Below are 144,179 nucleotides of genomic sequence, written 5' to 3'. Positions count from 1 at the left end.
CTTGCTGCTTCGACAGAAGAGACATATTCTCTGCTTAGGGCCTTGACGGCTACTATGGGCTTGGAGGAGTCTCTTTCCAACCAACACCAGATGTTCCAGGGTCTGGGAGAAAAAAAACAGGTTTTCCCCCTAGCGTCCCCCATGACGGCCCTGCATGGAGGATCCCCGGAGACTGGGGGCCGCGATCAGCGCCGGGCGTCCTCTTCCTGGTCCCACGTAGTCTCCAGCTGGCTCTGCCTGCGGCTCCGGGAAGCCAAAGACACCCGGCGGCGCCATCTTGCTGCTCCCAACCGTGTTCGGGAGCCGAATGACGACTTCTGGTGGGCCGCGTCGCCCCGGAAGTGACGTGGCGGCAATTTCTTTAAAACTGGCGCAGGGCGCCAAATTTGAACGTGGCGCACGCTGATCTAAGGTCTACAGGATTTCTACTCGTGGAGCTAGCGCTAATCGAGGTGCACGCTGCTCTGAGATCTAAAGGATTGCATCAGCAGTAACTCGGTCGTGACACTTCAAACCCAGTGGGTGTAAGGTACCATGCTTTGGGCTATGCCTTTAATGTTCTTATGCAATGTCTAAAAGCCTTATTCTGTTTATACAGGTGCAGTCTTAATTCTGTACAAGGGCAGGAATTACATTCTTGTAGAACATGTTATGATTTGAAATTAACTATTTAGATTGGAGGCATGGAATCCCTGTTTATGGATGTAGTGCTACCAGAACCCAGCCTATAACTCCTGTGAGTGGTTTCAGGGGGTATCTGGGGGGACGGGGGGACTTATCCTCCCTTACCGAATGGTTTCATAAATTTCCTGGTCTCCTTCTCCTTAGCAGGATCCTAAAGAATAGGAGAGAACTAAAGAGGCGGAGAAGAAGAAAACATCCTCCAAAAGATGCAATATGTGTTATAATAAGCTATTACCCAATTACAAAAAACCGAACTGCAGATCAGGCTTCCACATCTAATATGGAGCTATTTGAGATGGAGCCACCCCCCTCTTCCTCAGCATCTAAAATGGAATCAAAGTATATGTTTGTTTCGGATGATCTGGATGCTCTCCTTAAAGATGTACGGGATACACTAAAAATTGAGGATATTGAAGAAACAAAGTCAGTACAGGATTTTAAAATCAAAAAGAAGGAGAGTGTTTCCAGTTAATGAGACCCTAAAACAATTGATCCTAGAAGAATGGAGGGAACCAGAAAATAGGATATCAAGATCCTATTTTCTGGTTCCCTCCATTCTTCTAGGATCAATTGTTTTAGGGTCTCATTAACTGGAAACACTCTCCTCCTAAAAATAGGCTAATATTTGATGAACAAGATTATACAAGATATACAGGTAACAAAAATTGCAAAAAAGACGGATGCAATACAATTGAAAGATCCGTTGGATAGGAAAGCATATAGCCTGTTGAAGAAAGCCTGGGAGGCTAGTATGTTGAATCTGAAAGCAAATATAACAACAACATCAGTGGCTCGCACAATGTTTTTCTGGTTGTTGGAGTTGGAAAACCATATCAGAAATGGAACCCCAAGGGATGTACTCTTGGATACTATACCAACCTTAAAATCTGCCACAGCATTTATAGCCGATGCATCAGCAGAAGGAGTGAGGTTCAGCGCAAAGGAGAGCACACTTTCAAATTCCACCAGACGTACTTTGTGGCTGAGACAATGGAGTGGTGACTTTCGTTCCAAATCAAAATTGTGTGGCATTCCCTTCCAAGGGGAGTATGTTTTTGGACCGGAACTAGACGCTATTCTAGAGAAGGCCGCAGATAAAAGAAAAGGGTTTCCAGAAACAAAATCTGTCCCGAAAAAACAACACTTACATGACCCAAGAGAAAAGAGATTTCCTTATAAAGGGAAAGGTAAGCAGGGAAGATGAAGCTACCCCAAAGGAGGAAAAGGAAGGGGATTCCTCCTCAGCTCCAGCAATACAACACAGCCATTCAGGAAGCAATAACGCCAGAGTGGGGGGGAAGACTTCTAGGATTCTACCAACGGTGGGCAGAAATAACAACGAATGCCTGGGTCTTGAATCTGTTGGAGAATGGCTACAAATTGGAGCTAACAGCCCTTCCCACCAGAAAGTTTGTGGTAAAGAATCTACAAAATCATTCTCTATCTCAAGTTATGGCAGGAAGTCATAAAGCTACGAGATATGGGGTAATAGTACCCGTACCGAAGGATGCAGTGTTGGACGGACATTATTGCCCGCTGTTTCTGATAAAAAAAAAAACAATGGCTCCTTTCGTCTGATTTTCAACCTAAAGTAATTAAACAAATTCATTCTGTACAGGAAATTCAATTTAGAGAAGATCAGTTCAGCCACCACTCTCATCCCTCTACATGCATTCCTGTGCACTATAGACCTGAAAGATGCCTATTACCATGTACCAATTTGCTTACAATCCCAAAAGTATCTCAGATTTGCGATCCCCTCTCCAACAAACGATATAGTCAGATTCCAATACAGGGCTTTACCATTCGGGGCCTCATCAGCCCCAAGGACCTTCTCAAAGATTATGATAGAAATTGTAGCCCATTTGAGAATGAAGAAGGTAAAGATCATTCCATATCTGGACGACCTGCTGATAGTTGGCACAACAGAAGAAGAATTGATCCTGCACAGAAATATGACAATTTCAACCCTACAACAACTGGGATGGATCATCAATTGGGAAAAATCCAATCTTACTCCCAACAGAGAGACTACCTTTCTGGGTACACGACTAAACTCGAGCCTCCAGATGTCCTTTCTACCAGAGGAGAAAAGGAGTCTCGTGATACAGAAAATGTTGTCATTTCTGCAATGTCATTATTGCACAGTAAGGGAAGCGATGAAAGTGTTGGGTCATCTAACTGCCTGCATAGGCGCAGTCCAGTGGAGCCAGAGTCATACGAGGACCTTTCAGAGCTGGATTCTGTCATCATGGGACAAGGATCTCTTACACCTGGATCTACCACCATCCATAAAGGCATCCCTAATTTGGTGGACAAAAGAGGAACATCTGGAAAAAGAAATTCATTGGTTTCCTTGGCCGGTAAAGGTCATTCAGACGGATGCAAGTCTGTCAGGATGGGGAGCATATCTGGAAGGAAGATATCTCCAGGGTCGGTGGCCCTTAACGACTCAGAAAAGATCCTCAAATTATCAAGAGCTGAAAGCAGTCTGGGAAGTGCTGAAGGGGGGTTCCCATTATCTGGAAAACTCCCACGTCAAAATCTATTCAGACAATGTGTCGACAGTAGCCTATCTCCGCCATCAAGGGGGCACCAGGAGTCAAGACTTGTTGCATCTGTCAAGAAAAATCTTCACCGGGCAGAGAACAATCTCTTATCCCTAACAGCAATACATTTAAAAGGAGATCAAAATGTAATTGCGGACTTTCTGAGTCGGAGATTGATAGACCATCACGAATGGTCTCTGAACCAGGAAGTATATGGACAGATACCACGAAGTTTGGGAGTTCCAACAATAGATCTCTTTGCTACCAGAGAAAACACCAAAGCGGTTCGTTTCTTCTCGCTACAAAAAGAAGTTTCAATTCTTCAGAGGGATGCTTTCAATCACAAGCGGGACGCCCTATTGACGTATGCCTTTGCCCCATTGCCGTTAATTCCCAAGATGATACAAAAGATTATCTCGGACAAAGCAAAGGTGATTGTGATAGTCCCCTTTTGGCCCAAGAAAAGTTGGTTTGCAACGCTAAAGGACTTAGCAGTAGCAGAGCCAGTGTTACTTCTAGATCGGAAGGACCTTCTTCATCAGGGACCATTATATCATCCAAACCCGCAAAATTTGAAGCTTTCGGCTTGGTCCTGAATGGGGACTGTTGAGATCAAGAGGCTTGATAGATAGTGTGATATCTACACTTAAGTGGTTAACCGATAACTTTTGCAATATATTCCAAAATATGGAAAAGATTTGTGTCTTTTTGTGGAGCAACAACCCCTAATCAGTTATCTCCCAATATTTCTCAGGTCCTGGATTTTCTACAGGCAGGATTTGAAAAAGGTCTAAAAACCAATACACTGAAGGTACAGATATCGGCTTTGGGGGAATTCTTTGATATACCTCTTGCAGAACATAGATGGATTAAGAGATTTGTTAAGGCTACCTCCAGGTTGAGGCCGCAATTCAAACAAAATGTTCCTACTTGGGATCTCTCCTTAGTCTTAAACTATCTAACTGGTCCCCCATTTGAACCTCTAGAGTCAGCTAGCATAAAAGATCTTACTTCAAAAATAACATTTCTAATAGCTATAACCTCAGCTAGACGATTGGGAGAAATACAAGCCCTCTCCATTAGAGAGCCTTATTTAAAGATATCTAGTGACAGAATAACACTGTCAGGATCCAAAAAAATCAAAAAGAGGTGGCCTGGCACTTCTTGGATGTCAAAAGAGCTCTATTACAATACCTCAAACAGACTGAATCTTGGCGACAAGATTACAACATCCTCATTCAGTATGGAGGCAGGAATAAGGGCAAGAAAGCTTCCAAAGCATCAATTGCAAGATGGATTCAGTCAGTCATCAGAGCAGCATACACAACTCAACAATTAGATGCTCCAGGAACAGTTAAAGCACACTCAACTCGTGCCATGGCAACATCCTGGGCAGAGAAGAGAGGAGCATCAATAAAAGAAATTTGTAGGGCTGCAACCTGGTCCAGTCATATGACTTTTGCTAAATATTATAGACTAGACTTACTAGACATACTAGAGAGTTAGCCTTCGGTAGGAAGGTATTACAGGCTGTTTCCCCCCCCCCCTAAGAGATGATTATTTGTTATGTCTCCATGTGGGGCCGTCATGGGGGATGCTAGGGGAAAAGTTGAATTATTCTTACCGTTAATTCCTTTTCCATTAGTCCACCATGACGACCCATGTATATTCCCACCCTACGTCATATTGTTGATAATTTGAATGTATTATGCCTATGCTGTATGTGAATAAAACATATAATAAATGGGTTGTATCCACTGCCAAGTTACGTTATTGGAAGCCACTGGTATGTGGATGCAGGGGGGGGGGGGGTGTTTTAACCTCTCCGCTTCCTGTCCCTGCAGGGTCAAGGGTCATCCTCCATGTGGGGCCGTCATGGTGGACTAATGGAAAAGGAATTAACGGTAAGAATAATTCAACTTTTTCCAGTACATGAAAACATTGAGTCCATCATTAAAAAAGAATGGAAACAACCAGAAAGAAGATCAGGCATTTCCCAGAATTTTAAACACAAAAAACCTGTTTATAGAAGAGGATTCCAAGTTTTGGGATTCAGTCTTGAAGGTAGTTGCATCCATTGCAAAAATCTCTAAAAAAGCTACTTTAGATTTTGAAGATGTGGGAATGTTAAAAGATCCTATGGATAAAAAAAGCGGATGGCCTGTTGTAGAAGGCTTGGGAGAATTCACTGGCAATGTTACATCCGAGTATTGCTGCAACTTCCACGGCAAGAGGGCTTAAAATATGGTTGTTTCAACTTGAACAACATCTAGTTTTTGGTATTTCTTGAGAAGCTATAGTGGAATCCCTTCCAGTACTGTAACAAGCAGCTAGCTTCATGGGGGATGCTTCTGCAAACTTGTTAAAATTGTCTGCTAGATTATTAGCACTATCCAATGTGACCAGAAGAACCACCTGGTTAAAAGCTTACAATGGAGACACCGATAACCATGTTATGTTCTCCTGCCATATGAAGGAGATAGATAGTTTGGATCCACATTGGATGACATATTAGAGAAAGCTTCAGATCGAAAGAAAGGATTTCCTCAAGAACAAAGGTTTTTTTCTCAACCGCCAGTATTTTTGGAACCAAAGGAAATACCAGTCAGACTTCAGAAGAAGGGGAGTTCCGGAGAAGTCCCAGCCAGTCAGAGGAAGAGGAAAAGGCTTCTTGTTCAACCCAAATTTCGGAAAAGATAAATGTAAGGAATCATGAGGCCAGGTTCCTAGTTGGGAGTAGACTAAGGTCAGACTAAGGTTATCAGGCCTGAAAAAAACTATCCTCTTCTCGCTGGGTGCTGCATCTGGTCCAGTCGGGATACAGATTGGAATTCCAAGACAAACCCCCAAGCCGCTTCTGTGTTATGCAAAAGCAGGTGAACCAATAGCACTGAAAGAAGAAATTCTGAAGCTGGTAGAGAAGGAAGTCTTGGTACCAGTCCCTTCAGCTCTGCAAGGAAAAGGGTTCTACTCATCACTATTCCTGATAAAAAAAATAAAAAAACCGAGGGGTTCGATCAGAGCTATATTCAATTTTAAAAATTCGAATTTTTTCCTAAGGAACAAAAAGTTCAAAAGATTTGGACGACGGTCAGTGTGCTTCAGGAACATCACTATTTGGTGACTCTAGATCTCAGCGACACAGACTTTCCCATAGGTAATTAAGAATTGCAGTTGTTATAGATGGCTGTATAAAATATTTTCAGGCGCTGCCTTTTGGATTGTCATCGGCCCCCAGAATATTCACAAAGATTATGGCCAAAGTTGCTGCATTCTTCCATTTCAAAGGTATCCAAATAGTAACATATTTGGATGATCTACTGATTGCTGCTTCCTCAGAAGACCTGCTTTTGTCTCATATCCAGCAGATATCAGAAACATTGACGGAGCTGGGGTGGATCATAAATATCGAGAAATCCAGTCTTGCTCCTTGCCAGAAGAAAGTATTTTTAGGTGCCTTGCTAGACAACGTCCAGATAAAAAACGTTTTACCCCCAGAAAAGGTCATTTCAATCTCAGAATATGTCTCTGCTTTTGTTTACAGAACTTTGGCATAAAACGCGAAGTAATAAAGCTGCTAGGACTTCTAAGATCCAACATTCCAGTGGGCTCAGGCTCACTCCCGAGCTCTTCAAGGGTTCATCCTATCCTCCTGGGACAATTCAAGTCAGTGTTTGGACAAGTTGGTTATCATACCCCAAAGTATGGAAGCTTCCCTGTCAATCAATTCTGGAGTCCGACTCAGTTGAACGCAAGAGATCTTTGTGCAATCTTCCAAGCCCTGATAACCCTAGAATCTACAGTAAAGGGTGGCCACGTGAAAATTCTTTCAGACAATAAAGCAGCAGTTGTGTACATCAGCAAGCAGGGGGGTACGAGAAGCAAAACCTTAATATAGATTGCATATCAACTTTTTTGCTGGGCAGAAAAGAATTTATCTTCTATTTCAGCTGTACACTTGAAAGGGAAAGACAATGGGGCAGATTTATTAAGCTGTCTGAAATTCTGAATATTTCTAGTTGCCCCTGACAGCCAATCACACCTTAGCTTTCATTTTACCAGTGCAGATTCCTCATGTGGGGTAGATGCTCTGGGACAATGGTGGCCGCACGGCCTTATGTATGCCTATCCCCCTTTTTCTCTCCTCTCCAGGGTGGTCTTGAAAATAAAGGAGTCCCGGTCTCAGGTGATCTTGGTGGCTCGATTCTCGCTAAGAAGATCCTGGTTTCCGCTTCAGTTGGAGATGGCAAAATGGGATTACATGGAGTTGCCAGTGTGCAAAGACCTTCTATTCCAGGGTCCAGTCTTTCATCCAGCAGTCCATCAACTTTGTCTGACAGTGTGGGGACTGACTTTAGCAAAGAACAAAGGACTATCAGAGAAGGTAATTGCTACCCTCTTTATCAAGTCGTACGATTGTGACCTCTAAAATATAGTAGAATTTGGAACTTGCAACATCCCCCACCAGGGCCTAGCCTTTTCTTGGGACCTGGAGGCAGCCGGGGCCCAGAATACCGGAGTGGCTGGTGGTTGCGGCCTAGGCACGCTAGTGTCACGGTGCTTGGTATGGGGACCGGAGGGCTGTCCCACAGCCTGGCAGGTCTCCAGCGGATGGTGTGTGCAAGAAATTAGATTAGGGAGAGGCTGTGGTACTGGTTCTCCCTGGGGCAACCCTTAGAGTCTGTAGTATTTGTACCTGGTAGATAGATGGGGCACCCTTGATGGTGATACAGCCATAGCAGGGACCAGACGGAGGCAGTGTTGTGCATAAAAGTAACTTACAGTTCTTTATTCGAACCAACGGCAACAACAGGCCAAGCGATTCTGTACAAGTGCAGGTTACTGGAGTGATCTTGGAGAGGGAACCTCAGGAGTTGGGTCACCAGCCTGGGAGGTAGCTGTGTCCAATGCTGTAAGCTGCAGCTTTAGTCCTGGGTATTATTCAGTAACAGCCCTGAAGGTGGACTGTTACTCTGTAGCTCTATAGTGGGAGCTGAGGCCTAGGAGGCCTGTGGTCAGAGCATGTGCTCTGAGGTGTCTCTGGTAAGAGAGCTGGATTCCAAGAGAGCGTGTCACTTCCTGTCCAGGGGGTTTGTTAATCCCTCTGGCTAGGTGGTGGCTCACTCCCCAATCACACTCCAGTTCACAATTAAATGCATTGAGGTATATCATTGGATGACAACATTAAATAATGTTAACCTTTGCCTATCCAGGCAGTATCTACCGCTGTACAATTACCTCTTTATATACTGGATGGCACAAGGGGCTTATTTGCAACTACTGCTCTGCCGATGCATCGGCAGGGACATTGCATGCCCCGAGGGCAATTGAAAGAGCCGCCGACGGCTCGGCTTTGGACCGGATGGGAGTAAAGAGAACCAACGCTGTCCAGCAGCAGATGGGCTCCAGAGGGTCCATGTGGTGTATTACAGCCGGTAGGAGTAAAGATGGGATAGGTGGTACTTTCAGGGAAGTGCTGGCTATGTGCAGTGTAGGGGACAAACCGCCCATGGTCCTGGATACAGGCACCTGGGTTGGTGTTGGACTAGGTACACAAAATACATACATATGTGACAGTGGGTAGCTAACGCCCCTAAACCCACTGTATAGTAGGGAAAGGTGTGGTGTCATGTCCTGAATCCACTCCTTGCACCAAGGCCTGACTATTTGTTCTAAAACTCTTCTTCCTTGATGAATAATAATAATAATAATTCTTTATTTATATAGCGCACACAGATTACGCAGCTCTGCACAAAGCATGTCAAATCGGTTCCTGTCCCCATGGGGCTCACAATCTAAACAACCTACCAGTATGTTTTGGAGTCTGGGAGGAAACCGGAGGACACGGAGGAAACCCACGCAAACACGGAGAGAACATACAAACTCTTTGCAGATGTTAACCTGGGTGGGATTCGAACCCAGGACCCCAGTGCTGCAAGGCAGAAGTGCTACTCACTCAGCCACTGTGCCGCCCGACAAGATGACAAATAGTAATACATTTACATACGTGCAGTACGACTGCAGCGGGGATGATGACCTCTCTGGAGTAACTCTCGCTGGAGTAGAGACAATGGGGCAAATTTATCAAGCTGTCTGAATGTCAGACTATTTTTAGTTTCCCATGGCAACCAATCACAGCTCAGTTTTTATTTTACAAGTGCTCATGAATATTTTAAAGGGGGGCTGTGATTGGTTGCCATGGGCAACTAGAAATATTCTGACTTTCAGACAGCTTGATAAATCTTCCCCAATGACACAGAATTGAGGCACAGTCACAAGTTCAAGAAAACTAGGAGTGGATGAACACAATGGGGCTCTTGGACTAGAATTTGGGGTCAGAGGACTTGACACAGGGGTGAAGGATCGTAAACATCTCTTCAGCCGGTTCTCCTGTGTACCAGGAGTGATGGACGGTCTCCTCTTGAAATCTTGTAGACTTCAGGGGAGAGACTGTCCCTAACTAGGTATTTCTCACTCTCCCAACGCCCATCTAGCTTACTGGTGGGATGGTTGTTTTTTAGCCACACTCGTTCTCCGGGGGCAAGAGGTTCAGCGCAGACATTGCGGTCAAAGTTTGTCTCAGGCTTCCTCCACCCGATGGTCCACAATTTCTCTGGCATCCGCCAGGCGCCTCTGGTGTTCCTGAACCCAATCAGTCTGGGGGAGTAGAGATTGGGAGTCAGGGGGTTCCATGTCCAAGGCCATATGTGCAGCGAGATGGCCATGTCTCCTGAACATCAGGTAGTAGGGAGTGTATCCTGTGGAACAATGGGTGGTATTATTGTACAGGTATACTAACTCCGGTAGTAATTTGCAGGGCTCAGGGTCCTCAGCATGTTGATAATAAACAATTTTATTATTATTATCCCCCGACGGAGGAAAAGAAAGTTGTCACAGAAGGCCATAAAGACACATTTTAAATACATTACAAAAATACAAAAATACCACGTACATACAACATATATTGAATAAAAACTACTAAAATATACACAATAAGAAACAAACTCACAATTTACTGATCTAAGAGACCCGGAAATTATAAGAGTTTGGTTCATTTTCTCACAGAGTCCATTGCCCTGAGGATGGTAGGCTGTGGTCCTCAGCTTCTTGCAGCCATAGAGGGTACACAGCTCTTGGAACACTTGTCACTCGAATGCAGTTCCCTGGTCCATAAGGATTTTATCCGGACAGCCATAAGGGAGGATGAAGCTCTTCTACAAGGCCGCTGTGGTGGTCCTGGCGGACAAGTCTCTGACTGGTACTGCGACCACAAACTTGGTGTAGTGGTCGATTATTGTCAGGGCATACGTGTGACTGGATCTGCTGGGCTCCAACTTCACGTGATCCAGAGCCAGGACCTCCAGAGGCCGTTGGCTCACAATGGGATGTAGAGGGACCCTTTGATTGTGTCGCTCTCATCAAGCGATGGCGCTTGCTTGGCATTCCCAGCACCAGGCCTCGATGTCGGGCTTCATGTTCACCCAGTAGTAGCTTCAGTCTTCTGAGTGCTGAAGTGTTCGGACTGGTCGTGGTACATATCCAGCACTATCTTGGCTTCCATCTGGGGAATCACAATCTGGTACAGCCGGTCATAGGTGATAGGATCCAGAGTTCTCCTTTTCAGCTGGCCCTGATGCATACTCAGAGTCTTCCTCTGGCGTCACAATTGGGACAATTACCCATTGGCTCTTCTCTGACGAATCCGTTCAGGCACTCGCCAACTAGAGAGATAGTCCATCAGTTCTCCTATGGCGCGGCTATCAGCCTGCAGACTCATACATAGGTCTTTTTCTGCCGGTGGCGCAGACTCTTCTGGTGGGGTAGCTTCTGAGGGTAAGGAGTAGACTCTCTGGGCCTCTTGGCGCACAAATCAGGCATAGAACGCTGGTATCTCCACATCTTCCCACTGAGCATCCATGGAGGGTCCCTCCCACTGGTCAACGAGATAGGACAGAGCATCAGCATTGTCGTTGGTCTTGCCAGCCCGGTACTTGATAGTAAAATTGAAGTTCGCTAACCTGCTGCTTCAGGACTCCAAGCCGGGCGGTGTTCAGATGCGCCAAGGGATTGTTGTCTGTGAAGACAGTGAAGAAGGAAGCAGCTAGGTAGTCCTTGAACTTTTCAGTAACAGCCCAGACTAACGCCAGAAACTCCAACTTGAATAAGCTGTAATTCTGGTCGTTCTGTTCCCGTTCTCGAAGGGAACGGCTGGCGCAGGCTATGACCCTTTCAGTTCCATTCTGAAGCTGGGATAGTACAGCTCCTAATCCCTGCTTGCTGGCATTGGTGTAGAGTATGAAGGGTAGATTGTAATCTGGGTATCCTAACACGGAGGCTCAGTCAGCCTTTGCTTCAGCATTTGGAAGGCTGCTTCTCACTCTGCTCTCCATTGGGGTTGTGAAAGCCGTCTTCTCCCTATCTTCAGGTGCCATGGCCACTTGCCAATAGCCACTGGTCAGATCCAGGGTAGAGAAGTAGGCAGCTGACCCTAGGGCTGCGAGGGATTCCTTAATTCGAGGCAAAGGATAGGCATCCTTGTGGGTGATATTGTTGATCTTTCTATAGTCAACACAGAAGTGAAGAGTTCCATCCAAGCGGGGCAGTCCATGGGCTGTGACTCTCCCAGATAACATTGGCTGTCTTCTTCTCTTGCACCAGCTTCTTCACCTCTTGGTAACGGGCTAGAGGAATGGGCCGATACCTCTCTTTGATAGGAGGGTGAGAGCCAGTAGGGATGGTGTGTTGAATCAGGGTAGTCTGCCCAAAATCCAGCGGGTGTTTGTTGAAGGCCTGGTGGTGCTTCATGACGACATCCGGGACACTTTGTACTTGGTCTGCAGGAGTAATATTGTTGTCTCCAATATTGAGCTTCAGACACCAGGACTGCTCGGCAGGCTCACCTTCACCACTTTGTTTCACCTCCAGCTGTTGGGAGGCAGACAGAGAGGTTTCCACTAAGTCTTCAGAGTGGACGCTGAAGAGGGTGGCTATGGCTTGGTATCTTCTCAGATCCACTGGGGAGTCTCCCACGTTTAGCAGTCTGATGGGTACTTGTCCTCTAGATACTGTGACTAGGCTCCTGGCGACTAGAATGGGCAGGTCTTCGTCAGCTGGTAGGGGTTCTTCCATAGCCTGGTAGTCTTGCCCTTGAACGCCCATGCAGGCTTGGCACCATATTAACGTCTCAGTCCCAGGTTTAAGGCGGACAGGTTGTGGATCCTTGATCCGGGCTCTGCAGATTTCTCCATTGGGGCCAGCAAACTTCTGTTGCGCCGCTAGGACTTGCATGGTCTCCTGAATTGCCTTCCGAGAATCACTGGGCACGGTTGGTAGAGAGTTGTAGAGAGCCTTCAGCACTTCAGGGTAGCAGTTGCGGAGGACGTTGGTACCCAGTAACAGGGAGAAGGTACCGTCTTCGGGCACGTGTGTCACCACTACGCCCTGCCTGGTTAACTCTGTATAGAAGAAATATGGAAAAAATGAGCACTATCGGGGCGCCAATTAGATACTCCACTGAAACAAAAATAGTGTCTAGGATATTAAATTTATTGTTAAAACAGGCCAAAATACAGAAAAAACATAAATAAATATGATAAAAGACAGGTCCTATGACGCGTTTTGGGTGCTTGGACCCTTTTTCAAATATGGACAAACTTGGGCTGGAGCTGCTCTGTGTATATGTCACAGGCAGCAGGCAGGTGGCTTTGGGACACTAAACCCATGCCATAGGTTTGCCACCACTGCCTTAGAGTCTGTAGTATGTGTCCCTGGTAGATAGATGGGGCACCCTTGATGGTGATACAGTCGTAACAGGGACCAGACAGAGGCAGTGTTATGCATAAAAGTAAATTACAGTGCTTCGAACCAACAGCTACAACAGGCCAAAAGATTCTGTACAAGTGCAGGTTACTGGAGTGATCTTGGAGAGGGAACCTCATGAGTTGGGTCACCAGTCTGGATGCAGGTGCAGGCTGTGGTCAGAGCATGTGCTCTGAGGTGTCTCTGGTAAGAGAGCTGGATTCCAAGAGAGCGTGTCACTTCCTGTCCAGGGGTTTTGTTACTCCTTCTGGTCAGGTGGTGGCTCACTCCCCAATCACATTCCAGTTCACAATTAAATGCATTGAGGTATATCATTGGATGACAACATTAAATAATGTTAACCTTTGCTTATCCAGGCAGTATCTACCGCTGCACAATTACCTCTCTATATACTGGATGGTACAAGGGGCTTATTCGCAACTACTCCTCTGCCCATGCATCGGCAGGGACGTTGCAAACGTATTCCTTAAATTCTCTAAGGATAGATGGAACCAAGCTTCTTTCATAGTATCATAGTATGTAAGGCCGAAAAAAGACGCAAGTCCATCAAGTCCAACCTGTAAGAATTAAATAAATGTTTAACCCGTGATATTTTTTCTCTCCAGAAAGTCATCCAGGCCTCTCTTGAACACGTACATAGGGTCCGCCATAACAACCTCCTGCGGCAGAGAGTTCCATAGTCTCACTGCTCTTACAGTAAAGAACCTTTGTCTATGTTGATGGTAGAATCGCCTCTCCTCTAGGCATAGAGGATGCTCCATTGTCCTATGGACTTTTTACGGGGCAGCCTTGATGAAAGTCCATATCTCGGCACTTAGCGCCTTCTTGGAATTTAAGTTAGCAGATTGTTGGTAAAAAGGTTCAACAAGGGGGCTTATAGAGTCCCTCCTCATGTGCAGTCTTCTGTTCCTCCTTGGGACCTTAATTTAGTATTATCAGTACTGGTTAATACTCCATTGGAGCACCTTTCCCAGGTTTCTCTCCGTTTCCTTAGTTTCAAAACAGCCTTCTTACTAGCCATATCTACCACTAGAAGGATGGGGCAAATTCATGCTTTTTCCTGTAAGGCCCCTTACTGTAGGTTGTATCAAAATTCCACTGCTAGCAAGAAACATGTCTCCCTTCCTTATACTCTAACCTTCGAGAATGAGAATTTCCTACGTTAGATGTATGTAGGTGTATTTTATTATACTTACAGCGGACAGAGGAATTTGGGGCTATGACCATCTCCTTGTACAATTCCAGGGGTCTAACAAGGGTAAAACGGCAAGCAAATCTACAATTGACCACTGGATTAAGAAAGACATTCCTGTGCCGTCTGGACTAAAAACTCATTCTACAAGGCCTATGGCGGCTTCCCGGGCAGAGCATGCTGGTGTGTCCTTGTTACAGATTTTTAGAGCAGCTGCCTGGGATCACCCAAATACCTTTTTCAAACAATATAAATAAGATCTTTCAACAAATCAGGACCTATCTTTTGGCCGCAGAGTGCTGTCTGAGGTTATCTCCACCTGATTACTCTGTTATTCCTCCTCGTGTGCCGCTGTGGATGCGGGAATGGGGTGGGGGGGGTGAAGATGAAAATAACACTTATCGGTAATTTCTCCCTTTGCCTCCACAGCAGCAAGTTTTTGATTCCAACCTTTTACATTTTATGTATTCATTATAATTGGTAAGTGTCATTTTCATCTTTCATTAGTAGCAGCAGCAGCATGTATGTGATATTGTTAGTCATCATTATTAAAATGGAACTTTCACCTATAAAAACGCCACTAAAGTAAGCAGCTCCTAGTGCTACAACAGATGCAGCAGTGTTACAATGCTAGCGTTATCAAAAACATCCGGAAACGCTAGCAGACACTGCCACGATGTACGCTAGAAATGCAGGTGTCAGGATCGGATGAAGTGGATCCTCTGGACCACCACGGGAAATGGTACTAGCCGATACCTGAGACTGGAATCAAAGTGGCACCTGGCCTTCACCAGTGCCCGCTGCAAAGCGGGATGGTCTTGCGGCGGGGTGCCACCAGGTCATTCCACAGGTGCGACTAGCCCGCGTTGCCTGCCAAGGTCGAGGTACTTTTGCAGGAGGCAGTCTCGTGGTAAGGTTCAGTTGGTCAGGGCAGTTGAAGGTGAAGTTTGTATGCGTGGTTCATGCGCTTCACCACCTCAAAAGGCCCCAGAAAACATGGTCCAAGCTTGTATCTAAGGATTTTCAGCCTATCGTATCTGGATGAAAGCCAGGGTTTTGGTGCGGGCAGACGCCTGAAGTAGAGACTGACGAGTCTGTTCCCAGATAGACCTAAGTTCTTGCACCAACTCTTCCACCACAGGCACATCCAAGGGAGCGGACAGAGGAAGAGGTGGTTGTGGAATTCGTCTGTAAACAATAAAGAAAGGGGCTGCACAAGCAGACTCCGAGTCCAGGGAGTTATAGGAGAACTCTGCCCACGGCAACAAAGTGGACAAGTCCTGTCTTGACGGACAGAGACAAAATGATGTAGGTAACAGCCCAGATGGTACGCAGAAGAGAAGTACAATTTCACCTGCAGCTGATTACACAGGGATCGCCAGGAGCGGGAGACAAACTGGACCACTGGATACGAAACAATATGTAATGGAAGTCCATGTAGCCGAAAGATGTGGGTGAAGAACTGGCTGGCAAGGCGAGGAGCAGATGGCAGACCTGGCAGCGGTCGGTTACCACCCGGATGACGGTATTCACATGAGGAAGATGAAAGGTCCGTGACAAAGTCCATAGCCACGTGAGTCCATGGGCAGCTGGTTATCGGCAATGGCATCAGGAGACCAGTGGGTTTGAGGCGTGATGGCTTATTACGAGCACAGGAGGTGCAGGAACCCACATACATCTTGGACCAGATCTGATGAGGAGGTCGGCATCTGGCAAGACATTTCATTAAAGGGGGCATCTGGGTGGACATTTCATTAAAGGGGGCATCTGGGGTGGACATTTTATTAAAGGGGGCATCTGGCAGGACATTTCATTAAAGGGGGCATCTGTGGTGCACCTTCCATTAAATGGGGCATCTGGCTGGACATTTCACTAAAGGGAGGCATCTGAACTGGAAGGGGGGCTGACTGTGGACTGGTAGGGCTATCTATATACTGAGGGGACATATGCTGCTGCTGTCTATATACTGAGTGGGCATGTGCAGGAGCTATGTATACACTGTGTGGGCACATGCAGAGTCTAGCTTGTCAGGGCTCAAAATGTTTTTATCTAAAATAAAATTGTGTATAATGTTATGTATCAATGTGGGAATGGACACCGGCGGGGAGCCCACAAAAATCTTCCAGTCAGGGAACCCAAAATTCCTAGTGGTGGCCCTGGATGTGAGCTGATGATGTCACTGCTTCTCAGTCCTGCAGTGCACAGCAAGAAGACAGAGGGGACTATGAGAGGGCTTTTTTGTACAAATTAGGCAGAGGGGGCACATTAAGGTGGCTGAAGTGACATTGCAGGGTGCTGTAAGAGCATTACTGTAGGAGCTTTGGGGAATATTACTGGGGCACATTAGTGGGGGGCAGTACAGGCTGTTGGGATATCGTTAGGGTACTGTGGGGGGCATTGCCATGGCTGTGCCAAAGCAGGTTCGACTTGCTGCGGCGGGATATTACCAGGTCGCTCCACAGGTGCAACTTGCTAGCGGTTTTTGCCAAGGCGGGGTACAGAGTCAGCAGGCAAGATCGGTGTCAGGAATGTAGCGGAAGGTCAGGACAGGCAGCACAGGATTGGAGTCGGGGATGTAACAGAAGGTCGGGACAGGCGGCAGAGAATCGGAGTCAGGAACATAGCAGGAGGTCACAACCAGTAATACACAGTCAGGGAACGCTTTCTCAATGGCTTTCCTCAAGTGATGATCAGCGCCAATCAGCGGCGCACTGGCCCTTTAAATCACAAGGAGCTTGTGTGCGCGTGCTCAAAGAGATGGGGACGCTTGTGCCAGACAGCGGGAGACATCACTGGAACGCGGTCAGGTAAAACAGCCTTCCGAGGCTATGCTGAGGGACTGGGAGGTGTGGGTCGCAGGAGCACCCGTTACCGTACCCCACCCCCTGGCCTCCCCCTCTTCTTCGTCTGGAGAAATCTCTGGAGAACAACACGGTCCAGGATGTTGTCTTCAGGCTCCCAGGATCTTTCATCCTGGTATGAACCACTTCCAGTCGATAAGGAGGAACCACAACTCTCTAACTGTCTTCATATCCAGAACCTCCTTTATCTGAAAGATATTATTATACTTTATTATCCCAAACGGGAACTTAAAGTGTCACCTCCGCAGTACATCAAATTGACAAGACATCACATATGTACTCACATAACAACATAATCACATAGGAACACGTATACCATGTAACAGAATAAAAACACCAATACAATAAATATGAATAAAATTTCACCCAATATTCGATAAATAGTTACTCGCATAGATGATAAAGTAATAAAATGGTACCCATTTTCCAATAATCTCACTTTTTAAAACATCCCTAATTCTCCCCTAATTAAGATATTTGATAGCTCGAGAGCGGCCGGTATAAATGTCTTTTTAAATCTCTCCGACCTGCAACGCAAAAGAATAAAACGGGAGCTAAAACCACTAATCTGCGCTTGCACTACACCATGCATTGGGTGGTCACTATTATTTCTAATTTTTTCCAATTTCTTTATCATCCTACACTGTACAAGTTCCTCCCATCTGTCAAATTGCAGGCCTACTATCGAGGAGGCTTTCTTAATTATTTTATCCATCTTTTGACAATCCCTACTAGAGATACAGTTGCCCCAAGCCACTAGGGCAAATGCAAACGCCCTAGTGGTGGAATCAGCCTCAGGAGCAGACTATGCCGGGAGAAGCGGTACAGGATGACTGGCTTCAGTTGAGAGACATGGAAGGGGTTTGGGATGCGCATGGTGGAAGGAAGACGAAGCTTACACACGACAGGATTAATGCGCTTCAGTGCCTAAAATGGACCCAAGAAGCCGGATGTACCTAGAAGACAGCCACACTTTATCAGCCAGGGAGAAGACTGAAGGGAACCTGCATTTCTTCTCAGCCTGGGTTTTGGTGCGGGCGGTCGCCCAAAGTAGAGTGCTTCCGTTTGCTTCCAGATGGACTTGAGATCTTGAACCAATTCTTCCACCATGGGAACATCAGAAGGAACAGACAGAGGGAGAGGTGGGCGTGGATGTTGTCCATAGACAATAAAGAAGGAACTGCACCGTCAGAGAATCGTAGAGAGAGTCCAGAGAATCGTAGGAAAATTCCGCCCAAGGCAACAGGGTGGACCAGTGGTTCATTTGCTCGGAGACACAATGGCATAGATAGCAGCCCAGAGTCTTATTAACTCTCTCATAGGTCCAATTTGGTGAAGACTTGGCTCCACGAAGGCGGTCAAAGAGTTCTGTGATCTGAGGTAGTGGTTCTTCACCGTAACTTTATTAAGACCGCGATACTCAATGCACGGGAAGAGAGAACCATCCTTCTTGGCCTCGAAGAAGAATCCGGCATCAGCAGAAGAGGACTTACATATGAACCACTTCTGCAGATTCTTCTCCACATAAGCCGATATAGCCATGGTTTCAAGTACTGACAGATTATACACCCGACCCCGTGGCAGAGACGTGCCCGGCAACAGGTCAATAGGGCAGTCATATGGCCAGTGCTTGGCCTCCTTGCTTCTCCGAGAAGACATCCGTAAAGTTCATATATATGGAACGGGGAGGCCCACCAGAGGCTTGGAGGACACTGGAGAGGCAGTGGTGGATACAGGATGAGTTACCCCCAAACAGCATGACTGGCATTCCAGTACCGCCATTTTTATGTTTTTCTTTCATGGACATGTCTTGTGTGCTCACCCCGCTCATATGTGTGAAAATATTTGAGATTATTGTGTACATGAAACGATTTTTATAAATGAGGTTTCAGTTTTTCTGTCATTTTTTTATTGATTAAAAATAAAATTAAAAAGTTTTTGTTTTTTGAGAATGAAGGAAACATTTACCGTACAAATATATGAAATTGCATGACTACATATCCATGCAGTGTACGACAAGTCACGGTCTCCTAGAGGACAGAAGTCATTAGTCAGAGTCTCCTGGGAATGACCAGTGGAGGCCCCAGCGAGATGTCACTACAACAACAAAATGGCTGCTTCACTCGATGATAAAGAAGATGTGATTCGTGGCTACAATATTTTCTAGACTTAAATGTGAGTGGGATTTTGTCTTTGTACGAGATTCTTTGAAGAGTAAGGTTATCTGCACACATGGAAGAATTTACCCCCAACATCAATTCCACAACCATTTATAAACCTGCAGAAAAATCATCTGTTTTTATGCTGCAATATTGCTGCCTGATGCTCAACTTCTGTACCACAAAATCCACTGCATGTCCAAAATCCATGAGGATAGTATCTAGCCGCAGTGAATTCTCTGATGTTTAACAAGAACTGATTTTTGGGTAAAACATTTCCCACATTCTGAACATGAAAATGGCTTCTCCCCAGTGTGAATTCTCTGATGTTTAACAAGATCTTGTTTTTGGACAAAACATTTCCCACATTCAGAACATGAAAACGGCTTCACCCCAGTGTGAAATCTCTGATGTTTAACAAGATATGATTTCTCATTATAACATTTCCCACATTCTGAACATGAAAATGGCTTCTCCCCTGTGTGAATTCTCTGTTGTTTAACAAGATCTTGTTTTTGGATAAAACATTTCCCACATTCTGAACATGAAAATGGTTTTTCTCCTTCATGAATTCTCTGATGTTTAACAAGATTTGATTTACCATTAAAACATTTCCCACATTCTGAACATGAAAATGGCTTCTCCCCAGTGTGAATTCTCTGATGTTTAACAAGATCTGATATTTGGCTAAAAGATTTCCCACACTCTGAACATGGAAATGGTTTCTCCCCAGTGTGAATTCTCTGATGTTTAATAAGATCTGATATTTGGCTAAAAGATTTCCCACACTCTGAACATGGAAATGGTTTCTCCCCAGTGTGAATTCTCTGATGTTTAACAAGACCTGATTTTAGGAAAAAACATTTTCCACATTCTGAACATGAAAATGGCTTCTCCCCAGTGTGAATTCTCTGATGTGCAACAAGACCTGATTTTAGGAAAAAACATTTTCCACATTCTGAACATGAAAATGGCTTCTCCCCAGTGTGAATTCTCTGATGTTTAACAAGATTTGATTTTAGGAAAAAACATTTCCCACATTCTGAACATGAAAATGGCTTCTCCCCAGTGTGAATTCTCTGATGTTTAACAAGATCTGATATTTGGCTAAAAGATTTCCCACACTCTGAACATGAAAATGGCTTCTCCCCAGTGTGAATTCTTTGATGACTAACAAGATATGATTTTCGGCTAAAAGATTTCCCACACTCTGAACATGGAAATGGTTTCTCCCCAGTGTGAATTCTCTGATGTTTAACAAGATCTGATTTTTGGACAAAACATTTCCCACATTCTGAACATGAAAATGGCTTCTCTCCTGTGTGAATTCTCTGATGTTTAACAAGATCAATTTTTCGGAAAAAACATTTCCCACATTCTGAACATGCAAATGGCTTCTCTCCAGTGTGAATCATGTGATGTCTAGCAAGAACTGATTTAGTTCTATAACATTTCCCACATTCCGAACATGAAAATCGCTTCTCTTCTGCGTGAATTAGTTGTTGTCCAATATCTGATTTCTGGATTACATCTCCTTTCCCAGTCTGTGATGATGAAAAAGATTCGTCAAATAACAAAGAAACAGGTGGAGGACCATTGCTGTGTAGTGCTGAGGATGGATCTCTGTCTTTATATGTATCTCCTTCAATTTCTTCTACTTTAGAATCTGTAGATATCAGATGTCCCTCCGAGCTCCTGCTGCAGTCATCTGCCCAAAAAACATAAAATGTTATAATATTTTGATATTTTATAGATTCCCTTTCTAGGCTGCTGAAGATCTTTAGAACCTTCCTAACCCGAGCTCCTGTTTAGAACGATCAGTGCTCAGTAAGTTTGTGTTAGGCAAAGGGCCGAGTACAGTATATACTCGTGTATAAGCCGAGGTTTTCAAAAAAATAAAATAAAATGCGCTGAAAACCCTCACCTCGGCTTGTACAAGAGTCAATTAAAAACTAAAAAACTTAATACTCACCCTCCGATGTCCGAATCCTTGGCGCAGCTCCCGATCTTCCGTGCGGTTCCCAGTGGCTCCTTTTCTCTCTTCTTTCTTCTGTCTTGTTTCTTCTCTAGCCGGCAGAGTCGAGTCCATGTGACCTGCTGGCGGGCGCACACTATGCTGCAGCGCTGTCGCCGCTGATGACGACACTGCCGCATCATAGTGTGCGCCCGCCGGCAGATCGCATGGACGCGACTCTGCCTGCTAGAGAAGAAAGAAGGCATAAGCGGCCGGTGATCGGGAGCCGCGCCGGGGGTAAGTATTAAGTTTTTTATTTGTAACGTGCTTAGCAGGGGCCTGGCTGTATAATACAGGGGGCTGGCTATATTCTACATGAGGGCTGGCTGTATACCACATGGGGGCTGGCTGGCTGTATACCACATGGGGGCTGGCTGGCTGTATACCACATGGGGGCTGGCTGGCTGTATACCACATGGGGGCTGGCTGGCTGGCTGTATACCATGCACTGTTAACTTCTATGAACTATATACGAATTTTTAATATGTAACACACATACTAAGCACAATTGCACTTTGTTTTGATCGTAATGAATGGATCACATTATGTCTTCGATTTTAATGAATTGGCATTATCCCATCTATATACAATGGTTTGTGTATAGATGCACGATATGCACTAACTGCACTTCAATGAAATAACATATTTTGCTTTTTTCTTTTATACCTAATCTCTCATAATAACATGCTGAATTGAAAGTTCAATTTTTATATGACCAACATAGTATCTACTTTTCCCCGCGATATTTATTTGTGTATTCCGTGTCTGTATTGTGCATTGTACCCATTGCAAATTATTGTACCAAAAACATCAATTTAAAACCTACCTGTCTTGGAGATGAGCACGCTCCGCGCGTGCGCTGTCCGAGCTCCCGTCTTGTGGCTGCGCCGCTTACTATCGTTGCCAGGACACTCCTGGTGACATCATTTAGGGGCCGGCTTGAGTTCCGGTCACGTGCGCGGTCATGTGATTGGATCCGGACATCACTGCGGATGTGCGCCGCAATATCCCAACACAGGTGCAATGTATTTGCCAATTGATCCAGTATATATACTTCCGTGTTTACTTCTGTCATATGCCTCCTGACGAAGCCGCAGGGTGAAACGTACGTCGAGGTTCTTGGACCGCGGCGTGTTTATGTGTCCTCAGGCAAGATGACACAAGGTATATATGGGTCTGAGTAATATATTTGATTTTGGGATACATTCTTTTACTATGAGAATCCTTTTCCCCTGTGTTATCCTCAGCTCTCAAACTGTTGCATTCAATTTCTGCTGGTGGTTACTTTCGTCATAAATACTGGCAGCACTAGAATGCAACTTTGTTTTCCCTGTTTACCTTTGCCAATATTATCCAATTACTGTTTTATCTATGTGGACATGTTATAACTGGTATTGTCCCCATAGTTTTCTTTGGCCTCAGTCTCTTGCCAAGTGCACATACATGCTGCGGTAGCTTCTATATCTACCCACTCTTTCAGCCAGATATTTCTTCAAATGTGATAGTCTTACGGCTCTCCATATGATAAGTGTTGTTGTAATTTACAAATTTATATTTCTTGTTATTATATTGAATAAAATTTTGAAATTTTATACTTCGTTTACATAAATTTGTGCTCTCGCCCTCTTTTGGTGCATAGTAATGGCTCTTTGAGCCGAGCGAGTGGGTACATTTGGGTGATGACCCCTCCCTTTTTTGAGGTTTTCCTTTGGTTGGTTAACATGTATACCACATGGGGGCTGGCTAGCTGGCTGTATACCACATGGGGGCTGGCTAGCTGGCTGTATACCACATGGGGGCTGGCTAGCTGGCTGTATACCACATGGGGGCTGGCTAGCTGTATACTACACCCTCGGCTTATACTCGAGTCAATAGGTTTTCCCAGTTTTTGGTGGTAAAATTAAGGGTCTCGGCTTATACTCGGGTTGGCTTATATTCAAGTATCTATGGTAATATGCTTTATCCATTGTCTCAGAAAAAAAGAGAAGAGAAACGATACGGGCACCACGTATGTAAATTCAGGATAAATTGTTTTCACTTATTTAACCCCTTAACTACCTGGCCCTTTTTTGCTTTTTCATTTCCATTTTTCACTCCCCACCTTCAAAAATCTATAACTTTTTTATTTTTCCATGTAAAGAGCTTTGTGACGGTATTTAAGTGATGGTATTTAATTTTCCACATCGTGTACTGGAAAGCGGGAAAAAAAATTCCAAATGCAGGGCGATCACTCCACCCAAAGACTGGAGTGGATCCCTTAATGCGATAATTACATAGTTGGCAAAGTAGGCCGATCTTGTGGGTCTGAGAGCCCACTTTGATGCCCAAGATGTCAGAAAAGGATTTAGATGTATAGCATGCTAGAGATACATAGGCAGATGGTTCCGTATAGAGTGCTAAAATTCCTCTCATTTTACAGAAAATCCAAACTTGCCCAACACCTCTTCAAGGTAGCCCCAGTGCACTCTGTCGAACGACTTCTCCGCATCCAGGGAAAGAAGCAGAGAAGGCGTCCGAGTTTTTCCAACATAATCCACCAGGTCAATAAAGCGGGGTGTGCCGTCTGAGGAGACCCTTCCCCTGACGAAACGCACATGATCGCGACCGGAAGTCGTCATCAGAGCGCAAGAGATGCCTGGAAAATGTAGCCGCCTAGCCGCTGGAGAAGACGGACCCAGACCGAAGAAGATCCACGGGAAACCTTCCGACTGAGGTGTAAAAAGGCATCTAGACCCTTCTTGAAACTCTCTGCTGTCTCTGCTGTGACCAGCGCCTGAGGCAGGCTATTCCACATATTGACAGTTCTCACAGTAAAAAAGCCCTGTCGCCTCTGGTGATTAAACCTAAACAGTGCCCCCCCCCCCCCCCTTGTCTTTTAATTTTATTTATTTATTATCTGATTTGGGACAAGATAGTTAAAATTATTTTGTTGGGAGTTTTTTTTTTTTTTTTTACTTTTTTATGTATTTGGGCTTTAGGGGCATGTTTATTCATTTGTTTTTTTATTTATTTTACTTAATTTTACTTGGTCCACTATGGGACACGAACAAGCAATCATTCATTTGCTTGTTCATTATAATACCCTGCAATACTGATGTTTTTCATGGGTTAACACATCTGGTCAGAGTGATTTTCATGGGGATGTCAGCTGTAAGATACTGACAGATGCCGACACCCCGTGTTTTCCAATGCCACTAAAGCTCCGATGATGAGCTGCACCGGCATCGGCTCCATGACGTACTATTACTGCACTGAGCGCTAAGAGGTTACATTTAGAAGGTGATGCTCTTGTGCTTTCAGGAGATCTAGTACATGTTCATACTGACCTAGAAGCTCCGTCTCTTCCTTCACCGCCCCTGGGATCAGTATTCCTGCAGGAAACACAGAGACTGAATTCCTTCTTTCCATACAGATAATGAAAGGACGTGTGGATTTAGTCCTGTCTATTACCTGCTGATGTGAGGGGCTGGTGGTCCTCCATCATGACGTCCTTGTACACATCTTTGTGTCCTTCTAAATACTCCCACTCCTCCATGGAGAAATAGACAGCCACATCCTGACACCTTATAGGAACCTGACACACACAATGATCCCGTCATCACCCAGATCCCTTCATAGCATTACTGTATAATGTCCCAGCATTCCTAGCAGTGTCACCTCTCCAGTCAGCAGCTCCATCATCTTGTGGGTGACTTCTAGGATCTTCTGCTCATTGATGTCATCATGTATCAGGGGGTGAGGTGGAGGAGCCGGGATTGGGCTCAGGGTTCTCCCCCGTCCTTCATACACAGGGGCCTGACAGCGCCCACTAGAGGTCTTCCTCACTACTGTGTAATCCTGGTTATGGAGAGACACATTGATAAATCTCCCTCCATACATTTCCAGAATCTCTCACCTCTCCAGTCCTATCATCTGTTATTCCCATAGATAATGATGTCATGTGACCTCATCACAATCTCTCACCTCTCCAGTAATATAGAAGAGAATCTCTAGGGTGAGCTGGAAGATTCTCTCCACCCTCGTGTCCTTCTCATTTTCCATCTTTGAGGGGCCAATTGAGATTAGTAATGGATCCTATAATGTAGAAACCTGAATGGAAATAAGATGAGACAAATTCTATCAGCAACTGAAGACAACTTTGCTCATGGACAAGGGTTGCACCGATACCAGAATCTTGAGTGCGATACCAGGTAAAGTTTAACGATACTTCCAAGAAAAAAACATATTTTCGGGATTCAATGTTTAGGGTGCGGTCACATGGGGCGATTACATTGTGTTTAGAAATGTAATGCAAATGTCTGGGGGCTCAGCCCAATCACATATGTGTTTCCAATGAGACTCCTGCAGTCAGTAACGATCACAATGAAGGTTTTCCTGGAAATGTTAATATAAAATGTATAATTTATTTTGTAGTTTATACATTTTTATCAAACCAATGTAACTGTATGAATGAGCAGATAATGTAGTGATATGTAGAGATGTGAGAAGATGCGTCTCTATATACCAGAGCCTGGAGCTTGTGTCACAGTGTAACTATATGGAAGCTCTGGTGAGATCACATCCTCTCCCTGACAGCCAGTAAGTCCATTGTCCAGTGGATGGATTCGCTGTCCTGTATCTCTATGGCAGGTAGGACTTATTTCACCTTCTCAGTAGATTTCAAAGACTATGATGTGATGCAACTAGGAAGTGAATACTGTGCACAGATAACAAGCATAAAAAAGTCATGGCTCCTGGAAAATAAGAATCAATCCGGAATCTAGAAACATCATACCTGACCTCACAACTTCTGCAGTGGCAAAAGAGGGATAGTTGCAGTGTGCTATGTAACCCCCCCCCCCCAAGCCACACCTTTTATCTCACCCCTTACTCCACCTCCAAACAGTTTAGTGCTGCCCATCTTCCCCTCACAATGTTGCTCCCTCATATTCAGACCCCGCCCCCTCATATTGTAGCTCCACAAAGCAGTGCCCCCCCCCCAGGATCTTCCCTTCATACAGTGCCCCCCCAGCATCTTCCCTTCATACTGTGCCCCCCCAGCATCTCCCCTTCATACCGTGCCGCGTCAAGCATCTCCCCTTCATACTGTGCCCCCCCAGCATCTCCCCTTCATACCGTGCCGCGTCAAGCATCTCCCCTTCATATTGTGCCCCCCAGCATCTCCCCTTCATACTGTGCCCCCCAGCATCTCCCCTTCATACTGTGCCCCCCACAGCATCTCCCCTTCATACTGTGCCCCCCACAGCATCTCCCCTTCATACTGTGCCCCCCCAGCATCTCCCCTTCATACTGTGCCCCCCACAGCATCTCCCCTTCATACTGTGCCCCCCACAGCATCTCCCCTTCATACTGTGCCCCCCACAGCATCTCCCCTTCATACTGTGCCCCCCACAGCATCTCCCCTTCATACTGTGCCCCCCAGCATCTCCCCTTCATACTGTGTCCCCCCCAGCATCTCCCCTTCATACTGTGCCCCCCCCCCAGCATCTCCCCTTCATACTGTGTCCCCCCCCAGCATCTCCCCTTCATACTGTGCCCCCCCAGCATCTCCCCTTCATACTGTGTCCCTCCCGACATCTCCCCTTCATACTGTGCCCCCCCCAGCATCTCCCCTTCATACTGTGCCCCCCCAGCATCTCCCCTTCATACTGTGCCCCCTGAGAATCTCCCCTTCATACTGTGTTCCCCCAGCATCTCCCCTTCATACTGTGCCGCCCCACAGCATCACCCCTTCATACTGTGTCCCCCCCCGACATCTCCCCTTCATACTGTGCCACCCAACATCTCCCCTTCATACTGTGCCCCCTCAGCATCTCCCCTTCATACTGTGCCCCCCAACATCTCCCCTTCATACTGTGCCCCCCACCGACATCTCCCCTTCATACTGTGCCACCCCACAGCATCTCCCCTTCATACTGTGCCCCCGAACATCTCCCCTTCATACTGTGCCCCCCAACATCTCCCCTTCATACTGTGCCCCCAGCATCTCCCCTTCATACTGTGTCCCCCCCAGCATCTCCCCTTCATACTGTGCCCCCCAGCATCTCCCCTTCATACTGTGTCCCCCCCAGCATCTCCCCTTCATACTGTGTCCCTCCCGACATCGCCCCTTCATACTGTGCCCCCCAGCATCTCCCCTTCATACTGTGCCCCCTCAGCATCTCCCCTTCATACTGTGCCCCCTCAGCATCTCCCCTTCATACTGTGCCCCCTGAGCATCTCCCCTTCATACTGTGTTCCCCCAGCATCTCCCCTTCATACTGTGCCGCCCCACAGCATCTCCCCTTCATACTGTCCCTCCCAGCATCTCCCCTTCATACTGTGTCCCCCCCAGCATCTCCCCTTCATACTGTGCCCCCCACAGCATCTCCCCTTCATACTGTGCCCCCCCAACATCTCCCCTTCATACTGTGTTTCTTCCAGCATCTCCCCTTCATACTGTGCCCCCCCAGCATCTCCCCTTCATACTGTGCCCCCCCCAGCATCTCCCCTTCATACTGTGCCCCCCAGCATCTCCCCTTCATACTGTGCCCCCCCAGCATCTCCCCTTCATACTGTGTCCCCCCCCAGCATCTCCCCTTCATACTGTGCCCCCTGAGCATCTCCCCTTCATACTGTGTTCCCCCAGCATCTCCCTTCATACTGTGCCGCCCCACAGCATCTCCCCTTCATACTGTGCCGCCCCCCAGCATCTCCCCTTCATACTTTGCCCCCCCCCGACATCTCCTCTTCATACAGTGCCCCCCCCGACATCTCCCCTTCATACTGTGCCCCCCTCTAGCATCTCCCCTTCATACTGTGCCCCCCCAGCATCTCCCCTTCATACTGTGCCCCCCTAGCATCTCCCCTTCATACTGTGCCCCCCCTGCAGCTTCCCTTCATACTGTGCCCCCCCAGCATCTCCCATTCATACTGTGCCACCCCAGCAGCTCCCCTTCATACTGTGCCCCCCCAGCATCTCCCCTTCATACTGTGCCCCCCCCCAGCGTCTCCCCTTCATACTGTGCCCCCTGAGCATCTCCCCTTCATACTGTGTTCCCCCAGCATCTCCCTTCATACTGTGCCGCCCCACAGCATCTCCCCTTCATACTGTGCCGCCCCCCAGCATCTCCCCTTCATACTTTGCCCCCCCCCCGACATCTCCTCTTCATACAGTGCCCCCCCCGACATCTCCCCTTCATACTGTGCCCCCCCCAGCATCTCCCCTTCATACTGTGCCCCCCCAGCATCTACCCTTCATACTGTGCCCCCCCAGCATCTACCCTTCATACTGTGCCCCCCCCAGCATCTCCCCTTCATACTGTGCCCCCCCCAGCGTCTCCCCTTCATACTGTGCCCCCTGAGCATCTCCCCTTCATACTGTGTTCCCCCAGCATCTCCCTTCATACTGTGCCGCCCCACAGCATCTCCCCTTCATACTGTGCCGCCCCCCAGCATCTCCCCTTCATACTTTGCCCCCCCCCCCGACATCTCCTCTTCATACAGTGCCCCCCCCCCGACATCTCCTCTTCATACAGTGCCCCCCCGACATCTCCCCTTCATACTGTGCCCCCCCCCAGCATCTCCCCATCATACTGTGCCCCCCAGCATCTACCCTTCATACTGTGCCCCCCCCCAGCATCTACCCTTCATACTGTGCCCCCCCCAGCATCTCCCCTTCATACTGTGCCCCCCCTGCAGCTTCCCTTCATACTGTGCCCTCCCAGCATCTCCCCTTCATACTGTGCCCCCCCCCCAGCATCTCCCCTTCATACTGTGCCCCCCCCCCCCAGCAGTTCCCTTCACAGTTTCGGACACGGTGGGAAAAGCTGGGACAAACTCCCAAACGTCTGGGTGGTGGGAAAGCCCTGAAGAACCGGGAGAGTTGTCATAGTTATACGTCATTTAGTTGTGAGGTTTTCCCAATTTTACTGGATTCAGTGCAAATAACATGATATGACAGGGAGCTGTGAGGAAGGGCTCTGTTCCTCATAAAAAGGAAAAAATAAACAACACAAAACAACAAAGGAACCAATAAAGAGATCAGGTACAAATGTTGTGATGTGGAAGACAGCAAAGGGAACATCCCAAAGTTGTCTCCAGTACAGAAGTCTGTGAGGAGCTGGAGAGCACAGGAAGTGCAGTGTCCCCCTCCCTCTCCGTCCCGTATATCCACCATCTCCTGTACAGGAGTCTGGGAGGAGATTACATGGTGACAGCCGCCGCCGCTCTCTTCTTATGGGCCCAGTCACCCCCTCCCCGTATCCCTGTAACCCTGATAGAAGAGCCGCGACCCCTCACCTCCTCCTGCACAGCCGCCTCCACATACAGGACCTGTGATGATGCCATAGTCATGTGACCAGCCCCGGGTGTGGGAGGAGTCATGGGGGTCACATGTCCAGGTCTGACAGGATTCTCTACACAGAGGGTTCAGCATTACCTCAGGATGTACAGAGAGTCTGCAGCAGAGCTGTGTGTGTATAATGTGTGTATAGCAGTGCTGTGTGTGTATAATGTGTGTATAGCGGAGCTGTGTGTGTATAATGTGTGTATAGCGGAGCTGTGTGTGTATAATGTGTGTATAGCGGAGCTGTGTGTGTATAATGTGTGTACAGCGGAGCTGTGTGTGTATAATGTGTGTATAGCGGAGCTATGTGTGTATAATGTGTGTATAGCGGAGCTGTGTGTGTATAATGTGTGTATAGCGGAGCTGTGTGTGTATAATGTGTGTACAGCGGAGCTGTGTGTGTATAATGTGTGTATAGCGGAGCTATGTGTGTATAATGTGTGTATAGCAGAGCTGTGTGTGTATAATGTGTGTATAGCGGAGCTGTGTGTGTATAATGTGTGTATAGCGGAGCTGTGTGTATATATAATGTGTGTATAGCAGAGCTGTGTGTGTATAATGTGTGTATAGCAGAGCTGTGTGTGTATAATGTGTGTATAGCAGAGCTGTGTGTGTGTATAATGTGTGTATAGCAGAGCTGTGTGTGTATAATGTGTGTATAGTGGAGCTGTGTGTGTATAATGTGTGTATAGCGGAGCTGTGTGTGTGTATAGAAACAAAAAACAATGACGCCAGGGTAGAAGGAAGGTTGTTGAAATTCAGAGAGAAGTGGTCAAAAATTACTTCAAATCCCCGGGTTCTGGATATACTACTCAATGGATACAGAATAGAATTTATCAGTCCCTTACGTCCCATGGTTTGATCTGGCAAGAAGTGTTGGCCTTGTTATCAGCAGGGGTAGTTACTCCTGTTCCAAGGGATCAGGAAAAATCTGGATTTTATTCTTCTCTTTTCTTGGTGAAGAAACCGAACGGTACAAACTGATTGATCATAAACCTGAAGCGCCTCAACGACTTCATCATCTACAGAAAATTCCGGATGGAGTCAGTAAGATCTGCCACACACATCATTCACAAAGATGCGTTCATGTGCACTATAGATCTAAAAGATGCATATTATCATGTGCCTATCCAACCATTTTCACAAAAATTTTTCATGTTTTCAGTCTTGTCTCCAGGGGGCTCTACACTTCACTTCCAGTTTTGTGCACCCCCCTTTGGCATGTACTCAACCCCAAGAGCCTTCACCAAGGTGATGGTAGAGGTAGTGGCGTTTCTCCTGCAACGGGATGTACTTATTGTTCGGGACGATTTACTCATTATTGGCAAAGACAAAGAGAATTTAATTTCATCAAGAAATTTCACTATAGAAACCTTAGAGAATTTGGGTTGGATAATAAATTATCAAAAATCAGAAATCTTGCCAGCCACAATAAGAAAGTTTCTGGGTGTAAATCTGAACTCGAGTTACCAAATGTCATTCCTTCCACAGGAAAAGGGTGTACATATCAGGAAGCAAATAACAAAGTTCAGGAGAAGATCCGTGATCTTAATCAGAGAAGCCATGAAGGTCTTGGGATCCTTGACGGCAAGCATTCCTTCAGTGGCCTGGTGCCAGGCCCGATCCTGAATCCTTCAGAAGTGGATCCTGAAGTCTTGCAACAAGAGACAAGAAGATCTAGACGAAAAGATCCTGATTCCTCCTGCGGTAAAAGAAGATCTTCTATGGTGGTTAAAAGAGGAAAATCTGAAAAGAGGAATATTCTGGACAAACAACAGTATCCTATGTAAAAACACAAGAGGGAACCAGATCCCCACTTCTGAGCGCTCTAACTCAGCGAATATTTTCGTGGGCAGAGGATCACGTCCTATCAATATCAGCCACTCACCTGAAAGGTACAGAGAACATAAAGGCTGATTTTCTCAGCAGGAAGAAAATTCTCCCAAACAAGTGGTGTCTGAAAGAAGAAGTCTTTCACAACCTTGTATCCCGCTGGGGCAATCCTCAGATAGACCTGTTTGCTACAAGAAGGAACAATAAGTGCCATCACTATTTTCGCTAAAAAAAGGGGAGAACAAGCAAAGTCTAGACGCGTTCTCTCATTCTTGGAATGTTCCCCTAGCCTATGCCTTCCCCCCTATTCCCCTGATCGCCAAAGTCCTGGGAAAGATAAGTCAGGAGAAAACGAGAACTATATTCATCTGTCGGATCTGGCCGAAGAAAAGCTGGTACCCGCTATTGAAAAGGATGTCACAGCAGGATCCAGTAATTCTCCCGCTGTCACGGGACCTGTTGTCACTGGGTCCGATACATCATCCGAACCCGGGAAGGTTACAGCTTTTAGCCTGGATCCTGAATCCAGCTATCTAAGGTCTCAAGGACTTTCTAGCAAAGTTATCAGGACTCTAAAGGCAAGTAGGAAACCGGTCACATTTGCTATATACCACAAAATTTGGAAGAAGTTTTCTTCGTTTTGTAAAGATAACCCACCTTTCCAATCTAACCCTAATATTTTACAGGTCCTTGATTTCCTTCAGAAAGGTCTGGAGTTGGGCCTATCTACCAGTACCTTGAAGGTCCAGGTGTCAGCTCTTAGTGCCTTTTTTGACCAGCCACTCATCAAACACAGGTGGGTTAAAAGTTTTATTAAAGCATCTTCTAGGTTAAGACCTCAGATTATTAACAAATAATGGGATCTGTCTTTGGTCCTGAATAGAGATGAGCGAACACACTCGTCCGAGCTTGATGCTCGTTCGAGCATTAGCGTACTCGAAACTGCTCGTTGCTCTGACGAATATTTTGCCAGCTCGAGAAAATGGCATCTCACGCCGTTTTGGATTGCGGACAATGCTTTTAGCCATTTGTCCACCAGTCAGTCTTCCACGCAGTCCACCAATGTCACCGAAATCAGCACTCCTCCACCTCCGCCTCCTTCCCCCCAGTTTGCCCCCTCCCAGGAAAATTTGCCATTTGAACCGGCATACTCTGAGGAACTGTTTTCTGGACCCTTCCCAGAGTCACAAACCATTTGTCCGGTTGCTGCTGAGCTCTTTTGCGATGCCCAGCTTTTCCACCTCCGCCCGGGCACACCACTGCTCCTTCTCCTGTGTCATCTGCTGCCTCTGCTAGTCAGCCCCCTGCCCAGGACCCCGGCCCAAACACCTCCCGTGCGAAAACCACACCTTCGGCTCCACGATCCTCCACAGCATCCACCAATGTCTCCATGCGCAGCGTTCAGCTCTCCATACCCCAGACGCTGGAGCGCAAGAGGAAATACAGTGCAACCCACCCACACGCCCAAGCCCTCAAGTCCACATCTCCAAATTACTTAGCCTGGAGATGCTGCCCTATAGGCTGGTAGAGACCGAGGCCTTTCGCAACCTCATGGTGGCGGGCGCCCCTCGGTATTCGGTCCCCAGCCGCCACTACTTTTCCCGATGTGCCGTCCCAACCCTGCACCAGCACGTGTCAGACAACATCATCCATGCCCTGACCAACGCCGTTTCTGACAAGGTCCACCTGACCACGGACACGTGGACGAGTGCTGCCGGGCAGGTCCACTATATGTCGCTGACAGCACATTGGGTTAACTTGGTGTAGGCTGGGACCGAGTCTGACCCTGGGGCTGCTCATATACTGCCGACGCCGAGGATTGCGGGGACTACCTCGGTCCAGGTCTCTCAGGCCTACTATAGCCAAAGCACCCTGAGGTCTGTTTCTCAGCGCATATCGGAGGAGGAAGAGGAGTAGAATGTTGGTGAGACAGAAGAGGGGAGCATTGCTCAGTCCTTCACTGTTCAGCGTGTATGGGCAGAAGAAGAGGAGTTGGAGGAGGAGGAAATGGACAGTCAGGCCAGTGAGGGGAGTGAATTCTTGCGAGTTGGGACTTTGGCGCATATGGCAGATTTCATGCTAGGCTGTCTATCCCGTGACCCTCGCGTTCAAAGAATTTATTCCAGCACTGATTACTGGGTATTCGCTCTCCTGGACCCACGGTACAAACAAAATCTTTCCACTCTCATCCCTGGAGAGGAAAGGAGTGTGAGAATGCATGAATAACAGCAGGCCCTGGTGCACAAGCTGAAACAGTATTTCCCTTCTGACAGCGCTAGCGGCAGAGGGCGTACTTCTGCGGGACAAGTAGCGAGGGAGAGTAGGCGAGCAGGCAGCTTGTCCAGCACTGGCAGGGGTACGCTTTACAAGGCCTTTGCCAGTTTTATGTCACCCCAGCAAGACACTGTCACCTGTCCCCAGTCTCAGCAGAGTAGGGCTGATCTTTACAGAAAGATGGTGAGGGAGTACGTAGCTGACCATACCATCGTCCTAAATGATCACACAGCTCCCTACAACTACTGGGTTTCAAAGCTGGACATATGGCACGAACTGGCACTTTACGCCTTGGAGGTTCTTGCCTGCCCTGCCGCTAGCGTGTTGTCTGAGCGGGTTTTCAGTGCAACTGGTGGCATCATCACCGATAAGCGTACACGCCTGTCGACTGACAGGCTGAAGCTTATCATGATGCATAAAGCCTGGATTTCTCAGGATTTCCATTCTCCACCAGGTGAAAGAAGCTCAACCTGAATAATGTATGCACTCCTCCTCCTCATTTTCCTCCTTCTCCTCCTCTTTGTACACTAAAGCAGAGGAAACAGGCTACTTTTTGCCAGTGCCAACTGGCTCTAGCTATAGTACTCTATGTATTTAATTTAATAGGGCCACCTACCCGGTCCTCTGTTTTAAAAATTTTTGGGAGTGCCACATACAGGCGCTCAATCTATTTAATTTTTCTGGAGGACCACCTACCTGCCTCCTCTGGTTTGAAAACTTTTTTGGACTGCCACATACAGGCACTATCCAAATGTAATTGTCTCCATAGCAGCCTCCACACGTCGTCTTTATAGCTGCCTCCATACGTTGTCTCCATTGCTACCTCCACACATCATCTCCATAGCTGCCTCCCAAAGTTGTCCATATAGCTGCCTCCATACATCGTCCCCTTAGCAAACAAGCTGTGTCAGGCAGAATTTTGGGTTGTTTTCATGGCTTCCACATCAAACTTGTTAACTTTGTCGCTACCCTGCTGTGTTATCCACAAAATATACTGGCAAACTTTTATCATTTACTGATATTATTTCATCGCTTCTTGGGCATCTGTTTACATTCCCCTCACCCGCCATAACCAAACCAATTACTTATAAGAACAGTACTACACTTGATCTTATACAAAATGTTCTTAGAAGTGCTGTTTGTAGCCCCCGTCTGCTTTGAAAATTATAATTTTTTCAAAGTAAACGCTTCTGGCCCCCAGGTCCATTTTGGGTGGGGAGGAGCCGAGAGACAGGGGCTTGGACAGGCGAAAGCTCGCCTGGCAGCGGACCGCCAGCTCCTTCCCAAGATCCAACTAACATAGTTTTAACTGCAGCACCTTTAATCTACTACTACCTTACTGCCTCCATACATCGTTACCTTAGCAAACGAGCTGTGTCAGGCAGAATTTTGGGTTGTTTTCATGGCTTCCACATCAAACTTGTTAACTTTGTCGCCACCCTGCTGTGTTATCCACAAAATATACTGGCAAACTTTTATCATTTACCAATATTATTTTAGCGCTTCTTGCGCATCTGTTTACGTTCCCCTCACCCGCCATAACCCAAACTTATAAGAACACTACTACACTTGATCTTATACAAAAGGTTTGTAGCCCCCGCCTGCTTTGAAAATTATAATTTTTTTCTAAGTAAACGCTTCTGGCCCCCAGGCCCATTTTGGGTGGGGAGGAGCCGAGAGACAGGGGCTTGGACAGGCGAAAGCTCGCCTGGCAGCGGACCGCCAGCTCCATCCCAAGATTAGGCAGCCTCAGAGGCATCCATGCATACTGCCCCTGCTGTTTCCTGTCCAATTCGCCTCCACGATCCTCCACAGCGTCCACCAATGTCTCCACGTGCAACTTTCTACTCTCTATACCCCAGATGCTGGAGCGCGAGAGGACATACGGCACATCATCCCCTTATCAAACAAGCTGTGTCAGGCAGAATTTTCAGGTGTTTCACCAGATACATAATGGAACTCGGTGCATCTGTCGCCGCCATGCTGGAGACCTGAAGTTTCAATCATAGCAGCGCAATATGGATGCCCCATACTGTCACTCTTAATCATGGTCAGGCTCATTTTTCGGGTATTTCACCAGATACGTTATGGAACTTGGTCGACTATCGACTAAATATACCGTCAACCTTTTGTTCACATAGGAAATCATTTCAGCGCTTCTTGCTCACCTCCTTTGGTTCCTCTCTGCCACCCATTGGTTTGAAGCCATTTGGGGTATGTCGCCATGCCACTCTCTAGCCTGCCGCTGCTGCCACTGCCTCTGCATGCCGTCTTCTATAGTGTCAGGGTCAATTAGTGGATGTTTTAGATGCTATCTAGCCTCATTCGGTCACTCTGTCATCGCCATGCTGTTGCCCATAATTTTGGCATAATGGTGCGATTAGGCAGCCTCAGAGGCATCCATGCATGCTGCCCCTGCTGTTTCCTGTCCATTTCCGTGGTGTTTCCATCATTTTCTGAGGTTTCAAGGTGTTTGGCCAAGCTTCCCTGTGCAGACCCTTGGCCCCCTTGAAAAATGCTCGAGTCTCGAGCATCGGGAAAAGTTTGTCTCGAATAACGAGCACCCGAGCATTTTAGTGCTCGCTCATCTCTAGTCCTGAACACTTTATCAAAAGAACCTTTGAACCGATTGACTCTTCTGATATAAGAAACTTAACTTTAAAAACTCTATTCCTGATCGCTATTACCTCAGCTAGACGGTTAGGTGAAATACAGGCTATATCGATTAGAGAACCTTATATGAGAATTCTGGAAGATAGAATTATTATTATGTTGGACCCTAACTTTGTTCCTAAAGTAAACTCCAACTTTCACAGGAACCAGGAAATTATACTTCCCTCCTGTGAAAATCTGTCCTCCGAGAGAGAACATGAATGGAATTCATTGGATGTAAGACGCTCCGTTATCAGGTACATAAAAGCTACGGAGCCTTGGCGTATGTATCATAACCTTTTTGTCCAATTTCAGGGGAAAAACAAGGGGAGGAAGGTGTCAAAGGCGACCATTGCTAGATGGCTGAAGACGGCGATCTCCTTATGTTACGAAATCCAGAAGACACCAGTCCCTACAGGAATATGAGCACATTCGATGAGGGCTATGTCAACATCCTGGGCAGAGAGAAGAGGAGCCTCGTTGGAGCAGATCTGTAACGCTGCAACGTGGTCCACCTCCTCTACATTCTGAAAGCATTACAGACTGGACTTACCATCTTCAAAGGACTTATCCTTTGGACGCAAAGTTCTACAAGCAGTAATCCCTCCCTAAAACCTTGCTTATTTTGTAAATCTCCAGGTGGGCCGTCATGGGGGACGAAGTGGAAATCATGAATTAGTTACCTACCGGTAATTCTATTTCCATTAGTCCACCATGACTGCCTATATATTCCCGCCCTAAAGTAAATTAATTTTTTTGTCTAGGTTTGCGGATGAAACCTTGTATGTGATTATAACATACTAATAAAATTGTTGTATCCTCCTTAAGTGTGGTTATTTTGGAATCACTGGCAGGATTTTAACCTCTCTTCTTCCTTTCCCTGCAGTGGTCAAGGAACGAAGTGGAAATGCAGGTTTCTTCCACCATTACAACATCAGAAGGAACAGACAGAGGAAGAGGTGGGCGTGGATGTTGTCCATAGACAATAAAGAAGGGGCGGCCTTGGCAGATTCAGAGTCCAGAGAATTGTAGGAAAATTCCACCCAAGGCAACAGGGTGGACCAGTCATTCATTTGGTCGGAGACACAATGGCGTAGATAGCAGCCCAGAGTCTGATTAACTCTCTCATAGGTCCAATTTGGTAAAGACTTGGCTCCACGAAGGCAGTCAAAGAGTTCTGTGATCTGAGGTAGTGGGTAACGGTTCTTCACCATAACTTTATTAAGACCGCGATAGTCAATGCACGGGATGAGAGAACCATCCTTCTTGGCCCCGAAGGAGAATCCAGCATCGGCAGTAGAAGAGGACTTACATATGAACCCCTTCAGCAGATTCTTCTTCACATAAGCCGATATAGCCATGGTTTCAGGTACATGATGATACACCCGACCCCGTGGTGGAGACGTGCCCGGCAACATGTCAATAGGGCACTCACAGGGCCGGTGAGGTCTCTACTTTCTTCTCAGAGAAGACATCCGCAAAGTTCATATATATGGAACGGGGAGGCCCATCAGAGTCTTGGAGGACACTGGGGAGGCTGTGGTGGATACAGGATGAGGTACCACCAAACAGCCTGACTAGCATTCCAGTCCCCCAAAGACTTCGCCATTTCTTTCATGGACATGTCTTGTGTGCTCATCCCACTCATATGTGTGAAAATATTTGAGTTTATCGTGTACATGAAACGATTTTTATAAATGAGGTTACAGTTTTTCTCTGTGATTCTATTTTTTTATTGATTAAAAATAAAATTTAAAAGTTTTAGTTTTTTGAGAATGAAGGAAACATTTACCGTACAAATATATGAAATTCCATGACTACATATCCAAGCAGTGTAAGACAAGTCACGGTCTCCTGGAGGACAGAAGTCATTAGTCAGAGGACAACAGGAATGACCAGTGGAGGCCCCAGCGAGATGTCACTACAACAACAAAATGGCTGTTTCACTCGATGATAAAGAAGATGTGATTCGTGGCTACAATATTTTCTAGACTTAAATGTGAGTGGGATTTTGTCTTTGTGTGAGATTCTTTGAAGAGTAAGGCTATCTGCACAAATGGAAGAATTTACCCCCAACATCAATTCCACAACCATTTATAAACCTGCAGAAACCATCTGTTTTTATGCTGCGATTTTGCTGCCTGATGTTCAACTTCTGTACCGCAAAATCCATGAGCATAGCGTCTAGCCACAGTGAATTCTCTGATGTTTAACAAGATCTGATTTTCGGATAAAACATTTCCCACATTCTGAACATGAAAATGGCTTCTCCCCAGTGTGAATTCTCTGATGTATAACAAGAGATTGTTTTTGAATAAAACATTTCCCACATTCTGAACATGAAAATGGCTTCTCCCCTGTGTGAATTCTTTGATGAATATCAAGATCTGATTTTCGGCTATGACATTTCCCACATTCTGAACATGAAAATGGCTTTTCTCCAGTGTGAATTCTCTGATGTTTAACAAGATCTGATTTTCGGATAAAACATTTCCCACATTCTGAACATGAAAATGGCTTCTCCCCAGTGTGAAGTCTCTGATGTTTAACAAGAACTGGTTTTTGGGTAAAACATTTCCCACATTCTGAACATGAAAATGGCTTCTCCCCAGTGTGAATTCTCTGATGTGCAACAAGACCTGATATTTGGGTAAAACATTTCCCACATTCTGAACATGAAAATGGCTTCTCTCCAGTGTGAATTCTCTGATGTGCAACAAGAGCTGATTTGTGGGTAAAAAATTTCCCACATTCTGAACATGTAATTGGTTTCTCCCCTGTGTTAAGTCTCTGATGCTTAACAAGAGCTGAATTATCAGTGTATTTTCCCCCATATACTAAACATGAGAATGGCTTCTCCCCAGTGTGAATTCTCTGATGTATAACAAGATATGATTTGTCTTTATAACATTTCCCACATTGTGAACATAAAAATGGCTTCTCCCCAGTGTGAATTCTCTGATGTATAACAAGAGATTGTTTACGGATAAAACATTTCCCACATTCTGAACATGAAAATGGCTTCACCCCTGTGTGAATACTCTGATGTTTAACAAGATATAGTTTTTGGGTAAAACATTTCCCACATTCTGAACATGAAAATGGCTTTTCTCCAGTGTGAATTATCTGATGTGCAACAAGATCTTGTTTTTGGATAAAACATTTCCCACATTCTGAACATGAAAATGGCTTCTCCCCGGTGTGACTTCTCTGATGTCTAACAAGAGATTTTTTTTGGATAAAACATTTCCCACATTCTGAACATGAAAACGGCTTCTCCCCTGTGTGAATTCTCTGATGTTTAACAAGTTCAACTTTTCGGAGAAAACATTTCCCACATTCTGAACATGAAAATGGCTTCTCCCCAGTGTGAATTATCTGATGTGCAACAAGACCTGATTTTAGGAGAAAACATTTCCCACATTCTGAACATGAAAATGGCTTCTCCCCAGTGTGAATTCTCTGATGTTTAACAAGACCTTGGTTTTGGAAAAAACATTTCCCACATTCTGAACATGAAAATGGCTTCTCTCCAGTGTGAGATCTCTGATGTTTAACAAGATCTGGTTTCTGGATAAAACATTTCCCACATTCTGAACATGTAAATGGCTTCTCCACTGTGTGAATCATGTGATGTCTAGCAAGAACTGATTTAGTGCTATAACATTTCCCACATTCCGAACATGAAAATCGCTTCTTTTCTGTGTGAATTAGTTGTTGTCCAATATCTGATTTCTGGATTACATCTCCTTTCCCAGTCTGAGATGATGAAAAAGAAACAGGTGGAGGACCATTGCTGTGTAGTGCTGAGGATGGATCTCTCTCTTCATATGCATCTCCTGTGACCTCAATTTCTTCTACTTTAGAATCTGTAGATATCAGACGTCCCTCCGAGCTCCTGCTGCAGTCATCTGCCCAAAAAACATAAAATGTTATAATATTTTGATATTTTATAGAGACCCTTTCTAGGTTGCTGAAGATCTTCCGAGCCTTCCTGATCCGAGCTCCTGTTTAGAACGATCAGTGCTCAGTAAGTTTGTGTTAGGCAAAGGGCCGAGTACAGTATATACTCGTGTATAAGCTGAGTTTTTCAGCACAAAAAATGTGCTGAAAACCCTCACCTCGGCTTGTATAGAATCAATTAAAAAATAAAAAAAGTAATACTCACCCTCCAGTGTCCGGTTACTTGGCGCGGCTCCCAATCTTCCGTGCGGTTCCCGGTGGCTCCTTTTCTCTCTTCTGTCTTGTTTCTTCTCTAGCCGGCAGAGTCGTGTCCATGTGAACTGCCAGCAGGCGCACACTATGTTGCGGTGCTGTTGCCGCTGATGATGACACTGCCGCATCATAGTGTGCGCCTGCCGGCAGATCGCATGGGGGCGACTCTGCCGACTAGAGAAGAAACAAGACAGAAGAGAGTAAAGGAGTCACCGGGAACCGCGCGGAAGATTGGGAGCCACGCCAAGGATCCGGATAACGGAGGGTGAGTATTAAGTTTTTTTTATTTTTAACGCGCTTAGCAGGGGCCTGGCTGTATAATACAGGGGGCTGGCTATATTCTTCATGAGAGCTGGCTGTATACTACTTGGGGGCTGGCTGGCTGTATACTACACCCTCGGCTTATACTCGAGTCAATAGGTTTTCCCAGTTCCTGGTGGTAAAATTAGGGGTCACGGCTTATACTTGAGTATAAAAGAGAAACGATACGCGTGCCACATGTGTAAATTCAGGATAAATTGTTTTCACTTATTTAACCCCTTAACTACCTGGCCCTTTTTTGCTTTTTCATTTCCATTTTTCACTCCCCACCTTCAAAAATCTATAACTTTTTTATTTTTCCATGTAAAGAGCTCTGTGACAGATTGTTTTCTGCATAACAAATTGCACTTCAAAGTGATGGTATTTAATTCTCCACATCCTGTACTGGAAAGCGGGGAAAAAAATTCCAAATGCATTACATGTGGGCTTGGATTTTATGGCTTTCATTGTACGCCCCAAATGACAGGTCTACTTTATTCTTTGGGTCGGTACGATTACTGGGATACCAAATTTGTATAGAGACAAACCACACTTGAATTTCAAACTTGTTGGGATCCAGCAAAGGCATAGTGCGTTTGAAACGCGTTGCTGATTCACATTTTTTTAAGCTGTTATATGTGGGAATTGGAGATTTGTGACTATGGTCCTGAAATAAAAGCATGATTTTTATCTTTGAAAAATCGGATTCAGAGTGTCCTTTTTGCTGGATCGCAACAAGTTTGAAATTTGAGTGTGGTTTGTCTCCAGTCCAGGAGGGATCTACAGCACGGACCAAGCTGCATGCTACAGATCACTGAGCTGACCCTATATACACTCACCGGCCACTTTATTAGGTACACCTGTCCAACTGCTCGTCAACACTTAATTTCTAAACAGCCAATCACATGGCGGCAACTCAGTGCATTTAGTCATGTAGACATGGTCAAGACAATCTCCTGCAGTTCAAACCGAGCATCAGTATGGGGAAGAAAGGTGATTTGAGGCCTTTGAACGTGGCATGGTTGTTGATGCCAGAAGGGCTGGTCTGAGTATTTCAGAAACTGCTGATCTCTAGGGTTTACAGAGAATGGTCCGAAAAAGAAAAAACATCCAGTGAGCGGCAGTTCTGTGGGCGGAAATGCCTTGTTGATGCCAGAGGTCAGAGGAGAATGGGCAGACTGGTTCGAGCTGATAGAAAGGCAACAGTGACTCAAATCGCCACCCGTTACAACCAAGGTAGACAGAAGAGCATCTCTGAACGCACAGTACGTCAAACTTTGAGGCAGATGGGCTAAAGCAGCAGAAGACCACACCGGTGCCACTCCTTTCAGCTAAGAACAGGAAACTGAGGCTACAATTTGCACAAGCTCATCTAAATTGGACAGTAGAAGATTGGAAAAACGTTGCCTGGTCTGATGAGTCTCGATTTCTGCTGTGACATTCGGATGGTAGGGTCAGAATTTGGCGTCAACAACATGAAAGCATGGATCCATCCTGCCTTGTATCAACGGTTCAGGCTGGTGGTGGTGGTGTCATGGTGTGGGGAATATTTTCTTGGCACTCTTTGGGCCCCTTGGTACCAATTGAGCATCGTTGCAACGCCACAGCCTACCTGAGTATTGTTGCTGACCATGTCCATCCCTTTATGAGCACAATGTACCCTGTAACATCTGATGGCTACTTTCAGCAGGATAATGCGCCATGTCATAAAGCTGGAATCATCTCAGACTGGTTTCTTGAACATGACAATGAGGTCACTGGACTCAAATGGCCTCCACAGTCACCAGATCTCAATCCAATACAGCATCTTTGGGATGTGGTGGAACGGGAGATTCGCATCATGGATGTGCAGCCAACAAATCTGCGGCAACTGTGTGATGCCATCATGTCACTATGGAGCAAAATCTCTGAGGAGCTTCAGGCACCTTGTTGTATCTATGCCACGAAGAATTGAGGCAGTTCTGAAGGCAAAAGGGGGTCCAACCCGTTACTAGCATGGTGTACCTAATAAAGTGGCCGGTGAGTGTATGTGACTATATTACAAATTTGTATAGGTTTTATAATGTTTTCATACATTTACAAAAATTAAAACCTCCTGTACAAAATTTTGATAAGCAGTGGTTGGGGGTTCCCAGGATGTTCTTGGCGCCAATCACTCAAAGTAGTAACTTTGTATTGATTAAACTACTTTATAGGTTTACTCAGTAAAACGCGTTTCGAGCCTGGTCCGGGCTCTTCATCAGTTACATAATGCATGTAGTGAGCGTACAGCTTATATACATAAATCTTTGGTGGGATAAAGTTTTGGTTTTTTTTAATTACGTCAGCTTAATATCACTAGTTAACAAGCAACATTTGTAGTAGTGTTCGTTGATAAAAATAGCTGGAGCCTTAGGTAAAACCATCATTTTTATGGCTTCTACTCTGCCCACCCATGAGATATGTGCCCAAGCATACAATTTTAGTTCTTGTTCTATTTGGCTTAGAAGGGGAGTATAATTGTGATCAAAAAGATTTTTTATGGGAAAAGTAAGGTTTATTCCTAGATATGGAATGGAGTCCGAGGCCCATTGGAACGGATATTTAGATTTGATTTGTTCCGCATCAGTGTCATGGATAGACATACCCAGAATGAGAGATTTGTTCGCATTCAGTTTGTAATAGGAAATTTCACTGAATTTATCAAGCAGGGCGGTCACTCCACCCAAAGACTGGAGTGGATCCATTAATGCGATAATTACATCGTCGGCAAATAGGCCGATCTTGTGGGTCTGAGAGCCTACTTTGATGCCCGAGATCTCACTAGAGGATCTAATAGCTTACACCAGGGTTCCATGACCAATGTAAAAATCAATGGCGATAGTGGACACCCCTGGCGAGTGCCGTTCGATATAGAAAAGGGTTTAGATGTATAGCCTGCTAGAGATACATAGGCAGATGGTTCCGTATAGAGTGCTAAAATTCCTCTCATTGCTTTTACAGAAAATCCAAACTTGCCCAACACCTCTTCAAGGTAGTCCCAGTGCACTCTGTCGAACGCCTTCTCCGCATCCAGGGAAAGAAGCAGAGAAGGCGTCCGATTTTTTCCAACATAATCCACCAGGTCAATAAAGCCGCGTGTCCCGTCTGAGGAGACCCTTCCCCCGACGAAACCCACATGATCGCGACCGGAAGTCACCGCATCGCAAGAGATGCCTGGGAAATGTAGTCCCAGCAGATCGCGCATTCTCGCAAAGGCAGCGAACAGTCGAGCCGCTGGAGAAGTCGGACGCCGGACCGAAGAAGATCCACGGGAAGCGCACCGACTGAGGACCGATCTGGAGGAGAACTTCGACCGCAGCTGGACATGTTGTACTTTACAATAACACTATTTTCGTATTGATACTTTTTAAAAATCACTTATCATAGTTTATACGGTTGAAAAAAGACACTTGTCCATCAAGTTAAACCAAGGAAGGGAAGGGACTGGATGAAGGAGAGACTCATGGGAAACAATTCTATATAACATAACTATCAATGTTATTTAGGTGTAAAAAGGCATCTAGACCCTTCTTAAAGCTCTCTGCTGTCCCTGCTGTGACCAGCGCCTGAGGCAGGCTATTCCACAGATTGACAGTTCTCACAGTAAAAAAGCCCTGCAGCCTCTGGTGATTAAACCCCCCCCCCTAGTCTTTTGATTTATTTATTTATTACATCTGATTTGGGACAAGATAGTTTAAATTATCTTGTTGGGAGTTTCTTCTTCTTTTTTTTAAAACTTTTTTATGTAGTTGTGCTTTGGGGGCATGTTTATTACCGTATATACTTGAATATAAGCCAACCCGAGTATAAGCCGAGGCCCCTAATTTTACCACCAAAAACTGTGAAAACCTATTGACTCGAGTATAAGCCGAGGGTGGGAAATGCATTGGTCACAGACCCCCCCCCCAGTATATAGCCAGCCCAGCCTGCCCCCAGTAGTATACAGCACTGTCCCCAGTAGTATACAGCACTGCCCCCAGTAGTATACAGCCCTGCCCCCAGTAGTATACAGCCCTGCCCCCAGTAGTATACAGCCCTGCCCCCAGTAGTATACAGCCTGCCCCCAGTAGTATACACCCTGCCCCCAGTAGTATACACCCTGCCTCTAGTAGTATACACCCTGCCTCCAGTAGTATACAGCACTGCCCCCAGTAGTATACAGCACTGCGCCCAGCAGTATACAGCACTGCCCCCAGTAGTATACAGCCTGCCCCCAGTAGTATACAGCACTGCCCCCAGTAGTATACAGCACTGCCCCCAGTAGTTTACAGCACTGCCCACAGTAGTATACAGCACTGCCCACAGTAGTATACAGCCTGCCCCCAGTAGTATAGAGTCACCCCAGCCGCCCCCAGTAGTATACAGCATCAAAAAAAACAAAAAACTTATATACTCACCCTCCGGTGGCCCCGATGTGTAGCACTGCTCTCCCAATGTCCGCGCGGCTTGTCTTCAGGCTTCCGCGCCCGTCTTCTGTCTTCTGCTGGGCGCTGCCGTTGTTCTCTCCCGGCAGGCGCATAGTATGATGCGCCGCTGCTGACGTCATGCTAGGCTTCACCCGGGAGAAAAACAATGGGACGCCCTGCAGAAGACAGAAGACGGGCGCGGATGCCTGAAGACGACCCGCGCGGACATCGGGGCCACCGGAGGGTGAGTATATAAGTTTATTTTTTTAAATTAATTTTTAAGTAATTTAAGTAATTTTTACTTTCGTATTGACTCGTGTATAAGCCGAGGGGACATTTTTCAGCACATTTTTTGTATATACGGTAATTAGTTTTTTTTTTTGTTTTTTTACTTAATTTTAATTGGTCCACTATGGGACACGAACAATAAATCATTCATTTGCTTGTTCATTATAATACCCTGTAATACTGATGTTTTTCATGGATTAACACATCTGGTCAGAGTGATTTTCATGGGGATGTCAGCTGTAAGATACTGACAGATGCCGACACCTTGTGTTTACCAATGCCACTAAAGCTCCAATTATGAGCTGCACCGGCATCACCTCCATGACGTACTATTACTGCACTGAGCACTAAGGGGTTACATTTAGAAGGTGATGCTCTTGTGCTTTCAGGAGATCTAGTCTATGATCATACTGACCTGGCAGCTCCGTCTCTTCCTCCGAGGCCCCGGGGATCAGTATTCCTGCAGGAAACACAGAGACTGAATTCCTTCTTTCCATACAGATAATGAAAGGACGTGTGGATTTAGTCCTGTCTATTACCTGCTGATGTGAGGGGCTGGTGGTCCTCCATCATGACGTCCTTGTACACATCTTTGTGTCCTTCTAAATACTCCCACTCCTCCATGGAGAAATAGACAGCCACATCCTGACACCTTATAGGAACCTGACACACACAATGATCCCGTCATCACCCAGATCCCTTCATAGCGTTACTGTATAATGTCCCAGCATTCCCAGCAGTGTCACCTCTCCAGTCAGCAGCTCCATCATCTTGTGGGTGACTTCTAGGATCTTCTGCTCATTGATGTCATCATGTATCAGGGGGTGAGGTGGAGGAGCCGGTATTGGGCTCAGGGATCTCCCCCGTCCTTCATACACAGGGGCCTGACAGCGCCCACTAGAGGTCTTCTTCACTACTGTGTAATCCTGGTTATGGAGAGACACATTGATAAATCTCCCTCCATACATTTCCAGAATCTCTCACCTCTCCAGTCCTATCATCTGTTATTCCCATAGATAATGTTAAATATTACAGATTTACAATATTCTAATTAGAGTGTGAATATGTACTCAAGAGTTGATCAAGCACAACATGGTCAATGAGATACAAATGTGGTGTGATTATAATATGTATAGAGAGTAAGTGTGTAATAATCATAAGTGTAATCAGGGGCATATATGTTCAACACTGGTGTTATATGTATATTCTTGACATATCTCAAAGATAATGTTAGAACGCAACCCCCAACCACATCCTATCACATGGCATTAGTTATCCTTTACCATATGAAGTTCTCTTTGTGTTAGCACCTATCACATCCACATCATACCACATTCACATGACAAGAGGTATCCTTTACCATATAATGGTCTCTGTGTTAGCTGGTCATAAAGGAATTCCTATGGATGTTACCATATATGGGTGTGAACAAGACTAATGGATGAAGTTGGCTCATAATGCAAGTCTATGGGAGTTTAGTCTTTAAAAGTGACTCTGTCCAAGGGGGATGGGGACATTGAGCATATCACACACACCAAGCTCACTCTCACACACGCTGACATATGGAGGAGATTTAAGGACACAAGATGGAGATGAAGAATGGAGGAAGAAAGACCAACACAAGATGATGAAACCTTCACCAGAACATAATTTCATGGACTGACTGACTTTACCACATGACTAATAATCTGCACAAGTTTTCTGTATTCTGCAACCTGGACGACGACAATAAATATAACTTTTTATAATAATTATCTAGTCCTATTTTTTGGAAGAACATATTAAAGTACGCGGGAAAGAATTAATATTCATCACGGTAATTTATTACAGATAATGATGTAATGTGACCTCATCACAATCTCTCACCTCTCCAGTAATATAGAAGAGAATCTCTAGGGTGAGCTGGAAGATTCTCTCCACCCTCGTGTCTCTCTCCATTGTCTGATCCTGTGGGACATTGTGATCCTCTTCTGAACAATCCTGTGGTAGGAGAAGAGGACTGGGACATCTCTCCGGTGATGTTCTCTTACTGGATCTACCTGTAGGAAACATCCAGAGACTGAATTCCTTCTTTCCATACAGATAATGAAAGGACGTGTGGATTTAGTCCTGTCTATTACCTGCTGATGTGAGGGGCTGGTGGTCCTCCATCATGACGTCCTTGTACACATCTTTGTGTCCTTCTAAATACTCCCACTCCTCCATGGAGAAATAGACAGCCACATCCTGACACCTTATAGGAACCTGACACACACAATGATCCCGTCATCACCCAGATCCCTTCATAGCGTTACTGTATAATGTCCCAGCATTCCCAGCAGTGTCACCTCTCCAGTCAGCAGCTCCATCATCTTGTGGGTGACTTCTAGGATCTTCTGCTCATTGATGTCATCATGTATCAGGGGGTGAGGTGGAGGAGCCGGGATTGGGCTCAGGGTTCTCCCCCGTCCTTCATACACAGGGGCCTGACAGCGCCCACTAGAGGTCTTCTTCACTACTGTGTAATCCTGGTTATGGAGAGACACATTGATAAATCTCCCTCCATACATTTCCAGAATCTCTCACCTCTCCAGTCCTATCATCTGTTATTCCCATAGATAATGATGTCATGTGACCTCATCACAATCTCTCACCTCTCCAGTAATATAGAAGAGAATCTCTAGGGTGAGCTGGAAGATTCTCTCCACCCTCGTGTCCTTCTCATTTTCCATCCTTGAGGGACCAGTGGTTTAAGGAGATGAGATTAGTAAAGGATCCTATAATGTAGAAACCTGAATGGAAATAAGATGAGACAAATTCTATCAGCACCTGAAGACAAGTTTGGTTATGGACAAGGGTTGCACCGATACCAGAATCTTGAGTGCGATACCAGGAGAAGTTACCTGATACTTTCAAGAAAAAAACATATTATCTGGATTCAATGTTTAGGGTGCGGTCACATGGGGCGATTACATTGTGTTTAGAAATGTAATGCAAATATCTGGGGGCTCAGCCCAATCACATATGTGTTTAAAATGAGACTCATGCAGCCAGTAACGATCACGGTGAAGGTTTTCCTGGAAACGTAAATATAAAATGTCTAATTTATTTTGTATCTTATACATTTTTATTAAATCAATGTAACTGTATGAATGAGCAGATAATGTAGTGATATGTAGAGATGTGAGAAGATGCGTCTCGATATACCAGAGTCTGGAGCTGGTGTCACAGTGTAAATATATGGAAGCTCTAGTGCGATCACATCCTCTCCATGACAGCCAGTAAGTCCATTGTCCAGTGGATTGATTCGCTCTCCTGTGTCTCTATGGCAGGTAGAGAGCGGAGGTTGTGAGTTCAAATTCCCATTTGGGTAAAAAGTTATTTAACTGAATAACATGAAATAATTTGAGAGACTTTGTGTCAGGGGAAGTCCTCAGAGATGTAGAAACACCATAAATGGACACATGATGGTATTTCCCTGATGACGTGGCTCCTGCTCTTCCGCTGTCGGACACTTCTATACAAAGGATTCCCCGACCCGACACTTCTATACAAAGGATTCCCCGACCCGACACATCTATACAAAGGATTCCCCGACCCGACACTTCTATACAAAGGATTCCCCGACCCGACACTTCTATACAAAGGATTCCCCGACCCGACACATCTATACAAAGGATTCCCCGACCCGACACATCTATACAAAGGATTCCCCGACCCGACACATCTATACAAAGGATTCCCGGACCCATCTATACAAAGGATTCCCGACCCGACACATCTATACAAAGGATTCCCCGACCCGACACATCTATACAAAGGATTCCCCGACCCGACACTTCTATACAAAGGATTCCCCGACCCGACACATCTATACAAAGGATTCCCCGACCCGACACTTCTATACAAAGGATTCCCCGACCCGACACATCTATACAAAGGATTCCCCGACCCGACACTTCTATACAAAGGATTCCCCGACCCGACACATCTATACAAAGGATTCCCCGACCCGACACATCTATACAAAGGATTCCCCGACCCGACACTTCTATACAAAGGATTCCCCGACCCGACACTTCTATACAAAGGATTCGCCGACCCGACACATCTATACAAAGGAGTCCCCGATCCGACACATCTATACAAAGGATTCCCCGACCCGACACATCTATACAAAGGATTCCCCGACCCGACACATCTATACAAAGGATTCCCCGACCCGACACATCTATACAAAGGATTCCCCGACCCGACACATCTATACAAAGGATTCCCGGACCCATCTATACAAAGGATTCCCGACCCGACACATCTATACAAAGGATTCCCCGACCCGACACATCTATACAAAGGATTCCCCGACCCGACACTTCTATACAAAGGATTCCCCGACCCGACACATCTATACAAAGGATTCCCCGACCCGACACTTCTATACAAAGGATTCCCCGACCCGACACATCTATACAAAGGATTCCCCGACCCGACACTTCTATACAAAGGATTCCCCGACCCGACACATCTATACAAAGGATTCCCCGACCCGACACATCTATACAAAGGATTCCCCGACCCGACACTTCTATACAAAGGATTCCCCGACCCAACACTTCTATACAAAGGATTCCCCGACCCGACACATCTATACAAAGGATTCCCCGACCCGACACTTCTATACAAAGGATTCGCCGACCCGACACATCTATACAAAGGATTCCCCGACCCGACACATCTATACAAAGGATTCCCCGACCCGACACATCTATACAAAGGATTCCCCGACCCGACACATCTATACAAAGGATTCCCCGACCCGACACATCTATACAAAGGATTCCCGGACCCGACACATCTATACAAAGGATTCCCCGACCCGACACAGCTATACAAAGGATTCCCCGACCCGACACTTCTATACAAAGGATTCCCCGACCCGACACTTCTATACAAAGGATTCCCCGACCCGACACATCTATACAAAGGATTCCCCGACCCGACACATCTATACAAAGGATTCCCTGCCCAATGTATCCTCTGGGGAATCCCCTGCAGATAGATACTAGGGGGGGATATTTATCAGGGCCTCTGCACCATATCAGTTGTGATTATTTACCACAATCTGCCACCTCCACACCAGTGGGGCTCCTGCACACTCTATCAGTACCAAGATTTCACCATCTTGGACAGGTGGTCAGGGTTTTATGTACTAAATGGTGAGGCTTCCTAGTGTAAGCGCCCTGTGACGTGAGCGGAGAGTGGGGCTTCGTCACAGACCATTATCCTTCCACAAAATAGCAATGCAAAGACTTTTTTTAAGCAAAATAATGTAAATTTGGTATCTCTGTGATTGCATTGTCTAAAGAATAAGGAGAACGTGTCGTATGGACCAAACAGTGAAAGACGTAAAAGGAAAAAAAAATTAGTTTTCTATTCCACCACATAGGACTTATTTCACCTTCTCAGTAGATTTCAAAGACTATGATGTGATGCAACTAGGAAGTGAATACTGTGCACAGATAACAAACATAAAGAAGTTATGGCCCCCACATCTCCCCTTCATACTGTGCCCCCCCCCGCATCTCCCCTTCATAATGTGCCCCCCAGCATTTCCCCTTATTAATGTGCCCCCCCAGCATCTCCCCTTCATACTATGCCCCCCCAGCATCTCCCCTTCATAATGTGCCCACCCCCAGCATCTCCCCTTCATAATGTGCCCCCCCAGCATCTCCCCTTCATACTATGCCCCCCCAGCATCTCCCCTTCATACTGTGCCCCCCAGCATCTCCCCTTCATAATGTGCCCCCCCAGCATCTCCCCTTCATACTATGCCCCCCCAGCATCTCCCCTTCATAATGTGCCCCCCCAGCATCTCCCCTTCATACTATGCCCCCCCAGCATCTCCCCTTCATACTGTGCCCCCCAGCATCTCCCCTTCATAATGTGCCCCCCCAGCATCTCCCCTTCATAATGTGCCCCCCCAGCATCTCCCCTTCATAATGTGCCCCCCCAGTATCTCCCCTTCATAATGTGCCCCCCCAGCATCTCCCCTTCATAATGTGCCCCCCCAGCATCTCCCCTTCATAATGTGCACACCCCCAACATCTCCCCTTCATAATGTGCCCCCCCCAGCATCTCCCCTTCATACTGTGCCCCCCCAGCATCTCCCCTTCATACTGTGCCCCCCCAGCATCTCCCCTTCATAATGTGCCCCCCCAGCATCTCCCCTTCATACTATGCCCCCCCCAGCATCTCCCCTTCATACTATGCCCCCCCCAGCATCTCCCCTTCATACTATGCCCCCCCAGCATCTCCCCTTCATACTGTGCCCCCCAGCATCTCCCCTTCATAATGTGCCCCCCCAGCATCTCCCCTTCATACTATGCCCCCCCAGCATCTCCCCTTCATAATGTGCCCCCCCAGCATCTCCCCTTCATACTATGCCCCCCCAGCATCTCCCCTTCATACTGTGCCCCCAGCATCTCCCCTTCATAATGTGCCCCCCCAGCATCTCCCCTTCATAATGTGCCCCCCCCAGCATCTCCCCTTCATAATGTGCCCCCCCAGTATCTCCCCTTCATAATGTGCCCCCCCAGCATCTCCCCTTCATAATGTGCCCCCCCAGCATCTCCCCTTCATAATGTGCACACCCCCAACATCTCCCCTTCATAATGTGCCCCCCCCAGCATCTCCCCTTCATACTGTGCCCCCCCAGCATCTCCCCTTCATACTGTGCCCCCCCAGCATCTCCCCTTCATAATGTGCCCCCCCAGCATCTCCCCTTCATAATGTGCCCACCCCCAGCATCTCCCCTTCATAATGTGCCCACCCCCAGCATCTCCCCTTCATACTATGCCCCCCCCAGCATCTCCCCTTCATACTATGCCCCCCCAGCATCTCCCCTTCATACTGTGCCCCCCCAGCATCTCCCCTTCATACTGTGCCCCCCCAGCATCTCCCCTTCATACTGCCCCCCAGCATCTCCCCTTCATACGGTGCCCCCCTTAACATCTCCCCTTCATACGGTGCCCCCCTCAGCATCTCCCCTTCATAATGTGCCCCCTCAGCATCTCCCCTTCATGCTGTGCCCCCCCAGCATCTCCCCTTCATAATGTGCCCCCCCAGCATCTCCCCTTCATACTATGCCCCCCCCCAGCATCTCCCCTTCATACCATGCCCCCCCAGCATCTCCCCTTCATACTATGCCCCCCCCCAGCATCTCCCCTTCATACTGTGCCCCCCCCCAGCATCTCCCCTTCATACTGCCCCCAGCATCTCCCCTTCATACGGTGCCCCCCTTAACATCTCCCCTTCATACGGTGCCCCCCTTAACATCTCCCCTTCATACGGTGCCCCCCTTAACATCTCCCCTTCATAATGTGCCCCCCTCAGCATCTCCCCTTCATGCTGTGCCCCCCCCAGCATCTCCCCTTCATGCTGTGCCCCCCCAGTATCTCCCCTTCATGCTGTGCCCCCCCAGCATCTCCCCTTCATGCTGTGCCCCCCCAGCATCTCCCCTTCATGCTGTGCCCCCCCCAGCATCTCCCCTTCATGCTGTGCCCCCCAGCATCTCCCCTTCATACTGTGCCCCCCCAGCATCTCCCCTTCATACTGTGCCCCCCCAGCATCTCCCCTTCATAATGTGCCCCCCCAGCATCTCCCCTTCATAATGTGCCCACCCCCAGCATCTCCCCTTCATAATGTGCCCCCCCAGCATCTCCCCTTCATACTATGCCCCCCCCCAGCATCTCCCCTTCATACTATGCCCCCCCCCAGCATCTCCCCTTCATACTATGCCCCCCCAGCATCTCCCCTTCATACTGTGCCCCCCCAGCATCTCCCCTTCATACTGTGCCCCCCCAGCATCTCCCCTTCATACTGCCCCCCAGCATCTCCCCTTCATACGGTGCCCCCCTTAACATCTCCCCTTCATACGGTGCCCCCCTTAACATCTCCCCTTCATACGGTGCCCCCCTCAGCATCTCCCCTTCATAATGTGCCCCCCTCAGCATCTCCCCTTCATGCTGTGCCCCCCCCCCCAGCATCTCCCCTTCATAATGTGCCCCCCCAGCATCTCCCCTTCATACTATGCCCCCCCCCAGCATCTCCCCTTCATACTATGCCCCCCCCCAGCATCTCCCCTTCATACCATGCCCCCCCAGCATCTCCCCTTCATACTATGCCCCCCCCAGCATCTCCCCTTCATACTGTGCCCCCCCAGCATCTCCCCTTCATACTGCCCCCCAGCATCTCCCCTTCATACGGTGCCCCCCTTAACATCTCCCTTCATACGGTGCCCCCCTTAACATCTCCCCTTCATACGGTGCCCCCCTTAACATCTCCCCCTCATAATGTGCCCCCCTCAGCATCTCCCCTTCATGCTGTGCCCCCCCCAGCATCTCCCCTTCATGCTGTGCCCCCCCAGTATCTCCCCTTCATGCTGTGCCCCCCCAGCATCTCCCCTTCATGCTGTGCCCCCCCAGCATCTCCCCTTCATGCTGTGCCCCCCCAGCATCTCCCCTTCATGCTGTGCCCCCCAGCATCTCCCCTTCATGCTGTGCCCCCCAGCATCTCCCCTTCATACTGTGCCCCCCCCCCTCAGTTTCGGACACAGTGGGAAAAGCTGGGATAAACTCCCAAACGTCTGGGCGGTGGGACAGCCCTGAAGATCCGGGACAGATGTTATAGTTATACGTCATTTAGTTGTGAGGTTTTCCCAGGTACAAATGTTGTGATGTGGAAGACAGGAAATGGAACGCCCCAAAGTTGTCTCCATTGCAGAAGTCTGTGAGAAGCTGGAGATCACAGGAAGCGCAGTGTCCCCCTCCCCCTCCGTCCCGTATATACACCATCTCCTGTACAGGAATTTGGGAGGAGTTTACATGGTGACAGCCGCCGCCGCTCTCTTCTTATGGGCCCGGTCACCCCCTCCCCGTATCCCTGTAACCCTGATAGAAGAGCCACCACACCTCACCTCCTCCTGCACAGCCGCCTCCACATACAGGACATGTGAAGATGTCATAGTCATGTGACCAGCCCCGGTTGTGGGAGGAGTCATGGGGTCACATGTCCAGGTCTTCTGACAGGATTCTCTACACAGAGGGTTCAGCGTTACCTCAGGATGTACAGAGAGTCTGCAGCAGTGCTGTGTGTGTATAATGTGTGTATAGCAGTGCTGTGTGTGTATAATGTGTGTATAGCGGAGCTGTGTGTGTGTATAATGTGTGTATAGCGGAGCTGTGTGTGTGTATAATGTGTGTATAGCGGAGCTGTGTGTGTGTATAATGTGTGTATAGCAGAGCTGTGTGTGTATAATGTGTGTATAGCGGAGCTGTGTGTGTATAATGTGTGTATAGCAGAGCTGTGTGTGTATAATGTGTGTATAGCGGAGCTGTGTGTGTATAATGTGTGTATAGCAGAGCTGTGTGTGTGTATAATGTGTGTATAGCGGAGCTGTGTGTGTGTATAATGTGTGTATAGCGGAGCTGTGTGTGTGTATAATGTGTGTATAGTGGTGCTGTGTGTGTGTATAATGTGTGTATAGCGGAGCTGTGTGTGTATAATGTGTGTATAGCGGAGCTGTGTGTGTATAATGTGTGTATAGCAGAGCTGTGTGTGTATAATGTGTGTATAGCGGAGCTGTGTGTGTATAATGTGTGTATAGCAGAGCTGTGTGTGTATAATTTGTGTATAGCGGAGCTGTGTGTGTATAATGTGTGTATAGCGGAGCTGTGTGTGTATAATGTGTGTATAGCGGAGCTGTGTGTGTATAATGTGTGTATAGCGGAGCTGTGTGTGTATAATGTGTGTATAGCGGAGCTGTGTGTGTATAATGTGTGTATAGCAGAGCTGTGTGTGTATAATGTGTGTATAGCAGAGCTGTGTGTGTGTATAATGTGTGTATAGCGGAGCTGTGTGTGTGTATAATGTGTGTATAGCGGAGCTGTGTGCGTATAATGTGTGTATAGCGGAGCTGTGTGTGTATAATGTGTGTATAATGTGTGTATAGCAGAGCTGTGTGTGTATAATGTGTGTATAGCAGAGCTGTGTGTGTGTATAATGTGTGTATAGCGGAGCTGTGTGTGTGTATAATGTGTGTATATCGGAGCTGTGTGTGTATAATGTGTGTATAGCAGAGCTGTGTGTGTATAATGTGTGTATAGCGGAGCTGTGTGTGTATAATGTGTGTATAGCAGAGCTGTGTGTGTGTATAATGTGTGTATAGCGGAGCTGTGTGTGTGTATAATGTGTGTATAGCGGAGCTGTGTGTGTGTATAATGTGTGTATAGCGGAGCTGTGTGTGTGTAAATTGTGTGTATAGAGGAGCTGTGTGTGTGTAAATTGTGTGTATAGCGGAGCTGTGTGTGTATAATGTGTGTATAGCAGAGCTGTGTGTGTATAATGTGTGTATAGCGGAGCTGTGTGTGTATAATGTGTGTATAGCAGAGCTGTGTGTGTATAATTTGTGTATAGCGGAGCTGTGTGTGTATAATGTGTGTATAGCGGAGCTGTGTGTGTATAATGTGTGTATAGCGGAGCTGTGTGTGTATAATGTGTGTATAGCGGAGCTGTGTGTGTATAATGTGTGTATAGCGGAGCTGTGTGTGTATAATGTGTGTATAGCAGAGCTGTGTGTGTATAATGTGTGTATAGCAGAGCTGTGTGTGTGTATAATGTGTGTATAGCGGAGCTGTGTGTGTGTATAATGTGTGTATAGCGGAGCTGTGTGCGTATAATGTGTGTATAGCGGAGCTGTGTGTGTATAATGTGTGTATAATGTGTGTATAGCAGAGCTGTGTGTGTATAATGTGTGTATAGCAGAGCTGTGTGTGTGTATAATGTGTGTATAGCGGAGCTGTGTGTGTGTATAATGTGTGTATAGCAGAGCTGTGTGTGTATAATGTGTGTATAGCGGAGCTGTGTGTGTATAATGTGTGTATAACAGAGCTGTGTGTGTGTATAATGTGTGTATAGCGGAGCTGTGTGTGTATAATGTGTGTATAGCGGAGCTGTGTGTGTGTATAATGTGTGTATAGCGGAGCTGTGTGTGTATAATGTGTGTATAGCGGAGCTGTGTGTGTGTAAATTGTGTGTATAGAGGAGCTGTGTGTGTGTAAATTGTGTGTATAGCGGAGCTGTGTGTGTATAATGTGTGTATAGCAGAGCTGTGTGTGTATAATGTGTGTATAGCGGAGCTGTGTGTGTATAATGTGTGTATAGCAGAGCTGTGTGTGTATAATTTGTGTATAGCGGAGCTGTGTGTGTATAATGTGTGTATAGCGGAGCTGTGTGTGTATAATGTGTGTATAGCGGAGCTGTGTGTGTATAATGTGTGTATAGCGGAGCTGTGTGTGTATAATGTGTGTATAGCGGAGCTGTGTGTGTATAATGTGTGTATAGCAGAGCTGTGTGTGTATAATGTGTGTATAGCAGAGCTGTGTGTGTGTATAATGTGTGTATAGCGGAGCTGTGTGTGTGTATAATGTGTGTATAGCGGAGCTGTGTGCGTATAATGTGTGTATAGCGGAGCTGTGTGTGTATAATGTGTGTATAATGTGTGTATAGCAGAGCTGTGTGTGTATAATGTGTGTATAGCAGAGCTGTGTGTGTATAATGTGTGTATAGCAGAGCTGTGTGTGTGTATAATGTGTGTATAGTGGAGCTGTGTGTGTATAATGTGTGTATAGCGGAGCTGTGTGTGTATAATGTGTGTATAGCGGAGCTGTGTGTGTGTATAATGTGTGTATAGCGGAGCTGTGTGTGTGTATAATGTGTGTATAGCAGAGCTGTGTGTGTATAATGTGTGTATAGCGGAGCTGTGTGTGTATAATGTGTGTATAGCAGAGCTGTGTGTGTATAATGTGTGTATAGCGGAGCTGTGTGTGTATAATGTGTGTATAGCAGAGCTGTGTGTGTATAATGTGTGTATAGCGGAGCTGTGTGTGTATAATGTGTGTATAGCGGAGCTGTGTGTGTATAATGTGTGTATAGCAGAGCTGTGTGTGTATAATGTGTGTATAGCAGAGCTGTGTGTGTATAATGTGTGTATAGCGGAGCTGTGTGTGTATAATGTGTGTATAGCAGAGCTGTGTGTGTATAATGTGTGTATAGCGGAGCTGTGTGTGTATAATGTGTGTATAGCGGAGCTGTGTGTGTATAATGTGTGTATAGCGGAGCTGTGTGTGTATAATGTGTGTATAGCAGAGCTGTGTGTGTATAATGTGTGTATAGCAGAGCTGTGTGTGTATAATGTGTGTATAGCGGAGCTGTGTGTGTATAATGTGTGTAAGCCCTATATATTCCAGGACCCTCCTCTTACCTTCAGTTTTGTTTCCTGTCCTTTGGAGACGCTGGAGAACGCTGCCGGTGTATCCTTGGCATTTCGGGCATACGGCTGGAGGATCCCCCTCGGTAGCAGAGGGAGGCTGTGCAGAGATCGGACACACATGGGAAAGAGGCCCGTCCCGATAATTTTGTCATAAGTCCCCACAGGCAGGGGGCAGCCTGGACAATTCCCTTCTGCTTTAAGTGAGCCGTGGGTATAGGATCGGAAAGTGCAAACACATGCTGGAAGGATTCCCTGTTGGTCAAGGCATCCTTTTACTCCCAAGCATTACATGGGATAAACGGTATTCGGCCGTTCTGGTGACCACTTATTGGAGGCTCGGATGGGGGCGGAGCTTAGAGGAGGTGTGGCGGTTTTTGGGCTAAATTCAAAAGATTTAAACTCCCCACAGACTGTCGTTCAGTGCAGTGGTGTCTGCTGTGTCAGTCTGATCATGTCTGCTCCTCTAGACCCCTTTGAGCTCTCCATGTCTACAGATCCTGAAGTACCCCTTGGTCCGGTCAGTCCCTCCTCTTGAGGGTCCTGTATCATTTATGATTGTGGTTTAATAATCTAAAAGTATGTTGTGGGTTTTTTTTAGAAATTCAATTTTAGAACCCTAGGGCAAAAAGTGAAGCCAAGTCTTCGAAAACATGTGTCATTTGTAAAAAGAGTTTATCGTCTTCATACAAAAAAATCTATTATTCAAAAAGTGCACAGATAAGGTGATGGCGGATGAATCTCCCTCGTTGAATACAAGCCTAACTTCTATTATCAAAAAAGAAGTATCTTCTGCTATCAATAAACGACTTCCTCCGCAGCAATCCATTCCACCGACTACTCCTTCCACATCCAGGATGCAGCCTGAAGTACAACTGGTTTCCATTTTGGAAGAAGGAGAAGCAGATGAATCAGATGACAATTCCAGAAGACCTTGCTGCTCGACAGAAGAGACATACTCTCTGCTTAAGGCCTTAGGGTATTATGGGCTTGGAGGAAGTTAAGGGGTCTCTCTACATCCAAGACCAGATGTTTCAGGGTCTGGGAGGTAAAAACAGGTTTTCCAGTACATAAAAACATTGGGGCACATTTACTTACCTGGTCCAGTCGCGATCCCGCGGCGCATTGTTTGACGCTGATTTGGGTCTGCCGGGATTCACTAAGGTCCGTGCGGCCAATATCCAGCAGGTGTCGCTGCTGCACCGAGGTCTGCCGGGGTTCACGTTCTTCCCGGTGCATGTAAGCACTGATCTTGCGACAGAAATTCTTTTTTAAATTCCACGGTTTGTCCGAATCTGTCGAGTTGTCCGACGGCCACGACCCCCAATTTCTGTCGGGTGAAAGCCGCCGCCGATGCAACACAATCCGATCGCGTGCGCCAAAATCCTGAGGCAATTCGCCGCAAATCGGAAATATTCAGGAAACCCTGAAGTGCGCCGTTCGGGCCCTTAGTAAATGAGCCCCATTGAGTCCATCATTAAAAAAGAATGGAAGCAACAAGAAAAAACATCAGGCATTTCCTAGAATTTTAAACGCAAATACCCCTTTCAAGAGGATTTCAAGTTTTGAGATTCAGTCCGAAGGTAGATGGACCCATTGCAAAAATCTCTAAAAAAGTTACTTAAGCTTTTGAATATTTGGGTATGTTAAAAGATTCTATGGATGAAAAAGTAGATAGCCTGTTGTAGAAGGCTTGGGAAAATTCAGTGGCAACGTTACGTCCGAGTGTTTCTGCAACTTCCACAACAAGAGGGCTTAAAATATGGTTGTTTCAACTTGAACAACATCTAGTTTCTTGTACTTCTTGAGAAGCTATAGTGGAATACCTTCCAGTACTGTAACAAGCGGCTAGTTTCATGGGGGATGCTTCTGCCAACTTGGTAAAAATGTTGGCTAGATTATTAGCTCTATCCAATACAACCAGAAGAACCACCTTACAATGGAGACACCGATAACCAAGTTATGTTCTCTGCCATGTGAAGGAGATAGATAGTTTGGATGCACATTGGATGACATATTAGAGAAAGCTTCAGATAAAAAGAAAGGATTTCCTCAAGAACAGAGGAACCGCCAATCCTTTTGAAACCAAAGGAAGTTCCAGTCAGACTTCAGAAAAGGGATGTTCCAGAGAAGTCCCAGCCAGTCAGGGGAAGAGGAAAAGGCTTCTTGTTTAACCCAAATTTCGGAAAAGATAAGCGTAAAGGTTCATGGGGCCATGCTCCTAGTTGGGAGTAGACTAAGGTGGTTTTATCAGGCCTGAAAAGATTTATCCTCTTCTCGCTGGGTGTTGCATCTGGTCCAGTCGGGATACAGACTGGAATTCCAAGACAATCCCCCAAGCCGCTTCTGTGTTAGGTAAAAGCGGGTGAACCAACTAGCACTGAAAGAAGAAATTCTGAAGCTGGTAGAGAAGGAAGTCTTGGTACCAGTCCCTTCAGCTCTGCAAGGAAAAGGCTTCTACTCGTCACTATTCCTGATAAAAAAAAAATAAAACGAGGGGTTCGATCACAGCTATATTCAATTTAAAAGATTAGAATTTTTTCCTAAGGTACAAAAAATTCAAAAGATTCGGACAACGGTCAGTGTGCTTCAGGAACATCACTATTTGGTGACTCTAGATCTCAGCGACGCATACTATAAGGTTCCGAACCACAGACTTTCCCATAGGTAATTAAGAATTGCAGTTGTTATAGATGGATGTATAAAATATTTTCAGTTTCAGGCGCTGCCTTTTGGATTGTCATCGGCCCCCAGAATATTCACAAAGATTATGTCCAAAGTTGCTGCATTCTTCCATTTCAAAGGTATCCAAATAGTAACATATTTGGATGATCGACTAATTGCTGCTTCCTCAGAAGACCTGCTTTTGTCTCCTATTCAGCAGATATCAGAAACATTGACAAAGCTGGGGTGGATCATAAATATTGAGAAATCCAGTCTTGCTCCTTGCCAGAAGAAAGTATTTTTAGGTGCCTTGCTAGACAACGTCCAGATAAAAAACGTTTTACCCCCAGAAAAGGTAATTTTAATCCCAGAATATGTCTCTGCTTTTGTTTACACAACTTTGGCATATAACGCGAAGTAATAAAGCTGCTAGGACTTCTAAGATCCAACATTCCAGTGGGCTCAGGCTCACCCCCAAGCACTTCAAGGGTTCCTCCTATCCTCCTGGGACAATTCAAGTTAGTGTTTGGACAAGTTGATAATCATACCTCAAAGTGTGGAAGCTTCCCTGTCTTGGTGGAGAATCCACAGAAATATCCAGGCACTCCTGTGATACTTGATTTGCATATTTTATTATAGTGAATCGGCAATCCAACATTAATGCAACGTTTCGGTCTTATAACATCAGACCTTCTTCAGGCACTGTACAGAAAATGACATATATAAACAAAATAAATACATACGTCTCAGTAATAAGCAAAATAATAGGTATAATTAACAAAAATGACAATAAAAGGAAAAGCCAAATGTGATGGTGGCCCGATGGGTATCGTGGATGCTGCAGTGGACATAACCATCCAGGGGTGAAGACACGGCCACTAATGAGGTCTAGATAGATGATGGTGAGAACTATATTAGAAGATAAAAAAAAAGGGGGATCCAAGTGTACAGGCACAATGAAACGGAATATTAAGGAAGCATAGAGAGGAACCAAATGTACAGGCAAGATGCGATAGAGCAATAAGGAAGTATTGAGAGGATATTGTTTGTGTCCAGCAGGTGTATAAAAAGGTATCAGTGGTGTGATATCTGGTAACATGGTGTCCAGTAATGTAACCCTATAGTGTCCCAGGGCGAAACTGTCTTACCGGATTGCTGGGCTTGCGGTGGTGTGAATACGGTTCTAGGACCGTTGTGGCACTTGGGGAGCTGTGGAGCGCGAGAGACCCCGCTGTAGGTTGGCTGCGCTGGTGTTATGTCGTGGATGGCGGGTATATAAGCTGTAGGACCGGAACCGGAAGTGATTTTCCCGGAACCGGAAGTGACGTTCCGGCTATGCGTTCCAGCGTGGAACGCTGAAGTGCATAGAAGCCGGTTAAAAAAAAAAATATTGGGAGGAGCTGTGTATGATATAGAGGTGTAGTGCCACTGAGTGATGATGATTGTGTGTGAAGTCATGGCAATGGTGCCTAGGAGAAGAAAAAAAAAAGGGCACAGTACAGGACAGAGATAAATTATACCTTAGTGATGCTGGTGTCAGACTATTGAATCTGTAAATAAAACAAGACATGTTAATGAGAATAGTGTTGAAACATGGATGTACAATTTACTGTCACGTGAGTCCCTGTAGCTCATATTCCCTGTTCAGTCCATTGGGGGACATAGCATCAAGTCTATGTATCCAGAATGCTTCGCGGAGTCGGAGTTGTTTAACTCTGTCCCCTCTGTGTCTTGGAGCTGGTACATGTTCTACTACTTGGAACTTCAGCTGTGAGATCCTGTGATCAGCCTGTTCAAAATGATGGGGTAAAGGTAGCAGCAGTTTCTTGCAGCGAATATCGGACTTGTGCTTCGAGATGCGGTCCCTTATATGTTGGACGGTCTCGCCCACATATATGAGGCCGCAAGTGCATTTTATTACATAGACGACAAAAGAGGAATTACAGGTAAAATAGTCATTAATTGGGTATGCTGTACCCGTGCGTGGGTGGTAGACCTTGTCTCCTTTTTGAACATTATTGCATTGGCGACAGTTGAGACATGGGAAAGTCCCATGTTTGGGTGTGTTCAAAAACCGTTGTCTTGTGTTTGCCTTAGTGGAGCCCTCGTCCGACTTGACGAGTTTATCCCTCAAGTTAGGTAGTCGCTTAAAGCAAGGGCGAAATGGAATGGAGAATTCACGAATTTCTTGACTTTTGGTGAGGATTGACCAGTAATTACGTATGGATTTATGAATCCTAAAGACTGAGGGATGGTACTGATGTATAAAGTTGATGCATGGGGATTGGTTTGTGGGTCTTTGTCTCGGCTGTATGTTAGTTTTTAGGGTATGTTCAGGATAGCCCCGGGCTCGGAACCTGTTACGCATCTCCTCTGTGCGTTTCTCTTTGTGGATGGGGTCAGATACAATTCTGTGTACTCGTTGGATTTGGGAGTTGGGTAGCGAGTTCTTACATGAGCGGGAGTGGCAACTGGAGACGTGTAACAGGCTGTTCCTGTCGGTGGGTTTTGTGAAGAGGTCTATAGTGAGATTACCACAGGGGTCTTTGATGATGGTAGTGTCCAGGAAGTCAATGTTAGTAGAGCTGTAGTTAATAGTGAATTGAAGTTCAGGCCAGATCTCGTTTATGTATGTGTGAAATTCGAGGAGGTAGTCAATTGGTCCCTCCCATATGCATACAATGTCGTCAATATATCTTTTCCACAGTAGGGCATGTTTCTGGTAGGTGACATTGGGGTATATGAAGCGATGTTCGAAATCTGACATGTAGCTGTTAGCATATGGGGGGGCCATATTGGAGCCCATGGCTGTTCCCCGTATCTGTAGATAGAATGTGTCCTGAAACGTAAAGTAATTTTCTTGTAGGATAAGTGTGAGGAGATCAAGGCAAAATTGTTTGTATTGGTCTAGGGTGTTTTTAATCTTCTGGGACAGTGTAGTCCCAGACCAATACCTCCATGACCATACCATAGATCAAAAGACATACAATTTTCTACACAAACAAAATCCCATCATTCCAGTCATTTACATTTTACCTAAAATACATAAAAGATTGGACAAACTGGGGTATCCGTATATTGAAGCGTTTTGCTTTAGAAGAAAATCGTCAAGTGACTTTTTTATCTCTGGAACAAAGGTGACCTCACGGCCTTTTGTATGCTTTTCCCCCTTTTTCTCTCCTCTCCAGGGTGATCAGAAAATAAAGGAGTTCTGGTCTCAGGTGATTTTGGTGGCTCCATTCTCGCCAAGAAGATCCTAGTTTCCGCTTCAGTTGGAGATGGCAAAAGGGGATTACATGGAGTTGCCAGTGTGCAAAGACCTTCTATTCCAGGGTCTGGTCTTTCATTTAGCAGTCCATTAACTTCGTCTGACAGCGAGGGGACTGAATTTAGCAGGCTAAATAACAAAAGACTATCAGAGAAGGTAATTGCTACCCTCTTATCAAGTCGTAAGATTGTGACCTCTAAAATATATAGTAGAATTTGGATCGTATTCTTTAAATTCTCCAAGGATAGATGGGACCGAGCTTCTATCATGGTATCATAGTATATAAGGCTGGAAAAAGAAGCAAGTCCATCAAGTTCAACCTTTAATTAAATAAATGTTTAACCTGTGATATTTTTTCTCTCCAGAAAGGCACCAAGGCCTCTCTAGAACACATACATAGGGTCCACCATAACAACCTCCTTTGGCAGAGAGTTCCATAGTCTCACTGCTCTTACAGTAAAGAACCTTTGTCTATGTTGATTGGGGAATCGCCTCTCCTCTAGGCGTAGAAGATGCCCCCTTGTCCTGGTCACCGGACATTGCTCTGTTATTGGACTTTTTATGGCGCAGCCTTGATGAAAGTCCATATCTCGGCACTTAGTGTCTTCTTGGATTTTTAAGTTGGCAGATTGTTCGCTGGTAAAAAGGTTCAACAAGGGGGTATATAGTGTCCGTCCTCCTGTGCAGTCTTCTGTTCCTCCTTGGGACCTTAATTTAGTATTATCACTACTGGTTAATACTCCATTGGAGCACCTTTCCCAGGTTTCTCTCCGTTTCCTTAGTTTCAAAACAGCCTTCTTACTAGCCATATCTACCGCTAGAAGGATGGGGCAAATTCATGCTTTTTCCTGTAAGGCCCCTTACTGTAGGTTGTATCAAAATTTCACTGCTAGCAAGAAACATGTCTCCCTTCCTTATACTCTAACCTTCGAGAATGAGAATTTCCTTAGTTAGATGTATGTAGGTGTATTTTATTATACTTACAGCGGACAGAGGAATTTGGGGCTTTGACCATCTCCTTGTACAATTCCAGGGGTCTAACAAGGGTAAAACGGCAAGCAAATCTACAATTGACCGCTGGATTAAGAAAGACATTCCTGTGCCGTCTGGACTAAAAACTCATTCTACGAGGGGCGTGGCCTGACGCGCGATGTGAGCGGCCGCATGTAAGAGCGCTCCCGACTCACCATCCTGATATTATCCTGCCCGGGATATTTACTGCAGCCCCGAAGGTACCGGAGAGTCGGAGGAGCATCCTAGAACCGGCAGGCATCCTCTATCATGCCGAGCCGGCAAAAGAATAAGGGAGGTGAGGAGCGGGAGAGCGCGCCGGCCACACCAGCTAAAAAACATGGCGCCGCCGCCGCGGATCAGCTACACGCGGTGGCAGCGCGCCTTGAAAAATATGCCAGGACGGTGCATAATATACCTGGCACGTCCTCGGACCCCCCAGATGGAGCTCCGCCGCAGATGACCACCAGAGCGGCAGGAGCAGGATCATCCTCCACAACTAGCACTGCAGGAGCAGGTATGAAGGGGAGAGAAGCTGCAGCAGCCGCCATCTTGCCTGAGGGTCCCTCATTGCAAGACATATTTGAGGTAGTCACACAGAGTGGGGCTGCTATAAGTGCCTTGGTCACCCAGATTGGTGGATTATCTGAAGATGTGGGCCATATTAGGCATGATTTACGGAAAGTTAATGAAAGAGTGCGTGAGGTGGAGGGCCGTGTGGGAGTCCTGGAGGATAAGATACCGCCAATGCATCGTGATATGAGCAGAGTGGTGAATAAGCTTGCTAATTTACAGTCCAAAGCAGATGATTTGGAAAATCGTTTACGGAGGAATAATCTGCGTCTGATTGGAATACCTGAAAAAGCAGAGGGGCAGCGACCTGCTGAGTTCTTAGAGGAGTGGTTTACTATCCAGTTTGGCAAAGATACCCTGACTCCCCTATTCGCCATTGAAAGAGCTCATAGGGTTCCGGCCCGTGCACCCCCTGTTGGCGCCCCTCCACGGCCGCTTCTTTTACGACTCCTCCATTATCGGGATAGAGATATAATTTTGCGGGCAGCTAGAGATAATCCTGATCTAAAAATTGGAGGGCGTCGAGTGTCAATATTTCCGGATTTCTCAGCGGAGGTCCAGAAGAAGAGGGCACAGTATTTGGATATCAAGAAGAGATTGAGAGGGTTACAACTACCCTATGCTATGTTGTATCCGGCACGTCTGAGAGTTGTGGCGCTGGGAGAAACGCATGTGTTTAATACACCAGAGGATGCGCTGAATTGGCTGGATAATAATGAGAACAGATTGAGGCGCAGAGATCCTGAGTAAGAACTTTGGTGACACCTGCTGGGCAATACAGATATGACCCTCCTATCTTGTTGCTATAGAAAATAAAGAAAGAGCTCAAGAGGATGCTGGAACAAGTTGACTTACAGGTTTTTTTTTGTTCATTACGGGACTTGCTGTTAAATACCCGGGGGCTACGATATGTTCGGGAGAAGAAATTACTTGTGGATGTGTTGATTGCAGATCCCTAGACTTTGGTTGCGGAGCTGAGATTCGGCCTCAGGTTTCTGGGCACAATCAATACCCCATTCCCTCTTACGGGAAATGTCTAGAATGTGTATGTGTATTATTGTTTTTATGTTTGTTATTGCAAGTTTAGTTAGAGGGGGGCAATGTTTAAGGCAGGCAGAGAGACTAGAAGTATGTACAAGATCTATATGCCTATGGACCAGCTGTTTACCTGTGAAAAAAAATGGGATGCTTCAATGTTATCTTTACATGTGGGAAAATGACGAATGTACTTAATGTGTTATTTTGGAATGTACGGGGACTAGGAGATGCTGCTAAGAGATGTTCCGTATTTTCCACACTGCAACAATACCAACCTGCAGTCTGGTGTTTAGCAGAGACCCATTTAGTTAAGGATAATGTGTCCACTGTTCATAAAGCGTGGATGTCTCACGAATTTCATTCTACATATACCACACACTCTCGAGGGGTCAGTATATTGATACATCGCTCCATTCCATTTACTTGCTTGGATAAACTGATTGACTCAGAAGGACGCTTTGTGTGTCTTAAGTGTAAGCTGTATGGGACACTGATGTTCCTAACCGCAATATACATCCCTCCTCCTTTCTCTAGTGTTATCTTGAAAAGGGTACTATCTTTTATGGCAGCGTCTCCTGATCTTCCGGTTCTAATAGTGGGGGATTTTAATAATTACTTAAACCCTTATTTGGACAAACACCATACAGGGTCAATACCGTCGGATGCTCCTCCCACAATGTTAGCGAGATTGCTACAAGAATGTGGTCTTAGTGATATTTGGAGGATTCGCAATCCCTCAACAAAGCAATACTCGTGTTATTCGAGATCCTATAGATCGTTGTCAAGAATAGATTTGGCAGTTGGATCTGACCATCTGTTTAATGTTCAGGGAATGGTGGAGTACCTCCCACGTAGTGTATCTGACCATAGTCCACTGAAGGTGAGCCTACGAATGGGAGAGAGGGAAACAAGACACAGTCTACTTTGGCGGTTGAATCCCTTTTGGTTACAACTAGTGGAGGGAACTGCGGGCACGGCAAAAATTATAGAAGAGTTTATAAGTCTTAATAATACTTCGGCATCGCAAGAAGCAGTGTGGGAGTGTTTAAAAGGGATGTTGCGAGACCATTACTTCCATAAGGTATGCGCACATAAGTCGGCTAGTGCCGCTCTCACTAAATCCCTATCTCAAGCAGTAACATTAACAGAGTCAACATATGTAACAGATCCGACTGCAGATAATGAGAAAAGGTGGATTGATGCCCAAGAGCATTATACAGAGCATATCCGACTGATGGCAGAAAATAGACGGTTTTTTTCCAAACAAAAATATTTTGTGGAAGGGGAAAGTGCAGGCCATTTACTGGCAACGATTATAAGGTCCCAACAGGGTACATCTCATATAGCGGGACTGAAAGATGGAGATGGTACTACTCTGACTTCAGATGGTGATATAGTTAATAGATTTTATGAGTACTATAAAGGAATTTACCAATCCCAATTGACAGTATCCAGAGAGGAGTTGAGGATGTATGTTTCAGGTGTATCCTTACCAAGGCTCACTTCGGAGGTCAGGGATCAATTGGAGGGTCAGGTCACGCTAGAGGAGTTGGAGGAGGCTTTGGCAGACTTAGCTAATGATAAGGCACCGGGGTGTGATGGACTGCCGGTAGAATTGTACAAGCTGCATAAGGATCTTTTGCTACCGCCATTGGTTGAGGTCTTTAAGGAGGCGTTTAACACGGGTTGCTTACCAAGATCAATGAGAGAGGCCATGATTGTGCTGATATTGAAGCCAGGGAAGGAATGTACAGACCCTGACTCTTATAGACCCATATCCTTATTGACAGTCGATGTTAAACTATTGGCGAAGGTGTTAGCTAGGCGCCTGTTGCCGGTGATTTCGGCCCTGATCCATGAGGACCAGTCAGGCTTCATGCCGGAGAGGTCTACAGCTGTTAATCTTAGACGCTTATATTTGAATATTCAGAGGGGGGTGGAGTGTCAGGGTATCCCTGCGGTGGTCTCACTCGACGCTGCCAAGGCCTTTGACAGTGTTGAGTGGGAATATTTATGGGTTGTAATGAAGAAAATGGGGTTTGGTCCACAATTCATGACATGGGTGCGTCTTTTATACTCACGGCCAAGTGCAAGAGTTAGGGTGAATGGATGTCTTTCAGATGCATTCCAGTTAGGAAGGGGCACAAGACAGGGCTGCCCCCTTTCCCCCCTCCTTTTTGCGATAGCTATAGAGCCTCTGGCTAGTTTGATAAGAAACTCACCTAATATTCAGGGCTTCCCTATAGGCTCTAGAGGGGAGCGCATTTCGCTATATGCCGATGACGCCCTGTTATATCTGGGGGATGTGGACAGCTCTATCAGCCCAGCTATGGAGGTGATCAAACAGTTTGGAGATAGGTCAGGCTTAAGAATTAATTGGGATAAGTCTTCCATCCTCCCATTAGCGGCACTCTCGCCGGACTCCCCGGTTCATGCATTGCCCCTTCGGGTAGTCCAAAAATTCAAATACCTTGGGGTTATGGTATCCCCAAACCCTAGAGACTATATTGAGGACAATCTAACGCCCTTAATGAATAGGTGTAGGAATAAGGTCAACACATGGTGCAAACTCCCCTTATCCATGATAGGTAGGGGCAATTTAATAAAAATGGTACTTATGCCCCAACTGCTCTATATCCTTCATAACACGCCTATATGGATACCATTCAGGGTATTTTATAATATACAGAGTATGTTCCGCGAATTGCTTTGGAAAAAGGGGCATCCTAGGATTAAAATCGAAACCCTGCAGAGAGCCAAGGATAGTGGAGGTCTGGCTATTCCAAACCCGTGGGTTTATTTCTTAGCAGCACAGGCGCAGCATTTAAGAGGATGGGAACAAGGTGGGGATAGTTCAGGACCCAGCGGGAGATTAGTGGCATCTATAACGGGCATGACACCGCCAATAGCGGCAGTAGAAGTGGGAAGCACAGGAACAAATGGAGGATTGAGATGCCCGACTTTGGCTCTAATGTCCAAGACATGGTCCAAGATTAAGGATTTGGTGGGGATTCAGGGTCATAGTGAGTACCTTCCTATATGGCATAATCCCCGGCTCCCGGAAATGTTTAAATTAGAGGGTTTCTCGCCGTGGGAGGGTAAAGGAATATGGTTTGTACGGCAGTTATTAGATGGAGATAATTTTAAATCGTTTGAACAACTAAGGGAAACCTTTAATCTGCCTAATACACAATTTTATAAATTCCTGCAATTAAGGCATGCATATGAGAAGACGGTCAAAGAGGATAGGCTTCAACTATCGAGCCATAGCACATTGAAATTGATAGCGGGAAGGGGACCGAATAGAGGGATCATATCTAGTATTTATTCTAGCCTCTTGGGAGAATATCTGAAAGGTCACCCCCTTATGATCAAAGAGAAATGGGAAGCAGATGTAGGGGAAATCTCAGATTCCCAATGGAAAGAAATCTTAGAACGGACACCCTTATTGTCTCCATCAGAGGCCCAAAGATTGTCCCAAATTTATCTTCTGCATAGGGTGTATAAGACACCAAGCCTACTCCATAGGATAGGGGTGCGACCTGACTCTTGTTGTCCCAGATGCTCGTCCTCGGATGCCAAACTGATGCATATGTTATGGGAGTGTAAGGAGCTGGAGGAATTTTGGAAACAAGTTTTACATGTAATTCGGAAGGTGCTATCAGTGGACCTAGAGCCGGACCCAAGGATTTGCTTGTTGGGTTTGATTGAAAATGAGAATATAGATGGGACCACTATGCTATGTATACAAAAGTTATTGTATATGGCACGCAAGTCCGTAGCGGCTCGATGGATTCAAACATCGGCACCTACAATACAGGAATTTATAAATAAGGTCAACAGTATAATTAGGTTGGAGTGGGGAGTATATCTAAAAAGAAAATGCCCCAAAAAATTTGATAAACTATGGAGAAGGTGGTTGGACACGACAGGACTTTCGAATAGAGCCCTGATTGATCTACGTAATAGCTCTCACTACCAGCTGATAACGGGGACTGTATGAGATATGTACATACTAAAGGGAAACTGTTTGTCGCAAGTACTTGCCTGTGGGATAGAGGAATCCATGCTTTTTTAGGTATGATATGTGAAGGGTGATCCAATGGTCCATAGGAATAATTAACAACAATAGTCTCTATCTGTCTGCTGTGGGGAATGCTGGGGGGGGGAGGGGGGAGTGGGTTGTTCTTATTGTCTTGGTCTTTTGTTCAACAGTATGTTTGTAATGTGTTGTTAAAAACAAAAACCTCAATAAAAATGTTTTGATCAAAAACTCATTCTACAAGGCCTATGGCGGCTTCCCGGGCAGAGCATGCTGGTGTGTCCTTGTTACAGATTTTTAGAGCAGCTGCCTGGGATCACCCAAATACCTTTTTCAAACAATATAAATAAGATCTTTCAACAAATCAGGACCTATCTTTTGGCCGCAGAGTGCTGTCTGAGGTTATCTCCACCTGATTACTGTTATTCCTCCTCGTGTGCCGCTGTGGATGCGGGAATGGGGTGGGGGGTGAAGATGAAAATAACACTTATCGGTAATTTCTCCCTTTGCCTCCACAGCAGCAAGTTTTTGATTCCAACCTTTTACATTTTATGTATTCATTATAATTGGTAAGTGTCATTTTCATCTTTCATTAGTAGCAGCAGCAGCATGTATGTGATATTGTTAGTCATCATTATTAAAATTGAACTAAAACACCACTAAAACACCACTAAAGTAAACAGCTCCTAGTGCTACAACAGACGCAGCAGTGTTACAATGCTAGCGTTATCAAAAACATCCGAAAACGCTAGCAGACACGGCCACCATGTACGCTAGAAACGCAGGTGTCAGGATCGGATGAAGTGGATCCTCTGGACCACCACGGGAAATGGTACTAGCCGATACCTGAGACTGGAAGCAAAGTGGCACCTGGACTTCACCAGTGCCCGCTGCAAAGCGGGATGGTCTTGCGGCGGGGTGCCACCAGGTCATTCCACAGGTGCGACTAGCCCGCGTTGGCAGCCAAGGTCGAGGTACTTTTGCAGGAGACAGTCTCGTGGTAAGGTTCAGGGTCAGGGCAGTTGAAGGCGAAGTTTGTATGCGTGGTTCATGCGCTTCACCACCACCTTTGGTGCGGGCAGACGCCTGAAGTAGAGACTGACGAGTCTGTTCCCAGATAGACCTGAGTTCCTGCACCAACTCTTCCACCACAGGCACATCCAAGGGAACGGACAGAGGAAGAGGTGGTTGTGGAATTCGTCTGTAAACAATAAAGAAAGGGGCTGCACAAGCAGACTTTGAGTCCAGGGAGTTATAGGAGAACTCTGCCCACGGCAACAAAGTGGACAAGTCCTGTCTTGACGGGCAGAGACAAAATGATATAGGTAACAGCCCAGAGTTTGGTTAACTCTCTCTACCTGTCCATTAGATTGCAGATGGTACGCAGAAGAGAAGTACAATTTCACCTGCAGCTGATTACACAGGGATCGCCAGGAGCGGGAGACAAACTGGACCACTGGATACGAAACAATATCTAACGGAAGTCCATGTAGCCGAAAGATGTGGGTGAAGAACTGGCTGGCAAGGAGCAGACGGCAGACCTGGCCGCGGGACAAAATGAGACATCTTTGAGAACCAGTCGGTTACCACCCGGATGATGGTATTCACATGAGGAAGATGAAATGTCCGTGACAAAGTCCATGGCCACGTGAGTCCATGGGCAGCTGGTTATCGGCAATGGCATCAGGAGACCAGTGGGTTTGAGGCGTGATGGCTTATTACGAGCACAGGAGGTGCAGGAACCCACATACATCTTGGACCAGATCTGATGAGGAGGTCGGCATCTGGCAAGACATTTCATTAAAGGGGGCATCTGGGTGGACATTTCATTAAAGGGAGCATCTGGGGTGCACATTTTATTAAAGGGGGCATCTGGCAGGACATTTCATTAAAGGGGGCATCTGTGGTGAACCTTCCATTAAAGGGGGCATCTGGCTGGACATTTCACTAAAGGGAGGCATCTGAACTGGAAGGGAGGCTGACTGTGGACTGGTAGGGCTATCTATATACTGAGGGGACATATGCTGCTGCTGTCTATATACTGAGTGGGCACGTGCAGGAGCTATGTATACACTGTGTGGGCACATGCAGAGTCTAGCTTGTCAGGGCTCAAAATGTTTTTATCTAAAATAAAATTGTGTATAATGTTATGTATCAATGTGGGAATGGACACCGGCGGGGAGTCCACAAAAATCTTCCAGTCAGGGGACCCAAAATTCCTAGTAGTGGCCCTGGATGTGAGCTGATGATGTCACTGCTTCTCAGTCCTGCAGTGCACAGCATGAAGACAGAGGGGACTATGAGAGGGCTTTTTTGTTCAAATTAGGCAGAGGGGGCACATTAAGGTGGCTGAAGTGACATTGCAGGGTGCTGTAAGAGCATTACTGTAGGAGCTTTGGGCAATATTACTGGGGCACATTAGTGGGGGGCAGTACAGGCTGTTGGGATATCGTTAGGGTACTGTGGGGGGCATTGCCATGGCTGTGAGGACATTACTAGGGACTCTGGGGGGGACCTAAGCTACTATTGGGTAAATTACATGGTGTAGGTATAATTAGGTGAAGGATTTCTTTAGGTGGTTGTGATTAGGGATTATTTAGTGTATTGGTTGCATTGAGGGTGAATTAATTAGGTGGGTGGCACAATTAGGGGGTTGTAATGTAAAGAATTGGGTCATATACTGTGGTGGGGCAGTAATTGTCGGGTTTGTCATAAAGTATGGGATTTTCACTAAAGCCCATTCCAAAGCGGGTTGGACTTGCTGCCGCGGGATATTACCAGGTCGCTCCACAGGTGCAACTTGCTAGCGGTTTTTGCCAAGGCGGGGTACAGAGTCAGCAGGCAAGATCGGTGTCAGGAATGTAGCGGAAGGTCAGGACAGGCAGCACAGGATTGGAGTCGGGGATGTAACAGAAGGTGGGGACAGGCGGCAGAGAATCGGAGTCAGGAACATAGCAGGAGGTCACAACCAGTAATACACAGCCAGGGAACGCTTTCTCAATGGCTTTCCTCAAGTGATGATCAGCGCCAATCAGCGGCGCACTGGCCCTTTAAATCACAAGGAGCTGGTGTGAGCGTGCTCTAAGAGACGGGGACGCTTGTGCCAGACAGCGGGAGACATCACTGGAACGCGGTCAGGTAAAACAGCCTGCCGAGGATATGCTGAGGGACTGGGAGGTGTGGGTCGCAGGAGCACCCGTTACTGTACCCCACCCCCTGGCCTCCCCCTCTTCTTCGTCTGGAGAAATCTCTGGAGAACAACATGGTCCAGGATGTTGTCTTCAGGCTCCCAGGATCTTTCATCCTGGTATGAACCACTTCCAGTCGATAAGGAGGAACCACTTCTCTCTAACTGTCTTCATATCCAGAACCTCCTTTATCTGAAAGATATTGGTGGAATCAGCCTCAGGAGCAGACTATGCCGGGAGAAGCGGTACAGGATGACTGGCTTCAATTGAGAGACATGGAAGGGGTTTGGGATGCGCATGGTGGAAGGAAGACGAAGCTTACACATGACAGGATTAATGCGCTTCAGCGCCTAAAATGGACCCAAGTAGCCGGATGTACCTAGAAGACAGCCACACTTTATCAGCCAGGGAGAAGACTGAAGGGAACCTGCATTTCTTCTCAGCCTGGGTTTTGGTGCAGGCGGTCGCCCAAAGTATAGTGACCCGTTTGCTTCCAGATGGACTGGAAATCTTGAACCAATTCTTCCACCATGGGAACATCAGAAGGAACAGACAGAGGGAGAGGTGGGCGTGGATGTTGTCCATAGACAATAAAGAAGGAACTGCACCGGCAGAGTCCAGAGAATCGTAGGAAAATTCCGCCCAAGGCAACAGGGTGGACCAGTGGTTCATTTGGTCGGAGACACAATGGCGTAGATAGCAGCCCAGAGTCTTATTAACTCTCTCTTAGGTCCAATTTGGTGAAGACTTGGCTCCACGAAGGCGGTCAAAGAGTTCTGTGATCTGAGGTAGTGGTTTTTCACCGTAACTTTATTATGACCGCGATACTCAATGCACGGGAAGAGAGAACCATCCTTCTTGGCCTCGAAGAAGAATCCGGCATCAGCAGGAGAAGAGGACTTACATATGAACCACTTCTGCAGATTCTTCTCCACATAAGCCGATATAGCCATGGTTTCAAGTACTGACAGATTATACACCCGACCCCGTGGCAGAGACGTGCCCGGCAACAGGTCAATAGGGCAGTCATATGGCCAGTGCTTGGCCTCCTTGCTTCTCCGAGAAGACATCCGTAAAGTTCATATATATGGAACGGGGAGGCCCACCAGAGGCTTGGAGGACACTGGAGAGGCTGTGGTGGATACAGGATGAGTTACCCCCAAACAGCGTGACTGGCATTCCAGTACCGCCATTTTTATGTTTTTCTTTCATGGACATGTCTTGTGTGCTCACCCCGCTCATATGTGTGAAAATATTTGAGATTATTGTGTACATGAAACGATTTTTATAAATGAGGTTTCAGTTTTTCTCTGTCATTTTTTTATGGATTAAAAATAAAATTAAAAAGTTTTTGTTTTTTGAGAATGAAGGAAACATTTACCGTACAAATATATGAAATTGCATGACTACATATCCAAGCAGTGTAAGACAAGTCACGGTCTCCTAGAGGACAGAAGTCATTAGTCAGAGTCTCCTGGGAATGACCAGTGGAGGCCCCAGCAAGATGTCACTACAACAACAAAATGGCTGTTTCACTCGATGATAAAGAAGATGTGATTCGTGGCTTAAATGTGAATGGATTTTGTCTTTGTATGAGATTCTTTGAAGAGTAAGGTTATCTGCACACATGGAAGAATTTACACCCAACATCAATTCCACAACCATTTTTAAACCTGCAGAAAAATCATCTGTTTTTTATGCTGCAATTTTGCTGCCTGATGCTCAAATTCTGTACCACAAAATCCACTGCGTGTCCAAAATCCATGAGAATAGTATCTAGCCGCAGTGAATTCTCTGATGTTTAACAAGATCTGATTTTTGGGTAAAACATTTCCCACATTCTGAACATGAAAATGGCTTCTCCCCTGTGTGAATTCTCTGATGTTTAACAAGATCTTGTTTTTGGATAAAACATTTCCCACATTCTGAACATGAAAATTGTTTTTCTCCTTCATGAATTCTCTGATGTTTAACAAGATTTGATTTACCATTATAACATTTCCCACATTCTGAACATGAAAATGGCTTCTCCCCAGTGTGAATTCTTTGATGACTAACAAGATTTGATTTTCTGCTAAATGATTTCCCACACTCTGAACATGGAAATGGTTTCTCTCCTGTGTGAATTCTTTGATGTTTAACAAGATCTGATTTTTGGACAAAACATTTCCCACATTCTGAACATGAAAATGGCTTCTCCCCAGTGTGAATTCTCTGATGTTTAACAAGATCTGATATTTGGCTAAAAGATTTCCCACACTCTGAACATGGAAATGGTTTCTCCCCAGTGTGAATTCTCTGATGTTTAACAAGATCTGATTTTCGGACAAAACATTTCCCACATTCTGAACATGAAAATGGCTTCTCCCCTGTGTGAATTCTCTGATGTTTAACAAGATCTAGTTTTTGGATAAAACATTTCCCACATTCTGAACATGAAAATTGTTTTTCTCCTTCATGAATTCTCTGATGTTTAACAAGATTTGATTTACCATTATAACATTTCCCACATTCTGAACATGAAAATGGCTTCTCCCCAGTGTGAATTCTTTGATGACTAACAAGATTTGATTTTCGGCTAAAAGATTTCCCACACTCTGAACATGTAAATGGTTTCTCTCCTGTGTGAATTCTCTGATGTTTAACAAGATCTGATTTTCGGACAAAACATTTCCCACATTCTGAACATGAAAATGGCTTCTCCCCAGTGTGAATTCTCTGATGTTTAACAAGATCTGATATTTGGCTAAAAGATTTCCCACACTCTGAACATGGAAATGGTTTCTCCCCAGTGTGAATTCTCTGATGTTTAACAAGATCTGATATTTGGCTAAAAGATTTCCCACACTCAGAACATGGAAATGGTTTCTCCCCACTGTGAATTCTCTGATGTTTAACAAGACCTGATTTTAGGGAAAAACATTTTCCACATTCTGAACATGAAAATGGATTCTCCCCAGTGTGAATTCTCTGATGTGCAACAAGACGTGATTTTAGGAAAAAACATTTTCCACATTCTGAACATGAAAATGGCTTCTCCCTAGTGTGAATTCTCTGATGTTTAACAAGATATGATTTTAGGAAAAAACATTTCCCACATTCTGAACATGAAAATGGCTTCTCCCCAGTGTGAATTATCTGATGTTTAACAAGATCTGATTTTAGGAAAAAACATTTCCCACATTCTAAACATGAAAATGGCTTCTCCCCAGTGTGAATTCTTTGATGACTAACAAGATGTGATTTTCGGCTAAAAGATTTCCCACATTCTGAACATGGAAATGGTTTCTCTCCTGTGTGAATTTTCTGATGTTTAACAAGATCTGATTTTCGGACAAAACATTTCCCACATTCTGAACATGAAAATGGCTTCTCTCCTGTGTGAATTCTCTGATGTTTAACAAGATCAATTTTTCGGACAAAACATTTCCCACATTCTGAACATGCAAATGGCTTCTCTCCAGTGTGAATTCTCTGATGTTTAACAAAATCATATTTTCGGAGAATACATTTCCCACATTCTGAACATGTAAATGGCTTCTTCCCTGTGTGAATCATGTGATGTCTAGCAAGAACTGATTTAGTTCTATAACATTTCCCACATTCCGAACATGAAAATCGCTTCTCTTCTGCGTGAAATAGTTGTTGTCCAATATCTGATTTCTGGATTACATCTCCTTTCCCAGTCTGTGATGAGGAAAAAGATGGGTCAAATAACATAGAAACAGGTGAAAGACCATTGCTGTATAGTGCTGAGGATGGATCTCTTTCTTCATAAGTATCTCCTGTGACCTCAATTTCTTCTCCTTTAAAATCTGAAGATATCAGACGTCCCTCCGAGCTCCTGCTGCAGCCATCTGCCCAAAAAAACATTAAATGTTATAATATTTTGATATTTTATAGAGAGACCCTTTCTAGGTTGCTGAAGATCTTTCGAACCTTCCTGACCCGAGCTCCTGTTTAGAACGATCAGTGCTCAGTAAGTTTGTGTTAGGCAAAGGGCCAAGTACAGTATATACACGTGTATCAGCCGAGGTTTAAAAAAAAAAAAAAAAAATGCGCTGAAAACCCTCACCTCGGCTTATACACGAGTCAATTAAAAACTAAAACCCTCCGATGTCCGAATCCTTGGCGCGGCTCCTGATCTTCCGTGCGGTTCCCAGTGGCTCCTTTTCTCTCTTCTGTCTTGTTTCTTCTCTAGCCGGCAGAGTCGAGTCCATGTGACCTGCTGGAGGGCGCACACTATGCTGGTAGTGTCGCCGCTGATGACGACACTGCCGCATCATAGTGTGCGCCCGCCGGCAGATCGCATGGACGCGACTCTGCCGGCTAGAGAAGAAAGAAGGCATAAGCCGCCGGGGATCGGGAGCCGCGCCGAGGGTCGGGGGTGAGTATTAAGTTTTTTATTTGTAACGCGCTTAGCAGGGGGCTGGCTGGCTGTAAACCACATGGGGGCTGGCTGGCTGTATACCACATGGGGGCTGGCTGTATACCACATGGGGGCTGGCTGGCTGTATACCACACCCTCGGCTTATACTTGAGTCAATAGGTTTTCCCAGTTTTTGGTGGTAAAATTAAGGGTCTCTGCTTATACTCGGGTTGGCTTATATTCGAGTATCTACAGTAATATGCTTTATCCATTGTCTCAGAAAAAAAGAGAAGAGAAACGATACGAGCACCGCGTGTAAATTCAGGATAAATTGTTTTCACTTATTTAACCCCTTAACTACCTGGCCCTTTTTTGCTTTTTCATTTCCATTTTTCACTCCCCACCTTCAAAAATCTGTAACTTTTTTATTTTTACATGTAAAGAGCTTTGTGACGGATTGTTTTCTGCATAACAAATTGCACTTCAAAGTGATGGTATTTAATTTTCCACATCGTGTACTGGAAAGCAGGAAAAAAATTCCAAATGCAGAGCGATCACTCCACTGGAGTGGATTCGTTAATGCGATAATTACATCGTCGGCAAATAGGCCGATCTTGTGGGTCTGAGAGCCCACTTTGATGCCCGAGATCTCACTAGAGGATCTAATAGCTTACGCCAGGGTTCCATGACCAATGTAAAAATCAATGGCGATAGTGGACACCCCTGGCGAGTGCCGTTCGATATAGAAAAGGGTTTAGATGTATAGCCTGCTAAAGATACATAGGCAGATGGTTCCGTATAGAGTGCTAAAATTCCTCTCATTGCTTTTACAGAAAATACAAACTTGCCCAACACCTCTTCAAGGTAGCCCCAGTGCACTCTGTCGAACGACTTCTCCGCATCCAGGGAAAGAAGCAGAGAAGGCGTCCGAGTTTTTCCAACATAATCCACCAGGTCAATAAAGCCGCGTGTCCCGTCTGAGGAGACCCTTCCCCTGACGAAACCCACATGATCGCGACCGGAAGTCGTCATCGGAGCGCAAGAGATGACTGGGAAATGTAGCCGCCTAGCCGCTGGAGAAGACGGACCCAGACCAAAGTAGATCCACGGGAAACCTTCCGACTGAGGTGTAAAAAGGCATCTAGACCCTTCTTGAAACTCTCTGCTGTCCCTGCTGTGACCAGCACCTGAGGCAGGCTATTCCACATATTGACAGTTCTCACAGTAAAAAAAGCCCTGACGCCTCTGGTGATTAAACCTTGTTTTCTCCAGAAGGAGACAGTGCCCCACCCCTTGTCTTTTAATTTTATTTATTTATTATCTGATTTGGGACAAGATAGTTAAAATTATTTTGTTGGGAGTTTTTTTTTTTTTTTTACTTTTTTATGTAGTTGGGCTTTGGGGGCATGTTTATTCATTTTTTAATTTTTTTTACTTAATTTTACTTGGTCCACTATGGGACCGAACAAGCAATCATTAATTTGCTTGTTCATTATAATACCCTGTAATACTGATGTTTTTCATGGGTTAACACATCTGGTCAGAGCGTTTTTCATGGGGATGTCAGCTGTAAGATACTGACAGATGCCGACACACCGTGTTTTCCAATGCCACTAAAGCTCCGATGATGAGCTGCACCGGCATCGGCTCCATGACGTACTATTACTGCACTGAGCGCTAAGAGGTTACATTTAGAAGGTGATGCTCTTGTGCTTTCAGGAGATCTAGTACATGTTCATACTGACCTGGCAGCTCCGTCTCTTCCTTCACGGCCCCGGTGATCAGTATTCCTGCAGGAAACACAGAGACTGAATTCCTTCTTTCCATACAGATAATGAAAGGACGTGTGGATTTAGTCCTGTCTATTACCTGCTGATGTGAGGGGCTGGTGGTCCTCCATCATGACGTCCTTGTACACATCTTTGTGTCCTTCTAAATACTCCCACTCCTCCATGGAGAAATAGACAGCCACATCCTGACACCTTATAGGAACCTGACACACACAATGATCCCGTCATCACCCAGATCCCTTCATAGCGTTACTGTATAATGTCCCAGCATTCCCAGCAGTGTCACCTCTCCAGTCAGCAGCTCCATCATCTTGTGGGTGACTTCTAGGATCTTCTGCTCATTGATGTCATCATGTATCAGGGGGTGAGGTGGAGGAGCCGGGATTGGGCTCAGGGTTCTCCCCCGTCCTTCATACACAGAGGCCTGACAGCGCCCACTAGAGGTCTTCTTCACTACTGTGTAATCCTGGTTATGGAGAGACACAGTGATACATCTCCCTCCATACATTTCCAGAATCTCTCACCTCTCTAGTCCTATCATCTGTTATTCCCATAGATAATGATGTCATGTGACCTCATCACAATCTCTCACCTCTCCAGTAATATAGAAGAGAATCTCTAGGGTGAGCTGGAAGATTCTCTCCACCCTCGTGTCCTTCTCATTTTCCATCTTTGAGGGGCCAATTGAGATTAGTAAAGGATCCTATAATGTAGAAACCTGAATGGAAATAAGATGAGACAAATTCTATCAGCAACTGAAGACATCTTTGGTTATGGACAAGGGTTGCACCGATACCAGAATCATGAGTGTGATACCAGGAGAAGTTACACGATACTTCCAAGAAAAAAACATATTATCTGGATTCAATGTTTAGGGTGCGGTCACATGGGGCGATTACATTGTGTTTAGAAATGCAATGCAAATGTCTGGGGGCTCAGCCCAATCACATATGTGTTTCCAATTATTTGCATTGAATCAGTAACGATCACGGTGAAGGTTTTCCTGGAAATGTTAAAATAAAATGTATAATTTATTTTGTATCTTATACATTTTTATTAAATCAATATAACTGTATGAATGAGCAGATAATGTAGTGATATGTAGAGATGTGAGAAGATGCTTCTCTATATACCAGAGCCTGGAGCTGGTGCCACAGTGTAACTACACTCACCGACCACTTTATTAGGTACACCTGTCCAACTGCTCGTTAACTCTTAATTTCTAATCAGCCAATCACATGGCGGCAGTGCATTTAGGCATGTAGACATGGTCAAGACAATCTCCTGCAGTTCAAACCGAGCATTGTGATTTGAGGCCTTTGAACGTGGCATGGTTGTTGGTGCCAGAAGGGCTGGTCTGAGTATTTCAGAAACTGCTGATCTACTGGGATTTTCATGCACAACCATCTCTAGGGTTTACAGAGAATGGTCCGAAAAAGAAAAAACATCCAGTGAGCGGCAGTTCTGTGGGTGGAAATGCCTTGTTGATGCCAGAGGTCAGAGGAGAATGGGCAGACTGGTTCGAGCTGATAGAAAGGCAACAGTGACTCAAATCGCCACCCGTTACAACCAAGGTAGACAGAAGAGCATCTCTGAACGCACAGTACGTCCAACTTTGAGGCAGATGGGCTACAGCAGCAGAAGACCACACCGGGTGCCACTCCTTTCAGCTAAGAACAGGAAACTGAGGCTACAATTTGCACAAGCTCATCGAAATTGGACAGTAGAAGATTGGAAAAACGTTGCCTGGTCTGAAGAGTCTCGATTTCTGCTGCGACATTCGGATGGTAGGGTCAGAATTTGGCGTCAACAACATGAAAGCATGGATCCATCCTGCCTTGTATCAACGGTTCAGGCTGCTGGTGGTGGTGGTGGTGTCATGGTGTGGGGAATATTTTCTTGGCACTCTTTGGGCCCCTTGGTACCAATTGAGCATCGTTGCAACGCCACAGCCTACCTGAGTATTGTTGCTGACCATGTCCATCCCTTTATGAGCACAATGTACCCTGTAACATCTGATGGCTACTTTCAGCAGGATAATGCGCCATGTCATAAAGCTGGAATCATCTCAGACTGGTTTCTTGAACATGACAATGAGTTCACTTAAATGTACTTAAATGGCGTCCACAGTCACCAGATCTCAATCCAATAGAGCATCTTTGGGATGTGGTGGAACGGGAGATTCGCATCATGGATATGCAGCCGACAAATCTGCGGCAACTGTGTGATGCCATCATGTCAATATGGACCAAAATCTCTGAGGAATGCTTCCAGCACCTTGTTGAATCTATGCCACGAAGAATTGAGGCAGTTCTGAAGGCAAAAGGGGGTCCAACCTGTTACTAGCATGGTGTACCTAATAAAGTGGCCGGTGAGTGTATATGGAAGCTCTAGCGAGATAACATGCTCTCCCTGACAGCCAGTAAGTCCATTGTCCAGTTGATGGATTCGCTGTCCTGTATCTCTATGGCAGGTAGAGAGTGGAGGTTGTGGGGGTCATTTACTAAGGGCCCAAATTGCGGTTTTCCGGCGGGTTACCCGAATTTTTCCGTTTTGCGCCAATTTTCCCTGAATTTCCCTGGGTTTTTGGCGCACGTGATTGGATTGTGGGGCATTGGCGCCGGCGTGCACGTGACGGAAATGGGGGGGGGGGCGTGGCCGTATGAAAACCCGACGGATTCAGAAAAACCGCTGCATTTAAAGAAAAAAAAAGTGTCGCTTCACACGCGCTTACCTTCACCCGGCCTGGCTTGGTGAACTTCAGTGCACTCCGACGGAATTCAGCACAGCAGCGACACCTGGTGGACATCGGGGGAACTACCTTAGTGAATCGCCGGAAGACCCGAATCTTCCACACAGAACGCGCCGCTGGATCGCGAATGGACCGGGTAAGTAAATCTGCCCCTGTGAGTTCAAATTCTCATCTGGACAAAAAGTTATTTAATTGAATAACATGAAATAATTTCAGAGACGTAGAAACACCATAAATGGACACATGATGGTTTTTCCCTGATGACGTGGCTCCTGCTCTGCCGCTGCCCGACACGTCTATACAAAGGATTCCCCGACCCGACGCATCTATACAAAGGATTCCCCGACCCGACGCATCTATACAAAGGATTCCCCGACCCGACGCATCTATACAAAGGATTCCCTGGCCAATCTCCCCTGAAGATAGATACTAGGGGGTATATTTATCAGGGCCTCTGCACCATATCAGCATTGCTAGCACTGTGCATATGAAAAGTCACCGGCTGCATTTATTTCTACGCCAGGCTGGGTCTACAGATAAGCGCTGCGCGAGACCCTGCTGGATACATCAGGAGGCTTCAGCCTCTTAATTTATCGGGCTGTGCACGAGCGCCGGCGTATGATAAATATCCCCCTAGGAGTCTATGCAACAGCACAAGTCATTCAGTACCGAAAATGACTGAGTATGAAATTATCACACAAGTATCGAGGTTTTGATGCGTTGTGCAACCCAATCATGAACTATCTGTTAATAGTACAAAATATTGCCCCACTTTATTGCCCGTCTCTCCTAAATTCCGATTGGAAAACATGGCACACACGTTCTATATTCTTATTTCTCAACAAATTTTTCACATAATTAAGCCTTCACCATAAAGCAACAAATCAGTGAGGATTTTTCACAAGAAACAGATCAAAATTACGACGTTTCGGTCATCCCGACCTTTGTCAAGTTAGATCTGACTGTATGTTGTGTAGTAGGAGGTTTTGGTGAGGCTTCCTAGTGTAAGCGCCCTGTGACGTGAGCGGAGAGTGGGGCTTCGTCACAGACCATTATCCTTCCATAAAATAGCAATCCAAGGACTAATTTTTAAACAAAATAATGTAAATTTGGTATCTCTGTGATTGCATTGTCTAAAGAATAAGGAGAACGTGTCGTATGGACCAAACAGTGAAAGCCGTAAAAGGAAAAAAAATTAGTTTTCTATTCCACCACATATGACTTATTTCACCTTCTCAGTAGATTTCAAAGACTATGACGTGATGCAACTAGGAAGTGAATACTGTGCACAGATAACAAGCATAAAAAGTCATGGCTCCTGGAAAATAAGAAGCAATCCGGAATCGAGAAACATCATACCTGACCTCACAACATCTGCAGTGGCAAAAGAGGGATAGTTGCAGTGTGCTATATAACCCCCCCCCCCACCACCACCAGCCACACCTTTTATCTCGCCCCTTACTCCACCTCCAAACAGTTTAGTGCTGCCCATCTTCCCTTGACAATGATGCTCCCTCATATTCAGCCCCCCCCTCATATTGTAGCTCCACAAAGCAGTGCCCCCCCAGCATCTCCCCTTCATACTGTGCCGCCCCCAGCATCTCCCCTTCATACTGTGCCCCCCCCAGCATCTCCCCTTCATACTGTGCCCCCCCCCAGCATCTCCCCTTCATACTGTGCCCCCCCCCAGCATCTCCCCTTCATACTGTGCCCCCCCCCAGCATCTCCCCTTCATACTGTGCCCCCCCCCAGCATCTCCCCTTCATACTGTGCCCCCCCAGCATCTCCCCTTCATACTGTGCCCCCCCCCAGCATCTCCCCTTCATACTGTGCCCCCCCCAGCATCTCCCCTTCATACTGTGCCCCCCCCCCAGCATCTCCCCTTCATACTGTGCCCCCCCCCAGCATCTCCCCTTCATACTGTGCCCCCCCCAGCATCTCCCCTTCATACTGTGCCCCCCCCCAGCATCTCCCCTTCATACTGTGCCCCCCCCCCAGCATCTCCCCTTCATACTGTGCCCCCCCCAGCATCTCCCCTTCATACTGTGCCCCCCCCAGCATCTCCCCTTCATACTGTGCCCCCCAGCATCTCCCCTTCATACTGTGCCCCCCAGCATCTCCCCTTCATACTGTGCCCCCCCAGCATCTCCCCTTCATACTGTGCCCCCCCAGCATCTCCCCTTCATACTGTGCCCCCCCAGCATCTCCCCTTCATACTGTGCCCCCCCAGCATCTCCCCTTCATACTGTGCCCCCCCAGCATCTCCCCTTCATACTGTGCCGCCCCCAGCATCTCCCCTTCATACTGTGCCCCCCCCCAGCATCTCCCCTTCATACTGTGCCCCCCCCCAGCATCTCCCCTTCATACTGTGCCCCCCCCCAGCATCTCCCCTTCATACTGTGCCCCCCCCCAGCATCTCCCCTTCATACTGTGCCCCCCCCAGCATCTCCCCTTCATACTGTGCCCCCCCAGCATCTCCCCTTCATACTGTGCCCCCCCAGCATCTCCCCTTCATACTGTGCCCCCCCCAGCATCTCCCCTTCATACTGTGCCCCCCCCAGCATCTCCCCTTCATACTGTGCCCCCCAGCATCTCCCCTTCATACTGTGCCCCCCAGCATCTCCCCTTCATACTGTGCCCCCCCAGCATCTCCCCTTCATACTGTGCCCCCCCAGCATCTCCCCTTCATACTGTGCCCCCCCAGCATCTCCCCTTCATACTGTGCCCCCCCCAGCATCTCCCCTTCATACTGTGCCCCCCCCAGCATCTCCCCTTCTTACTGTGCCCCCCCAGCATCTCCCCTTCATACTGTGCCCCCCCAGCATCTCCCCTTCATACTGTGCCCCCCCAGCATCTCCCCTTCATACTGTGCCCCCCCAGCATCTCCCCTTCATACTGTGCCCCCCCAGCATCTCCCCTTCATACTGTGCCCCCCCAGCATCTCCCCTTCATACTGTGCCCCCCCAGCATCTCCCCTTCATACTGTGCCCCCCCAGCATCTCCCCTTCATACTGTGCCCCCCCAGCATCTCCCCTTCATACTGTGCCCCCCCAGCATCTCCCCTTCATACTGTGCCCCCCCAGCATCTCCCCTTCATACTGTGCCCCCCCAGCATCTCCCCTTCATACTGTGCCCCCCCCAGCATCTCCCCTTCATACTGTGCCCCCCCCAGCATCTCCCCTTCATACTGTGCCCCCCAGCATCTCCCCTTCATACTGTGCCCCCCAGCATCTCCCCTTCATACTGTGCCCCCCCAGCATCTCCCCTTCATACTGTGCCCCCCCAGCATCTCCCCTTCATACTGTGCCCCCCCAGCATCTCCCCTTCATACTGTGCCCCCCCAGCATCTCCCCTTCATACTGTGCCCCCCCAGCATCTCCCCTTCATACTGTGCCGCCCCCAGCATCTCCCCTTCATACTGTGCCCACCCCCAGCATCTCCCCTTCATACTGTGCCCCCCCCCAGCATCTCCCCTTCATACTGTGCCCCCCCAGCATCTCCCCTTCATACTGTGCCCCCCCCAGCATCTCCCCTTCATACTGTGCCCCCCCCAGCATCTCCCCTTCTTACTGTGCCCCCCCAGCATCTCCCCTTCATACTGTGCCCCCCCAGCATCTCCCCTTCATACTGTGCCCCCCCAGCATCTCCCCTTCATACTGTGCCCCCCCAGCATCTCCCCTTCATACTGTGCCCCCCCAGCATCTCCCCTTCATACTGTGCCCCCCCAGCATCTCCCCTTCATACTGTGCCCCCCCAGCATCTCCCCTTCATACTGTGCCCCCCCAGCATCTCCCCTTCATACTGTGCCCCCCCAGCATCTCCCCTTCATACTGTGCCCCCCCAGCATCTCCCCTTCATACTGTGCCCCCCCAGCATCTCCCCTTCATACTGTGCCCCCCCAGCATCTCCCCTTCATACTGTGCCCCCCCAGCATCTCCCCTTCATACTGTGCCCCCCCCAGCATCTCCCCTTCATACTGTGCCCCCCCCAGCATCTCCCCTTCATACTGTGCCCCCCCCAGCATCTCCCCTTCATACTGTGTCCCCCCAGCATCTCCCCTTCATACTGTGCCCCCCCAGCATCTCCCCTTCATACTGTGCCCCCCCAGCATCTCCCCTTCATACTGTGCCCCCCCAGCATCTCCCCTTCATACTGTGCCCCCCAGCATCTCCCCTTCATACTGTGCCCCCCCCCCCAGCATCTCCCCTTCATACTGTGCCCCCCCAGCATCTCCCCTTCATACTGTGCCCCCCCAGCATCTCCCCTTCTTACTGTGCCCCCCCAGCATCTCCCCTTCATACTGTGCCCCCCCCCAGCATCTCCCCTTCATACTGTGCCCCCCCAGCATCTCCCCTTCATACTGTGCCCCCCCAGCATCTCCCCTTCATACTGTGCCCCCCCCCAGCATCTCCCCTTCATACTGTGTCCCCCCAGCATCTCCCCTTCTTACTGTGCCCCCCCAGCATCTCCCCTTCATACTGTGCCCCACCAGTTGTCTCCAGTGCAGAAGTCTGTGAGGAGCTGGAAAGCACAGAAGCGCAGTGTCCCCCTCCCTCTCCGTCCCGTATATCCACCATCTCCTGTACAGGAGTCTGGGAGGAGATTACATGGTGACAGCCGCCGCCGTTCTCTTCTTATGGGCCCGGTCACCCCCTCCCCGTATCCCTGTAACCCTGATAGAAGAGCCGCGACCCCTCACCTCCTCCTGCACAGCCGCCTCCACATACAGGACCTGTGGTGATGTCATAGTCATGTGACCAGCCCCGGGTGTGGGAGGAGCCATGGGGTCACATGTCCAGGTCTGACAGGATTCTCTGCTCAGAGGGTTCAGCGTTACCTCAGGATGTACAGAGAGTTTGCAGCAGAGCTGTGTGTGTGTATAATGTGTGTATAGCAGTGCTGTGTGTGTATAATGTGTGTATAGCGGAGCTGTGTGTGTGTATAATGTGTGTATAGCGGGGCTGTGTGTGTATAATGTGTGTATAGCGGAGCTGTGTGTGTCTAATGTGTGTATAGCGGAGCTGTGTGTGTGTATAATGTGTGTATAGTGGAGCTGTGTGTGTCTAATGTGTGTATAGCGGAGCTGTGTGTGTGTCTAATGTGTGTATAGCGGAGCTGTGTGTGTGTATAATGTGTGTATAGCGGAGCTGTGTGTGTGTATAATGTGTGTATAGCGGAGCTGTGTGTGTTTATAATGTGTGTGTATAGCGGAGCTGTGTGTATAATGTGTGTATAGCAGGGCTGTTTGTGTGTATAATGTGTGTATAGCGGAGCTGTGTGTGTATAATGTGTGTATAGAAGAGCTGTGTGTGTATAATGTGTGTATAGCGGAGCTGTGTGTGTATAATGTGTGTATAGCGGAGCTGTGTGTGTATAATATGTGTATAGCGGTGCTGTGTGTGTGTCTAATGTGTGTATAGCGGAGCTGTGTGTGTGTATAATGTGTGTATAGCGGAGCTGTGTGTGTGTATAATGTGTGTATAGCGGTGCTGTGTGTGTGTATAATGTGTGTATAGCGGAGCTGTGTGTGTATAATGTGTGTATAGCGGAGCTGTGTGTGTATAATGTGTGTATAGCAGAGCTGTGTGTGTATAATATGTGTATAGCGGAGCTGTGTGTGTATAGTAGAGCTGTGTGTGTGTATAATGTGTGTATAGCGGAGCTGTGTGTGTGTATAATGTGTGTATAGCGGGGCTGTGTGTATGTATAATGTGTGTATAGCAGAGCTGTGTGTGTATAATGTGTGTATAGCGGTCTGTGTGTGTATAATGTGTGTATAGCGGAGCTGTGTGTGTATAATGTGTGTATAGCGGAGCTGTGTGTGTATAATGTGTGTATAGCGGAGCTGTGTGTGTGTGTATAATGTGTGTATAGAGGAGCTGTGTGTGTATAATGTGTGTATAGCGGAGCAGTGTGTGTATAATGTGTGTATAGCAGAGCTGTGTGTGTATAATGTGTGTATAGCGGGTCTGTGTGTGTATAATTGTGTATAGCGGAGCTGTGTGTGTATAATGTGTGTATAGCGGAGCTGTGTGTGTATAATGTGTGTATAGTGGAGCTGTGTGTGTGTATAATGTGTGTATAGAGGAGCTGTGTGTGTATAATGTGTGTATAGCGGAGCTGTGTGTGTATAATGTGTGTATAGCGGAGCTGTGTGTGTATAGCGGAGCTGTGTGTGTATAATGTGTGTATAGCGGAGCTGTGTGTGTATAATGTGTGTATAGCAGAGCTGTGTGTGTGTATATAATGTGTGTATAGCGGAGCTGTGTGTGTATAATGTGTGTATAGCAGAGCTGTGTGTGTATAATGTGTGTATAGCAGAGCTGTGTGTGTATAATGTGTGTATAGTGGAGCTGTGTGTGTGTATAATGTGTGTATAGAGGAGCTGTGTGTGTATAATGTGTGTATAGCGGAGCTGTGTGTGTATAATGTGTGTATAGCGGAGCTGTGTGTGTATAGCGGAGCTGTGTGTGTATAATGTGTGTATAGCGGAGCTGTGTGTGTATAATGTGTGTATAGCAGAGCTGTGTGTGTGTATATAATGTGTGTATAGCGGAGCTGTGTGTGTATAATGTGTGTATAGCAGAGCTGTGTGTGTATAATGTGTGTATAGCAGAGCTGTGTGTGTATAATGTGTGTATAGCAGAGCTGTGTGTGTATAATATGTGTATAGCGGTGCTGTGTGTGTGTATAATGTGTGTATAGCAGAGCTGTGTGTGTATAATGTGTGTATAGCGGAGCTGTGTGTGTATAATGTGTGTATAGCGGAGCTGTGTGTGTATAATATGTGTATAGCGGTGCTGTGTGTGTGTATAATGTGTGTATAGCGGAGCTGTGTGTGTATAATGTGTGTATAGCAGAGCTGTGTGTGTATAATATGTGTATAGCGGAGCTGTGTGTGTATAGTAGAGCTGTGTGTGTGTATAATGTGTGTATAGCGGAGCTGTGTGTGTATAATGTGTGTATAGCGGAGCTGTGTGTGTATAATGTGTGTATAGCAGAGCTGTGTGTGTATAATGTGTGTATAGCGGAGCTGTGTGTGTATAATGTGTGTATAGCAGAGCTGTGTGTGTGTATAATGTGCGTATAATGTGTGTATAATGTGTGTATAATGTGTGTATAGCGGAGCTGTGTGTGTGTATAATGTGTGTATAGCGGAGCTGTGTGTGTGTATAATGTGTGTATAGAGGAGCTGTGTGTGTATAATGTGTGTATAGCGGAGCAGTGTGTGTATAATGTGTGTATAGCAGAGCTGTGTGTGTATAATGTGTGTATAGCGGGGCTGTGTGTGTATAATTGTGTATAGCGGAGCTGTGTGTGTATAATGTGTGTATAGCGGAGCTGTGTGTGTATAATGTGTGTATAGCGGAGCTGTGTGTGTATAGCGGAGCTGTGTGTGTATAATGTGTGTATAGCGGAGCTGTGTGTGTATAGAGGAGCTGTGTTTGTATACTGTGTGTATAGCGGAGCAGTGTGTGTATAATGTGTGTATAGCGGAGCTGTGTGTGTGTATAATGTGTGTATAGCGGGGCTGTGTGTGTGTATAGTGTGTGTATAGCGGGGCTGTGTGTGTGTATAGTGTGTGTATAGCGGGGCTGTGTGTGTGTATAGTGTGTGTATAGCGGGGCTGTGTGTGTGTATAATGTGTGTATAGCGGAGCTGTGTGTGTGTATAATGTGTGTATAGCGGAGCTGTGTGTGTGTATAATGTGTGTATAGCGGAGCTGTGTGTGTGTATAATGTGTGTATAGCGGAGCTGTGTGTGTGTATAATGTGTGTATAGCGGAGCTGTGTGTGTATAATGTGTGTATAGCGGAGCTGTGTGTGTGTGTGTGTGTATAATGTTTGTATAGCAGAGCTGTGTGTGTGTATAATGTGTGTATAATGTGTGTATAGAGGAGCTGTGTGTGTATAATGTGTATAGCGGAGCTGTGTGTGTATAATGTGTGTATAGCAGAGCTGTGTGTGTATAATGTGTGTATAGCGGAGCTGTGTGCGTGTATAATGTGTGTATAGCGGAGCTGTGTGCGTGTATAATGTGTGTATAGCGGAGCTGTGTGTGTATAATGTGTGTATAGCGGAGCTGTGTGTGTATAATGTGTGTATAGCGGGGCTGTGTGTGTATAATGTGTGTATAGCGGAGCTGTGTGTGTATAATGTGTGTATAGCGGAGCTGTGTGTGTATAATGTGTGTATAGCGGAGCTGTGTGTGTGTATAATGTGTGTATAGCGGGGCTGTGTGTGTGTATAATGTGTGTATAGCGGGGCTGTGTGTGTGTATAATGTGTGTATAGCGGAGCTGTGTGTGTATAATGTGTGTATAGCGGAGCTGTGTGTGTGTATAATGTGTGTATAGCGGAGCTGTGTGTGTATAATGTTTGTATAGCAGAGCTGTGTGTGTATAGCAGAGCTGTGTGTGTGTATAATGTGTGTATAGCGGGGCTGTGTGTGTATAATGTGTGTATAACAGAGCTGTGTGTGTATAATGTGTGTATAGCGGAGCTGTGTGTGTGTATAATTTGTGTATAGCGGAGCTGTGTGTGTGTATAATGTGTGTATAGCGGAGCTGTGTGTGTGAATAATGTGTGTATAGCGGAGCTGTGTGTGTGTATAATGTGTGTATAGCGGAGCTGTGTGTGTGTATAATGTGTGTATAGCGGAGCTGTGTGTGTGTATAATGTGTGTATAGCGGCGCTGTGTGTGTATAATGTGTGTATAGCGGTGCTGTGTGTGTGTATAATGTGTGTATAGAGGAGCTGTGTGTGTATAATGTGTATAGCGGAGCTGTGTGTGTATAATGTGTGTATAGCAGAGCTGTGTGTGTATAATGTGTGTATAGCAGAGCTGTGTGTGTATAATGTGTGTATAGCGGAGCTGTGTGTGTGTATAATGTGTGTATAGCGGAGCTGTGTGTGTGTATAATGTGTGTATAGCAGAGCTGTGTGTGTGTATAATGTGTGTATAGAGGAGCTGTGTGTGTGTATAGCGGAGCAGTGTGTGTGTATAATGTGTGTATAGCGGAGCAGTGTGTGTGTATAATGTGTGTATAGCGGAGCAGTGTGTGTGTATAGCGGAGCAGTGTGTGTGTATAATGTGTGTATAGCGGAGCAGTGTGTGTGTATAATGTGTGTATAGCGGGGCTGTGTGTGTGTATAATGTGTGTATAGCGGGGCTGTGTGTGTGTATAATGTGTGTATAGCGGGGCTGTGTGTGTGTATAATGTGTGTATAGCGGGGCTGTGTGTGTGTATAATGTGTGTATAGCGGGGCTGTGTGTGTGTATAATGTGTGTATAGCGGGGCTGTGTGTGTGTATAATGTGTGTATAGCGGGGCTGTGTGTGTGTATAATGTGTGTATAGCGGGGCTGTGTGTGTGCATAATGTGTGTATAGCGGGGCTGTGTGTGTGCATAATGTGTGTATAGCGGGGCTGTGTGTGTGTATAATGTGTGTATAGCGGGGCTGTGTGTGTGTATAATGTGTGTATAGCGGGGCTGTGTGTGTGTATAATGTGTGTATAGCGGGGCTGTGTGTGTGTATAATGTGTGTATAGCGGGGCTGTGTGTGTGTATAATGTGTGTATAGCGGGGCTGTGTGTGTGTATAATGTGTGTATAGCGGGGCTGTGTGTGTGTATAATGTGTGTATAGCGGGGCTGTGTGTGTGTATAATGTGTGTATAGCGGGGCTGTGTGTGTGCATAATGTGTGTATAGCGGGGCTGTGTGTGTGTATAATGTGTGTATAGCGGGGCTGTGTGTGTGTATAATGTGTGTATAGCGGGGCTGTGTGTGTGTATAATGTGTGTATAGCGGGGCTGTGTGTGTGTATAATGTGTGTATAGCGGGGCTGTGTGTGTATAATGTGTGTATAGGGGGGCTGTGTGTGTGTATAGCGGGGCTGTGTGTGTGTGTATAATGTGTGTATAGCGGGGCTGTGTGTGTGTGTATAATGTGTGTATAGCGGGGCTGTGTGTGTGTGTATAATGTGTGTATAGCGGGGCTGTGTGTGTGTGTATATAATGTGTGTATACCGGAGCTGTGTGTGTGTGTGTGTATATAATGTGTGTATACCGGAGCTGTGTGTGTGTGTATAATGTGTGTATACCGGAGCTGTGTGTGTGTGTGTGTATAATGTGTGTATACCGGAGCTGTGTGTGTGTATAATGTGTGTATACCGGAGCTGTGTGTGTGTGTGTGTATAATGTGTGTATACCGGAGCTGTGTGTGTGTGTATAATGTGTGTAAAGCGGAGCTGTGTGTATAATGTGCAGTGCTGTATACTTCTTTGCCACAAATGATGTTGCTACTATATATTGCAGTAGAAGCCGCATCACCCATGCGTTTGCCTTGTGTTTTGAAGTGCATTGGGCAAAATGCATCATCACATGTCAATTTCCCCAGCACCTCCACAGCGACACACAAGGAGTGTTCCCCTGCCCCTCCTAGGACAGATAATAAATTTGAAGAATGCACACATGGGAAAGCGGCCTGTTCCGGTATTTTTTGGCATAAGTCCCCACAGGCAGGGCAGCCCGGACACTTCTCTGCGGCTGCAACTGAGCCGTGGGCATAGGATCGAAAAAAGCGCAAACACATGCTGGAAGGATTCCCTGTTGGTCAAGGCATCATTTTCCTCCCAAGCATTACATGGGATAAACGGTATTTGCCGTTCTGGTGACCATTTATTGGAGGCTCGAATGGGGGTAGAGCTTAGCGGAGGTGTGTTGGTTTTTGTGCTAAATTCAAAAGATTTAAACTCCCCTCAGACTGTCATTCAGTGCAGTGGTGTCTGCTGTGTCAGTCTGATCATGTCTGCTCCTCTAGACCCCTTTGAGCTCTCCATGTCTAAAGATCCTGAAGTACCCCTTGGTCCGGTCAGTCCCTCCTCTTGAGGGTCCTGTATCATTCATGTTTGCGGTTTAATATTCTAAAAGTATGTTATGGTGAAATTGGCATTGGTGGGACTCAAGATCCGGAGAGAACATCATAATGTCGTCAAGATAGACCACAACACATGTATATAGCAGACCCCTGAAGATGTCGTTGATGAATTCTTGGAAAACGTCTGGTGCGTTGCACAGTCTGAACGGCGTTACCAGATACTCAAAATGTCCATCGCGGGTATTAAAGGCAGTCTTCACCCTTGCAAATACAGATGAGGTTGTAGGCCTCACGAAGGTCCAGTTTGGAGAAGTTCTTGGCTCCACGCAGGCGGTCAAAGAGCTCCGTGATCAATGGCAAAGGATAGCGGTTCTTAACTGTGACCTTATTAAGACCGTGATAATCAATACATGGACGGAGTGACCCATGATTCTTGGTCACAAAGAAGAAGCCTGCACCAGCCGGAGAATAGAACCTCTGCAGGTTCTCTTTGATATAGTCCGACATAGCTGCAGTCTCAGGCATAGAAAAGGGGGTACACCCAATCCCGGGGAGGAGATGCCCGAGGCATCAGATCAATGGGGCAGTCAGAGGTTTGTTGCGGTGGCATAGTCTCTTGCTCTCTTCTGGAAAAATACGTCAGCAAAGTCCTAATAGCAAGCTTGAAGACCAGCTAGAGACTTGGGAGCTACAGAAGAGGCCCTGACAGGTACTGGATGAGGAACCACCTTGCAAAGAAACTGGCACAGTGGCGTAACAACCACCGTAGCAGCCGTAGCAGTTGCTACGGGGCCCGTGAGGTTAAGGGGCCCGGGGATGCAGGGACTCCGTGTGTCCTTGTAGTGCCTGCCGGATTGTGTCCCCGGGCCCCTACCTCTGTGTCCACTCCTTAACCCGCCCCCTCCGTGAGCCGGCCGCCTGCCCCCTGGCACAGATGACCGACCGCCCCCTGGCACAAGTGACCTCCCCCCCCATCCCCCTGGATGCTGGAGCCGACCGCTGACATAGCGGACGGATGCCTCTCCTCCCCACTCGCCCAGTCTACAGCGCCCCCCCTTCCCCCGGGCAAAACAATTAACCGTCCAACTCACCAAACAAGAACCTGCCCGCACAATCCCCTGCGCGGCCGAACAAGCTGCCGCCCGTCTCCAATCCCTCCCTCACGCAACACCCCCCCCGCGCGGCCGAACAAGCAAATGCTGCCCGCGCGGCAGAATTGGCACCCGCCTGACTTCCATCAAGCCCCCTCCCCCACGCCAGCGAGCCAGCAAACAAGCACCCGTCAACACCCCCCCCCCCCTTCCCGGCCCGCAGACGAACCTGTCCCATCACCGACCTACCCGCCAGAACACCCACCTGAACACCCGTCTCAAGCCACGGCTGGGTGGCCACCCATACAGCCCCAAAACATCCGAAAAGGTAAGTATATACATGTATTTATCTGTGTGTGTATATATGCATATACTATGTATATGTATATATACTGTGTATATATGTATATATTGCGTATTATTGTATATATGCATATACTGTGTATATATGTATATCTGTGTATGTATGCATCTACTGTGTATATATGTATATCTGTGTATATATGCATATACTGTGTATATATGTATATCTGTGTATATATGCATATATTGTGTATATGTGTATGTCTGTGTATATATGCATATATTGTGTATATGTGTATATATTGTGTATATGTGTATATACTGTGTATTATTGTATATATGCATATATTGTGTATTATTGTATATATTGTATATTATTGTATATATGTATATACTGTGTATAATCACGAAAACAGGCAGCATTCAAAAACGTCCAGCATTAGGTGAAAAAAATGTTCTTTTTTATTCCATATTCAAAAAGTACAACAAAGTACAGCGACTTTTTGGCTCGCTAGGAGCCTTTTTCAAACATGGAATAAAGAAGAACATTTTTTTCACCTAATACTGGGCGTCTTGGAGTAGTGCTGCCTGTATTCGTGATTATATATTGTGTGTGCTGTTTGTATTTTCCTTGAGTATATACTGTGTATATATATGTACATACTGTGTATATGTGTATATATGCATCTACTGTATTTCTACACACACATATTTATATAAACATATATATGTGCACATTTAAATATATGCACATATATGATGTGTGTGTTTTTGTATATGCTGTGTATATGGTATGTATGTATATGCTCTATATACTGAATGTGTGTGTGCATTTCCCGTATGTGTGTATATATGCTGTATGTGTGTATATTCTGTATGTATATGCCACATGTGTGTATATGGCGTATTTATACCGCATGTATGTGTATATATGGTCAGTGTATACGGTGTGTTTCATATATATATATATATATATATATATATATATATATATATATATATATATATATATATATATATATATATATAATGTGTATGCAGTATGTGTGATGTATATATACAGTATGTGTGTATATACTTTATGAGTTTGTATATACAGTGTAACAGTGCATAAATGTGTGTGTATAAGTGTATACTTGTATGTATATAGGGGCGAGTATATGAGTGTAGAAATTTATGTGTGTGTGTATATAAGTATATAAATGTATGTATATAGTGTAGAAATGTGTTTAATTGTATAAACATGTCTGTATAAGAGTACATTCACAAGAACGTGTGAGGGTCGTATATCTGGCTGCAAATTTGCTGCCGGATATACTTGCCCCATATGCGTCTATAGCACCTGGGCTCGGTACAGTGAGCACAACGAGTACTCACTGTTTCGAGCTGTGGCCACAAAGGAAAGAGAGCGTATCTATGGCTGTTAGAACGACCATGTGGCTCTATTCTCTATGGAGAGGGGAGAGGTGAGACGTGATCACCTCTTCTCCTCTACAGCGCGCCAGATATGTGCCTGCCACGCTATAGCCGGCCGCGCACACGTTTATGTGAATGCAGCCTAAATATGTATATATTTTGGGGGTGGAAGGGGGGCCCAATGTAGAAATCTGCTATGGGGCCCAGCCTCTTCTAGTTACGCCCCTGAACTGGCAATCTGGTCCCCAATGAACGACTGGTGTGTGGAGCTGCAACCACAGAAGGCCCAGCAGGAGGGACGAGGTGGAACGAGGCAGCACATAGAATGATAGTCTCTCTTTATGTAGAGCTTCTTGAGGCGGACCACTGTCCAGGAAAGCAGAAACCTGAAACTGGCTACCAGTGCCGAAGATGAGGAGCACGGGAATGTTCAGCAGGTGTGGAGAAGCTTTGCTCTCACCTAGCGAAGCTTCTCTCAAGAACCTGATAGGGATTTTTATGCAGGGCCCCAACAGCCCTCTTGACTTTTGTAAGGTGAGTCCTAATTAACCCTTTCATGATTGAACATAAAAACTAAGACACGTCAATCTCTTAGTGTATGTCAAGATCTTCTCCCGTTTAATATCTCAAAATGCATAATATCACAGACAGAAGAGTAGGCGTGAATAGTATACTGTAAAGTTATTGGTCATCAGCACATTCTGGGGAAATTAAATTAATTAATTGTGCTCAGTTCTCAGAGACCTTGTACACAGATATTGTTTATACTAATTTCCTGAGAAAGAGATTCTGGCTCCAGAATCCTAATATCATGCAGCATCGAGGACAGACTGGCTTATCATTAAATGTCAAAGGGTATTAGTTGACAGGCGAGAAAACAGGTTACATAAAATGAAGCTTGAATCATGACATTAACTTGACAATGGTCAGGGAACATGGCCACTGTATCTAAGATGGCGGACAGTAGTTAAGATGGCGTCCGAAACAAGTGCGATCTCCTTAACAAAACTGAAACGCAGGTTCAGCAGTGTGGTCTCAGCTGAAGACGCCTGTGCAGGTTTCTCAAAAATTTGCCGGAATGCTGTGAGAGTAGCCGTGACCAGATCACCCCTATCCCAGAGAGGAGTAGCCCAGGCCAGGGCCTTCCCAGAGAGGAGACTGATGATGAATGCCACCTTAGACCATTCTGTGACAAATTGAGACGGCATAAGTTCGATGTGCAGGGAGCACTGGGTGATAAAGCCCATGCACAACTTGACGTCTCCATCATACTTTGATAGCATCAAGAGTCTCAGCCTAGGTTCAGCGGCAGACAGGCTAACCAGAGTAGCAGGAGGAGCCACAGGAGCTTGACGCTGTTGGTGAGTAGCCATCAGTTGCTGCAACATGGCAGTGACTTGACCAAGCTGTTCTCCCTGTACGGCAATCAGCTTGGACTGCTGGACCACAACGGTAGTAAGATGAGCCAGTTTAGACAGCTGGACCTTGGCGGGGTCCATGGCCAGATCTTACTGTCAAGATTCAGGGGTAGTGGACCCACTGGACCACTGTGTACAATGAAGTAAGCCGACACCTAGGACTGGAGTCTAAGTAGCACCTGGTCTTCACCAGAGCCTGCCGCAAAGCGTGTTGGATTTGCTGCGGCATGGTACTACCAGGTCGTTCCACAGGTGCGACTTTGTCCACCGTAGCAGCCAAGGCAAGGTACAGAGTCAGAAGGCAAGTTGGTGGTCGGGGAAAGGCAGGAGGTCAAGACAGGGGGCTCAGAGGCAGAGCAGAAGGTCAGGGCTGGCAGTGGTGGAGTGTAAACGGGAACAGGTCTGGGGTCACAACGGGAGATCAATACACAGATATATGGAAAAGGAGCAAAATTTATCTTGGGCGTATAGGGTGTTAGTGCCGGGTCTGTTCTGTGATGTCACGGCCCAACACCGGCACCATGGAGAACCGATGTCCCGAAATAGAAAGGTGACGCGTCAGAAGAAGTACCCTTAATGACCGCCGTAGAATCCCGATAGGGCGATCATTAAGGGGTTCAGTTAGCAGATTGTTCGCTGGTAAAAAGGTTCATCAACGGGACCTATATAGTCCATCCCTTTTCCTGTAAGGCCCCTTACTGTAGAATATTAGAAGATTGTATTATCTTCCATCTTTTTTGCCCAAGGTTGTGTCAAAATTCCACTGCCAGCAAGAGGTATGTCGTATTTCCTATGTTAGATGTATGTAGGTGTATTTTATTATACTTGCAGCAGACAGAGGAATTTAGGGGCTCTGACTGTCTCCTTGTACAATTCAGGTGGCCTGACAAGGGTTGAGCGGTGAGCAAATTTACGATTACCCACTGGATTAAGATGGCAATTTCCTAATGTTATCACCACCTGGGATTGCCAAAATACCATTTTCAAACACTATAAATTAGATATTTCAACAAATCAGGACTTATCTTTTGGCCGCAGAGTGCTGTCTGAGGTTGTCCTCCCCTGATTACGCTGTTATTCCTCCTGGTGTCGCTGTGGAGGCGGGGGGGGGGGGCACTGGAGAAGAAAATTATACTTACCGGTAATTGGATTTCCCCCTTAGCCTCCACAGCGGTAAGTTTTTGATTTCCACCCTGTACATAAGATGTATTCATTATAATTGGTGGTTGAGTGATTATGAATATTGTTTTTCATTGTAAAGCTATGTCTTCTGTTAATAGATTATGGTTTGTTTTCATCCTAGAAGGTACTCGGTTATTAAAACTGAAGGTAAGAGAGGGTCTTGGAATTTAAAGGGCGTTCTTCAGATTTGTTTCCTGTCCTGGGGGCGGGGGAACAATCCTTGTGTGCTACTGTGGAGGCTAAGCGGGAAATTCAATTACTGGTAAGTGTAATTTTCATCTTTTCTTAGTAGCAACAGCAGCGTGTGGTGTGTGATATTGTTAGTCATCACTACTAATGTTAAAGGGCACCTGTCATCAGGTCTCTGTAACTAATTCTGTTACCACTACATGTTAGAACAGCTCACAAGGATTCCATCCCAGCCTTTATCTAGTTAATTCATACATGAATCTAATTGATTCTAAAATCATTAATTCTAAAATATTTTCTTTATTATGTAAATGAGCCTGGGCACATGGAGAGAGAAAGTGATGTGCCCCCCCCCCCGTTACCCCTCCCCTCTCCTTGCCCTGCCCATGTCTGTGTATAATGTATAGTAAAGCATTGCTAGTGCTTGTGCTTTATCTGCTGCCTGTGAGAGACACAAATATCAGCTACACAAGTACCTGACATGTTCTGCTATACATATGTGTGATACACAGACATCGGCTACACAAGTACCTGACATGGTGTGTTCTGCTATACACATGTGAGAGACACAGACATCAGTTACACAAGTACCTGCATGGTGTGTTCTGCTATACACGTGAGAGACACAGACATCAGTTACACAAGTACCTGACATGCGGTGTTCTGCTATACACATGTGAGAGACACAGATATCAGCTACAGAAGTACCTGACATGCTGTGTTATACTATACACATGTGAGAGACACAGACATCAGCTACACAAGTACCTGACATGCTGTGTTATACTATACACATGTGAGAGACACAGACATCAGCTACACAAGTACTTGACATGCTGTGTTATACTATACACACGTGAGAGACACAGATATCAGCTACACAAGTACCTGACATGCTGGGTTCTCCTATACACATGTGAGAGACACAGACATCAGCTACCCAAGTACCTGACATGTTGTGTTCTCCTATACACATGTGAGAGACACAAACATCAGCTACACAAGTACCTGACATGCTCTCTCCTCCTATACACATGTGAGAGACACAGACATCAGCTACACATGTACCTGACATGTCTCTCCTCCTATACACATGAGAGACACAGACATCAGCTACACAAGTGGATAAAATACAGGCAGTCCCCGGGTTACATACAAGATAGGGTCTGGAGGTTTGTTCTTAAGTTGAATTTGTATGTAAGTCGAAACTGTATATTTTATAATGGAAGTTCTAGAAAAAAATTTTTCTTTTGCCCCAGTGACAATTGGAGTTTCAAAATTTTTGCTGTAATGGGACCAAGAATTATCAATAAAGCTTCATTACAGACATCTTACAGCTGATCATTGCAGTCTGGGACTATAGTAAAGCATCCAGAGAGCTTCACCAGAGGTCACAGTGGGCAGAGGGGTCCGTCTGTAACTATGGGTTGTCTGTAAGTCGGGTGTCCTTAAGTAGGGGACCGCCTGTACTTAGTGGCACTTATTCGACTTTTATAACCGTACTTATGTGCTACCACCTTGACCCTTAAACACCGAAAAGGGAAAAAAAGGAATTATTTCGTAAAAATTGATATATAGGTGGGCACTAATGAGAATCGGTTCCAGATTTCTTAATATGGTAACTTTAATTTATATAGTCCAATGACATACAAATAGATACATATAAGTTAGACCTACAGACGTCTGTAAAGAAAAATTGGTCTTTATAACAAAACAACAGCTAGCTAAAAATAAAATAAAAATTTCTGATGATCTAATGATACGTCAAATAGATGTATTATAAAAAGAAGGATTTTCTGTCATAAAAGTTCATATGTCATATGAAAAAAGGTGGGTATCCAGGAGGTATTCTTTAAAGCTGACAGGATATAGGGCCCTATACCTGCAGTATATGTAGCTAAAAATAGGATCGGCCCAGAAAAATAGCAGATAACGTTATAAAGTCAGGCACTCACGGTTTGTCGGTTCTGGCTTATTCTTGTATTATACCAAAATTTCTCCGTGTCGGAGGGCAACAAAAGGTTTTGTAAGTTATGTTTGCTCTGTCTTCTCCACCGCCACGTGTGTTGCGCAATGGCGTTCAAGACGCCTGCTTTGGCGCGAGTCCTGCTCCAGATGACAAGGTTTCTCCGTTTGGCCGTCCCGTCTCCTCTCCTCGCAGGCTGATGGCTCCTTTCACGTTAAGTCACGGTAAGTGTTTGTTACAGACAGCGGGATGCGTCCATCCCTTGGCGATGGAGTTTGCGGCAAAGAATAGTTCCGTTGCAGGTTTCTTGTTGTGAGAGCAATCTTTTCGGTCGCTTGTGAGTGCTTTCTTCGTGAGTGGCAGTCAAATGGGTCTCGATCCTGTAGTTTGTGGCTATTATGGCTAGACGTGTTTCAGAGCAAGAAGCCCTTTCCTCAGTAGCCTTTGTAGACCTCCTTGTTATTTCCTTTATTTTATAGTTGTATTCAGGGTATTTGGAAAACCTGGCCCAGATAAAATGACCAAAAAACTTTTTCTTTTTTTTTTAAACGTGGACTGGATTTTAATGACACAAGTACCTGACATGCTGTGTTTTCCTATACACATGTGATAGATACAGACATCAGCTACACAAGCACCTGACATTCTGCGTTCTGCTATACACACACATGTGTGAGACACAGACATCAGCTACACAAGTACCTGACATGTTGTGTTCTCCTATACACATGTGAGAGACACAGACATCAGCTACACAAGTACCTGGCATACCGTATTCTGCTATACACATGTGAGAGACACAGACATCAGCTACACAAGTACCTGACATGCTGTGTTCTCCTATACACATGTGATAGATACAGACATCAGCTACAGAAGTACCTGACATGCTGTGTCCTCCTATACACATGTGAGAGACACAGACATCAGCTACACAAGTACCTGACATGCTGTGTCCTCCTATACACATGTGAGAGACACAGACATCAGCTACACAAGTACCTGACATGCTGTGTCCTCCTATACACATGTGAGAGACACAGACATCAGCTACACAAGTACCTGACATGCTGTGTCCTCCTATACACATGTTAGAGACAGACATCAGCTACACAGGTACCTGACATGCTGTGCACACAACTCTTTTGTGGTGATGCTGCGCTGGCTTCCATGGGACACAAATTAGGGGTGTGCCGTCGGACAGCACGGCTGATTCGGACTGAGAGTGTTATTTAATTTTTAAATTGTGTCGCAAGCCCTAGCCCTAAGATGCACCACAAAAAAAGATGGTGAACTCTGTCGGACCTGAGCAGGGAATTGACACATTCATGATTTCGGGATCACGATCTTAGTGAATAGCCGCACCCTGTATTAAAGTCAGACAATGCAGCAAAGATGGTGACAACATTCATGACATTGGGCACACAATCTTAGTGAATCGCCGCACGGTGCATTATAGTCGGGCAATGCACTTTATGTGTACTCCGATGAATGGGTATGTAAATGTACCCTTGTGTCTCCTGCTCCAAGTAGTTCCCTATAGCTGCCGGAAGCAGGGCCGCCATCATGGGGGGGGACTAGTGGGATTGTGTTCAAGGGCCCCCCCTGGCTTTCCTATAAAAAGTGGGGCCCGAGGGGCGCACAGTACCCACTAAACCCACCTTCCCGGGCCCTATATGAGAAAAAAAAAATCTATACTCACCTTTCGGCTTCTCCCGGCAGTGTCTCGGTCACATGAGGTCATATTGTATGCGCCGCACAGACCCTTACACTATGACGTCTCATGGCCGTTTCACTGCCGCGGCCATAGTGATTTGCCCAGTCCAGAAGACGGGGCCGGGGGGCGGGGAGAAGAAGCTGAAAGGTGAGTATAGATTTTATTTTTCAAGAGGAGGGGGGCGTTATTGGCAGGACATTTCATTAATGGGGGGCATCTGGCAGGACATTTCATTAAGGGGGGGGGGGCTTCTGGTGGGAAGTTTCATTAAAGTGGTATTCCCATGAAGACAAGTTTCTTATATGTACTCAGGATAACAAAATAACACATTCTCTAATTCACTGTTATTAACAAAAATGCAGCATTTCACAGATGTCCAACCTGTCTCTATCTATCCTAGTGTACACAATTTGAGTTGCCCCTAGACATGAGCCAGTAACTTCTGACTTCAGGTCGGGCGCCATCTTGGATGAGTTTGTGCAGATGAGATTTGTCTGTCTCTGCTGTGCCTGTAGCCACTCCCCCTGCACAGAGCCCAGAGACACTCACTGATCACATCCTGTCAGCACATGGTGAGCAGAGAGAGAGAGGCTTCAAACTACAAGCTACAAGGATATAAGTGATCTGGGGGAAGGGGGAGGCAGGCACATGTCTGTGAGATGTAGCAGAGCTCACAGTGGAACAGTGTTATGGTATATCAGCTTCTGTGTAATCATCTCCATGCATCTCTGATCTGTCTCATCTCTCTTACTATGTGTCAGAAGCCAGATGAAAGTGTATATACACCTTGTACCCTGATAATATAACCACAAAACTAGATGGGTCATAATGGGGCAGATTTACTTACCCGGTCTGTTCGTGATCCAGCGGCGCGTTCTCTGCGCTGGATTCGGGTCCGGCCGGGATTCATCAAGGTAGTTCCTCCGGCGTCCACCAGGTGGCGCTGCTGCGCTGAAAAGCATCTGAACGTGCTGGAGTTCACCGGCTCGGGCTGAGTGAAGGTAAGCGCGTCCCAAGCGACACATTTCTTCTTTTAAATGCGGCGGTTTTTCCGAATCTGTCGGGTTTTCGCTCGGCCACGCCCCCCGATTTCCGTCGCGTGCATGCCGGTACCGATGCACCACAATCTGATCGCGTGCGCCAAAATCCCGGGGCAATTCAGGGGAAATCGGCGCAAATCGGAAATATTCGGGTAACACGTTGGGAAAACGCGAATCGGGCCCTTAGTAAATGACCCCCAATGTGTCTCTTTAGAGAGGCCTCGCCCACACCCTGGGATTTTGCATTGAGCAGCCGAGGGAGAGATAGGAACTAAAACAGCAAAAAAACTGAGAATTGTAAAGTAAAGGGTTAAAATTATCTTTATAGTGTGTACATCACTAGGGGATATAAATGTGAGAGTTTTCTTTTGTGGGAAAACCCCTTTAAGGGGGGCATCTGGCATGACATTTAATTATGGTGGGCGTCTAGCACAACATTTCATTAAGGGGGGCACCTGGCAGGACATTTCATTAAAGGGGGCGTCTGGCAGTACATTTTATTAAAGGAGGGCATCTGGGGTGGACATTTCATTACAGGGTGGCATCTGCTGTGAACTGGGGGGGGCTGACTGTGGATTGGTGGGGCTATTTATATACTGAGGGGACATGTGCTGCTGTTGTCTATATACTGAGTGGGCATGTGCAGGGGCTATCTATATAGCAGTGGTGGCGAACCCATGGCACGGGTGCCAAAGGCAGCACTCGCAAACCTCGCAGTGGGCACCCAGGTCATCGCCCCAGCATGAACTTCACCAGACAGGACTCAAAGAATCTTCCTGCAGAATCTTCCTTCAATGATAGGCAGATTTGCCCTCCTCCTTTAAACTACGTTGGTGTCCTTAGAAGGCTGAATGATTGAAAGTTGTCAAAGAACAAGGAGAAATAAATTACTGCTTAAATCGCTGTGCTGGCACTTTGCAATAAATAAGCGGCTTTTGGTTGAAGTTTGGGCACTCAGGCTCTAAAAGGTTAGCCATCGCTGCTATATAGTTAGTGGACACGTACAGAGTCTAGCTTGTTTGATCAAGGATAAAATTGTGTATAATGTTATCAATGTGGGAACGAACACCGGTGGGGGGCCCACTAAAATCTTCCAGTCAGGGGCCCCAAAATATCTAGTGGCGGCCCTGGATGCGAGCCGATGATGTCCGCATCTCAGTGCTGCAGTGCACAGCAAGAAGACAGAGGGAACTATGAGTAGGTTTTTTTGTTCAAATTATGCAGAGGGGGCACATTGAGGAGGCTGTGGAGACATTGCAGGGTGCTGTAAGAGCATTACTGGGGGCTGTGGGGACCTTCTTAATGGGAGCTGTTAGCAATATTACTGAGCCCACAGAACCACCGTGTGCAATGACGTAAGCAGAGTCTAAGTGGCACACAGTTGTCACCAGTGCGCAGGCGCGGGGACGGTAATGCCCTGTGCCTGCCCACTCCTGGCTGGCCGCGCCCTCCGCTTTGCCGGCCGCGCCCCCCTTTTCACGGCCCACGGCAAAACGGGTTGGACTTGCTGCGGCAGGATAGTACCAGGTCGCTCCACAGGCACAACTTGCTCGCGGTGGTGACCAAGGCGGGGTACAGAGTCAGCAGGCAAAATCGGAGTCATTGTCAGGCAGAAGGTCAGGACAGCTAAAACAGGATCGGAATTGGGGACGGCAGCAGAGAATCGAAGTCAGGAACGTAGCAGGAGGTCACAACCGATAATACACAGACAGTCAGGGAACGCTTTCTTAATGGCATAAGGGCATAAAGATCTGGCGGGGTTTGCAGGAAGATGGCAGCTATTTATTAGATCAAGTGAGGACTATTGCCAATTAGCAGCGCGCTGGCCCTTTAAATCGCCAGGAGCTGGCGTGCGTACGCCCTCGGAGATGGGGAGGCCTGCGTAGGACTGTGGGAGACATTGCTGGAGCGCAGTCAGGTAAAACAGCCTGTCGCTGCGTACTGGGGGCCCGAACCCCTTCCAGGACCTCCTTTACCTCAAAGACATTAGTGCCTCGGGAGCAGGTAATTGCTCGGAGAAGCGGTTCAAGATGACTGGCATCAGAAGAGAGACATGAAGGAGTTTGGTTCAGGCAAACCAAACTGAAGGACCAGGCAAAGGAATGAAGTGGGACATCCTGGAAAACCGGTTTGTGACCACCCAGATGACGATATTACCGGAATATGGCAGAAAATCTGTGACAAAGCCCATGGCTATGTGAGTCCACGGGCAACTGGGAATCGGCATTGGCAGGAGCAGATCTGTTGTCTTGAGATGTGACCACAAAGTCTTGTACATCCTCGACCAGATCTGACCACCAGTAGAAAAGAGATATGCGAGTGACAGATTTCTGCAGCCCAGGGTGCCCAGCCACATCAGAGCTATGTCCCCAAGTTTCATAGTTTCATAGTTTATACGGTTGAAAAAAGACACTTGTCCTTCAAGTTCAACCAAGGAAGGGAAGGGATTGGATGAGGAAGGGATTTAGGGGAAATAATTCTATATACCATAACCATCAATGTTATTTAGGTTTAAAAAGGCATCTAGTCAGTATCCTCTTCCGAAGAGCCGGTCAGACATAGGTCTTGCCAGAAGGAAACTGCTGTAGGTTCACAGGAGCAGCAACAACCAGCTGTTCAGGAGGAACAATATGTTGAGGAGTTGGTTCTTCCCCAATTTCATCTTGACATTCTTTTCTGCTGAAATGTATCAGGAAGTTAAAGCGGGAGAAGAAGAGGGACTGACAAGCCTGTCATTGAGACGCTGAGCGGTCTGGAGGTATAGGAGATTCCAAAGCAAGCTTAATGGCCAGAAGCTCCTAATCACCTATGGATTAATTCCTCTCTGCGACTGAAGAGGTCTTAGAGGGTTTGACCTTTGGGCCCTTTCTGGGTGAGAACGACTCCAGCACCAACCGAGGTGGCATCAAAATCTAGCAAGGATGGTTTCTTAGTATCAAGCCAGGTGAGAACGGGGGTAGAGGCAAAGACTGACTTCAGCTTGGAGAAAGCTTCCTCAGCCGCCGGAGGCCACAGATTAGTATTAGCGTTTTTCTTGGTCAGCACCACAATGGGAGATACGAAGGAGGAAAAATGCAGTATAAACTACCGTTAGTAGTTAGCGAAGCCCAGGAATCTCTGGATAGTTCGAAGTCCTACTGGGTGAGGCCAATGAAGTACCGCAGACAACTTTGTGGGATCCATCTGTAGACCCTTGTTAGAGATGACATACCCGAGGAATGGAAGTTTGGTGTAACTGCTCGAGCTTGACATATAGGCAATTGGCCCGTAAGTGCCTGAGAACTTGTCGTACTTGGACCTGATGGGATTCAAGGGCAGTAGAGAACACCAGGAAATCGTCCAAGTAGACCATGACACAGGTGTAAAGCAAGTAACTGAAAATGTCATTGTGGAACTTTTGAAATATGGTAGGTGCATTACAGAGTCCAAAGTGCAGGCCCAGAAATTCGAAGTGCCCAACACGAGTACTGAAGGCGGTCTTACATTCATCACCTTAACAAATGTGGAGATTATATGCCCCCTCTAGGTCCAATTTGGTGAAGACCTTGGCTCCACCAAGGTGGTCAAAGAGTTCTGTGATCAGAGGTAGTGGGTATCGGTTCTTTACTGTAACTTTAAGACCGCGATAATCAACAGAACCATCCTTCTTGGCCACGAAGAAGAATCCAGCATCGGCAGAAGAAGAGGACTTGTATGAACCCCTTCTACAGATTCTTCTTAACATAAGCCCACATAGCCACAATGTCCGTTACGGACAGAGGTGACACCCAACCCCCTGCAACAGGTCAATAGGGAAGTCATAGGACCGGTGAGGTGGCAAAGTCTCCGCTTGCTTCTCCGGGAAAACATCCGCAAAGTCCATATATGAGGTGGCGAGGCTCACCAGAGACTTGTAGGACACCTGAGAGTCTGTGGTGGATACAGGATGAGGTACAACCAAACAGTTTGACTGGCATTCCGGTCTCCAGCGAATAACTTCCCCTCTTCTGCCAGTTAAACACAGGGGCATGCTGCTGCAACCACGGAAGGCCCAGAAAGACAGAAGACTTGGTGCGGACCAGATCGCAGAGGATCTGCCCACTGACGGAGGAAATGACCAGCTGCTTCTCAAGAAGGACCACAGAGAGATGATGCTGGGAGACCAGGGCATCCACAAAGTTTCCTGCAGAGCAGGATTCAGGAAGGCAGAAGTTTGAAACTGGCCACTTGTTCCTGATCTTAGTAGGACCGGAATATTCAGGCGAGGATAAGCCTTGCTCTCATCTAGGGACGCTTCTCCCAAGAACCCTAGGTGCTTCCCGAATGCTGTGGATGGACTGGACAAAACTCATTAAAGTGCTCCGGGCTGGCACAATAGAGGCAGAGATTCCAAAATGTTAATAAAGATAGAGAAAGGCAGCACTCAGCAGTGTGTTCGTTCTTTATTCAAAATTTCAGCATCACAGACAGAATGCAACGGGCCATTTCGCACTAAACAAGCTGTTCCTCTAGCCTTTTACGTCACACACACGTGGGGTGCTCCTTATATGCTAAGCACACGTACCACGCTGCATGCATTGTCCAAGTAACAGTAGCAACAAACATAAGACCGTGTTTCATGCGGTGACGAAAAACGACTCTTTACTAGGTGGTTCCTGTCACGGGTGCCCCCGCAATCCGTGTCACGGACCTGTGCCCCGGGTTTGAACTCACCTCTCCATGTTCCTGCTCCCACCCGGCCTAGGCCACGAACGCGTCCCTGCCCCCTAGCACGACTTCCGGGATTGCTATTTATCCGGTGGCTCCCATTACTCACCCCCCTCCCCCCCCCCCCCCCCGGATCTTTGAGCTCTTGTCATTGTCTAAAGTCTCCCGTGTTCCTGTTTTCCATTCATTTTCCGCAGAAAGACCATCCCACTTTGCGGTGGGCTCTGGTGAAGACCTGGTGCCACTTAAGATTCTGGTCCCAGGTGTAGGCTAGTACATCTCCCGCGATGGTCCAGAGGGTCCAATGACCCAGAACCCTAACAGTTCCTAGTAGTCTTACTTCTTCTAAAGGAGATGACTGGTCATGATCTTGTGACTTCTATCAATTGGGGGTCTTCTTTTAATATTTCCCAGTTTTTGTAAACGGCCATGCATATTGCATACGTATTGCATTGAATTGCATATTGCATCTGTCTGTGATGCTGAAATTTTGAATAAAGAATGAACATGCTGGCGAGTGCTGCCTTGCTCTATCTTTATTTACGTTTTGGGCTCTACTGATTAAAGAGCGCAACCCTATATGGTCGGTGCTATGACCTGTTCATTAACCGGTTGTTGGACAGTACATAATACATGACCCCGCCATGTGACTAAACGTCATATAAACAACGGGAACTCCGTAACAATCCCTGTATGGATCACTTCACAATTGGCAAGTACAGGTCCATCCAGGACCAACCAGCTAGGCGATATCACCTTCTTCAATGGGTATGTAAATCATAATGATGATCATATGTAAGCGGCGTAACGGTTGGTCAAACTATGGAAACCGAATTGCATGAAGTCTATAAATTAAAGTGGATAAAAACACAAAATAGGCAGACATACTTGCTCACAAGAATCGCAGACTATGAAAATATTTTACAACAATATAACATGACCTGATCTAACATTAGAAACGACATGACCTGGAAGGTGCAACGTGGAGAGAGTAGTGGTGTACAAAGGTGAGTAAACAAGTGAGGCATTGATGTGGAGAGTTGATAATGGTGGAATAGATGGACGGTAGGCAAGTAAAACAACCATAGCAAATAGATAGTAAATGGAAAATAATTTTAGACAAACATAATAATTCTTTATTTTTCTCTGCCATCTTACCTGTCTCCTGCCCTGTCTAACTGCAATGTATAACTGTAGCAGCATATGCTACAAGATTTCCCACATTCAGAACATGTAAATGGTTTCTCCCCTTTGTGGATTCTCTGATGTTTAACGAGAGCCGAATTATCACTGTATTTTACCCCACATACTAAACATGAGAATAGCGTCTAGCCGGTGTGAATTCTCTGATGTTTAACAAGATGTGATTTTTTAATAAAACATTTCCCACATGCTGAACAAAAAAATGGCTTCTCCCCTGTGTGAAGTCTCTGATGTTTTACAAGATCATATTTTCGGACAAAACATTTCCCACATTCTGAACAAAAAAATGGCTTCTCCCCTGTGTGAAGTCTCTGATGTTTAACAAGATCATATTTTCGGATAAAACATTTCCAACATTCTGAACATGAAAACGGCTTCTCCCCTGTGTGAATTGTCTGATGTGCAACAAGTTTTTTTTTTTGGCTAAAACGTTCCCCACATTCTGAACATGAAAATGGCTTCTCTCCAGTGTGAATTCTTAGATGAATACCAAGATCTGATTTTCGACTAAAATATTTCCCACATTCTGAACATGAAAATGGCTTCACCCCTGTGTGAATTCTCTGATGTCTAGCAAGATCTGATTTTCGGCTAAAATATTTACCACATTCTGGACAGAATCGCTTCTCTTCTATGTGAATTAGTTGTTGTTCAATATCTAATTTGTGGATTACATCTTGTTTCCCAGTCTGTGATGATGAAAAAGATGGGTCAAATAACAAAGAAACAGGTGAAAGACCATTGCTGTGTAGTGCTGAGGATGGATCTTTCTCTTCATATGTATCTCCTGTGATTTCAAATTCTTCCACTTTAAAATCTGAAGATATCAGACGTCCCTCTGAGCTCCTGCTGCAGTCATCTGCCAAGAAAACATAACATTTTATAATATTTTGATATTTTATAGATTCCCTTTTCTAGGTTGCTGAAGATCTTCTGATCCTTCCTGACCCGAGCTCCTTTTTAGAACGATCAGAGCTCAGTAAATTTGTGTTGGGTAATGGGCCGAGTAATATGCTTTATCCATTACCAGCCTCACATAGAAGGTGTTTCCTCTGTTGTAACAAACAGAACCCAGGAGCGGTTATAGATCTGAGCTAAAACTTAAACCACTTTCTGGATAGTTCTATAATAAAGCACCTGGGGTTCTTCTGAAATTGTCTTGAACTTTCCCATTTTTTGGGAAAGTGGCATTGATGACACAGACTAAAAAAAAGTTACAAATCTTGGCATAAAAATAGAAATTCAAATAGAAATGTTTGATAAACTCTTACTTAGTACTTAAACCCTTTAAGGACGCAGCCTTTTTTTGACTTAAAGGGGTCTTCCACTTGTAGCAAATAATTTATATTGTTTGTGTAAGGAAAAGTTACACAATTTTCCAATATACTTTCTGTATCAATTCCACAGGGCATTCTAGATCTCTGCTTGCTGTCCTGCTATAGAAAGTTTCTGTGTTTACTTCCAGTGCATAGACATCTGTCCATGATGTCACACAGGTGCATGAGACATTATTATTATTATTAGAGAGTTCAAGCCAACCAGTCAAATCTGAAATCTCTTGAAATGGCAAATTATGCCTCCCCGCTCATTTCCTTGGCGCCTTACTGACAATCTTCTCAAGAACTTTGTCGGCCTCGCAAATCTCCGGCGGAAGATTTTTGAGATTATTACTATACACTCAGGACTCAGCCATCTCTTCCTATACATTGGGAGACCCTGAAGGGTATTCTCCAATTAATATTGACCAAACACAAAGCTCGTTTGAAGCAAGAGGAAGAGGTGGGCGTGGAAGTCGTCCGTAGACAAAGAATAAGGGAGTGGCACCAGCAGGTTCAGAGTCTAGAGAATTATAAGAAAATTTGCTCCTGTCTAGTGATATTATTGGTGATATTGGTCTTTCTATGGTGCTCTGTTTATTATCAGTATGATGATATTTATCTTGTCGTGTTGGCACTTTGCGATAATTGCATGGACTTTGGTTTACAGTTTGAGCATTTGGTCTCTAAAGGTTTTCACCATCACTGCACTGAGCGCTAAGAGGTTACATTTAGAAGGTGATGCTCTTGTGCTTTCAGGAGATCTAGTATATGTTCATACTGACCTAGCAGCTCCGTCTCTTCCTTCACGGCCCCGGGGATCAGTATTCCTGCAGGAAACACAGAGACTGAATTCCTTCTTTCCATACAGATAATGAAAGGACGTGTGGATTTAGTCCTGTCTATTACCTGCTGATGTGAGGGGCTGGTGGTCCTCCATCATGACGTCCTTGTACACATCTTTGTGTCCTTCTAAATACTCCCACTCCTCCATGGAGAAATAGACAGCCACATCCTGACACCTTATAGGAACCTGACACACACAATGATCCCGTCATCACCCAGATCCCTTCATAGCGTTACTGTATAATGTCCCAGCATTCCCAGCACCAGCAGTGTCACCTCTCCAGTCAGCAGCTCCATCATCTTGTGGGTGACTTCTAGGATCTTCTGCTCATTGATGTCATCATGTATCAGGGGGTGAGGTGGAGGAGCCGGGATTGGGCTCAGGGTTCTCCCCCGTCCTTCATACACAGGGGCCTGACAGCGCCCACTAGAGGTCTTCTTCACTACTGTGTAATCCTGGTTATGGAGAGACACATTGATAAATCTCCCTCCATACATTTCCAGAATCTCTCACCTCTCCAGTCCTATCATCTGTTATTCCCATAGATAATGATGTAATGTGACCTCATCACAATCTCTCACCTCTCCCGTAATATAGAAGAGAATCTCTAGGGTGAGCTGGAACATTCTCTCCACCCTCGTGTCCTTCTCATTTCCCATCCTTGAGGGGTCAGACGCTAAAAGGAGAAGAGATTAGTAAAGGATCCTATAATGTAGAAACCTGAAGAGACAAATTATATCAGCAATTGAAGACAACTTTGGTCATAGACAAGGGATGCACCAATACCAGAATCTTGAGTGCAACACCAGGAGAAGTTACACGATACCCAATAATTATACTTCCAAGAAAAAAAAACAGAGCCTGGAGCTTGTGTCACAGTGTAACTATATGGAAGCTCTGGTGAGATCACATCCTCTCCATGACAGCCAGTAAGTCCATTGTCCAGTGGATGGATTCGCTGTCTTGTATCTCTATGGCAGGTAGAGAGTGGAGGTTGTGAGTTCAAATCCCCATCTAGGCAAAAAGTTATTTAAATTAATAACATAAAATAATTTTAGAGACCTTGTGTCAGGGGAAGCCCTCAGAGATGTAGAAACGCCATATTTGGACAGATATTGGGATTTCCTAATGATGTGGTTCCTGCTCTGGAATGGAGTCTATACAACAGCACAAGTCAAGAGTATGAAATTATCGCACAAGCTTTGAGGTTTTGATGCATTGTGCAATCCTACTCAATGTGCAACTCTCTTCAGCTCCTGCATTGCGGTATGAAACGTTACGTGTAAATACAAATCAGACACAACAGGGATCTGCTGAGCCCAATGGCATAAGTGCTTCCACAGATGCTCGTTGCTGATAGCATGTGTTTCAGTGGAAACACATAAACGATTGGGCCAAGCCTTTTTGAGGGTGTGGTCACATGCTGCGCTTGCGTTGGGTTTGAGGGTGCGGTCACACGTGCAAACACAGTTTACAAACCCAGCACTAGTGCACGGGCAAGCCTTGGCCCGCTCGCATATGTGTTTCCAGTAAAGCGCATTCGATCGGTAAACAATCACATGCACTTCTTTGAAAATTCATAAGCGATAGTGGAACGTGTGACCGCACCCTAAACTATGCAAGTCACAGGGTGCTGGTTACTGATCGCTTGCATTTTCATATATATTGTACATATTTATATCCACATACCTACATATACAGTAAATGCAAACTATACTATATAAATCTAGCATAGTAACACACTGTACACACATCCACATGGCCACATACAGCACACACATTATCCACGTGGACACGTACAGCACACACACTATACACATGTACACATACAGCACACACATTATACACAAGTACACATACAGCACACACATTATACACAAGTACACATACAGCACACACATTATACACAAGTACACATACTGCACACACATTATACACAAGTACACACACAGCATACACATTATACACATACATCCCCCCCCCCATCTCCTTTCGTATCTGGCGTGCTATGGAGGAGAAGGGGTGACCATAAAGATACACGGCCGAGTACATGGGGAAAGATAGGACATGTTCCCCATGTCTGGCACCACATCACTCCGTGCAGCTATAGCCGTCTATGGTGGACGTATGGACAGCTGCAACTTACACTGTATATATACACGTCCCCCATACATGTGTGTGAATTCAGCCTAAAAGCCCGGTCACCTCCTCCCTGTAACCCTGATAGAAGAGCCGCGACCCCTCACCTCCTCCTGCACAGCCGCCTCCACATACAGGACCTGTGATGATGTCATAGTCATGTGACCAGCCCCATGTGTGGGAGCAGTCATGGGGTCACATGTGCAGGTCTGACAGGATTCTCCGCTCAGAGGGTTCAGCGTTACCTCAGGAGAGTCTGCAGCAGAGCTGTGTGTGTATAGCAGAGCTGTGTGTGTATAATGTGTGTATAGCGGAGCTGTGTGTGTGTATAATGTGTGTATAGCGGAGCTGTGTGTGTGTATAATGTGTGTATAGCAGAACTGTGTGTGTGTATAATGTGTGTATAGCGGGGCTGTGTGTGTGTATAATGTGTGTATAGAGGAGCTGTGTGTGTGTATAATGTGTGTATAGCGGAGCTGTGTGTGTGTATAATGTGTGTATAGCGGAGCTGTGTGTGTGTATATTGTGTGAATAGCGGAGCTGTGTGTGCATAATGTGTGTATAGCGGACCTATGTGTGTATAATGTGTGTATAGCGGAGCTGTGTGTGTATAATGTGTGTATAGCCGAGCTGTGTGTGTATAATGTGTGTGTGTATAATGTGTGTATAGCAGGGCTGTGTGTGTATAATGTGTGTATAGCGGAGCTGTGTGTGTATAATGTGTGTATAGTGGAGCTGTGTGTATAATGTGTGTATAGCAGAGCTGTGTGTGTGTATAATGTGTGTATAGCAGAGCTGTGTGTGTATAATGTGTGTATAGCAGTGCTGTGTGTGTGTATAATGTGTGTATAGCGGAGCTGTGTGTGTATAATGTGTGTATAGCAGAGCTGTGTGTGTATATTGTGTGTATAGCAAAGCTGTATGTGTATAGCAGAGCTGTGTGTGTATAATGTGTGTATAATGTGTGTATAGCGGAGCTGTGTGTGTGTATAATGTGTGTATAGCGGAGCTGTGTGTGTGTATAGCGGAGCTGTGTGTGTGTGTATAGCGGAGCTGTGTGTGTGTATAGCGGAGCTGTGTGTGTGTGTATAATGTGTGTATAGCGGAGCTGTGTGTGTGTATAATGTGTCTATAGTGGAGCTATGTGTGTGTATAATGTGTGTATAGCGGAGCTGTGTGTGTGTATAATGTGTGTATAGCGGAGCTGTGTGTGTATAATGTGTGTATAGTGGAGCTGTGTGTGTGTATAATGTGTGTATAGCGGAGCTGTGTGTGTGTATAATGTGTGTATAGCGGAGCTGTGTGTGTGTATAATGTGTGTATAGCGGAGCTGTGTGTGTGTATAATGTGTGTATAGCGGAGCTGTGTGTGTGTATAATGTGTGTATAGCGGAGCTGTGTGTGTGTATAATGTGTGTATAGCGGAGCTGTGTGTGTGTATAATGTGTGTATAGCAGTGCTGTGTGTGTGTATAATGTGTGTATAGCAGTGCTGTGTGTGTGTATAATGTGTGTATAGCAGAGCTGTGTGTGTATAATGTGTGTATAGCAGAGCTGTGTGTGTATAATGTGTGTATAGCGGAGCTGTGTGTGTATAATGTGTGTATAGCGGAGCTGTGTGTGTATAATGTGTGTATAGCGGAGCTGTGTGTGTATAGCGGAGCTGTGTGTGTATAATGTGTGTATAGCGGAGCTGTGTGTGTATAATGTGTGTATAGCAGAGCTGTGTGTGTATATTGTGTGTATAGCAAAGCTGTATGTGTATAGCAGAGCTGTGTGTGTATAATGTGTGTATAATGTGTGTATAGCCGAGCTGTGTGTGTGTATAATGTGTGTATAGCGGAGCTGTGTGTGTGTGTATAGCGGAGCTGTGTGTGTGTATAGCGGAGCTGTGTGTGTGTGTATAATGTGTGTATAGCGGAGCTGTGTGTGTGTATAATGTGTCTATAGTGGAGCTATGTGTGTGTATAATGTGTGTATAGCGGAGCTGTGTGTGTGTATAATGTGTGTATAGCGGAGCTGTGTGTGTATAATGTGTGTATAGCGGAGCTGTGTGTGTGTATAATGTGTGTATAGCGGAGCTGTGTGTGTGTATAATGTGTGTATAGCGGAGCTGTGTGTGTGTATAATGTGTGTATAGCGGAGCTGTGTGTGTGTATAATGTGTGTATAGCGGAGCTGTGTGTGTGTATAATGTGTGTATAGCGGAGCTGTGTGTGTATAATGTGTGTATAGCGGAGCTGTGTGTGTATAATGTGTGTATAGCGGAGCTGTGTGTGTATAATGTGTGCATAATGTTGGATCCTTGTGCCTCATAGCCTTAGAGAAAGCTTTCTCTAAGGCCACTTAGACTCTGGTCCCAAGTGTCGGCTTACGTCACTGTCCACGGTGGTCCAGAGGATCCACTACTACTGATCCAGACAATCTCACCATCACGCAATTATTGCTATCTGTCCCTTACAGCCCTCTCTCCCTATCTGTCCGCAAAAGGACAATTATAAAATGATTAAAGCTCTATTCAGATCCGGCCATGGATGCTGCCAAGGTCCCGCTTCCTGAATGGGATGCTCTTACCACGATCGTGGTCCAGCGATCCCAGCAGATTGCCACGCAAGTTGAACAGCTAGGTCAAGTCACTGCCATGCTATAACAGATGATGGCTACTCAGCATCAGCGCCAGGTTCCTGTAACTTCCTTTGCTACTCCCGTTGGTCTGCCTGTCATGGAACCCAGGTTGAGACTTTTCATGCCTTCAAAGTATGATGGGGACCCCAAATTGTGCAGGGGCTTTATCACCCAGTGCTCCCTGCACATTGAACTGATACCTACGCAGTTCATCACGGAACAGTCTTTGGTGGCATTTATCATCAGACTCCTCTCCGGGAAGGCCTTGCAGTTCAGTTCCGTACCCTGACCTCTGAACTCTCCTAGAATGATGCAGCCCTGACTGCAACCTTTAAAAAAGGACTGTCGGCCCAAGTCAAAGACGCATTGGGGCTCATTTACTAAGGGGGCGAATCGCCGGGTTTCCCGAATATTTTGCGCCGCACACGTGATCGGATTGTGTCGCATCGGAGTGGGCTTGCATGCGACGGAAATCGGGGACATGGCCGCCGGAAAACCCAACGGATTCGGAAAAACCACCGAATTTTTTTAAAAAATTGTGTCGCAAGATCAGCACTTGCATGCACCGAGGAGAAGAAGGTGAACTCTGGCGGACCTCGGTGCAGCAGCAACACCTGGTGGACATTGGGCGCACGGACCTTAGTGAATCTCGGCAGAACCCGAATCCTTGACGGAGAACGTGACGCTGGATCGCGACTGGACCGGGTAAGTGTGAGTGGTCTCATCACACTGGCCACCCAGATTGATGTGCGGTTTAAGGAGCACACTGCGGAGTTACGTCTTGAGCATCCGCAAGCCCGGGTGTAAAGCGATGTTTACCTTGCTTGGCGCCTGCCTTCCAACGGCCGCTCCAGCCTCCGTCTGCACCGTCTGCAGAGGAACCTATGCAGGTCGACAGTACCCGACTTTTCCTCCAGGAACGTTCCAGACAACGTCAGGAGGACCTCTGCCTGTATTGTGCCAGTCCGGAACACTTAATTGGGGCTTGTCCTGCCTGTCCCCAACATCCGGAAAACACCATCACCTAGTGCCTGAATATTTCCGTCTTGCTCTGGAACAGGTGCCCAGTTCCAGATTTTGGCCTTCTTGGACTCGGGCTCTGCAGGGAACTTCGTGGATGCTGCTCTGATCTCCCGGAATCACCTTCCCGTGATTTGCCTCGAGAAGCCTTTGGTCATCTCCCAAGTCGGTGGCCAAATCCTCTCTGACCTGGTCCAGTACCACACCAAGCCTCTGTCCTTGCAGGTCGGTGTGTTGCACAAAGAGAGATTGGGGCACATTTATCAATCAGCCTGAAAGTCAGAATATTTCCAGTTGCCCATGGCAACCAATCACAGCTCAGCTTTCATTTTACCAGTGCTCATGAATAATTTAAAGGGGAGCTGTGATTGGTTTCCATGGGCAACTAGAAATATTCTGACTTTCAGACTGCTTGATAAATCTGCCCCATTGTCTTTTTATGTGCTACCACGGTCCACATCCTCCATCCTGTTGGGTCTACCGTGGTTGCCGCTCTACCCAGCCATTCCTCCCACTTATGCATATATCAGTGTCTAATTGGCTGTGAGTTCATTTATGCCATAAGCAAGGTATATAAATCTGAGATCAAACCCTTTGAGGTGGAATTATTGAGACTAATCTGTTCAAACGCAGTTGGGGGGGGTATTTGGGCAGATCCCAAGGTTTTAAGACAGAATTGGTAAATCTGAGAATAAGTATCAGATGCTGGGATAAATTGTTCAGATGCTGAGCAGAGATCAGTGATTGTAAGTAGTTGTTTGGTCGTAGGGTGGACCAGGTCTTTAATTCGGAAAATGTCTATTGGTTTCCGAAAACTGACAAAGTCCGCTCCAAGTCATTGGGGTAAGTGTGGGGTGTATAAAAGGGGGGTGAGCAGGAATCTATGTGTCACCAAAGAGTAATGAATCCGACATCTGCGCCATATATCTCTAGTGAAGGAAATAGGGGCCAATAAAGATGAGTTGGGAATCTCCGTCGGTGGACCCCAGATTAGTGTACTGGGGTGCAGGCACCCGGCTGACCCAGGCAAGTGCCGGGGACCACCCACCACGGTCTATTACTTGCCCGTGGGCCCCCTTGCCCTACCCACCTCACATGTGACCTGCCCCAACCTACCCACCTTTCCTGTGAAGCGGCGCATCCCGCTTCGCGATCCGAGTCCTGCCGGCCTGCACAGCTCACGTCCGGCCTGCACATCTCGTGTCTGGCCGGCCTGGCCTGTCCGCGCACTGTCCACCTTCTCCTGTGCGGTCTCCTTCCTGAGCTTGCCACCACGTTCCCACTGGGGTGAGTATAATTGCAACATATGTAAATGCATGTATATGTGTTTGTGTATATATGTGCTGTATATGTGTTTTTTTTTGTGTATATATGCAGTATATTTGTGCTTAGGTGTGTATATATGCGGTATATTTGTGCTTAGGTGTGTATATATGCTGTATATTTGTGCTTAGGTGTGTATATATGCTGTATATCTGTGCGTATGTGTTGTATATACTGGATGTGTGTGTATATATGCTGTATATCTGTGTGTATGTTTTGTATATACTGGATGCGTGTGTATATATGCTTCATGTCTGTGCGTATGTTTTGTATATACTGGATGCGTGTGTATATATGCTTCTTGTCTGTGCATATGTTTTGTATATACTGGATGCGTGTGTATATATGCTTCATGTCTGTGCGTATGTGTTGTATATACTGGATGCGTGTGTATATATGCTGTATGTCTGTGCGTATGTGTTGTGTATGCTGTATATCTGTACGTATGTGTTGTATATACTGGATGCGTGTGTGTATATATGCTGCATGTCTGTGCATATGTGTTGTATATACTGGATGCGTGTGTATATATGCTGTATGTCTGTTGTGAGACACTGAAGGGGTTAACTGTGGATGGGCGGTATGTTTCCCCTAGGTTTTGCTATTATGCAAGGCCTTAGTGCTGAGGTTTGTGTCCAGCACCTTGGACACAGGTGGTGGGAACAGCCCAATTAGCCTCATAAGGCCGCTCAGCAGAGCTGAAGTTGTTGTCTCTCTGTAAGGAGGCTGGAGAGCACACAGCCCTGACCTCTGTGCCTGGAGCAGCCAAGTGATTTTGTATAGTGGTGAGTTAGTGGAACACCTGTATAGTTAGCACCCTGACGGGTAGGATTTTGTTTGTTTAATGCCTGAATGTAAAGGCTGTTTTATTTTGCTGCTGCAACAAACGCAGGCGAGACCTGTTTTGGACTGTACCTTGGTGTCACTGTCTTGAACTGCATCACAGCACCCCGCTACCACGGTCTCTACTGGGCCAAATCTCCCACATATGGTGCTTCGGATTGCGGGCAGTTCAAAAGACACACACCTGAAAGGCTCGCTACATCCTGCAACATTGCATGGCCTGGGTGAAAGCAGCAGGCAAATTGCAGGATAAAGCTAAGATGGAGGACTTTATTAAAGCCATGCTCCAGCAGCAGGAGGAGAGATCCCGCCAGCAGCAGGAAGAGTCCCAGGCTAATCGGCAGCTGCAGCAAGCCATGCTCCAGCAACAACAGGAAGAGTCCCGAGCTAATCGACAGCTGCAGCAAGCCATGCTCCAGCAGCAGGAGGAGAGGTCCCGCCAGCAGCAGGAAGAGTCCCGAGCCATGTTCCAGCTGGTGATGGAAAAGTTTTCTGGCTTTTTGGCAGCACCGCAAGCAACAACTACTGAGGAGTCCCATACTGGTTTGCAAGGGTACCCGGTTGTCCAGCATTCCGCACGGGCTGCAGTGCAGAAGGCTTTACAAAAGATGACGGTGACCGACGATGTGGAGGCGTATCTCAGTGTATTCGAGCGAGTAGCTGAGCGAGAGGAGTTACCAGCTGAGCAGTGGGCAGATGTCCTGGCACCGTACCTGACAGGCGAATCGCAGAAGGCTTACTACGACCTGAGTGAAACAGAGGCCCATACAAGTTCGTTCCAGCCGGGTCCACCAGTGGGCTTACTCAGAAAAATTACCCCCACGCTCCCAAATGCATGACCTGATCCATCTTGTCCGGAAGTGGCTACAACCAGAGGACTGCACCCCAGCACAGATGGTAGAGAGAGTGGTCCTCGACAAGTTCACCCGTTCTCTGCCCTCTCGGCTCCAGCGGTGGGTTGGACAGGCCGGTCCCACAAAAACTGAGGAGCTCGTGTCCCTAGTAGAGAGGTATCGGGCTACGGAGGACCTTCTACTTACCTCTCCCACACGAAGCAGTGCCAGTGACAGGGTCACCAAACCAGCTGGTAAGACTGCTACTGCGGAAAAGGGGAGACATGTCAGGTTGGGAGGGGGTTCATTGGGGGGAGTGGATACCCAGAAACCCAGTGAGGCTCGTGACAGAGGTCATGGCCGTATCCAGTGCTGGCGGTCACAATCGGTGGTCACACAGTGGAAGCCTTGCTAGACTCAGGGAGTCTGGTCAACTTTGGTTGATCCTGGACTATACAGTGGGCGGAAAGTGGGAGTGTTGTGTATACATGGGGACACTCGCGAATATCCCACTGCTGTCATCAACCTACATACACCTTGTGGTACTATTACCCATGAAGTGGGGGTGGTGGGGACCCTGTTTCATAAGGCTATTATCGGCAGAGACTTACCGGTGTTTTGGGACCTCTGGAGACGAAGACCCACCTCAGGTGCTGTTGCAGATAATGGACGTCAGGTATGTCCGGCCTTGGCCCCTGAACCCTTTGAGGCCGATGTACCCACACCAGCAGTAGGGGTGACCCCATGTGATGAATTCTCTCCCCTAGAGGTCCTAGCTGGTGAGGTCGAGGGCCACGAGGAGGTGGCCGACATGCCGGACTTTGAGATTTCCCGTGAAAATTTTGGGGCTGCACAGCTACAGGACCCTACCTTGTTTAAAGCACGGGAGAATGTTAAGGTGATAAATGGGGTACTCCAAATACCAGGGGCTGACAAAATATACCCCCGAATGGTGATTGTTGGGGAACTGTTGTACAGGGTCGACCAGATACGGGGTGAGGAGGTTGAGCAACTGGTAGTACCCCAATCTCACCGTAGGCTGGTGTTAGAGTTGGCACACAAACATGTGCTGGGAGGGCATTTAGGTGCTGAGAAGACCCGAGAGAGGATCCTGCAGCGATTTTTCTGGCCCGGGGTGTGGGAGGAGGTAAACTGGTATTGTAGCTCCTGCCCTGAGTGTCAACTTACTGCCCCGGTCTCCCACTTCAGGAGTCCTTTGGTCCCGCTACCAATCATAGAGGTGCCATTTGAACGGATTGCAATGGATCTGGTTGGCCCCATAGTCAAATCCTCAAGGGGGCACCAATACATCCTAGTTATCCTGGACTACGCTACGCGGTATCCCGAGGCGATTCCATTAAGGAACACCTCCTCCAAAAATATTGCTAGGGAGCTGTTCCAGATGTTCTCACGCACAGGCCTCCCCAAGGAAATCTTGACTGACCAGGGTACCCCATTCATGTCTAGGGTAATGAAGGAGATGTGTAAGTTACTGCAGGTAAAACAGCTCCGCACCTCTGTGTATCATCCTCAGACAGATGGCCTGGTCGAGAGGTTTAATAAGACCTTGAAGGGGATGCTAAAGAGGGTGGTCAGCAAAGATGGGAAGGACTGGGATTGTTTGTTGCCCTATTTGATGTTTGCCATACGTGAAGTTCCACAGTCCTCCACGGGTTTCTCACCCTTTGAGCTGTTATATGGCCGTTCCCCACGTGGGCTTTTGGATGTAGCCAAGGAGACCTGGGAACAGGAGAGGACCCCCCACCGTAGTGTGATAGAACACGTCTCCCTTATGCAGGACCGCATAGCGGCGGTAATGCCCCTTGTAAAGGAGCACATGACAAGGGCACAAGAGGCCCAGTGTAGGGTCTACAATAGGTCAGCCAGACTCAGGACCTTTAACCCAGGCGACAGAGTGCTAGTTCTGGTGCCCACCGTGGAGAGCAAGTTCTTGGCAAAATGGCAAGGACCATATGAGGTCATGGAGAAAGTGGGGGAGGTAACCTACAAGGTATCTCAGCCGGGGAGGAGGAAACCCGAACAGATATACCACGTGAACCTCCTAAAGCCATGGAGGGAAAGAAAGAGAGTCCCTGATGGCCATGGGAGTAGAAAAGGCATCTGTCCCCAAGAAGGGGACACCGGAGGTAGGTGTACCCGATGCCAAGGTGCCTGAAGTACGGATCTCGGAGTCCCTCTCCAGGGCCCAGATTCAGGAAGCGAAGGAGTTTGTGCTCCGAAATGTGGATGTGTTCTCTAAGTTACCGGGACGTACTTCAGTCATCAAGCATGACATCATAACCGAACCCCACATCCGGGTACACCAAAAACCCTACCGGGTCCCCGAAGCACGCCGGCTTGCCATATCCAAAGAAGTCAGGCAGATGTTAGACCTGGGGGTTATCGAGGAGTCTAAAAGTGACTGGTCGAGTCCTATTGTGTTGATTCCCAAACCTGATGGTTCCCTACGGTTCTGCAATGATTTTAGGAAGTTGAACGAGGTGTCCAAATTTGATTCTTATCCCATGCCCAGGGTTGACGAGTTGATAGAACGACTTGGACAGGCTAGTCCACCCTTGACCTGACAAAAGGGTATTGGCAGGTGCCCCTTACTGACAAGGCCAAAGAGAAGACCGCTTTTGTTACTCCTGACGGGCTTTTTCAGTACGTGGTACTCCCCTTTGGGCTACATGGGGCCCCCGCCACATTCCAGAGGTTAATGGATCTCCTGCTAAAACCTCACCGGAGATATGCCTCGGCCTACCTGGATGACATCATAGTTTATAGTACCGATTGGGAGAGTCACCTGGCCAAGGTGCAAGCAGTGGTAGACTCCCTGAGGGCAGCAGGGTTGACAGCGAACCCCCAAAAATGTGCACTGGGTCTGGAAGAGGCCCATTACCTGGGGTACCGTATTGGGCGAGTTGTCATCAAACCCCAAGTAAATAAAGTGGAGGCGATCCAGCAGTGGCCACGACCTATGAGCAAGAAGCAAGTGAGGGCTTTCCTAGGCATAGTGGGCTATTATCGCCGATTTATCCCCGATTTTGCTACCATAGCGGCACCCCTGACTGATCTGACCAAGGGTAGCAGGGCGGTGATGGTCAAGTGGAGTGAAGAGGCTGAGGGGGCGTTTCAGCGACTTAAGACGGTTTTGTGCGAGGGACCGGTACTGATCACCCCTAACTTCACCAAGACCTTTATTGTGCAGACTGACGCTTCTGACGTGGGCTTAGGGGCTGTCCTGTCCCAAGTAGTGGAGGGTGAGGAACATCCCGTGACATTCCTGAGCCGCAAGCTCACACCCCCTGAGAAGAACTATAGTATAGTTGAGAGGGAGTGCTTGGCAATAAAATGGGCTCTGGAATCCCTGAGGTATTACTTAGTAGGGCGACAGTTTACACTAGTGACCGATCACTCTCCCCTCACCTGGATGAGTCAGGCCAAAGAGAGGAACAACAAATTTGATGGTCCAGCCGACAGCGGTGATCTTTTAGACTTTTATTTCGTCAAATTTTAAATATCCACAGTGTTAGTCCATAATTCCTACGCGTTTCAAGCGAACGAGTCGCTCTTAGTCATTCCATGACTAAGAGCGACTCGTTCGCTTGAAACGCGTAGGAATTATGGACTAACACTGTGGATATTTAAAATTTGACGAAATAAAAGTCTAAAAGATCACCGCTGTCGGCTGGACCATCAAATTTGTTTTTCCTCAGTACATTGCCTGTGCAAGCCAGGCAGGTTTCGTGCCGACTCCAACGTGACCAGGGAGGTGAGCTGGGAAACCGCTTTTTTTCTTCCGAATGCAAAGAGAGGAACGCCAGGGTCACAAGGTGGTTCCTAATGTTGCAGAATTTCAAATTCACGGTGGAACATCGAGCAGGAAAGCTGCATGGGAATGCCGATGCCCTGTCTCGTACCCACTGTCTGATGGCCAAAAGTGTTCGCCCCCACAGGGTCAAACAGAGGGGGAGGGTATGTGAGACACTGAAGGGGTTAACTGTGGATGGGCGGTATGTTTCCCCTAGGTTTTGCTATTATGCAAGGCCTTAGTGCTGAGGTTTGTGTCCAGCACCTTGGACACAGGTGGTGGGAACAGCCCAATTAGCCTCATAAGGCCGCTCAGCAGAGCTGAAGTTGTTGTCTCTCTGTAAGGAGGCTGGAGAGCACACAGCCCTGACCTCTGTGCCTGGAGCAGCCAAGTGATTTTGTATAGTGGTGAGTTAGTGGAACACCTGTATAGTTAGCACCCTGACGGGTAGGATTTTGTTTGTTTAATGCCTGAATGTAAAGGCTGTTTTATTTTGCTGCTGCAATAAACGCAGGCGAGACCTGTTTTGGACTGTACCTTGGTGTCACTGTCTTGAACTGCATCACAGCACCCCGCTACCACGGTCTCTACTGGGCCAAATCTCCCACATAGTGCATATGTGTTGTATATTCTGTATATCTGTGTGTATTTGCTGTGTATATTGGATGTGTAGAGTTCACTGTTAAGGGGCCCACTGAGGCTCTATCACCCAGGGGCCCACTGAAACCTGGAGGCGGCCCTGCTGGGGTGTACCGGAGGGCTAACCAAAGTTTTTCAATCTCATTCCACCTATTAAAGGCAGGAAAGGATGTCCAAGAGACTATATGCAGCACCTATGTTGTGTAATAGTACATGGTTATCTCTGGGATACCAAGACACAAATTAAGATACAGTGCGCATGCGCCAGTGCTTTCTGACAGCACCGGCTCTTGGGAGCAGTTTCACACACGCAAGGCACGTGCATTCTTCTGATCGTGACCAAACGCTGAGCGTCATGGTGCGCCGAATGGGGTAATTTGATTCGTGTAAAAATTATTTTTTGCCGAAATTGCGATTCATCTGTATGTTTAGGTCAAAATGACCATTTTAATGGTAGACTTCCTTTAACACCTTTAATGTCTGGGTTGTTTCAAATATTTACTGCCAGGAGGTTCGATACTCAGAACATATAGTAGTGGGGATAGGGGGCATACCTGACGAGTCCCATTATTTATAGTTAAGGGGGCATGGTGAGCATGAGAGAGTCGGATCTGTGCCTTAGGGGTTGCATATAGACCCCTGAGGGCCTCCACAAGTGCCGATTCAGGCGATCTTACCACCATCGTAGTCCAGCAGTCCCAGTAAATTGCCTTGCAAGGTCAACAACTTGGACAAGTCACGCCATGTTGCAGCAATGGATGGCTATTCAGCAGGAGCGTCAACTTCATGCGGTCTCTCCTGCTACTACAGTTTGTCTACCTTCCGCAGAACCTAGGCTTTATCACTTAGTGCTCCTTGCACATTGAACTTATGCCTACGCAGTTGGTATCAGAACGGTCTAAAGTGTCCTAAATCATCAGCCTCCTTTCCGGGAAGGCCCTGGCATGGGCTACTCCCCTTTGGGACTCATTTGTTGGTAATTATGCTTTTCAGTTCCGTACCCTGACTTCTGAGCCAGCCTGGAATGAAGCAGCCCTGGTCACAACATTTAAAAAGGGACTTTTTGGACAGATTAGAGACGCACTGTCTGCACATGACCTGCCATCTACCCTGAGTAGTCTCATTTCTCTAGCCACTCAGATTGACATCCGGTTTATTGAGCACTCTGAGGAACAGAGAATTGATGCCATTCCAGTTCCAGAATGCTCCAAGGTGGCATTCATTGTCAATTTGCTCTCCAGGAAGGCCCTGGCCTGGGCTACTCCTCTGTGAGATAGAAGCGATCCAGTCACGGCCACCCATACTGCATTCCTGGCTGAATTCCGGTCCTTATTCAAGGAACCCTCCTCAGCTGAAACCTGCACCAAGGAGACTCATCTGTGGGCGAATATGCTGTCAAGTTCCGCACCCAGGCTTCCGAGCTCTCCTGGAACTATGCGGCCTTGTCAGCAACTTTCAAAAAAGCACTGTCTTCACAGGTCAAAGATGCATTGGTCGCCCGTGACCTGCCGGCTACTCTGAGTGGTCTAATCACCCTGGTCACTTGGATAGACTTGCGGTTCATGGAGCATGCTGAAAAAATGCGCCATGAGCAACCGCAAGTCCGGCTCTCACGTCTGCCACGCTTGGCTCCGGTTTCCCATAGGCAGCTCCAACCTCTAGCCGCTTAGTCGGCAGTAGAGCCAATGCAAGTTGACAGAGCCTGACTCACGGCCAAGGAACGTTCCAGACGTTGTCAAGAAAACCTCTGCCTGTACTGTGCCAGTCCCAAGAAACCCCATTGGGGATTGTCCAACGTCCGGGAAAAGCCAGCACCTAGAGCTTCTGGGAGAGGCGCAGCTAGGAGTAAATTCAGCTTCTCCACGCCTGACAGTTCCTGTGCTCATCAGTGTTGGTACCAGCGCTCCTGTGCAAGTCTCAGTATTTTTGGACATCATCTACCATGGCTGTAACTCCACGCTCTGGTTCTCAACTGGAAAACTGGTGCGATCCTGCGATGGAGTCCTGAATGCCACTCACGTTGCATGGTGGTACCACTACTTGTTCTGACTTCCTCTGTGTCTCCCAAATCTCTGGAGGGTCTGCCAGCTTGTTACCTGGGCTTTGCGGGTGTTTTCTCCAAAAAACAAGCAAAGACTTTGCCACCGCACCATCCCTATGATTGCCCTGTGGATCTACTGCAAGGTGCCTCACCTCGTAGAGGCCGTGTCTACCCTCTTTCTTGAGACGGCTGCCACGTCTGAGTACATCAAGGAGAACCTGCAAAGAGGTTTTAAATGCAAGTCCTCCTCTCCTGCTAGCTCAGGGTTCTTCTTTGTCTCCAAGAAGGACAGCTCCCGACGTCCCTGTATTAACTGTTGTGGGCTGAACAAGGTCACGGTTAAAAAACGCTACCACTGCCATTGATTACAGAACTCTTTTATCGCCTGCATGGTTCCAGGGTGTCCTTCAAGCTGGATCTCCATGGTGCTTATAATCTCACCCGGATCCGTAAAGATGATGAGTGGAAGACAGCGTTTAATACCCGTGATGGCCACTTTGAGTATCTTGTGATGAAAGTTCTTGGCCGGCTCCGTGCCAATAGTCTCTAAGCCAAATTGGATAAATGTCAGTTTTACCAACGCAGCCTTCCATTCCTCGGCTAAATAATTTCGACAGAGGCCTCCAGATGGATCCTGCTAAACTGTCTGCAGTTCTACAATGGCCACGCCCATAAGGTCTGCGAGCCATATAAAGGTTCCTGGGTTCGCAAACTATTATCGTCAGTTTACTCCACATTTCTCCACTCTAGTGTCTCCCATCGTGGCACTCACCAAGAAGGGTGCCAATACCCGTGCCTGGCCTCCCGCAGCTGAAGAGACCTTCTCCAGGTTGAAGCCTGCTTTTTCCTTGGCTCCTGTGCTCACTAGGCCTGACACAGACAAAACCTTTCATCTCGAGGCGGCTGCCTCCAGCTAAAGGAGTGGGAGCGGTTCTCTCCCAGAAAGGACCAAAGGGCCGAACTCTCAAATGCAGCTTCTTTTCAAAGACTTTTTCTCCCGCCGAAAGAAATTATTCGATTGGTGACAGAGAACTGTTAGCCATCAAGCTTGCTCTGGAAGAATGGCAGTATCTAGTATCCCAGTCAAGCCCGTTGGTCCTTGTTTTTCTCTCGCTTCAACCTGCTGATTCAATTCCGTCCTGCAGTTAAGAATGTTAAAGCTTGCCTCTTCTGGCAACACTGTCATCTGGGTGGTGACGGAACGGTTCTCCAAGATGTCCCATTTTCTTCCCATTCCAAGTCTTCCGTCTTCTCCTTGGCCTGCCAGTTTGTTCTTCAAACATATCTTCCGGCTGTATGGACTTCCGCTGCACATCGTGTCTGACCAAGGTGTCCAGTTTGTGTCCAAGGTATTCTGGTATTCCTTGACAAATCAGCTGCAAGTTAACCTTGACTTTTCTTCTGCCTACCACTCTCAGTTAAATGGCCAAGTAGAAGTGGTGAACCAGACTTTAGGTTGTTACCTCCGCCACTTCGTCTCAGCCCGTCAAGATAACTGGGCTGACCTGCTACCATGCTACCTCTGATGTCCCTGTGGTAGAGGAACTGGTGCAGGACCTCAAGTCTATTTGGAACCAGACCCGCCAGTCTCTTCTTCGAGCCACGGATCGCATCAAGAACCAGGCTAATAAGAAACGTCAAGCTCCCCCTATCTTCTTCCCGGGTGACAAAGTGTGGTTATCTTCCAGATAAGTACGACTGAGGATACCCAGTTACAAGCTTGGTCCCCTCTCCATGCTCCCACACAGCCTAGGACCCACGTGCGTACCCGCTCCCTAGCACTCAAAGATTTAAAGGTCCAGTGCACAGGTGATTGGCGCTGGACACTTTGGGGTCTGCTATTTAATCCGGCGGCTCCCATCATTCCCTGCCGGATCTTCAAGCCATGCCTGTGAAGTGAAAGCTCCTCTATGTTCCGTTTCTGCCTTCCTGTATTCTGTTCCTGCATTCCTGTTTTCCATTCCTGTGTTTGTCTATTCCCGTGTTTCTGCAGTGAGTTCCAGTGTTCCTTCCAGTGCTGTTCTTCTGCTGCCACCCCGGGCTCGGACTGTGTTCTGCATTGCCACTGCGGGCTAGTCACACCTGTGGAAGGACCTGGTGGCACCCTGCCGCAGCAAGACCATCCCGCTTTGCGGCGGGCTCTGGTGAAGACCAGGTGCCACTTAGACTCCGGTCCCAGGTGTCGGCTAGTACCATCTGCTACGGTGGTCCAAAGGGTCCACAGACCCAGAAACCTGACAGAATCCATTCCAGATGGAGGTTGACACCTCCTCAGTGGGAGCTGGAGCGGTGCTCACCCGGAGAGGGCCCAAGGGCTGAAGTCTCACCTGTTGGTTCTTTTCTAAGATTTTTTCCTCTGCAGAGAGGAATTACTCCATAGGAGACCGATAATTACTGGCCATAAAACTGGCCTTAGAAGAGTGGCGCTATCTTCTGGAGGGAGCTCACTTTACAGTCTGCATATGTACTGACCACAAGAACCTCCTTTATCTTCAGACTGCTCGGCACCTCAATCCACGACAAGCCCACTAGTCACTCTTCTTCTCCCGCTTCAATTTCTTGATCCACTTCCGACCAGCAGAAAAGGCTGATGCCCTTTCTTGTGCCTCGGATATCATTGGGGAAGAATCGGCTCCTCGGCATGTCATTCCTCCTGAGAGAATGGTTGTTGCGGCTCCAGTGGACCTTCAGCAGCTACCTCCTGGCAAGACCTACGTCCGACCTGCTATTCGGAAGAGGATACTAACTTGGGGACATTGCTCATGTGTGGCTGGGCACCCTGGGGTGCAATGCTTTGTCGCCCTCATTTCCAGTTTCTACTGGTGGCCTGATCTGGTCAAGGTTTTTACGGGATTTTGGGGCTCCTGCCATTGTTGTGCCTTAAACAATCCATCTCAAGTCTACCGGTCTTCTTCTGCCGTAGCTGATACCCAGTTTCCTGGCCATGGCCATGGACTTTATTACAGACCTTCCACCTTACTCTGGTTATACCGTCATCTGGGTGGTAACGATTCTCAAAGACGTCCCACTTTGTTCCTCTTCCAGGTCTGCCATCCACGCCTTGCCAGCCTGTTCTTCCTGCATATATTCCGGCTTCATGGACTACTTCTGCACATAGTCTCAGACTGTGAGGTCCAGTTTGTTTCCAAGTTCAGGCAGTTGGTGTAGTCAACTACAAGTTAAGCTGCATTTTTTTTCTGCATACCATCCTCAGTCTAATGGACAAGTCGAAACAGTTAATCAGATTCTTGGCTTTTATCTACTGCCTTTTGTATTTGCCTGTCAGGACAACTGGTCCACTCTGTTGCCATGGGCAGAGTTTTCTCTTACAACTCCTTGGACTCTGAATCTGCAGGGTCTGCTCCCTTCTTCACCCATGCCCTCCCCTTCCGGTGCCCTCGGATGTTCCAGCTGTGGAAGAGTTGGTCAAAGATCTTAAGTCTATCTGGGATAAGAACTGATTCTCTTTGCTACAGGCGTCTGCTTGAACCAAGACCCACGCCGACAAGAAACACAGGCCTCCTCCCATCTTCTCTCCTGGTGACAAAGTGTGGCTGTCTCCAGGTGTGTCCAGCTGAAGATCCCTTGCTACAAACTGGGTTCACGTCTCCTGGGCCCATTCGACGTGCTGCAGCATATTAATCCTGTGGCGTATAAGCTCCACCTTCCTCCCACAATGCGCATCCTGAACTCCTTCTGTGTATCTCTCCTAAAACCAATCATCCTGAACCGCTTCTCCCAGCAAGTTCCTTCTGACTCCACTGATGTCTTTGAGGTAAAGGAGGCTCTGGACATGAAGATGGTGAGAAGTAAGCAGTTCTTTCTTGTTGACTGGAAGGGGTTCGGGCCTAAAGAGAGGTCTTGGGAGCCCGAGGACAATATCCTGGACTGTGGTCTCCTGCAGGCCAAATGGGAGGGGGGGGGGGGTACTGTCACCGGAGCTCCGACGGCCCTCGCCTTGGGTCACGGGCTCACCCGTGCTCCTTCTGCATCCTAGCACACCAGCGGTCCAACTCACCCATCCTCGTTCCTGGTCCGCCACGCGCCCCCGCCTTTTAGGGCGCGCACGCGTTGGCTCCCAAAGATTTAAAGGGCCAGCACACCATTGATTGGTGCTGCCCATTCCTGGAATCCATGATAAGCGAATCTCTTCCTGAACACCCCAACAGATCTTTGTGGCTCATGCCTGAGAGAAAGCTTGTTCCCTATGCCTTGCGACTGTTAACTGAATTGCCTTTGTGACCCCGTTTCCTTTCCTGACTCTACTGCCTGCCTTGCTCCTGACTCCAATCCTGTGTCGCCTGTCCTTACCTCCTTCCTGTCCCCTAACACGATTTTGTCTCACGATTCTGTACTTCGCCTTGGCCGCCACCACGGACAAAATTGTTCCTGTGGAGCGACCTAGTGGTACCACCCTGCAGCGAGTCCAACCCATTTTGCGGCAGGCTCTGGTGAAAACCGGGTGCCAAAGCTTTCTCTAAGGCCACTTAGACTCTGCTCCCAGATGTCGGCTTACGTCATCATCCGCGGTGGTACAGAGGGTCCACTACCACTGATCCTGACAATGTCATTATCACACTGCCCTGAAAAGGGCAATTATTTTTAGCTGTCTCTCACAGCCCTCTCTCCCTATCTGCCCTCAAAAGGGCAATGATAAAATTATTAAAGCTCTATTATGTCCCTCACTGACCCTTCAGGTGCAGCCTTTCCCTAGCTCTCTTAGCTGGCCTAGGTGCAGCCTCTCCCTAGCTGGATGTATTGCAATCAACTGTTTGCTGGCTTTTCCCCTGTGTGATGTCTGACAAGACTTGAATTATTGCTACAATGATAATAATCTTTATTCATATAGTGCCATCAAATTCTGTAGAAATAATAGGGGACATATACAAATATATTACATTATAAACAGTCATATGGAACAATAAGAGTGAGGGCCCTGCTCGCAAGAACTTACATTCTATGAGGATGAGGGGGTGACACGAGCTTACATTCTATGAGGATGAGGGGGTGACACAAGCTTACATTCTATGAGGATGAGGGGGTGACACAAGAGCTTACAGTCTATGGGGAGGAGTAGGTGACACAAGAGCTTACAGTCTGAGGATGAGGGGGTGACATAAGAGGTATAAGAGCTTGTATAATGGTCCAGCCGTTATTTATAAGGGAACAGTATAAAATAAATGAATAAATAAAAAATTCTGCTGCTTGCACCTGCCATCAGCCGCATCTTATATAAAAGGTCCAAGGTGAAAGTGACTGCAGAGAAGCCTAGGCCTTGGTATATATCTGGTGTTTGCTGGATAAACGACGGGAGGAGGACATAGGATGAATTAGTAAAGAGAGAGTTGACATTTCATGCAGTTAGGTTTTAAGAGCACAGTTGAAATTTTGGAGGGTGTATATTAGTCTAAGTGTCTGGGAGAGGGTGTTCACGAGAATTGGTGCGGCTTTGTAGAAGTCCTGGAGACGTGAGTGAGAGATTCAAATTAAGGTAGAGATTAGTCTAATATCACTGGCAGATCGAAGAGCAGGGGAAGGGTGATGGACTGAGATGAGAGAAGATAAATAGGGGGTGCAGCATTATGCTGAGCTTTGTGGATGAGGGTTATTTTATTAAACTAAATTCTGAAGAAGACAGGCAGCCAGTGCAGTGACTGGTACATACTGGAGGCTTCTGTGTAGCGTTTGGTCTGAAAGACGAGCCTGGCTGCCGTATTAAGAATAGATTGTAGAGGAGAGAGTTTAGTGAGTAGAAGATGATTAGTAGGGAGTTACAGTAGTCTAGCCAGGAGCGGTTGAGAGCAACAATTAGCATTTTAGAAGTTTCAGAAGGTGGGCCTGAGTTAGGAGAGATCTCCTTCTGCTTGCTGCAGGGGACAAAGAGAAGAGACAGAAGATGCTTCAGAGATTTATTAGAAGTTATTTCTTGCTTCAAAACAGAACACTGAGATGAGTTACTATAATTACATAAAGGATAAAGGGTGTTAGTGGTGTACAGAGGCAAGTGAAGAAATGAGGCATTGATGTGGAGAGTTTATACTGGTGGAATAGATGGACGTTAGGCAAGTAAAACAACCATAGCAAACAGAGAAAATGGAAAACATTTTTAAACAAACATAATTCTTTATTTTTCCCTGCCGTCTCCTGCCCTAACTGCAATGTATAACTGCAGCAGCAGAAACTACAAGATTTCCCACATTCAGAACCTGTAAATGGTTTCTTCCCTTTGTGAATTATACCCCACATACTAAACATGAGAATAGCATCTAGCCGGTGTGAATTCTCTGATGTTTAACAAGATCTGATTTTTGGGTAAAACATTTCCCACACTCTGAACATGAAAATGGCTTCTCCCCTGTGTGAAATCTCTGATGTTTAACAAGATTTGATTTCTCATTAAAACATTTCCCACATTCTGAACATGAAAATGGCTTCTCCCCTGTGTGAATTCTTTGATGATTGACGAGAACTGATTTATGGTTAAAAGATTTCCCACATTCTAAACATGTAAATGGCTTCTCCCCAGTGTGAATTCTCTGATGTTTAACAAGATCTGATTTTTGGGTAAAACATTTCCCACATTCTGAACATAAAAATGGCTTCACCCCTGTGTGAAATATCCGATGTTTATCAAGATTTGATTTCTCATTAAAACATTTCCCACATTCTGAACATGAAAATGGCTTCTCCCCTGTGTGAATTCTTTGATGATTGACAAGAAATGATTTATGGTTAAAAGATTTCCCACATTCTAAACATGTAAATGGTTTCTCCCCAGTGTGAATTCTCTGATGTCTAACAAGAGCTGAATTATCAGTGTATTTTCCCCCACATTCTGAACATGACAATAGGTTCTCGCCAGTGTGAATTCTCTGATGTCTAACAAGATTTGATTTCTCAGTAAAACATTTCCCACATTCTGAACATGAAAATGGCTTCTCCCCAGTGTGACTTCTCTCATGTCTAACAAGAGTTTTTTTGTGGATGAAACATTTCCCACATTCTGAACATGAGAATGGCTTCTCCCCAGTGTGAATTCTCTGATGTTTAAGAAGATCTTGCTTTAGGATAAAACATTTCCCACATTCTGAACATGAAAACGGCCTCTCCCCAGTGTGAATTCTCTGATGGTTAATAAGATCATATTTTCTTACAAAACATTTCTCACATTCTGAACATGAAAATGTCTCCCCAGTGTGAATTCTCTGATGTTTAACAAGACATGATTTTCGGATAAAACATTTCCCACATTCTGAACATGAAAACGGCCTCTCCCCAGTGTGAATTGTCTGATGTGCAACAAGTTGTTTTTTTTGGCTAAAATGTTCCCCACATTCTGAACATGTAAATGGCTTCTCCCCAGTGTGAATTCTTTGATGTATAACAAGATCTGATTTGCGGCTAAAATATTTACCACATTCTGAACATAAGAATCGCTTCTTTTCTGTGTGAATTAGTTGTTGTCCAATATCTGATTTCTGGATTACATCTCCTTTCCCAGTCTGTGATGATGAAAAAGATGGGTCAAATAACAAAGAAACAGGTGGAGGACCATTGCTGTGTAGTGCTGAGGATGGATCTTTCTCTTCATATGTATCTCCTGTGACCTCAATTTCTTCTACTTTAGAATCTGAAGATATCAGACGTCCCTCTGAGCTCCTGCTGCAGTCATCTGCCAAGAAAACATAAAATGTTAAAATATTCTGATATTTTATAGATTCCCTTTTCTAGGTTGCTGAAGATCTTCCAATCCTTCCTGACCCGAGCTCGTTTTTAGAAAGATCAGAGCTCAGTAAATTTGTGTTGCGCAAAGGGCCGAGTAATATGCTTTATCCATTACCAGCCTCACATAGAAGGTGTTTCTTCTGTTGTAACAAACAGAACCCAGGAGATGTTATAGATCTGAGCCCTTACGTAAACCACTTCCTGGATAGTTCTATAATAAAGCACCTTGAACTTTTCTTCAACTTTCCCAATTTTTGGGAAAGTGGCATCACTGACACAGACTAAGAAAAAGTTACAAATCTTGGCATAAAAATAGAAATGCAAACAGAAATGTTTGATAAACTAATACTTTAACCCTTTAAGGGTCTTCCACTTTTAGAAAATAATTTATATTGTTTGTATAAGGAAAAGTTATACAATTTTCCAATATACTTTCTGTATAAATTCCACAGGGCATTCTAGATCTCTGCTTGCTGTCCTGCTATAGAACGCTTCTGTGTTTACTTCCAGTGCATAGAAATCTGTTCATGGTCATGTGATGTCACACAGACGCATTAGGCATTATTGGAGAAAGTAATAAGGGCTATATGATAACAGCTCACACACCTGAGTGTCCATTATGGGCAGATTTATATCCACTGGAAGTAAACACAGAAGCTATCTATAGCAGGACAGCAAGCGGAGATCTAGAAAACAGCAAGGAATTGATACATAAAGTATATTGAAAAATTGTATAACTTTTCCTTACACGAACAACACCAATTATTTGCTGAAAGTGGACAACCCATTTAAGGCCCAGACCCATTTTTGTAATGCGACATTTGTCGCTTTATGATGAACATTTTAACCCCCTACTGATGTGCACCAATATAGCATGGCACTAGGGTACTTGATTATATGCCAGGTCACGATCAGAGCCGCCAACATACAGCAGCCCCGAACTCTGTGCTATCTGCTCTAGGTGTCGCCCCTGCCTCCATGTAGGACCCGGCTGTAATCCAATGAGAATGTGCAGTATGCTCAGTGTATTATACGAGACATCTGTATTGCACTGTGTAAGCTCTATATCAGCTTGAACAAGCAATCAGAAGATCACTTGTTCAAGCCAACCTGTCATTAACTTGCACCAACTCTGTGGCGAGCTCTGGCCCTGTCCTTCTTAGACATCTCGTTCCCTCACAGGGCTACGCGAGCAGCTGGACTGTTTGTGGTACACCTTGTCCCCACTCGGCTCAACACAGCTCTTAACGGCAATGTTTGATCCTTAACCACTATAATGTGGAAATTTCAGAAATCCGTTTGGGACTCTCAACTGAGTGATGTCTGGAGGGTCCTTCACCCACTTAGTCTCGAGACTATACCTACTACTCCCCTACCCACCATTCGTACAGCCGGTTAGATATGTTTTTTATAAGTCATCATGCTCTTACTTGAAGACCAGCGTCTTCTATAGCTCGCTCCCTGTGGTCAGCTCACTAACTGATCTCTCTCACTCTAGATGTCCCTGCCCTTGCTTATTTACTTGGCATTGGTGCCTTACTAACAATCTGCTCTAGAACTTTGCCTGACAAATCTCCGGCGGAAGATTGCTGAGGTTATTACTATACACTCAGGACTCAGCCATCTCGTCCTATACAATGGGAGACCCTGAAGGGTATTCTCCAATTAAAGTTGACCAAGCACGGAGCTCGTTTGAAGCAGGAGAGGTCAACCAAGACCATGAATCTTTTGTCTAAAATCTAGAACAGGATCATGATGGGTCTTTGGAAGTTCTGAACAAGCTGTTAAACACTCGTGAGGAGCTGTAAGAGCTTTTGAACCAGATGAGGTCGACCTATTGCTAGATACCTCCACCCTCACTTGACTGCTACTTATATACCCCACCAATTGGACCAGATGACTTGTGACCCACATGCAATACACATTACTTTTCAGACGTATTACTTCGAATTATACAACCTCCAAGGACCCTCGTCAGAATCTCTCTCAGGTAGAGCACGGGACAGAATAGAGGCATACGTCCAGGACGCAGCTCTCCCTAATATGTCAAACGAGGGTGGAGAGACATTACAGTCGAATTTTATCGAACCAGAAGTGTTGGAGGCTCTTAAATCTACTACAGCACTCAAATCTCTGAGCCTGGATGCTTTCACCCCTCATTTCTAGAAGGGCCTTAATGCCGAGCTAGCCCCTCTGTTAACACACATGTTCAACTCCATCTTCGTATCTGCTCCCCTTCTGCACCAGTCCTTACAAGTCATAGTTATCCCTAAACCTGAGAAGGATCACCTTATCTCTGTCATTAACGTTGATATTAAATTGCTCTCTATGTTAATGGGTAACTGGTTGGGGTTGGGGTTGCTCTATTACCCACAATGACAAGGTGGGCTTCATGCAGGGGAGGGAGGCTCTGGACACAAACTTTGTTGCATGTGTGTCGGCCTAAATTAACCAAGCAGCAGCTGTGTTTAATGTCAATAGACGCAAGGAAGGTCTTTGACAGTGTGCACTGGGGGTTCCTCTGGACCTCTCTGTCACAGATCAGGAACGGTCCCTGATTTTTGAGGACACTTTATTTAGGTCCTAAGGCACAGGTCCAAATGAATGGCATTATGTCAGATCCCTTCCCTATTAAAATTGGCACCTGTAAAGGCTGTCCTCTGTCCCCCTCCTATACATACTGGCCATGGAACACCTGGCTGCGGCCCTTCCGAAAAACAACCACAGTGTTCATGGTCTTCAAGTGAGCTCCCAGCTGTCCTGGAGGAGTCAGGAAACTTGGTCAAGCTCTCAAAGTGCGAGGTATTAAATGTTTTTCTCCCTTGAACAGAAGCTCGCCACTTATCCCCCCAGTTCCCCTTTAATTGTCGGGACTCCCCTATCAGCTATCTAGGTATCCATATTCTGGTAGACCGGTCACTTCTTTACCCATTAAATTACAAGCCCCTTACAGACCTGACACAATATAAGAGCCACCACCTGTCTTGGTTTGGTCGAATGAATGTTCACAAACTGGACATACTGCCTCGATCCCTGTATCCGTACCAGACTCTCCCAATCCGTCTTCCAAGTTCTTTTCTTCTCAAACCTTCGCTCAACATTTTGGCGGTTCATTTGGTGAGGGGGGGGGGGGGGGTCCTCCGCAATAGTTCTTGTTACAAGCAACGGGTTGTGAACCCACTGTGCTATCTAACTGGTTTGACTTTGGGCCACACATTAAGGGTGTTATCCCTGGACCTCTGTGGTATTTACCCATTTACCACTACACAAGGATATGGACTTTGCTGCAGAGAGATCGCAAGGCCAATTGTGGTGGTTTCAGTGTAGATAGCAGCTGGCACAGAGACACCGGTATGTGGTACCAAGGGGTCAGGCAGAGCAGGTAGTAAAAGTCAGTCCAAGTCGAGGCAGGCAGCGAACAAGCAGAAACGTAGACAAGCAGAGGGTCGTGGCAGCCAGCACAGGTTCAGAATACAAGCCGGGTCAGCTACCAATGAATACAGAGCAGAAACAGAGTTGGAGGACGAGTCGGGATCCAGAGGTCGCATTAACGCCTCACCAAGCATGATGAGGTGCAATTATCCCCTAAATAATTGCTACGCTGAAAAGTATGTGATAGGATCGGAGTTAGTGGATCCTCTGGACCACCGTGGATAATGACGTAAGCCGACACCTAGGTCTAGAGTCTAAGTGGTTTTCACCAGAGCCCGCCGCAAAGCGGGTTGGACTTGCTGTGGCGTGGTACCACCAAGTCGTTCCAGAGATGTGATTTTGTCCGCGGTGGCAGCCAAGGTGTAGTACAGAATCGTCAGGCAAACTCGTGGTCGGGACAGGCTGGAGGGTGAGACAGGCAGCACAGGATCAGAGTCGGAGGCATAGCGGTAGGTCAGGACAGGCAGCACGGAATAGAATTAAGGTCACAACGGGAAATTCGGATAATCGCAAAGGGCATGCAACAAAGCTTTCTCTTGGGCAAAAAAGCACAATGATCCGGCAGGGGACACAGGAAGCAGCTGGGAATTTATCTGGGAATGTGGCAAGCCAGCAGCAATTATTAGCGCACTGGCCCTTTAAATTTTTGCAAGCCCCAGAGACGGGGTTGCGCACGCCAGACCGCGGGAGCCCCAGAGACCGCCACTGGAGCCAGGAGAGGAGAGTTCTCTCCGGGGACACATGAAGGTACACGGTGACTGTACTCCCCTTCGACCTCCTCTATGAAGTAGAGCACGGTCCAGGATGTTGTCCTCGGGCTCCCAGGATCTCTCTGTGGGCAAACGCAACATCTCCCCTGCCTTCTGTTTATTGATCAGTGAAGCTTTGGCCAGTTAGGTAATGTTGCCACTCGCCGAAGCTCCAGTGATCTATTTCTCTTTAGCCTGCATCTGCTCTGTGCTCACTAGTGCTGCCTTAGAGAGACAGCAGCAGGTCAGTGCCCGCCCCTCCTCCCCTGCAGCCCAGGAACACAAGGAGAGTGAGGCAGAATGGCCACAGCTGCAGGTAAGTACAGATAAGTTATAGGTGCAGTCACTCAGTAGGAGGGAGGAGGGCAGGAGCAGCTGAGTACAGATAAGTTATAATTTTAGTCACTTAGTAGGAGAGAGGGGGGGCAGGAAGAATGACAGCTGTCCATGGCCACATATATACTGCCCTTGGCCCGGATCTCTTGTCGCTGTGCGATGCTGCCAGTGACACCGGGGTGCACTACATTGCCCTCACTGACAGCATGGCACAGGTGCCCAGAGATCCGGTCCAAGGGAAGTGTATATGTGTGGCCAAAGATGGCTGTCATATGGGGTGATCCAAAATTCACCTGCCTGGTTCCACCCTACAATACACACTGTACCCTACACTCCCTGCAAAATTGGATTCCCCAATCCTTCATATTGCCCCTGCTATTGACAATATTTGAGCAGCTAAAGCATCATAGCCCTCACCCCTGCTCAGAACTACTGTCAATGTAAGGATGTAACATTAATCAGAATATGGAGGTAATAATTATAGAGCAGAAAATTCCTCACTGTAGGGCGGCGATATTTCTCACTGTATTTGCTCCTGCCTAGTGATATTATTGGTGATGTTGGTCTTTCTATGGTGCTCTGTTTATTATCAGTATGATGATATTTATCTTGTTGTACTGGTAATGGTCATCATGCAGCAGTATTATATGTACCTTATAGAGTGGTAATGTTGGTAATATTAGGCTAAATAGTCGTGTTGGCACTTTGCGATAATTACATGGACTTTGGTTTGCACTTTGATCATTTGGTCTCTAAAAGGTTTCGCCATCACTGCCCTATACCACTGCACTGGGTGCTAAGAGTTTACATTTAGAAGGTGATGCTCTTGTGCTTTTAGTAGATCTAGTATATGTTCATACTGACCTGGCAGCTCCGTCTCTTCCATCACGGCCCCGGGGATCAGTATTCCTGCAGGAGACACAGAGACTGAATTCCTTCTTTCCATACAGATAATGAAAGGACGTGTGGATTTAGTCCTGTCTATTACCTGCTGATGTGAGGGGCTGGTGGTCCTCCATCATGACGTCCTTGTACACATCTTTGTGTCCTTCTAAATACTCCCACTCCTCCATGGAGAAATAGACAGCCACATCCTGACACCTTATAGGAACCTGACACACACAATGATCCCGTCATCACCCAGATCCCTTCATAGTGTTACTGTATAATGTCCCAGCATTCCCGGCAGTGTCACCTCTCCAGTCAGCAGCTCCATCATCTTGTGGGTGACTTCTAGGATCTTCTGCTCATTGATGTCATCATGTATCAGGGGGTGAGGTGGAGGAGCCGGGATTGGGCTCAGGGTTCTCTCCCGTCCTTCATACACAGGGGCCTGACAGCGCCCACTAGAGGTCTTCTTCACTACTGTGTAATCCTGGTTATGGAGAGACACATTGATAAATCTCCCTCCATACATTTCCAGAATCTCTCACCTCTCCAGTCCTATCATCTGTTATTCCCATAGATAATGATGTAATGTGACCTCATCACAATCTCTCACCTCTCCAGTAATATAGAAGAGAATCTCTAGGGTGAGCTGGAATATTCTCTCCACCCTCGTGTCCTTCTCATTTTCCATCTTTGAGGGGCCAATTGAGATTAGTAAAGGATCCTATAATGTAGAAACCTGAATGGAAATAAGATGAGACAAATTCTATCAGAAACTGAAGACAACTTTGGTTATGGACAAGGGTTGCACCGATACCAGAATCTTGAGTGCGATACCAGGAGAAGTTACACGATACTTCCAAGAAAAAAAAAATCTGGGTTGAATGTTTAGGGTGCGGTTACATGGGGCGATTACATTGTGTTTAGAAATGTAATGCAAATGTCTGGGGGCTCAGCCCAATCACATATGTGCTTCCAATGAGACTCCTGCAGTCAGTAACGATCACGGTGAAGGTTTTCCTGGAAATGTTAATATAAAATGTATAATTTATTTTGTATCTTATACATTTTTATTAAATCAATTTAACTGTATTAAATTCATCTCGATATACCAGAGCCTGGAGCTGGTGTCACAGTGTAACTATATGGAAGCTCTGGTGAGATCACATCCTCTCCCTGACAGCCAGTAAGTCCATTGTCCAGTGGATGGATTCGCTGTCTTGTATCTCTATGGCAGGTAGAGAGTGGAGGTTGTGAGTTCAAATCCCCATCTGGGCAAAAAGTTATTTAATTGAACAACATGAAATAATTTTAAAAACCTTGTGTCAGGGGAAGTCCTCAGAGATGTAGAAACACCATATTTGGACAGATAATGGGATTTCCTAATGATGTGGTTCCCCGACCCGACAAAGGATTATACAAAGGATTCCCTGCCCAATCACCATCCCCTTTAGTATCCGGCGTGCTAGGGAGAAGGTGTGACCATAAAGATACACGGCCGAGCACATGGGGAAAGATAGGACATGTTCCCAGTGTCTGGCACCACATCGCCCTGTGTGGCTATTGCCGTCTATGGTGGACGTATGGACAGCTGCAAACATACACCCGTATATATATATGTCCCCCATACGTTTGTGTGAATTCGGCCTAAAGGCCCCATCGCAACCCCTGCCTGTATCCATTTAATTTCTGATATAAGAGCCACAACCCCTCACCTCCTCCTGCACAGCCGCCTTCACATACAGGACCTGTGATGATGTCATAGTCATGTGACCAGCCCCATGTGTGGGAGGAGTCATGGGGTCACATGACCAGGTCTGACAGGATTCTCTGCTCAGAGGGTTCAACGTACAGAGAGTCTGCAGCAGAGCTGTGTGTATAGCAGTGCTGTGTGTGTATAATGTGTGTATAGCGGAGCTGTGTGTGTATAATGTGTGTATAGCGGAGCTGTGTGTGTGTATAATGTGTGTATAGCGGAGCTGTGTGTGTATAATGTGTGTATAGCGGAGCTGTGTGTGTGTATAATGTGTGTATAGCGGAGCTGTGTGTGTGTATAATGTGTGTATAGCGGAGCTGTGTGTGTATAATGTGTGTATAGCGGAGCTGTGTGTGTGTATAATGTGTGTATAGCGGAGCTGTGTGTGTGTATAATGTGTGTATAGCGGAGCTGTGTGTGTGTATAATGTGTGTATAGCGGAGCTGTGTGTGTGTATAATGTATGTATAGCGGAGCTGTGTGTGTATAATGTATGTATAGCGGAGCTGTGTGTGTGTATAATGTGTGTATAGCGGAGCTGTGTGTGTGTATAATGTGTGTATAGCGGAGCTGTGTGTGTATAATGTGTGTATAGCGGAGCTGTGTGTGTATAATGTGTGTATAGCAGAGCTGTGTGTGTGTATAATGTGTGTATAGCAGAGCTGTGTGTGTGTATAATGTGTGTATAGCAGAGCTGTGTGTGTGTATAATGTGTGTATAGCGGAGCTGTGTGTGTATAATGTGTGTATACCGGAGCTGTGTGTGTGTGTATAATGTGTGTATAGCGGAGCTGTGTGTGTATAATATGTGTATAGCGGAGCTGTGTGTGTATAATATGTGTATAGCGGAGCTGTGTATGTGTATAATGTGTGTATAGCGGAGCTGTGTGTGTGTTTAATGTGTGTATAGCAGAGCTGTGTGTATAATGTGTGTATAGCAGAGCTGTGTGTGTATAATATGTGTATAGCGGAGCTATGTGTGTGTATAATGTGTGTATAGTGGAGCTGTGTGTGTATAATGTGTGTATAGCGGAGCTGTGTGTGTGTATAATGTGTGTATAGCGGAGCTGTGTGTGTATAATGTGTGTATAATATGTGTATAGCAGAGCTGTGTGTATAATGTGTGTATAGCAGAGCTGTGTGTGTATAATGTGTGTATAGCTGAGCTATGTGTGTGTATAATGTGTGTATAGCGGAGCTATGTGTGTGTATAATATGTGTATAGCGGAGCTGTGTGTGTGTATAATGTGTGTATAGCGGAGCTGTGTGTGTATAATGTGTGTATAGCGGAGCTGTGTGTGTGTATAATGTGTGTATAGCGGAGCTGTGTGTGTATAATTTGTGTATAACAGAGCTGTGTGTGTGTATAATGTGTGTATAGCGGAGCTGTGTGTGTATAATATGTGTATAGCGCAGCTGTGTGTGTATAATGTGTGCATAGCGGAGCTGTGTGTGTGTATAATATGTGTATAGCAGCGCTGTGTGTGTATAATGTGTGTATAACAGAGCTGTGTGTGTATAATTTGTGTATAACAGAGCTGTGTGTGTGTATAATGTGTGTATAGCGGAGCTGTGTGTGTGTATAATGTGTGTATAGCAGAGCTGTGTGTGTGTATAATGTGTGTATAGCGGAGCTGTGTGTGTGTATAATGTGTGTATAGCGGAGCTGTGTGTGTGTATAATGTGTGTATAGCGGAGCTGTGTGTGTGTATAATGTGTATAGCAGAGCTGTGTGTGTGTAGAGTGTGTGTATAATGTGTGTATAATGTGTGTATAGCAGGGCTGTGTGTGCATAATTTGTGTATAGCAGAGCTGTGTGTGTATAATGTGTGTATAGAGGAGCTGTGTGTGTGTATAATGTGTGTATAGCGGAGCTGTGTGTGTGTATAATGTGTGTATAGCGGGGCTGTGTGTGTGTATAATGTGTGTATAGCGGAGCTGTGTGTGTGTATAATGTGTGTATAGTGGAGCTGTGTGTGTGTATAATGTGTGTATAGCGGAGCTGTGTGTGTGTATAATGTGTGTATAGCGGAGCTGTGTGTGTGTATAATGTGTGTATAGCGGAGCTGTGTGTGTGTATAATGTGTGTATAGCGGAGCTGTGTGTGTGTATAATGTGTGTATAGCGGAGCTGTGTGTGTGTATAATGTGTGTATAGCGGAGCTGTGTGTGTGTATAA

The 144,179-nt window shown here is 46.5% G+C and overlaps 3 protein-coding genes and 1 long non-coding RNA gene across 5 annotated transcripts in view; 1 reads left to right on the top strand and 3 right to left on the bottom strand.

The window, feature by feature from the left end:
• The window catches only part of LOC140065389 (uncharacterized), a 61,735-nt gene extending 15,603 nt beyond the window's left edge, over positions 1-46,132 (bottom strand). Inside the window, exons 1-4 of one of the 2 annotated variants that reach the window (XM_072112993.1) lie at positions 46,009-46,132; positions 40,146-40,274; positions 19,522-20,849; positions 16,892-16,905 (exon numbers count right to left, since the gene is read on the bottom strand). In XM_072112993.1, the coding sequence (XP_071969094.1) occupies positions 16,892-16,905; positions 19,522-20,849; positions 40,146-40,274; positions 46,009-46,090 (1,553 nt within the window). In that variant the 5' untranslated portion in view covers positions 46,091-46,132. Of the gene's footprint in view, positions 1-16,891; positions 16,906-18,991; positions 20,973-24,604; positions 24,702-40,145; positions 40,275-46,008 lie in introns of those variants that run through there. The other variant, XM_072112992.1, reaches the window with a different exon arrangement.
• Positions 25,423-37,226, top strand: LOC140065227 (uncharacterized). The gene is made up of 8 exons (XM_072112829.1): positions 25,423-25,468; positions 30,568-30,651; positions 30,770-30,991; positions 31,096-31,331; positions 31,617-32,015; positions 32,124-32,233; positions 36,528-36,600; positions 36,679-37,226. Exons 1-8 carry the CDS (start codon positions 25,423-25,425, stop codon positions 36,787-36,789), a joined length of 1,281 nt encoding a protein of 426 aa, XP_071968930.1. The 3' UTR covers positions 36,790-37,226.
• Positions 46,133-74,780: 28,648 nt separating the features above from the next.
• Positions 74,781-140,293, bottom strand: LOC140066004 (uncharacterized). Its single transcript, XM_072113569.1, is given in 10 exon segments — positions 74,781-75,550; positions 75,552-77,226; positions 109,811-110,539; positions 111,782-111,878; positions 118,745-118,906; positions 127,503-127,663; positions 127,890-128,030; positions 132,893-132,984; positions 133,385-134,789; positions 140,224-140,293. Coding segments are annotated over 10 exon segments (4,686 nt in total). The 5' UTR covers positions 140,246-140,293; the 3' UTR covers positions 74,781-75,348.
• Positions 140,294-140,626: 333 nt separating this feature from the next.
• Positions 140,627-142,029, bottom strand: LOC140065454 (uncharacterized). Its single transcript, XR_011847920.1, has 3 exons — positions 141,963-142,029; positions 140,861-140,986; positions 140,627-140,734 (listed from the first exon to the last, which is right to left on the bottom strand). It is a non-coding gene; the product is annotated as an uncharacterized lncRNA (long non-coding RNA).
• Between the last annotated feature and the right edge of the window lie 2,150 nt (positions 142,030-144,179).

The sequence above is a fragment of the Engystomops pustulosus genome, chromosome 6 (assembly GCF_040894005.1).
Source record: "Engystomops pustulosus chromosome 6, aEngPut4.maternal, whole genome shotgun sequence".
Lineage (NCBI taxonomy): Eukaryota > Metazoa > Chordata > Amphibia > Anura > Leptodactylidae > Engystomops > Engystomops pustulosus.
This window is presented reverse-complemented; position numbering and strand designations above follow the sequence as displayed.

Coding starts and splice junctions, on each gene's coding strand:
- LOC140065227 (XM_072112829.1), top strand. CDS start 25,423: ATGGACAAGGGTTGCACCGATACCAGAATCTTGAGTGCGATACCAG. Junction 25,469..30,567: donor AATCTTGAGTGCGATACCAG/GTAAAGTTTAAC, acceptor TTCTTGGTGAAG/AAACCGAACGGTACAAACTG. Junction 30,652..30,769: donor GAAAATTCCGGATGGAGTCA/GTAAGATCTGCC, acceptor TCATGTTTTCAG/TCTTGTCTCCAGGGGGCTCT.